At 40.0% G+C, this 144,179-nt stretch overlaps 6 protein-coding genes across 12 annotated transcripts; 2 read left to right on the top strand and 4 right to left on the bottom strand.

Moving 5' to 3' along the window:
• Positions 1 to 64,714: 64,714 nt before the first annotated feature.
• treh (trehalase (brush-border membrane glycoprotein)) lies at positions 64,715 to 72,568 on the bottom strand. The gene is made up of 15 exons (XM_072453021.1): positions 72,440 to 72,568; positions 71,911 to 72,011; positions 71,706 to 71,847; positions 70,791 to 70,878; positions 70,604 to 70,704; positions 70,387 to 70,479; positions 69,463 to 69,579; positions 68,639 to 68,761; positions 68,494 to 68,543; positions 67,856 to 68,056; positions 67,564 to 67,778; positions 66,996 to 67,107; positions 66,036 to 66,148; positions 65,921 to 65,974; positions 64,715 to 64,962 (listed from the first exon to the last, which is right to left on the bottom strand). Exons 1-15 carry the CDS (start codon positions 72,520 to 72,522, stop codon positions 64,831 to 64,833), a joined length of 1,725 nt encoding a protein of 574 aa, XP_072309122.1. The 5' UTR covers positions 72,523 to 72,568; the 3' UTR covers positions 64,715 to 64,830.
• Positions 72,569 to 73,041: 473 nt separating this feature from the next.
• Positions 73,042 to 121,493, bottom strand: ddx6 (DEAD (Asp-Glu-Ala-Asp) box helicase 6). 2 transcript variants are annotated; one of them, XM_072453022.1, is made up of 14 exons: positions 80,442 to 80,586; positions 79,321 to 79,725; positions 79,184 to 79,247; positions 79,003 to 79,107; positions 78,592 to 78,721; positions 78,310 to 78,456; positions 78,136 to 78,230; positions 77,931 to 78,053; positions 77,726 to 77,854; positions 77,488 to 77,604; positions 75,904 to 75,967; positions 75,597 to 75,698; positions 75,345 to 75,523; positions 73,042 to 75,264 (listed from the first exon to the last, which is right to left on the bottom strand). In XM_072453022.1, the coding sequence occupies exons 2-13, from the start codon at positions 79,494 to 79,496 to the stop codon at positions 75,348 to 75,350; spliced, it is 1,428 nt and encodes a 475-aa protein (XP_072309123.1). In that variant the 5' UTR covers positions 79,497 to 79,725; positions 80,442 to 80,586; the 3' UTR covers positions 73,042 to 75,264; positions 75,345 to 75,347. The 2 variants fall into 2 exon arrangements, with proteins under 2 accessions (XP_072309123.1, XP_072309124.1); XM_072453023.1 differs by lacking the exons at positions 73,042 to 75,264; positions 79,321 to 79,725; positions 80,442 to 80,586 and adding an exon at positions 121,488 to 121,493 and having other exon boundaries at positions 75,317 to 75,523.
• Positions 81,954 to 83,620, top strand: cxcr5 (chemokine (C-X-C motif) receptor 5). Its single transcript, XM_072456986.1, has 2 exons — positions 81,954 to 81,999; positions 82,559 to 83,620. Exons 1-2 carry the CDS (start codon positions 81,976 to 81,978, stop codon positions 83,618 to 83,620), a joined length of 1,086 nt encoding a protein of 361 aa, XP_072313087.1. The 5' UTR covers positions 81,954 to 81,975.
• On the bottom strand, positions 83,790 to 96,140 carry bcl9l (bcl9 like). 3 transcript variants are annotated; one of them, XM_072453016.1, is made up of 9 exons: positions 96,107 to 96,140; positions 91,027 to 91,084; positions 90,186 to 90,543; positions 89,340 to 89,459; positions 88,992 to 89,124; positions 88,833 to 88,917; positions 86,218 to 88,489; positions 85,896 to 86,129; positions 83,790 to 85,263 (listed from the first exon to the last, which is right to left on the bottom strand). In XM_072453016.1, the coding sequence occupies exons 3-9, from the start codon at positions 90,478 to 90,480 to the stop codon at positions 84,152 to 84,154; spliced, it is 4,251 nt and encodes a 1,416-aa protein (XP_072309117.1). In that variant the 5' UTR covers positions 90,481 to 90,543; positions 91,027 to 91,084; positions 96,107 to 96,140; the 3' UTR covers positions 83,790 to 84,151. The 3 variants fall into 3 exon arrangements, with proteins under 3 accessions (XP_072309117.1, XP_072309115.1, XP_072309116.1); XM_072453014.1 differs by having other exon boundaries at positions 89,340 to 89,462; positions 96,107 to 96,138; XM_072453015.1 differs by lacking the exon at positions 96,107 to 96,140 and adding an exon at positions 91,731 to 91,746 and having other exon boundaries at positions 89,340 to 89,462.
• Positions 98,229 to 113,147, top strand: LOC140366743 (V-set and immunoglobulin domain-containing protein 10-like 2). Of its 2 annotated transcripts, none has more exons than XM_072453025.1 (3): positions 98,229 to 98,293; positions 112,562 to 112,953; positions 112,998 to 113,147. In XM_072453025.1, exons 1-2 carry the CDS (start codon positions 98,281 to 98,283, stop codon positions 112,927 to 112,929), a joined length of 381 nt encoding a protein of 126 aa, XP_072309126.1. In that variant the 5' UTR covers positions 98,229 to 98,280; the 3' UTR covers positions 112,930 to 112,953; positions 112,998 to 113,147. The 2 variants fall into 2 exon arrangements, with proteins under 2 accessions (XP_072309126.1, XP_072309125.1); XM_072453024.1 differs by lacking the exon at positions 98,229 to 98,293 and adding an exon at positions 111,484 to 111,620 and having other exon boundaries at positions 112,998 to 113,134.
• cdon (cell adhesion associated, oncogene regulated) lies at positions 115,136 to 143,965 on the bottom strand. Of its 3 annotated transcripts, none has more exons than XM_072453017.1 (19): positions 143,859 to 143,965; positions 129,638 to 129,774; positions 129,254 to 129,532; positions 128,616 to 128,762; positions 128,387 to 128,533; positions 128,008 to 128,304; positions 126,968 to 127,237; positions 124,721 to 124,989; positions 123,589 to 123,763; positions 121,879 to 121,995; positions 121,203 to 121,406; positions 120,377 to 120,558; positions 119,207 to 119,312; positions 117,942 to 118,064; positions 117,532 to 117,723; positions 117,079 to 117,374; positions 116,907 to 116,986; positions 116,224 to 116,489; positions 115,136 to 115,766 (listed from the first exon to the last, which is right to left on the bottom strand). In XM_072453017.1, the coding sequence occupies exons 2-19, from the start codon at positions 129,708 to 129,710 to the stop codon at positions 115,612 to 115,614; spliced, it is 3,378 nt and encodes a 1,125-aa protein (XP_072309118.1). In that variant the 5' UTR covers positions 129,711 to 129,774; positions 143,859 to 143,965; the 3' UTR covers positions 115,136 to 115,611. The 3 variants fall into 3 exon arrangements, with proteins under 3 accessions (XP_072309118.1, XP_072309121.1, XP_072309119.1); XM_072453020.1 differs by having other exon boundaries at positions 115,136 to 115,780; positions 116,247 to 116,489; XM_072453018.1 differs by having other exon boundaries at positions 116,224 to 116,486.
• Positions 143,966 to 144,179: the final 214 nt, after the last annotated feature.

Here is a 144,179-nt window from a genome sequence, read left to right as displayed (position 1 = left end):
TCTGGTTAGTGCGTCGCTCTGTGGATTTGTGCTAGTGCGTGCTACAGCTCACATCCAGAAGGTTTATTTACTGTCCGGCCCTCGCACCAAAACGTAATGAGATTCTTTTCGCGGCCATGCTAAAGAATCGGAGCGGTCCCTGGAGGCTACTGATAAACCGCGCGGCCTGGTAGATGGGGCAGTCACGGCCAGACAAGAAATAGTGTCCCGGGCACGGAGATATTAGCTGAGTGGAAAGTGCTGGTCGTATTGCCGCTCTCAGCCGGTGCGCCTGGTTTCCCTTCGCTTCACTATAAGGCGTCCGAGGGGCTCTTTCTCCCCATTTGGCAGGCCCCGAAATTGTTTCTGTCAGCTTAGATAAACACACCCCTGGGTTTGTCCATCTCCCCGTCACAGCAGCTCCTCCAGGCGGACGCACGCCAACTCTCCTCCTCCTCCAATATAGATCACGCCGTAATCAACCACCGGGGAGTTGCTCTCACTCCTCGCTTGTTTTGGAAGCGTGTTTACCGGCTTCACCGACTATTTATAATTTGTGTATCAAAAGGTTCCTCAGAATGCGGCGGGATCTAGTTTAATAATGCGCTGGGATATGCAAAGACCTGCAGAGGTTTAACGTGATTACAGGTCTGCAGTGGCAAGCGCTTGTTTGTGTGAGGTCTGGGGTTTCTAGGGCTGATTCTGGTTTGTTTGGTTGTGATCTTGGCTAATTCTGCATTTCTTGATATTGTGTTTTTTTTTTCGGAAAACCCAAACCCAGGTGTCCACTGGATCTATGCCACGACAACATGACACAAATGCAAAGTTATATAAACCAACCAGATTCATGGACGATCTCGACACCTCCACAACCATTATTGACCCCTTTATCCCCCAGTATCTGTGACAACGTTATTATTCCACTCCAAAAAAAAAAAGATGCTTATTTTGTGAACATTTGAATTGCTGATTTCTCCCTGACACACTCCTTGATAAAGTCCTTTTAGCACTGTCATTTGAGGCCGTGGACGCCGCAAGGTACTGTAGGGCAGCCACTTTGGGCTATGGGCTTGTTGCTTGTTGATAAAAGACTCGACACTTCTGATGATAAACTGCTCCAGACATCAATGGCACACATTTGGGGGAGATGAAGACGAGAAAGCCATGAAGAAAATACTCATGACAGCTGAATCTGGCACTGATACGGATTACAAGAGGGATGGAGAATCTCCCAACAGGAAATCCTTCAGTTCCATCATTTTGAGACCAAATTGATTTTCTCTGAACAACTATATCATCTTTGCGCCATGGTTTGTTACTATGAAGTATTGTGAAGTGTGGAAGCGCTTCCTCTGATGCAGTTCGATGGCGGTGATAAGTTTGTTTTATTTATTTATTTCCACTTTGTTGTTAGGAGACTTTCTTTACAACGTGATGTAATTTATTCTGACAGTTTTGTTCCCTGTTGATTTGATATAATGAGACGAGGTGCCGCTTCTCCTGTTTGTTCAAGCATTTTGCCTTTATCCCACGTGCCTCCTGAAAACGAAGAGCTAACAATAAAGGCACTGACGCACATTAATTCCTCTATATGGGTTGTACCTGAGCACCACGATTTAAAGAGGCTTTGAGTTAAGAATAATGAATATGGCTTTAAATCATGAATATTTCAGATGTGTCGCAGTTGTTTTCACGCGCATAGAAAGGAGCCAGTTTGATTTTGTTGGTGCGTTTCCATCTGAATATTCTGTTTCATGCTACACACTCGGAGCGAGGGAAGAGGAGGACCAGGCGTATGGATAAATAATGGATGCTGAATTGTAGAGTTCGCCATTTTTCAACACATCGTCTATACCCACACAATCGATGCGTTGTGTAAAAGCTGATTTTATTACACATATCACTTGTTTTATTTAATGTTTATTTAATTCTCACTTCAAACAGAACAAAGAGTAAAGCCATATTGCATTAGTTTATTGAAAAATATGATTGATGTCCACTGTAAAACAAAGATCTGCAATGAGCTTGGTTAGGATTTTGTTTTCTAGCTTTCTTGCAAACTGCATTGTACTTTATATAATATGTGGCAGTATGTGCCAAAATTCGCCATCCAGTAGGTGGCGCGAAAGCGTATAAAAACGCCTCGTCTTCTTCTCTCTCTCACTGCAGCTCGTGCATTTCCGGTCCTGTGCACGCCCTGTCCTCGCTCCAGGTAGTATTCACTCCGTTGATAAAACTAACCATTTTAGTCTGTTGCTTAGTGCGTGTATTGTTTTAGTGCCGCTGTGTGGCTTAGCCCCGTCGCACACCGCTTCATTGCGCTCGTTGTGCGTCGCTTTGGTGGCTGGCACATCTGGTCCGATGTGTCGTAGCCGGCTAGGATGCGGTCAGCCATCACCCGTCAAGGGTGCGCGCTCACGAGCCGTTACAGAAAGTAGGTGCTGCCTTGGTACAGAGAATGACAATGTATATGTGTTTGAGCTAATTCTACCTCCTTTACAGAAAGCTTCGGGGTTGAGCCACCGGCCCGTCGCTGCCTTGCCTTTTATGTCTTTACTCCTTTATTGTATTGCCTCTTTTCCTTGTTACTGGGTCCCTTCTGTGTGCTCCCTGCCCTGTGCCGTGGGCCGGTGTCATGTGTGGACAGCGACGCTGAAAATATTCTAATTCAAAGGACTTGTGTGTTTTTACATTCACAACAAAAGTTAATATATATTTATAATAAACCATGTAACTTATCTGAATGGCCTCCTTTTTTAATCGATGTGAATGAACCTGTGCGCCTTTAGAGTTAACATGGTCCTGGGCCCATTAATGTCCAGGTGGTGGTGTTGGTATTTTTAAAATGTGTATCGGAAAGCGTCTTCAGCGGGCGCCTCACCGCTCGTCACGCCACATATATAAGTATAAAAGATGAGTGGTCTTGTGGAAATACAGTTTTGCTAAAAGTGCATTCAAGTCAGAGGTAAGGGGACGGAAATGTAGTACCTGTACTTGAGATCTCAACAACCGTATAGGCAATCTTATCTACGATCAAGACATAGCATGGGTAGTATTTCCCATTCAGTAACTGATAAAGACTTAAAGGATTCATTATCTATATTGTTATTGGCTTTAAACATGCTCCTGAGTCAGTGTTCAATGTATTATCTACAAAGTACAATTCTACAGTAGTCATTTTGGCTTATTAGAGTTGAGAAAGGAACATACATTGGGATTAACTGTTGCAGCAGTACAACAAAAGGTGCCTTTTATAAAACATACATATTGACACATGTTTGTAATGGCTAAACTAAAGGTTCACAGATCCAGGTATTGACAGAGGATGTAGAGCCAAGTGTCCTTTGTTGTTACATGACGCTGCACCCTTGTTTCTGTTCAGTCTTTCCTTTTCATTCCTTCTTTTCCCTGAGAAAGAATCCGTGCTGTGATCTTCTGGAACATGCACGGTACACAGAGTCGCCTCGAGGTGCTGGAGATGAGCCTGCACCCGGGAATGGCTTCTCTTAAGGGGCTGAGCGGGCTGAGGTAATTGCATAGGTGGATGGGAGCGTAATGGGGTTCTTATGAAAGCAAATGACGCCTGTTTTCTGGCGTGCCGGCTGTTTGATGTCGTGGCGTTTGTCTCCAGGGCGGTAAGCTGTACATTTCTAGTGCCGCGGTGATTCAAAGCGGCAGAGACGAGCTGCGTTTGGCCCAGATGAGACTCCATTTGAAAAAGTGAATATTATGTCCCACGGCAGGTTGTCAGCGCATGGAGCATTTCAATACCGTTTGCCGCCCATTGTCCTCCAGTCCTTCAAGTTCTATTGTCTTAGCTTCCAACTTTAACGCCTGTGATCACACAACTCCCTTCAGTCGGAGTTGAGATTGCATGAAACGGTCTCAAGACAAAGAGACGGAATCTTTTAAAAATTGTCCGTGTTTTTAAATGTAGATTTTGTTTTATTTTCTTAATTGTCTTTTAAATGTGTAATGTCATGTTTTAAAAATATGTGCGCTGGTCAACCTTGAAAAACAGGTCTCGATCTCTCATACCTGGTTAATAAAGGTTAATAGATAAAAACAAATGAATTATGATCCAGAATGTTCACCTCATTATATAACTCATTTTAATTATTTTATTATTGTATATCCCAATTAAAACATGTGACAAACAATTTAAAAAGCAATATTTAAAACATAAAGCAAGAATTTTTCATGACAGGTGTTATTTGTGGAGCGTTTTCTGGTGCAAAAGCGAGATTTGACTGTTTTAATCACACGTTTGCATAAAATTAACAGGAACTTGGATAAGTGTTTGCAAATGTCCCGCCCTTAAAAGAGCTGTCAAGATTTATGGAAAAACATTTATACTCATCTTTTTTTTACTTTATTACAAGTCCCTAAATATTTTTGGGTGCGAAATTGGCTTCAGTTATGAACAAAGGGATTGTCAAAAACCAAATGCCCAAACTACCAAAGAAAATCTAGAAATTGAATTTTTCTCTGTGCAGAGCTCGTTCTCACTTGTAATGAAAGTAAATCAGACATTAGCCCAAACTGCAGAGCTCTTAGTCTTAGCTTCACAAAGAATCAAGACAATTGTTTGTACGCCAATAGGTTCAGGAACAGCTTCAGTTTGAATTGGGAGAAAATTGGGGAAAATCAGTCGGAATGATGAGGTTAAGGCGAGTATAATCATACTGTATTGACTTACTTTTTAAGGTAAGTGTATTGCTACTCCGAGTATGATATAATCTTTACAACCAGACAACAAAAAGCCCAATAGTAATCAAGTATTGTTTCATCTTTAGTTATCCTGTTTAATTTATCCATAATATAGGTATAGACTGTTTAGTCCAAACAAAGACCAGGTTAAACTTATCTTTTTGATTTAGTCAAGCTCCAGTCCTTCATTTTACTTTCCTCTTTGCACAAATACTTATTAAAGTGAAATTGTACAGAATTTTCTTATTGCTAACTAGTGATCCATCTGACAAAGTGTCAATAATACATTTTTTTTTCATCACAGGTGGGATCCATCTCCAAGGCAGATGGCAACAAACCCAGCAGCGATAGGTGGAAAAACAGGCTTTGAATGCTGCCTATTTCCAAATGGGCAAACACCGGGGTTTTCACAGGGATCGGAGTGAGCTGGAGATATTGACTGGAGACTGGAGATTGGAGAGACCTGGGGGGCCACTCCTAATCCAGGTTGACCTGCTCTTATCACATACGCCAAGGTCACGAATCTAATGAGGATGGGACGCCATTAAAGCAATTAGTCAGGACCGGCTTGTTTGTGGGGCGCACCGCTGAGAGGGTCCTGGGGGGGGAGAGGCGGGGGGGGGGGGGGGGGGGAGCGAACGAGAGGGGCTGAGGAGGGGATATGATACAGTAGATGTACATGTGATGTCGCTGCCTGTTCTGCTCCCAGCACCAACCTTCTGATCCTCTTTCCCACTCTTTCTCCCTTCAGGGCCCTCAGTGCTACAACAGTGACACTCAGTGGTGGACATGCTGCTTGACAATAAACAAATGCATTTTTTTTTTTATGTTGGAGGTAAAACATTTCTCTCAGGTACATATGTAGTGTCAAAGGTGAACTCCAATACAAAGGTTGTATTCACTTCAGTGCAACGTTTTTAAATGGGTCTGTAGATAGACGCCATTACCGAGACATTATTTCTTACCCTGGATAAGAATAGACCAAATGAACTGCTCAGGGCTACGCAACGGAGGAAACAGCAAAATAAGAAGTAATTTGATAAAAAGTCGAAGTAGAGAAGAATTAGAGCAGCTACATTTGCCATAAGCTCACGATACTGCACAGGAGAAGTTAGCCAGAAGCTTTTAGTTTTGTTTTTTCCTCACAGATTTTTTACTTCTGAAAGCAAAACGCTCAGAATGAAGTCATATTTTAAGGCATGATTTTGTAACTTATCAAAAACCTCAATCATCAATCCAGCCTTCACAGTATTATTACTCTCAAAGATTACAATAACTAACAAATATTCACTGATGAGCAAAAGGCTTTTTGGTTTATCAGTCCATTGAAACAGAACAGAAACTGGTGAGAATAAACGAGTGCGCTGGCTTTGCACACATAATGAATGAAACAGCACTTACTGTAATTCCCTGAAGCCGTGCATGATAATGAAATATTGATTTGGAAAATTTACACATGATTGGACTTTTGAACTGAGATTGTTATTGGGAAGATATCGTAGAGTCAAATAAGAATGTGACGCACATTAGGATAAAACGCATATGAGTTGGCTCCTGGTACAAACTGGAGTTTAGATTTGGTTAAAAAATGGGATGATCTCAATCTCCTGTTTATAGGTGCCATTTTGAAGACTTGGCCATTCTAAGGCATGATGTTATTTCACTTTTATTTGGTATTGTTTATTGCTGTGATTGCTATGGCCGTAGTCAGAATTTGTCATCACTTTTGTCAACACAGACAAGTAAAAGGTTTAATATTTTGTCTGACCATTAAACCACATGGAGTATATAGTGGTTTTGATGCAATGTAAAGTCAACATATTTAGTAGTGATGGACAAATCGATACCAAATATGAATATATCGATACCGGCAGAGGAATCAAAAAGTATCAATACTCGTGCAAAGATGTCAAATATTCAAATGTCTCCAAAATAATGCAGTTTTTTTGTAATCCCCAATTCATAGCTGAGGAGTTCCGATGCATTTTAGTACAAAACTCATTGGTATCGGTATCGGATTGATATTGTGATATTTGCCATAATATTACTTGGTATTGGATCGAATAAAAAAAACTGTTTTCACCCATCACCAGTATTTCGTCATGTTTATCCATGACACTGATAACCAATAATATTTGTATTGTTGCAGAAATGCATGACAAAAAAGCTGTGAATTACGATTCCGAGTACAGATTTACATAATGACTGGGAGAGAATAAGGCCCTGTGTCATTAATTAATCTTATTTATTTGCAATTTTTCAAGCTTCACACTGTCATTCACCTAATCACTCAAATTGATTCTTGTTCCTAAACTTTGCAGAAATGTTAAAGAGAATCGATGAAAGGTTTTCTTCCTAGCTAACCCGGATATTTGTATCATTTTGCCAGCACTTGTTACAAGTAATAATTTGCAGGAAATTGTTGTATCAGCTCCAAATACACATTTTTAAAGATTCTTAGATTCTTAAACTATTCACCGGGTTTCATCTCTTCACTAAATGGGTTGGAAAGGTAATTTATTTATTTTTCCAATTAATCGTTTTATAATATTACAGCAAGACAGAAAGCAAACAGAACACAGACAAACCACACTGCTACCACTCAGTAAGAAATTAACTGACGACTACTTTACACATGGCTATATATACATAAAATCATTATATTATGTATTATGCAGTGTAGAACGTTGCAAATGAGACATTCTGACATGTTGGCACCATAACTGCAACACTTTTTTTCAAATGCATTGATTAAAGAGTTATTCAATTATTTTTTTTAAAGTGATTCATTTTCTATTGATTGATTGCTCAACCCGTGTGTCTAATCCAGTGTATGATAGACTGCAGCCGCTCAAGTGCTTAATCTTTGCTGACAGCTCTGAGGGCACTTGTTGGAGCCGTATCATTCAAGGCCACACATTTGGAAACATGTCGGTGAAAAATGAGAAAAGTGGCGAGTGGAGTGCCAGAGGGAAGAGCCAGACAGACCCAGGGCAGCAGAGGAGAAAAACATGTTTGCAATCGGCTATTACGGACAATGCAACAGAGCACTTGGAGTCAGGACTTGTACACTGCCTGTCCAAAAGTACTTCTACAAAAACACTTTTCCTTTATCTACCTGCCACCAGAATGTCATTTATTTATTTGTCTAGAGTTCATTGTGTATCTAAAGCAGTCACACTCAGCAGTGGTGGGACTGTGTGATAAGTGCTGTACTTAAACATTTTAGGTATCTGTACAAGTGTTTTTGTTTTAGTCTTAGTGTAGTAGTGATTTCTACTAGTACAATCACTGTAGTGTTATTCATGTCCTCTCACTTATGGAAGAGAGCAGCATTCAAAGTTGATATTGATTAAAGAATTGGATCAGATTTCAAACTTGACGCACTGCATAAGTGTGGGTATTTTTATTGGCCGTGGCTGCAGAGCCGCGGTGCGGTCAAATGGCCCAGCAGTTTCAGGAACCGCGGCACCACCCTAACCTTAACCTTAACCTTAACCTTAACCTTAACCTTAACCTTAACCTTAACCTTAACCTTAACCTTAACCTTAACCTTAACCTTAACCTTAACCTTAGCCCTAACCCGGCGCGGTCAAATAGCCCAGCAGTTTCAGGAGCCGCGGCACGAAATAGCCTACCAGTTTCGGCCGCGGGCCGCGGCTCTGTAGACACTCCCTTTACTTTTACAAGAGTTTGAGTGCTACTTCCCGTGCGCAAAAGATCTGCGAACTGCGTGTCAATGGAGCCACGATCCAATAAACCGGGCAAATCGAGCATGTGCAACAAGAGCATCAGCTGTTGGAGATTGAATGCAACAACTCTGCTGACCTTCTGGATGAAAATTAAGCCAGAATATCCTGACATCGCCACAAGAGCACTAAAAACCGTACTACCATTCCCAACGTCCTCTGTGTGAAGCGGGCTTTTCTGCAGTTACAGCAACAAGATAAAACTAGAAACACACTGCGGGGGTCATTGTCTCCCATCACTCCTTGATGGGACCATCTCATTGCACAGAAACATGCGCGGGGCCCCCACTGATTCAGCGTGTGGTGAGTTGTAATTTCTATGCACTTATTTTTGCTATATTTCTCTGATGAGCTTCCACCAGTCAGAAGAACAGTGAGGACACGTGTAACTGTACGTTATGTTACTCCAATTCGGATCTTTTGGTATTGTTACACTTAATAATGTACAAACGCGTCTTTTGAGAACATTTCGTCTTCCGAGCTGAATCGAATGGAAGCCTGAGCCCCGCCCACTTCCGCGCAAGTTAACCTTGACCGCGACCTTGACCTGGCACACCGGTCCGTGAAAATAAAACCTACATTATTCCGGTCCGTGGTGCAAAGACGGTTGGGGACCCCTGACTCTAAACTGGACTGAAAAGTAAAACACTTTTCTAGTTTGAGTCCAACTGAAATGGCCATGGGGACATCCTACCTAAATATTTGAGTTGAAGACTGGCTTTTGACAAATGTATATAAATAAAAAATGAAATGAAGTTATAAATTCAGTTGCTTCTGTTGACCAAAAATTAGCACAATTCTCTCTACATTTGACGCTTTAATAGTTCCCCAAATCTGTGTGAAATACTTTTACTAACTGAAATATATCAACTTCAATACATTCAGGTAGATTTCTTTATATCATACTTTTACCTTTACCTGAGTATTTGTTTTGCTCCTGTATTTGTACTTTTACTTTAGTTGCAAACTTGAGTACTTCTTCCACCACTGACACAAAGACATCCACAAAAACTCAATTTGTTGCATTGTATAGTTTTTAGAGTATTTGTTGATGCATAAAGTAATTCTCTCCGATAATCAGTCATTTATGCGCTCATTTACTTACACATAATTAGTCAATGTGGCCTCCAGTGTCTATTACACGGCATATGGCTTAATGAGAGAGATACAGTGCGCTGCGTCCTTGTTGGTTACTGCAGTCTGTCATGCGCATTTTCCTCTGAATGTATTTAGGTTGACTGAAGTTGATCCCTCGAAAAGTTTGTTCAAATTGGGCTGTTATACCTTCACACAGTTCCCAGTAGAGGGGAAATTGTGTGACTACTATTTCTATGCATAAGGGATGTCTAAAAAATGCTGTGAACGAGATTGAAATTTCACTCAATCTGGTTGTAACTCTTATGGGTAAGTTACTGTTAATCACGTGACAAGAAGGCTATTTGATGAAGAAATTATACTTAGCAAACTGTGTAAAAATGACTGGTAAATAGCTGCATAGGGACATACTAACAGAACAGTGTCTCTAAACCTTACAGCTTCACAAAGGCAACAAGTGTTTAGCTTGAGCACAACAGCAGGAATTGGAATAAATAAGCAAAGCACTTCTTTTATAAGGAAATATCTTTAATTAATTCTCCTTACTACATACCATTGTGTTTTATTTTTGAGTTTTTTGTGCGTCACAGTTTTATGTGCAGGTTTACACTGCTCAAACTTACGGTACTGAATTAAATGTAAAGCCAGTTAGAGCCACTTTCCATCATTTTTGCTTTGTGAACGCATGCGAGGGGGACGTATAGGCAACAATACAGTGAAACAGTACATGTTGTTTCAAAAAGTCCCTCTGGTAAACATAATTCAAACATGTACGCGCCTCTGCATCATTTTAATCGAGCATGTTTCATACATATCTGTATTTTGTGTATGTATAAATGCATATTTATGCTGTGTGTATGTTTGCAGTGTGTCTAGAATCCTTGTGCATCTTAAATGAGATGCCAGACTTGATAAGGCAGAAGCTCGCAGCGCAAATGCCAGCTGACAGAGAGCCTCAGCCCCTCAAAGATCAGCAGCTTTATCCAAGCGGAGAGTACAGAAGTGCGCCGCTGATCCACATTAGCATGTTTAGTGATTATATTTACCATACTAATAATCATCATTTCCGGTGAAATGTAAAAGAAGTGACACTGCCGCTGTGTAGCGAGGGTTTAACTGAAATTCAATACCCTAAACATTATGAGGTTCAATTATGTTGAATTATGCCATTACTTTAATGTGACTCCACTGTCATTTTACAGACATTTTACAAAAAAGTCCACAGTGCAGTATTCTTAGAATTAAGCATTGTAAACATGCAAATGCCACTTGAGTCCACTTTCTTGACCTTTATTTAACCAGGAAAGACCCACTGAGATTTAGAATCTCTTTTTCAGGCTTGGCTGTGCCACTTTAAAGGTGCACTATGCGATTGTTCTGGTGGAGGGTCTGCCGTCTGCTTGTCTGTGTTTTTTTTTTTTGGCTGTAATGTTCCACACAATGGCATTAAATGTATCTATCTTCAATTGCAGGTATTTTTATTGCTCCAAAAATCTAGAAAAAAGCATGGAAGTAGCTCAGTGGTAGAGTGTTGGTGATCCAGTCTGAGGGTCGGCAGTTGGAATCCCGCTCTCGACATAAACATCCCTGGTAGAGCGGTCAGAGTCGTGATTCCAGCAGAAAGTTGAGCCCCTGTAAGAAGTGTTGCTAACCAACACAAAGTCAGGAATTTTCCATAACTTTTAGATTAAATAAGAGAACCAGACCACTTTTCTTAAAACACAGTTAGCTTAAAGGCGCAATGGACGATTTTTCGGCGATTTGAGAATGCAGGCGGAAGTGCGCCTACAACACACACGTGTGTTTGTTTATTAGCACGACGGATCACATCACATCTCTCGTCTCCCGTAGATTTCCGTCTCTTATGAGTCAGCTCGAACAGTCTTTCTCCGTCTTCATTTTGTCCCGTACACTGAGGGAACTATATTATGATAGATCAATGCACTTAGACACGCGGAAATGTGGGACGAGCCGCACGCAGCTGCAGGTGAGCGAACGGTGCGTTTTATGATTGATGCGTGGCAGGACTAATCGGCAGTCCACGCCACGAGGAAATAAGACTCAGATTTGGGTAAAAAAAATCGTCCATTCAACCTTTAACAACAGGCCTGAGCAGGCAATATTTTAAGCCTAGGAACTATTGGTGTATTATATTCTTTGTATTGTACATTTTATATTCAGATTTCTTATTTTTTAGAAAATATTTTTGCAATGTGTGGTCAGTACAGGTAGACATGAGTACCTGGGTGGGCCTCTCACCCATTCACACACCAGTGTATGCAGAGGCAGGCTCAGTCATTTATTCATTTTATTTAATTTACATGGAAAACCCAATGAGGTTCTCTTTTTCATGGATACCCTGTTAAAACACAACACAAAATAAACAACAAACAAACACAGGATACTAAAACATATAAAAAAAAATCTATCAAATTAACCAATATGTAAAAACATGTTCATACAGACAACATGATATTAAATTATTTAAAACAAGTGCATTGGCACTGTGGGTATCCTTGAACAGTTCTTTAAAATCATTAAAAGGCATAACATTATTTAATTAGTTCATTATAAAATAAGTCTCTGTGTTTTGTTCCACAGGGAGGGAACAAAGTTGATGAAAGCCATTTTCCTGTCTGTTTGTTGACACGATGGGACTGTAAAAATGTCCTGAGACCTCAAACGTTGAATAACTGAACTGATGTGCAATAAAATTGATAAATAATCAGGCAAAATGCCAATTAGAGCCTTATACACAAACAAAAGGCAGCGCTGTTCTCTTCTTGCTTCCAACGATTGCCATTCTACTTTAGAACATAATTCACAGTGATGAGTTCTGTCTCCTCCTGTAATGAACCTCAGAGCTGAACCTTAGAATGATCCGAGTTCAGAGGTTTTAACACTGTTGCTATAGAATGCATATATATAATATCACTATAATCTAGAACTGAAAGAAATGTAGCCAGGCTTAACAGTTTTTTTTTAAGAGGAAAACATCTTTTATTCTAAAGAAAAATGACAATACTGCTTGAAGTTTATTGTCATGTGGCAGTATGGTCTGCAAACTATGCCACTTGGGGCTTTTCCTATTGGCTAATCGCTTTGGCCGTTGACCAATAAAGAGCGCATTCGTTTTGTCATTTATTCTCTGACCTACGCACTTCCTGGGTCCTTGGGTGTCGTACCTCCGCTCTCCAGTGCCGTGGCCTGTCACCTGGCGCCGCTTGGGTTAACGCTCCGATGTGATCTCTGCTGACTCGGGATTGTTGTGGTCTCGCTGTCATAGCCCCACAACGCGTGGTCCCGTGCAGCTAACGTGGTCCGTCCTGAGCTTGAGATGTCGGTGCCTAGTGTTCAGGTTAGCTAAAACCAGATCTCTTTCTCGATGTAACTGAGTGTGAGCTTCTTATGTAAAACTATTTATTCAATTAGTAGACTGTTAAATTAATGACTTATTTTTGTCATGGAACTGGAATCTGCCTCTGTGTAATCAAGTACGAACCTGTGTGTCCTTTTAGTTAGTTTTCCGGGTTTAAGCCCGATGGCGTTGTTGGTTATTTTATTTTCTTTATTTACTTTAATGTAAAGTATTTAAAACATTTATAGTACTACCCCAATCATGCCACAGTCAGCTCTTGTATGTGTTTGTTGAATGAGAGTTTATCATCGATCCAAATCCCCAATATTTGTAATAGAGTACTTGTTCAATCATATTTCCATCAAGAGTAAGAATAGATTATTTTTAGGATCACTGGAGTGTCTTTTGGAGAACAGCATACATTTTGTTTTATTTGATTCATTAATCATTTTAAATGAACACAGTTAACACAGGTGTCCAACAATAGTATTCAACAGAAGGAGCTGTGATTGAACCGCAGACCTGTCAAAAGAAGAGCACTCTGAGCAACTGTTGCCCCAGTCGTACAGAGGGTGCAGCAAAAAGCCCTTGAATGTGTTTGTTTGTTTGTTTGTTTGTTTGTTTGTTTGTTTGTTTGCTAAAAAACACGCCCAAAACTGAGGATACTGAAGAGAGGCTATCTTATATTGAATAAGATGAAATTCAAGACAGGGATCTATTTTGTTGACTCTGAATGATCCTTCTATGTCATTGTAGTTGTTACATGGGTCTATAATTACCACTCTTAGTTCTGTTGTCTGATGTCTGATGTTTGTATATTATTCCGGTACAGTCCTTCTTAGGTCCTTTGTTGCTGGGGTAAACTGTAGTCACTGATGCCATAATCCAACAAGATGAATAACTTTAAATTCCATCTCATGATTACAAGTTTATAATTGTAAAAAAGTATGAGAATCATCCTTTTTTTTTAAATCCATTACGGAATGAGCTTTATAGTCCATTTGTGTCCTGGGCTTGTTGAACTCCACTCCACGGAACATTGCCATCGCTGTTTTCTCATTTATGTCAGCATTTTAACTATTGGCAACAAGTTATCTCTCGTCCCACAATGCTGCATGGCGCAAATTAACATTTTATATGATGGCACCAAAGTGTGGGTGTGTGCGGTGCCGCTTGCCAGTTTACAAATGAAACAAGCTGGCACCGGATGCGTCGCCCGCTCTTGTCTGTCTCCCTGCTGTCCCACTGCTGCAACCTTGAACCAGTTTGTTAGCATCCCAAATGAGCAGACAGCTAAGGCATGGAGATTTGAATAACATAAATAAATGAATGTGCAAACAAACAGCCACAACGCCAACGTCTCTCTAGTAGAGGCAATCTGGGGCTTGCACTCACCGTGTAATGATCTGCAAATAACTGGCTACGGAGATAAAATTCAATTGCGGGTACAAGCGGACCTCTGCCGACCACATGGCAAATAGGCCGTTGTGAATTTAACCCAGAGATTTGCGCCATGCACCTGGTAGAATCCAAACACTCAGAGTCAATGGGGCTTCTGGGGAACATCGGTGTAGTGGAATCAGGAAGCCCATTCGCACAAAACAGAGAAACGGTTTCCACGGTTACAGCCATGAAAGAGAGGACAAAGATTGGGGAAGAAAGATTTTTGCTTTAGGAAATGTCATGGCTAAATTGCCTCTACGCAGACGGTTACTTTTATTTAAACATATGCAAAGTAGCTCTCACAACTCCTGCACAGCCAGAACGTATTTTCTTTTCTGTTCTTCACTTCCAGCGCAACTTCAAAAAGATTATATATGATAAAATAAAAGACAAATGTTGTATGGAAAAAAGATCGATTGGTGTTAATAAAAAAAGTTAACGTGTGCTTTGTTCAGATTCTCGTTTATTTTTGAGCACATGTGTTACAACACCTTGATTCTCAACCAGTGTTGAGGTGTTCCTTCGGTGATTATCAAGTAAGGAAACAATATCTAATTTGAATTAGCTAATTATCACATTTTTTGTAATTATGTGCAATTTTGTTTTGTGCCCTGAGCAAGATTCTGATAGTAGAAAAGGCACAAAAATGACTCTGATGCTAAAATGCAGGGAGCCTGACACATATATTATTTACATATATGTGATACTATACGTCGAAACTCGAAAAACAAGTTGAAAAACATTGAAAAGACTTGACAGACTGGTTGTTATTTTTCATGCTCAAAAAAGAACTGCACATATCTCCTAGTAAAAGCAACAATTTAAACAACAATATGTAACTTTCTAGAGATGGCACATCACCTGTATGATTCTATGGAATCAGAGAATTAAAAATACACTTCTGGACATTTTCTATGGAAATGAATAGGTTTTATGCCATACTGTGGATACTTATAGCCAAAAGAACCATATTTCCATGGAAACATGCAAGAAGAGGCTCCTCCATGTTTTTTTTTCTGTTTGGACTAAAAAGTTACGTAGTGAGGCTTTACCAAAAAAAAGTTCAAAGTAAGTACTATCCTTCTTGTGTGTTTTTACTGAAGAATAAAGTAATACAATATAGCTTGTGTGTGTTTGATTTAAATTTGAATCTGAAAAGTTTTATTGCCATTGTCAGTGAGCGGAATCCACGAACTAGGAATGATCATCTATGACTTAAGTAAATCAACATGATCAGACTGGATACATATATAGACTGTACACACTGACAGACCATACATCCAGAACTGAATGAAAATGAGATTTGGCAGTGGGAATCGTACCATTAGGTACAAATGTCCCTGTCTCTCTGCTGTGACAGATTTGGAAATTAACTACCCAAATGGGTTCAGCCATTAACTGCTGCCTGTGACTCATCATTTTTCACATGGCAATTTTGAGGAAAATACATTGACTCAAGATTATTGCATTTTCCTCACAGAATAAGAGAGAAATCATGTCAGACATTTGTTGGTGATAGAAAGAAATTAACATTAAAAAATTTGTGACACAAGAGTAAAGGAGCCAACCTTTTGCACAATAGATCACAGTTAATCAAATGCAAAATACAAATTTAAAACGCCTGTTAAATGCAGTTGAAGAAAACACAATTCAAAGTCACCTTGCAGAAAATCCAAACATCTTCCAATCACATTTTAATTAGTGATTTGTATGGGTAATGTGTATTAAACTATGTGCAGCCAAGTGTTTGATTAAACGTTAATACGATTGGATAAAATTAAAATATCCCTGATCTCCAGTGTTACACCAGGAATATTGCAAGAAGATTAGTTATGCCAAGACACCAACCCGTATCCATGTAATTACTGGATAAAACATGAAACAGAAAGTGATGTACTTTTTTAACCAAAGTGGGCATTTTAAAACCTGATTAGATGTACCGTATTTTCTGGAGTATAAGTCGCACCAGCCAAAAAATGCATAATAGAGAGGAAAAAAACATGCATAAGTCGCATTGGAGTATAAGTCACATTTTTGGGGGATTTTTTGGGGATAAAATACAGACTTTTAATCTTGAAATGCAATTTAAAATATGAACAGATGAGAGAACATGGTGAATAGGTGTACGTATGCTAACGTAACACCTTCAGCTACTTGACACACAGACAACGAACTGTTAAAAGTGTCTGGTATGTTAACGTAACATATTAACAGTTATTCAAATAACTATAGCATAAAGAACATGCTAACAAGTTTACCAAAGCATCAGTATTACTCCAAATCACAAAATCCATTGAATTATTCTTCCTCTGTGTCACTTCGAAACAACTCCTCAAACTCCAGAGGAAGAGGAAGTGATGATTCTTCTTCTGCGTCGCCTAAAGCCTAGAGCGCCCTCTTGCGGTTGCCAGTGTGAAACCAACGAATAATATCACGTATAAGTCGCTCTGGAGTATAAGTCGCCCAAAACTATGAAAAAGGTGTGACTTATAGTCCAGAAAATAATGGTATGTGCTGTGCAATCTATTAGTTGTCCAGGTTTGATCCACAGCAAGAGAAAGTTGAATAGAATGAACTGGTCAAAATGTGTCACAGATAATTCATTAGGTTCATGAACAACTTAGTACACATAGTAGAAAAAGCTTCAGTTGTAGTCATCTGGACTCAGTTTGAAAAAGTAGACGTTTCGACTCTCATCCAAGAGTCATTGTCAATAACAGAATTTAGGTCGAGAACTCCGATATTAATACTGTTCTGTGGTAAGACCCGCCCATTGGGAGGAGCCTTCCTGAAGTAGAAAGAGTTGTTGGTTTCAACAGAAACTCCCCCCTTGTATCTACCGAGCTAGCCTATTCAGAATCTTAATGGGCTGTCTTCCTGCAGTCTGGTCCTCACTGCTGCTACTGCATCAGAGGTCGGGTCAGCAGTGAGGACCAGACTGCAGGAAGACACCACCCTACAGGAAAGGACCAAACTGACACCTGAACACATATGTAAACTGTTGGACATCTGTCTGAACACCACTTACTTTCAATTCCGGGGACAATTTTACAGACAGATTCATGGCTGTGCCATGGGCTCGCCCGTCTCTCCCATAGTGGCCAACCTGTACATGGAGCACTTTGAGAAGAAGGCACTGTCCTCATTCTCAGGCATAGCCCCAAAACTGTGGCTCCGCTATGTCGATGATACTTTTGTAACAATCAAGAAACAAGAGCTGGAAACCTTCTCTGATCACATCAATGCTGTGGACCCACAAATCAGGTTTACAAGAGAAGACGCTAAGGAGAATCGCTTGGCCTTTCTTGATTGTGCCACGATCAGAGGAGAGGACGGGAAACTCCAAATAGAAGTATATAGGAAACCTACACACACGGACCAGTATCTGCTCTTTGGTTCCAACCACCCACTACAGCACAAGCTGGGGGTGATCAGAACCTTACAACACAGAGCTCAAGGTGTGCCCACCAGCTCAGAGGGCAAGAAGAAAGAGGAAAAACATGTCCCAAATGCCCTCTCAGCCTGTGGTTACCCCGCTTGGGCTCTCAACAGAGTGAAGAGAACCAAGAAGCAGGACAAAAGGGAAACTGAACAGGGAAGGAAGGGTGTTTCTATCCCTTATGTCTCTGGCCGGTCGGAAAAACTGCAGAGAATTTTTAGACAACACAAAGTCCCTGTTTATTTTAAACCAGGAAACACTTTAAGACAAAAACTGGTTCACCCAAAGGACAAATTGCCGACTCAAAAACAGAGCAATGTAGTTTATTCGATCCAATGCAGTGAAGAAAGCTGTAAAGAACGTTACATAGGTGAGACGAAACAGCCTCTACACAAGAGGCTTTATCAGCACAGAAGAAATACTAGTTCAGGTCCACAGAGTGCCGTGCATCTCCATCTTGAAGCCTCTAATCACTCGTTTGAAGACGGTGAGGTGAAGGTTTTAAGCAGGGAGAAAAGATGGTTTGAAAGAGGAGTCAAGGAAGCTATTTTTGTTAAAAAAGAAAGACCTTCTTTAAACAGAAATGGAGGGCTTAGGTTTAATCTTCCTGTTATCTATAATGGGTTACTGAACCCCTGGAAAGGTAAAGGACATTCAGATGCTAATCAGGTACTCAGGGTGGTTGAGCCAGGGTCTCACAAAGACAAAGAGGATTCTAATAGCCCATTAAGATTCTGAATAGGCTAGCTCGGTAGATACAAGGGGGGAGTTTCTGTTGAAACCAACAACTTTTTCTACTTCAGGAAGGCTCCTCCCAATGGGCGGGTCTTACCACAGAACAGTATTAATATCGGAGTTCTCGACCTAAATTCTGTTATTGACAATGACTCTTGGATGAGAGTCGAAACGTCTACTTTTTCAAACTGAGTCCAGATGACTACAACTGAAGCTTTTTCTACTATGGAACACGCCTGGACGAATGAGGGATTACACCGACAACTTAGTACACACTAAAATCTTGAGTCCACTGAATGAATTAAAGCATTTTTGCTATGCCAGAGTAGGTGCGAAAAATACATGGAAAACAGTTAATTGCCTACTTTGATTAAATTAAATGTTTCAGATCTAAAATAGCAAGTGTTAATTTGTCCCGCTGCATTTAAACAAAGATGATCCAAGATGAATCAGTTTGTGCAACTACTCTTCTGCTCTGAGAAAGCGCAGAGACTCTATAATCATTCATTTAATTGTACAAATTGATATGATTGCTTTACTTGTCTTATTTTAATTATGAACCACCTTTGTGTCTGAAATGAAGTAAATAAAAACATAAAACTCTTGCCGGTATTAGCTGTCACTCTGCTATATTATATTATATACAATAATTTGCCCCTCATGTTTCTGGTGGTAAAGAAAAACCAAAGTAAGCGGAAACACAAACACCAGGAGAACAAACGTCATACAGAAAGTTTAAATCATCTTTTGGCCGTGTCCAGAGCTACACGTTCAACTCATTCCATAGGCAACAGCTGCATAAAAGTTTCAAAGATTGAATTCCAATGTTGGTTGAAGGTTACTTTTCTAAACTTTTTTATTTCTATTGTTTCAGATAACAAAAGTGATCTTGATCATAGCTAAGGGGAGATGCAGAGATGCAATTCTTTCCATTTGGCTGTAGGCACAGAGAAGTAGAATGGTTGTATAGGGCAGGCCATAAATCATGAACTGTGTACAACTCACTTCTAAGTACAGCGGTAGTCTACGCTCCAATCATTACAGACAAGCCAATGCCAAACTGAATGTTAAGTGGATATATTTCTTGTAAAGTCACGCAAACTCCTCTCAGTAAAATCAGTAGTAGTCACGTTCACACATGTCAGAAATCTCTAAGTTTATCTTCACAAAGCTGCCTGTCATTAATCCTCTTTCTTTGCCCCTTTTGCTTGGATCAATGTTTCCTTTTGGTGTGCAAAGATAGTAATTAATCCCCAGTTCAGCAGAGCCTTCAGGCATGACTCTCCTTCAAAGATCCAAATCAATGCCTCAGCTTTTTCTCCTGTGTTCTGAAAATGAGCAGCCATTTTTCAGAAAGTGTTTTGCATAGAGGCAAATCAATGGGTCTGAGAGGAAACAAACAAGATGATTTTCATGTTTGATACAAGAATGAGAGCACAGTTTCTTTCACTTCAGTGATATTTTCCATTAACTCATCATTGCCAAATATTTGGGACAATGTCTAATGTGTAATGCTTACAAGTTTACACACACACACACACACACACACACAGACAAAGCATTGACCAATCAGAGACCAATCAAAACAAACTTGGCAGCTATTTACAGAGAATGCTTCTGCTGAAGAATAGGAAATCAAACCACACTTTAAAGTACATACTTTAATCATGCTTTGTTACAATTAATCATGTCCGCTCGACACATTAGCCCATTGTTCCAGTGTCCAAGCGACACACACTGGTCAGATGGTCAGTCGGCACTAAGGCCACAGCAAAGTCCAGGAAGAGCCTGGCGCACCGACCGACTGATCAAGAGCAGTTTTAACACTAAAAGCTTTGGTAGAGTTTTGACTGAGACAATTAGTTTAGCGAAAGCTAAATCTAGGGAGGAGATCTCCATCGTTATGATGCAAAAGCACCACACTAGGTGGAGGCGTCGACGAGTCGTCGAAAAAGATACATACGCTGAGCACAGATGTGTGCAGAGGCAGATAGAGCGTTGACGTCTAGGTACGGTCAAACATGGGAAAGAATCAATCTAAAAGCGATGTGCCCACCCCGGAGACACCTGTCACGCTGGCAATGTCAAATAAATATGGGAACGAGTGTCTGGAGTGTCTGCCAGTGTGGGCCAATAGATTTGGTTTTCTTTCTGGCGATCACTGAGCGCGGACAAAATGTATGATTCATGTCCGCAAAACTGTTAAAGTGAATGAATATAAATTAAGGTTTTGTGATTTCTGTCATGTCTTTGTGATTTTAATTTAAAAAAAAATCCTGTTATGTGAAGCACTTTGAATTGCCTTGTGTACGAATTTTGCTCTACAAATAAACTTGCCTTGCCGTGCCTTACTGTGGTAACTATTTATCCTAGTTTTACATCAATTAATTGGCAATTTGAAGAAAAGAAAAGAAAAAAACAGGAAGTAGAGCATCTTTGCATAAGTAAAGCGCATAGCTAATGCAAATCTAGCCCTGTTTCCATCAAAGCGTTGGAGCACATATCAGGATGCTGGTTAGCTGGTTATGGGAGCTGCCTGTGTCGTGACAGCGCTAATCATGCCGAGGCAAGGCCTGTTTTTAAAATGTGGTCTTAAGTCAAATCACCTGTTGTTGTTTCAAAGGCTGTTGTAGGTTATAGAGAGCAAAAAATATATCAAAATGCACCGGAAGGCAGAAAAATAAATAAATTCAAAGAACATATCATATGAAATGTTCATGAAACCAAAATGTTGCACCAATACTGAGCAGGAACTCCTCTTTTAGACCAGGGATCTCCTCAAGTCTGGTGAGCTCTTCAAGTCTGCTTGACGACACTTAATGAATACTTCATAATTTTAGATTTGGAAATAAATGTTGTAAATGTTGCCCAGGGTGTAAAGGTAATGAGCATAAAGTGTGTTTATGGGCATTAGCGGATTAAAACATTGTATGTTTATAGTAATGGGAAAAAGTATATTACAATTATATATTTTAATATTCCATTTCTTTCCTTTGTGTTTCAAACAGAGCTAGAGCAATTGCAGTCTTCTCCTGTCCACTTTAATACCTTGCAGGAACTGTTTCTATCTTTCTACATTTCACAAAGATATCTATTCCCTTTCTCTATTTGTCGGACTGGAGATTCTTCCCTTTTTTTTCTTCAATTTTTTAATGTCATTTTAACCATGGTGAACATTGTTGTGTTTTCCTAGAACAAAGACTGGAGTTCCATGTGCTATGTCATTGTCTCCTGTGGGCCATTGTATCTTCAAATGAGGCTCCTGTGGTGTTACATCAGGTGAAAGGCAAAGTTACTTTATAACAGGAAGGCATTTTAATGCATTTATCAACCTTAGTCTTGGGCTGTAGTCCTTAAGTAAATTAGTTGATTAATTGGTCGAAGCTGTCTTAGTCTACTAAAATATTTAATAGCCTGCTAATTGTCTAATTTTATTCTAGATTTGAATAATTTATAAGGGACAGTAGCTAAATATTTTCTAAAACGTTACTAAATTATCTGTCTACACAGATGTGTTATTTGTGTGCACAAGCAGTTTTGGTGTTGGCCGAGACCTGCTGTACCTCATAACTGTAAGCTGATTTAAAGTTAAGGTTTTAGTTCAATTTCTGACTTAAAATGAGAGGTTAACCTACTTTGGAACAATGAGAGTGACTGCTCAGAACTCTGCCTTGAGTAGACATGCTTATTACAGGTTATGTCTCCATTGGTGGTGCTGTGGGTCTGCTGTCAGGATTTAAGGAAAGCCAGTGGTAAATGTATTTTACCATCGGAGAGGCCTTTGTCGAACCTCCTCTTCCTCCTCAGTTTGTGTTAAGGACTCCCGCTGTAGGAGGTCATAGAGGAGAGTGCCCAGCGCCCCGTACCCATTATGTGGTGGGCTCGGCTCTGTAAATGGTCCCACAGTGTCTGGACCAGCGGCTGGCCCTGTTATCTTTAACAATATAGCCTATTTTGATATTGAGGCCAGATTGGCCAAGTTAAAGCAACACTGCGCAACTTTCTGAAGGTGACGTGTTATTAAAGTAGATTTTCCTTGGTTTTGGATCATTCTCCGTGGATGGATAACTTTTATGCCATACAGTGAAATACTGTATCCTCCAGGCCAAGTAAGACTCGGGTTTATGGAGCTGGAGATTAAAGCCAGCTCACAGTAAAGAGATATTAAAGTTTTTCAGTGCAATAAAAACATGTTTACATCTAAGCCTTTTTTTAATATACCTTATACTTCATGTTTAGGTAGAATAGCAAGGTTAAGAAAGAATAGACAAGCATCACAAATAAGTTATTATAGTCTGAACCTCTGAACTTGATTTACCATTCAGCTGCCACATTAGCTGTATCAAGTTTTACCACAAAACCTGTCTTAGGTTAAAATGGGACACTAGCCAATTTTATATAAACACCAATGACATTTCTACGGTCTGTTCCGCAAACACTAAATGGCTTTCTTCTGACTCTTTCTTTATGTGTAGACTTTCTTTGGTCTTGTTCATATAGAGAATTTTTTTTCAGGTTTCAGAAACTGGTAAAGGCCTTTTATGATGAGTTGAACAAGCAGACTATGGGGGAAAATACCAGAAAATCTTCACTATGAAGACGAAATAGAACAAATTACAATTATTACATTACTAAACTATAGGAGCTGGACAGAAATTGCAGCAGAAACGCGTATTATACAAGTTGTAAAAATAGTATCATCATTTTAAATCTATCTGAGCTTACCGTAAATCCCTCCCTCGCCTCTTTGGCCCACTGACGCCCATCACCTGACACACTCATTTAAATAAATATGAAGCACACAGACATTCTTACATTGTCCTTCATCAGAAAAAACTGCTGAGAGTGTACTGTAAGACGATGATAATTATGTGAGACTATTTCATTTGATTTAGCCAAACAGTGGGCTTCATTTTCATTACATTTAGCCTGTTTTAGGGCACTGCACACTTTCATTCAATTCAGTCGCAAATGTATGTCTTCTGTGGGTGTATTTCTGCCCAAAAAGGTGGAAAGGAAACAAGACAAATGGCTGTTTTTATGGGGAGACTAACCTGGAAAAGTTAAATTGGGAAAAATGGAGGGGGCTCAGAGGTCTACAGTGCCTGGTCACCGCTGATAGCAGGAGGTGTGAAGGGCCGCTGTGTATTTATCAAGAGTACGGTGCATGAAATTGGCTCTTAACCTCACAGTTAGAAAGGTTTAATTAGAAATCATGCTTTTGCTGCCGGGCCACGGGACACCTGTTTGAGGTGTCCAAACAGGGTGATAAATGACTATTGGGACGGCAGGTGAAGGAAGGATGGGGCCGCGAGAGTGAAAAGTAGGTGACAGATCTGTTCAAAGAGGGACAGGGAGGAAGAGGGGGGCATAAGCACCCCCCCAGAGACGCAGGGTCAGGACAGCGCAGGATGAGACAGCTGACACGACAAGGCACAGACCCAAGATGGGAGATCTTCTCAGGATTAAACAAACACATTCATCAGGATCTTTGTGTTTGTTATTGTTGTTTTTTTAATATAGGTGGAAACTTGGAGCATCTGAATCCGCTGTCAATCCAAAAATGATTAAATGTGCACTGTTACTTTGTCGGTGGAGATATTAGAGCTAATTGCATTGTTTCATAGTTTGCTATTACACTTATCCATCCTCATTGAGACTATCAGATGACCACTGGGCCTCGTTACAGGTCAGATCGAGAGAGCAGAGACAACAAGAGATGCTGGGATTGGCCTGTGCATATATAGGCCTTCTGGGTAATTAGAGGCGTGGTTAAAGAGTGGAAGTGTGGTTGCTGGCTAAGTAAGAGGTTGAGGCGTGGTCCTGCTCCAGAACCCAAGTTAGCGATTAACATCTCCAACTACACTTATTCAACTGATAAATCACGCAACTGTGAGTTTGTGCAGCTAGTGCCACCACATTCTGGCAGTACAAGGGAGTCCATGTTTTTTGCATGAACTTTTTTTTGTGCTGCAGTCTTTTTCGCAACAACAGCGGACTACATCAAGTAATTCTGGTGCTGCCGCAGGCTGATCGGTCATTATTGGCATCAGTCTCCCATCCAAAACATGCCACCCCCAGTCTTTTGGGTCCATATCTTCTCTTCCCCCTTTCCATAAAAGACCTGAAGACTATGGAACTTTGCAGCAGTTGATGTCGGAGGGAGAGTTTGAGGTTCCACTGGACATGAGATGGAGTTCTGAGTGACTTTGTCAGCCTGTATCTCAGCATATCCAGGGACTCATCTTTTTCATCTCCATACAGTGATACTATGACTGTCTCACCTGCTGCAATGAGGGGGTCTTTTCCCACATTTTCCTGGCTGAACACCTTAGCTTGCTCAAAAAAGCTTGTGTCATTCTTGTGTCATTTCCTGTGCCAAATAGATTTGGCGTAGAATCACAGCTTAAAATGGCATGGATAAAGAGGAGATTGTCACACACCTCTGGACCAAGTAAGTCCTTCGTCTGCTTTATGCACCATATCCGTCTAATTTTTGTTGCTTTCTTTGGTTCTGGTGCCAGAAACAGCTCATGTGCATTCTGATCATGATGCAACAAGAGTACTAACAACTCTGTGTCATCACCTACTAAGACTGTGTATTTTGTTCTGACAGAGGCAATGGCAGTTTGGACAATGAGCACATCTGCATCGTGCTTTGCATGGTCTGTGATACACCCAGCCCGCTCAAGTTTATCACTGAGATAAAACAAGAACCGTTGTTTGTTTTCCTTATTGTTAAGGAACTGGTCTTTTTGGATTGGATGATCATGGCACCGGAGAAGTGTAGAGTAACACCAGATTAGAGGCCAGTCCAAAAGCAGCATTACCATCACCCATTGGCAGTAGATGATTGGATGAAGATTGGGCCGATGTATTTGTCATAGTATGCATGGTGTTTCTGCCTATGCAAATTAAGACATATTCAATAAATGTGGAGCTCATGTGCACATTCAAATTAATTAATTTCTAATACAAAGTGTTTTACTTTTCATGTATACTTTCATCGTGTTAAGTTTTATTGTGGGAGGAGTAAAGGAAAAATCTGCCTATTTGGGTGTATTTTGAGCATATTCGATTTGTGTATAGCTCATTTGCATACCAAAATGTATTTTTAAAGAGACTTGTAATACAAAATATTTTACTTTTCATGGGTACTTTCATTGTGTAAAGTTTCATTTTGATAGGAGTAAAGGAAAGAAATAGCCTCATTGGGGCGTATTGTTGCCTCGCCTATTGGCACACATCTCGGATTGATGAGAATTTAAAGGTGGTATGGATGATTTTTTTCAGCAAATTTTTTATCATATTTCCTCGTGGCGTGGATAAATCATTTGTCCTGCCACGTATCAATCATAAAACGCACCTATCACTCACCTGCAGCAGCGTCAGGTTCGTCCCCACGTTTCCGCGTGCCTAAGCGCAATATAGTTCCCTCAGTGTATGGGGCAAAATGAAGACGGAGAAAGACAGTTCGAGCTGACGCAGAAGTGACAGAAATCTATGAGAGACGAGAGATGCGATGCGCTCCGTTGCGCTAATAAACAAACGCACGTGTGTGTTGTATCAGACCGCACGCCTGCGTTCTCAAATCGCCGAAAAATCGTCCATACCGTCTTTAACATATTTCCTCAACTAGGATTTCTTAGGACTTTTAGTATGTTGTTCTGGACACCTCATAGAAATTATTTATGCAAAAAAAAAAAATCTTTTACAATTAGTTCTATTTTTGGCTAAAAAATTAGTTACTTTGCCTGGACTACAGTCTGTAAAGAAGCTTATACGGTTTCACGTAAGTGTGTTTTTTTTTGCTGGAATAAAAACAGCTGCCTTTTTCAATGCAGTTTCAGTGCAGTACTGCTGTCTGCTAGGTAGAAAACACACATTTCATTTATCCCAAGTCCCACTGGGATTTCTATATATATATATATATATATATATATATATATATATATATATATATATATATATATATATATATATATATAAGATAAGATAAGCTAATCCTTTATTGTCCCACATGGGGAAATTTCATTGGTGCAACGCAGGTAGATACAGAGGCAGATACAGAAGAAAAGAACAGATCACTTATAGGAAGTCTGAAACACTTTCAGTAGAAGATCTCCTATAAACAAAAACTCCCATAGACAAATAAATAAATACATAAATACCATTGCATGTGATCACGACAGTAATTGCACATGAATATGTGTCACGACAGCACATAGATTGTACATGAATTTCACAGTAATTGCACATGTCGGAAATAATATATATTATAATATATATATATACATACATACATACATACATACATACATATATACATGCATACATACATACACACATACAGTATATATATATATATATATATATATATATATATATATATATATATATATAATATAATATATATATAGCACCAAGAAAAAATCTACTCAGACAAGGGAAAATCAGTCAGTAGTTTGTAGTACTTATTTATTATTTATTTTATTTTTTATTATATTTCTCTGTGAGGCTCTAATGTCAGTTATCCATGTCAGCCAAATGAATACAAAAATATGTTCAAGAACAAGAAAAATATATCATCAGCTTCTCATCTGGGCTTCTAATCCTTCAGCCATGACTCTGGCTTGTTGTTGCTGTAGGATTTGAAGCCCTCAGCAAGAATTAACCTCACAAGGGATTCAGGGGAGGCTAACTGCACGATTTCACACTGGTGCTAGTAAAGGTGCTGACCTACTTTTAAAGAAAAAGTCCAAGCCGTGAAATCACACAGGGTTTTAAATGGCAAGTGCTGAATGTTTCCAAGTGAAAGGAACCTGCTGGGGAGCGGGGAATACGTTTATCCAAACGCTGCTCTGTCTTTAAACATTGTATATTGGATGCATTTTAGCTCAATAATTAGGATAAAAATGAAAGTGAAATTAGGCTGTTTTGATGGATGGTGGTCCATGTTTAGTTGTGCCAGTGGGTTTGAAAGTAATTTTACTAATGGCACAGTTATGGACCAGAGCCCTGCATTGCCTCTGCCATAAAGAATCTCTGGACTCATAAAATAAACTTGTGTGCAATCGCAAAGGCAGTGTGAGTATCATTAATACGATTGATTTAAATGCAGCGAGTAAATGATCTTGTGGGGTTGCTCCAAACCAAAATAAGAAGCACAAATCATGCGGTCATGATTAGCAGGCCTTTGGGGCTCATTTAGAGGATCTATGGTAATACTCATGGATGAAGTTTTAATTGCATTGGGCACAGTATCTGAAAATGTTAAAGTTAGTTGATTGTTTTTAAAGGGCTATAATACGCAGAATCAATTGCTGGGGTTTCTGCTGTGTAATAATATCGTTGACTTATCAAAAATGTAGTTTGTGTCTGTTTGAGTAATGCTGTATTTACTGGCCAGTGCCTTTCTGTGAGTGTCAAAAAACATCTGCCTCTTTAATTCTCCCATCCTTAACCGCCCCCATCCTCCTACTTCCAACCAACCAACAAAGGACTAATTTAGTAAAAACTCTTTCTTTGATTCTCATGTGCACGTACAGAGCCCCATCCCGGAGAGGTCATAGAGGTGCCTTTTTTTTTTTAAACCCAACTTTATCTGTGTGGAGCAGCGTGACAACAGGAGACAAGAGGCTTCAACGGTTCTGTCTCTGTCCATGGTCCTTATTCTCTGGTCTTCTGATCCATTGTGTTGTTTGTAGTGGCATTTACTCACTCACATCAGCTTGTAAACATACGTCCTGTGTGCGTACATGTGCAACCGTGCCCTGCTTTGGCCCACCTCCTGTAACTGTGCCAAAGTCCGATCCGTGCCTTGTGCCATCGTTTGCACTCACACTGGACATAGGCCCTGTGCTTCATAGAGTTTCTGTGCTGGGCATGGTTCGATTGCCCCACTACAAGTGCACCTTTAATTTGGTAGTCTCTTCTCTGCCCATGTGCTTCTACAGTGAATTTGAAATATATTCGTATACCCAGATAATGTAGTTGTAAACTTTAATACCCTGACTTCTACATTAAAACCCTGTGCACAATATCAATGTTGTGGGTTGACGGGGCAAAGGCCAGTTTATAAAATCCACAAAGACACAGTGAGAACGTGTAAAGTTTACCCAGAAAGGCACCATTGGGCCTGGGAATCCTGGATGTGAGGCTGGGTGCTATCCACTCTACAGAGGACTGTCAAATGTCCAATACCGTTTATTTTAATTAAGTTACATAATTTTTTGTGCATTTCTACGTGACATAAACTAGAAAATGCATAAGGTACTTAGGCAAAAGCGGCTCTTGAAGAACTCTGTTAAATGCGTTCGCTTTGAGAGGAGAAATTGTTTTGAGGGCGGCACTGAGTCTTTCCATCATATTTACAACTCATTAAATTCCTTCTAAAATGTTATCTGTAAATTAACTGCTGAAAACACGCCGACTCAGCATCGCCATAATTCTTCCCCATAACTTTGTGCTTTTCCTAATCTACAGTGCAGCCTCCCCCACGCCCCCAAATCAGAGCTCATCCTGTCTCATCACTTACTACAAGCGACAGATCCTTGAATCAGGGCCAGCCAGTAAGCCACACATCAGACATTTGCCTTCAGCAGATAACTCCAGGAGACGAATTGGGAGAAAGCACTAATATGGATATAAATATGAGACTCACTGACCCTCTCTGATTTTCCTATTACCCTGGAATTAATTGGCTGGGGTGCGAGGGACCGTGGTTTGGTGAATATGCCGCACACCTTGCCTGCCTGAGCCCTCGGTTTGTAAAAGACATTTAATTAGGCCTGTGGTGAGCCGTGATAAAGAATGGACTGGGCTGAAACCACAGAAGGTGCAGTGAGGTCAGCTGCTTACTGGACCTCCAGCCGACACCAGCTGTATCCAGCAAGGCCACTACCTGCTCTGAGTCTGCAAAGGGATCAGAACATAACGGTGTCAACACCCAGGACATTTAATCTAAAGTGGAAAGAGAAGCTATAACTCGTGTTTTACGCCTTGGCATACTATACGACAACATACAAAAGCCAAAAAATACCTGATGTGGTATGAGTGGTAGATTGTAGAAATGAAGGCAAAAACTTAAAGATACACAGGTTCATTATTAGTCACTTCACTTGGTTTCATTTATAGTTGGACTGCAACCAATGATCATTTTGCAAATTGATTAATCAAGCAATTATTCTTTCAAAAAAGGCTGTTTAATGAGATTTTATTTGAATTTTTATCCAAATGTGACCCAGAAGAACCTGAAATGAAGCCACTTGAGGACATCCTGATAGAGAATGGGTTCAATGTAATAAGCATTCACAGTTAATAATATGTCTCAGTGATTTAATTCAGCAAAATAATGTTTTAGTCCAGACATACGCGAAGGAGCCGCGCAGGCAGGTATAAAGGAAACTCAAGGGGGCTTTGCAGTTCCTAATTAGAAAGTGTGCTCTGACAGTCATAGATGAGTCTATATATTTCAGATGAGCAACAACAAGTCCATGTTTCTTTCTTGTGATATAATACTTAAGTACATTAAAAGCATCCAACATTGTACAAACTAATTAGAAAGTGTGCTCTGATGTGAATGTCATGGTTATTTATGTGTCTCTTCTATTTCAGTGTATATGTTGCACCCTCGAATGATACGACGATACATTCCGTTTTGCAACTTTTATTAAGTCCACGGTTCAGAATAAACACATATGAGGCACGCAGGGGTGCAACACCCACAACACACCTGGGCCACACTCAACACAAATGAATAGGCGTGGCTGACCTACTTTTAACGCCACACGCCGTCCAGGTACAGCCCCTTTCATGAACGTTCACTCTAACACTCTAATTAAAGTGCTCCGTGCTAACATGTACAATCTAACACACAAAACTAACAATAATTTAGCAGTGTATTGTACCATCACAATTAAATATAAGCATAATAAACTAGATGAGCAACATATACAGCAAAAAAGGATGAAATTATAAACTCTATCAAACGCCTTCATCAAACCACAAGTGCAACATCCATAATCAATTGGTTTTGATTAATCAATTAACTTCTTCCAGTCCTAATTTATAGTAATAATCTATTATAAGTAAGGTTGATGTAGTTCATTTTAAGAATTTGTTCAGTAGAATTATCTTTTTCGTATTTTTATTCATACTTTAGTGCTCCACACCAGCTGCAGGGCAATGACAGCAGAACTGACCTCACAGTGGACAACGAGGTGACTGACAGAGGAGCTTAGTGATCAACCAGATACACAGGAGTTACAACAAGATTATTATCAGCCCATGGCACAGGTGTCATGACCCGGCCCTGAGCCAGGTCAGAGGTGACACCAGCCGCCATTAAAGCATCAGGCAGGACACATAATGACGAACCATAACTGGGCCAAACATGCTGTATATTCTCTAACGCAGTTATTACCGGTACAGCAATTTGTCAAATACTGAGCAATTTACCAGTATGTAGAGGGCAAATAGGAGAAAGTTATTACTGATAATGTAAGTTACTGCGAAAATACAACTAGTACAACTAAATTGTACTATAATTTGTGTATTTGTAAGCCAGTACTTGTTGTAGAGTTGTTCTAAGGATTAAAAGGAGGAAGTTCCTTTATCGCATTGATTTGATGGATGCATTCTAACCTTGTTCACACTGTAAAGTAAATCAGCAATACGTTTGTTTTTTAATGAGACTTCCATGCTCATTTTACAATCTGTCTCTTCTTCTCTCTCTCTGTTCACTGTTCTTGTCCAAGAGGCAGCAGGCTCAGAGCACCTTTAGGACCACAGTGCCCGCAGGTTACCTTTGCACTTCCTGTTGGACACCTCGGGTAGAAATAGAATGGATTTGAAAGCAGGCTCAAGGGACTCTAACTTTATTGGACTTCAGAAAATAGCTATTCTCCATCTGAGCTCAGAAATCTAATCACATCTAATCACAATCTTTACAGAGTGCGCTCGTAGGTGAAGAAAAAGTGTGGAAAGGCGTCATCTGTGGTCAAAAAGGCTCATTTTAGGGACAAAGGTACAAAGAGGCTGTTGAGTTACAAGGGTTTGCATTGCATTCAGTAGCAGAAACCACACCAAGAAAAAAACATTCATAAGTTTACCTCTGGCGGTGGAATAAACTGGAATAAACCTACAGAATGAACAATGAATACATTAAAGTGGCATTCCTTCATTTCCTGGTTGTAGATAATGTGTTGTGAGGATTTCAGTGAAAATGTAAGACAAATATGTGTTGTGAAACCAAACTACGGTACATGAGGCATATTTCTGCAGGGTTAGACAAAGCCGGGAGAATGACAGCCAATGACAACTGCTCTGAGGATTCCTCGTGAATTTTCTCCAATTGTTCAACTCCCTGTGGCATGAAAAATTGATTTGGCATCAGTTTTTCAGTGGAGACCGAGCTGCAGGTAATCAACCCCCTGCTTGTTGCCGAGCGACGTGTAGTCGGCTGATTGCTGCTCTTGATCCCAGTCATTTTCAGTGTGGGTCGTCTGAGGGGCCCCTGTGGGCAGGCCGGGGCCGGGGTTGCCAGTACTGTATCCCTTCAATGCGCCTGATGGACTGGTCACTGGGTCAGTTATTTGGCCTCCTAAACTGTGGCCACTAACGGCTTTGTGAACTTTTCATCTTCTTGTGGTTGTTTAACTTTGCTGTCGTGTGGTGGCGTACAGCAGCCGCACAGCACAGGCTAAATGGGGTTATTTCTCAACGTGATCTTTTTTCGTGAGTTCACCCCAGGCTCTTGTCCCGCACATGTCCCCCTGATGTTGCTGAGCCACCGGCCACAGCACCAGAGCACCACTTCTTGCTCAGCCCAGATAATTCTCTGACCACGTAAGGACACAAGCGACAACCACTGCAGGGCGGAACGGTTTTTACTGGGTATTGAATCCAAATCAAGCAATACAAGTTTCTGTGCTGGTCAAATCTTTGTACAATATAATAAACTAGATAATATGAGTGTCTGCGTTCTTGCGTAAAAGTACAACATGTGTGTAAGAGTACAACATGTATGTAAGTAGTACTGGTGGTACTACTTAAGATAAAAAGTCAGATTTAATTGACAACAAATTACATTAAAGCTAAAGAATTATGTCTAAAGAATAAAGCCTAAAGAATAAAGTCAATAATTCTAATGCCCCATTCATTTCAATGGGGAAAAAGTACTAATACTTTTGAAAATACTGCAAAAAGTTGTTCAAATGTCAAAATTAATAGCAATAATGAGACAGTGAAAGCGATCCTAATCAGGTATTACTTGTTGAAATTGGTTAAAGCTTTAAGGAGTTGAAACGCGCCGTATAATACACAATACAAGAACATATAGTGTCTGCGTCATTACACTTAATTACACCTTTGCACTGCGGCATAGACCAAATAAGCCTCAATCACAGTAGCATATTTTTATATTTCTATACTTTATATACTTTCTCTGACTCTGATAATTACTGCACTATTATAGCTATTCTGTCCATTCTGTATTTTGCACATACTGCATTAATTGTATTTTATATTTTACTATCATTACTCATTGTATTAGGTTGCACCATGTTACCTGGTTTGCACACTTTGTTCACTGACATTGACAATAAAACATTTTCTTATTCTCATTCTGAGTAAAAGGTAGTATTTTAATGCCATGTACAACACGCTGAGCAGAGAGACCACTCCTGCAAACTCAGAGCATTTCAAAAGTTCTTCATTTAACATCTCGGTGCTTGTCTGGTTCTGTGAAGTGAACTCTGCTCCGGTCAAGGTGCTGACTGGTACAAGTGAGAGCTGCTTGTGTCAACACATAATGCTTAATGTGTACAAGAGGAAATACTGCTCCCAGATAAGTCTCCGTGTTCTGCTTTTATTCTGCCCTTGTACTTGTACTTGTACTAAACAATACACAAGAACTCCTATTGCCTCCCATTAGGATCAAATGGAAGCAGGTTTTTCAACGCTCATGGTCAGATCTGACTCAACAGAGTAAAACATGATGTGACAGCTGGATATAATGAACATTTAGTGAGGCACACCAACACAATTTACGTTTTTTTTAATTCAGCAAAATATCTGTATTTATAAGTCACATTGATTTTTTTTAAAAGCAAAAAAGCTTCACTGCATATTGTCTTTAATAATCCTCATATTTAGCCAAACGCAGCTGTCTGTATCTCTGAGATCAGGGATATCGAGGCTTAAGTTGTGTCAACACTCCAGTCAAACAATCAAGAAAAATACAAGTGTGATTTACGTGCTCCACTGTTGCTCCATAGATACTGGTCTGTGAGTCCCTCTGAACAGACAAACCTCAAAGAAACAAGGCACGGATCTTTAAAAATGCCAAGGAGCTCTCTCCATTTTGCAAATAGTGTGAGTATAATCTGCAGTGCCTAAAGAAATTAGCTAATTGTCCATGACATTTTTACTACTACTACTACTACTACTACTACTACTACTACTACTACTACTACTACAATGAGTTAAATTTCTTTTTCTAAGTTGTATAATCAGTAATCAGAAAATAGGTTCCCCTAGGGGCTTAAAGTGCTATGACAGATAAGACTGCACATTTCACTTAAACATTAACATTCTATTTTGCTCCAGTTTGGGAAAATGCTGGTGCAGTTTGTAATTGTACTTCCTGGTGTGACATGAGCAGCAGATGTGACATAGTTAAAGGAAATTTCACAACTGTTACCTAGCAACCATACTGAAATCAAGGGTCAAAATCCTTGTAATTTACACAATAGTTATGATTGACGAATATTAATCCATGAGAACGGATTTAGTTGTGTTAAATGAATGTTTAAACTGTCAGAAAATGGTCTCGGTTGCGTTTGAATTGCATTTTTGATGAAATGTCGCTTATCGAGGGATTCATTTTCAGAACTCAGCACTGCTTTCTGTCATTTTCAGCTTTTGTTTTTCAATCTTTCTTCAATGCAACTTGATGTAAAACTATGATAAATATTTACCATGGGCACTATCGCTCCAAACTAATGAATTGTAAGAAAACTGTCTAATATGCACTTTAATTCTGCTATATTATAACTGTGATGACTCATTTAAGAAGGCTACAAGTATGAACTTTTAAACACTAAGCATTTTTTACTTTACAAAAGTCATACTGTAATTTAACAACATGATAACTGGCAAATAGCACATCGTCTTCTGGGGTATAATATCAAAACCACATACCAATTGTGCCTCTTGAGATCAAATGTTAACAAAACGCAATCATACTACAGTAATTACAATAGTCACCTCATGACACTTTTTTTAAGCTTATACAGAGTTTTTTTCAATATCAGAACATGACTTTAAGCAAACTAATTGGAAAATAATGAATTGACGATAAAGACAGAAAGTTTTTTTATTTGCTTAAGATTCTCAACAGTGTACCTGCTGCCGTAGCGAGAGAAACTATTTTTAGAAGTGCGTACAAGCGATCAACAACAATGCAAAGCAGGCTTTTTATAACCTGTTGTGTATCCAAGTGCAATACCGTGCTCCAGTGAATATTCAATGTGTAATTAGGTCTACCCACTGCACTGGAAGAAGCTACTCTTTGCTCCACAAACTCTTGCCTTCTCTTCCCCAACTAAACAAAACCCATGTGGATGAGTGGTTCTTTTCCGTGCGAAGCCTTTTCTAAATAACACTGTGGCCTGGGGAAAACCTGGAGGTGTCGGCTGCACTTTTGCTCCCGATGCTTGTGTCCTGACTGTGTTTTTGCCTTCACTTCTCCTCCTGACAGCAGATAATGCACTGACAGCCCATTACAGCTTATCACAGGCCCTGCACCCTAATCACTGATGTCACAACCACACCAAATCCGAATATCTCACCATCAAATAGCTGACTTCTTCTGATAATAGTTTTGTCACATCATTACAACACAGTCAGTTAAAAGTTAAAATTTCAACTGTCACGACCAATTCTGCCCCAACTTTCCAGAAGACAAGTATTTATTTTTGGACAAGTTGAAATGTCACAAATTATCCAAGGCATATTCCATCAATATATAAGTGCCAAGTTGATTTCCTACCTTCTCGTTACAGTTGCATAGTAGTTTATTAGGTTAGAGTAATAACCATCGAATCAAAAGAGACACAAAAGAGACACATTTGTCAAACACAACCAGGAAGTATACTGTCAACAATAACCAAAGAGCAGCCAATCAGCTCTAAAAATGTGGAATAATCTTGAGGCGACAAAGTATAATGTGAGATAAAATAAATAAGAAAAAGCAGGTGAATAGAAACATGCAATAAAAACATCCAGATACATAAAAAATGAGATTCTAAAAGGCTACAAACTATTATGACTTTCAACTTTTAAATGTGTGACTGTGTTTGTTGACAGTGCAGCAAATGGACAGAACAAATAGCAGGTAAAGTAACGAATATATATATATATAATACTATGTACAATGTATGGACAAAAATACCAATCCACTTCTAATATGTACTCTCCCACTTTTCCCAGTTGAAATAAACAACATTTTATGGCTCACTGACCGCTATTTACGGTTTGTAATGTTCTGTAAATCGGTATATATCATTAATACGTTACTGTTTTATGAAAGGTGGTCTCCGGTTGTGCAATGGAAACAGAGGATGAGTGAAAGTGGTTTGGTTTGGCCTTTGACAGCTCACCCACAGGAAGGTAAAGCTGTTAAACCCAGATCTTAGCTGGATCTTGTTCTGTCTGTGTCTACTGTCTGACATACTGTGTTTGACTGGGGAAACGTGCACAGCCTGGGAATGGGTGAATAAAGTTCAGACTTACCACTCTTTTACGGCTTCATTTAATCTCAACGTTAGCTTCATCTGAGGCTTTTGCTCCTATTCTTTGTGCGATCCCAAAATGATGCATAACACTGCCTACAGACCATTGTGACTTCTGTAATATAATGACATCTGACTAATATCATTTACATAATTATTTTACAAAAGTCACTGCTGAAAAGTTACACAATATTGAAAATGGCTCATTTGCCCTTCAGTGCTGTGGTTTAGTGAAGTTTAGCTTCTTTTGACAATTGAAACAAAGGCCATTGAGCAGTCATTATAACAAAGAGGTTGACAGTTCAAATCCCACTGCCATGTTTATTAACCTTGCCTGTTTTAATGTGTCCTTTTGGATTTGTTTGAGCGGCCATAAAAGCAAGGGCTGTCACTATGGATATTACAGTGACAATAACGACTGTATTTTGTAAGTAGAAAATAGAAAATGTTTGCTTCATCGTGATTGGTGTGTGCGCAGGCCAATTTGAGTTGTTCTCACTGAATGACCAGATGCCGCTGCAGATGCGCAGACGCTTTAACGCTGCTGTGAGTGAAAGAGTGCAGCTTAAGCATGATTGCGTTTGTTCAGCGTTTCTGCTCTCTCAGCTCATTGTCACATCGCTCTGAAACACGGCCACAACAGCAGCAGACGTATTTACTCCCCGTTTACCTCTGTAAGAAAACCTGCCCAGGATGGATATGCGTTTTAATAAATCGTGTTATATGTAAAGTTTTGCCTGATGTTGCATTATTGTCAGCCTGTGCCGCACTGCTTGCTTTGTTTTGATGCTCGCTTGTTATAGTCATCAAAAATAAATGCTTTACAAAAAGAATTACAACGTGTACTGATTGAATTAATTATAGTGCTTAACGTAGATGAATGCAATACAGCTAATGTCTGGAACAACTCTCAGGGGCCAAAAAGTGAGTTCCCTTTACGCATTCTGCTTTAGTGTTGTTCAGCAGATTCATAATAGAAAAAGTTCCTGAAGGAAACAAGAGCTTTGCACGTTAATAAAAGCTGCACCACTGCATGTGTGATTAATGACAGGAGAGAAGCAGCAGGATCATTGTTACCTCCCACATATCTTATTCAACTTAAGCCTGTAATGATAAGAGCATGCAACAATTATTAGTGCTACACTTTCTTTACTTTTTGTATTAAAAATCTATTACACCAAATAATAAATTGTATCTTTGTATTATGTTACGTTGATGTGTAAGGCAAAGCAAGTAGAGCACATTTCATACACAAGGCAATTCAAAGTGCTTCACACAGCAGGAAAAATGCATTAAAATCATGAAGAAATTACAGTATGTGCTCTGGTAAATAAACACCAGAGCACGCTAAAAGTCACTTGAGCAAAATGGAAGAAAAAGAACAACCACGAAGCGCCCGCTGCAATTTTTAGATCACATTTGTTGGAAAAGAGCCAAGAAAACATGGAGAGAAATGAATGTTTATGTTTTACAGCTTGTCCTAGTCACTGTTTTAAACAATGAACTTCCAATGTTGCGCTGTGTTCACCACTGCCCCCACTGGTCAGCACATGTACTGCTCTGTTACTATGAAGTCATGAGCTGTGAGCATGTGAACCGCATACGAGCCAAATGATGGACAAAACAACAGAGGACGGATAGAAACCTCTATTGCACCTCAAAAACATAAATAAATGAGCTTTCAGAAGTATTGTGAGGTAGATTTAACCATTCCCCTGTCACCGTTTGAATAGTTTAATGAGGCTTTAACATTTACAATACAAATACAGTGTTTGGTTAAGATGTCCTTGGATTTAGCTTTATATGAGTGCAGCTCCATCTTTGTAACATGTTTGCGGGAGCACTGGGGTCATTGCATGCTCTGATTCCTGACTGCTACATTTCCAGTACATTCAGTCAACCCTTGAATCAACCATTTGGCAGAGCATATTTTGAGCCACTGCACTTAAAGGCGCAATGGACGATTTTTCGGCGATTTGAGAACGCAAGCGGAAGTGCGCGTGCGCACTCCCCAGTGCGGACCGATACAACACACACGTGCGTTTGTTTATTAGCGCGACGGAGCGCATCGCATCTCTCGTCTCCCGTAGATTTCTGTCCACTTCTGCGTCAGCTCGAACTGTCTTTCTCCGTCTTCATTTTGCCCTGTACACTGAGGGAACTATATTATGATAGATCCATGTGCTTAGGCACGCGGAAATATGGGGACGAACCGCACGCGGCTGCAGGTGAGCGGTAGGTGCGTTTTATGATTGATACGTGGCAGGACAAATGATTCATCCACGCCACAAGGAAATATGATAAAAAATTTGCTGAAAAAAATCGTCCATTCCACCTTTAAGTGAAGAACGTGTTGTTCCACTTTATTCAGCCTCTTCTCTTCCATTTGGTTGAACTACAGTAAAAGTCCACAGTAGGCCTCTCTCACAAGTGTAAGATGTTCAGTGTGACCAGTTAAAAAAAGACTTTAATAAAGTGCCTGTTGGTTCTTTCTATGTAATTAGATTAAAACAATGTCTGAAAAAACTGCTCTACAAACGTTATGCTTTAGGTTATGGCTTTTTTGTTTTATTTAGTTTTTTATTTAAAATCAAGATGTATTTTTTCTTTAGTTCCTCAGTAACAGAAAATATACCAAATGTTATGCATCTTTGCAAATAGGGAACATTAGAGGCCTGCAGTATTACAATAAGCATATCTATTTTGTCTTTATTTAATTACTTGCGGTTATATTACTCAAAGATACCTTGCAAAACATGCTTTATAGTCGCATCTCCACAGATCTGAACCGTCACTTAATGCCATCAGACAAGCAAGGGGTGGGCCGGACCCCTTTAACCATTTGAGCCGGCGCATGGGGCTTGCTCCCCTCTGAGTGTCTGTTCAGATATGTGTAATCCTATTAATCCAGTGCTTAATCCCTGTGCTGGATCAGACAGTTATAGGTTTTATTTTAGTCTGTCGTATGTCTTCTTCATGTGGGGGCTAATTTCTTAACATATTATGCAAATATGAAGTCTCAGGAACAACCAGTTATTGATGCATTTGCCAGACCATGAGTACAATACAAAAGTGTAGTAAAACTTCAGACTCAGCCCACCTTGGACTCATAAATTCTTCTACTTCTTAAAACAGGGCTAAGGAATATGTACGCTGTACCTTTTTTGTATTGTGTCAAAACAGAACTAGTTCATTTTAAACAGTTTCCAGAGTTTTCCTTATTTCCTTAAGCATTCCTAAAACATCTTATTTATTCACTACAATGAGTTTATAAGACAAAAACTAGCATGCAAGAGCACATTTCCTGATTCACAGTCAATAAAAATGTTCATATTAAGATATGAACATATCTTAATATGTTAATATAGCACACAGCAGTCTCATTTGGACCCCAAAATTTGTTGTTACAATATATCTGTACTAGGGAAAACTATATAACTTTACTTTATAAGTATATAAATTGTCTTCCCTCAAACCCCTATATTGTCCGATCATTTCCTAGTTACCTTTCAGTTTATTCTTAAAGATTATCCAGCCCCACAGAATAAAGTTATAATAGAAAAGACAATAGTGGGACAGGCTCATTGATGACCTGTGGACCCAGATGCTCCTTGACTCCCTGGGAAAGCGGTCTCTACTCCATATAAACGGTTCTTAATTTGCCTGGAGGAACTGGTTCTCCTCCTGAGTGTCTCCAGCTCCACTGTCTATCTGCTCCTCCCTCCTTCACTGTGGTTTCTACTTTTTCACAAGGAGGTTTTTTGTAGTTTTTCCTGGCCGAGAAGGCGGGTCTAAGGACAGAGGACCCTGGAACATCGCCCCTCGTCCCTATGAACACAGTTTAATCTGTTTTTCACTGTCGCCCTCTGAGGCAACTGCTGTTGTGATATTGGGTGTTAGAAAAATAAATTGAATTGAAACTTTATGTACTATGTACGGCTTCTTTAACTTATTAGCAAATGGGCTTTGTTTTCATCATAGACAGTGGCCACCTGGCTAAATGGTTGACACAAACCGTTGCATCCTCTGAACTCTTGAGCTCCATTTTTGTCAGCACAACTTCTTGTTGACCCAAGTTTGTGAAAGCAGTGGCACCCTCAATCCAAGGGAGGATTCCTCTCACTTAAACAAATAACTTCCGGATGTGTTGAGAGCAAATTCATTTTCATTTGAACAGTTTTGAGCAAGAGGCCCAGAAACATGTATATTATGTCTTGAGATTTGACTAAGCACCGCACCTCCTCATTCCCCCGCGATCGTCCAGCTGTAGTTCTGCTGCACGCCGTACAACCTCCATCCGGCTCAGAACTCTCCCTGAACCCTCATACATTATTCAGCATCTTTATATTGTTGGCAAATTATTTTATATAGTGAGGAAAGATTCATCTTAGGAGCAAGAATTGGGAAGGGAGAGGCTAATGTCTTTATTATACCGAAATAATGACATGAAATAGAGGCCAGGGGTGGGGAATTTGGAGGAGTGTTTATACTTTATATTCATTGGGGGCAGAATCTGAATGCCTGATGGTCACATGACGGCGTATGACTTTTCAGAGCCAGACGTGAATGTGTGATGTGAATGTGTGTGTTTGTAAGTGCTGAGAGACATGTGAAGTGCTGTAGTCAGCATGGCACTGTTTGGAGTAAGGGTTTCTACTGCGCTGAGGAAATGTATAAACACCACATGACATCATATGCTGTCGGCCTACACTATATTTTTTTCACTATTTTAGCTTTCTGTGTGTCAGTCACAAAACTCAAAATCAAAAAAATGCTCAACAAACTAGATTTCTTTAAACTTCTTTGCAGTTAATTGACTAATTCTCAGTTGCTGACTACAAGATACTTGGTGTGGTTCTCATAAATGGAATCACGTTTTTAAAAGAAGTAAAACCATCTTTTGGGAGGCAGGGGGAAAGGAAATGAAATCGTCTCTCCCCTAGAACCAATCAGGCCGACGAGACATACCTTGTAATACCCCGCCCTCCTTCTCTCTGTCATCATATGTAAAATTCTCAAGCAAAGTACCGTCACTTACATTAGTGTATTTTAGTTTAGTAATGGTCTCTACTCCATATGAACGGCTCTTCATCTGCCTGAAAGAACTGGTTCTCCTCCTGAGTGGGTCCAGCTCCACTGTCTGTCTCGCGTCCTTCTGAGGGAGTCAGATTTTTCCTTCACTGTGGAACTCCTCCAGGTTTCTACTTTTTCCCAAGGAGGTTTTGTAGTTTTTTCCTGGCTGAGAAGGAGGGTCTAAGGACAGGGGAGCTTGGGACATTTGTCGAAGGACACAGGATGATGGGACATTCCTAAGTGCCTATGAACATTCTTTAATCTGTTTTTCACTGTCGCCCCTCCAGGGAACTGCTGTTGTGGTTTGGGGTGTTACAAAAATACATTGAATTAAAGAGTTTTCTTTATCCAACTAATTTGCAGGCCTAGTTAATGCTGCAAAGCCATAAACCAAAATGTACAATGTATGCCTGATACCTAATTATGCTATTTTCCATTGCATTTTCAAGAACCTGCCTGTGGCTTTTCACTGCATGGAAATCCTTACTTGTCTTTATTTTAGATTTCTACTCAATTGTGTAGCCTTTTCAGTTATATTTCACATTTAAAAAAGTTTTTTTTTTAATGAAATATAAAAGTACCACATGTTTAAAGATCACAAGATGTATAGTCAATCATCAGTCAATTCAACTGCTCACAAGTACTCAACATGCATTAATAAAAACGCGGTCAAGGTAAATGCCACTGGGGAAACCTAACAGGAACAAGAGATCTCTGATACAGCCATATGTTTTATTTGATTTGATTTCAAAAACAGTGTCCAGAGGACTAATCCTTTAAACCCTTTCCTAACACATCACAACATTGGTTCTGAATAGAATGGGAAGAAGGGATGGGAGGATCCTTATTGAAGTATTTATACAACGATACCAACTGAGTACAAATATTGATAATCAACAAATGCAAATCTTAAGGGTTGGCATCACTTTTAGACATGTTAGGACAATTCTTCATTGTTCTGTGTCTGTGTTCATCTTCACATCAGCTCAATCGACTGATCTGTCAGTGTTCATTAGACTTCATTGAAATGCCTTCACCCACAAGGTTAGACCTGTATTAAGTATCAATATCGGTATAAAAAACATCCCCAAAAATATTGTATCAATACTCAAAATAGCGGGATCGTTCATCCCTGACATGAGCTAAGATAAGATAAGATGAGCCTTTATTGTCCCCCAATGGACAAATGTGTCTTGGACATTCAAGGGCACAATGAAAATAGAGAAAATAGACAACCTTGAAAAACTTGCTGCATAAAGGGTTGAAATGGAAAATTATAGAAGATCAAAGCTTGTTTTGAGAATATATTATATATATATATTAGTAAAAAGTGAACATTTCAGGTAGACTTGAACGTACATTTCAGTGTGTTGATTTAAATGTATATTTACTTTACATTCAATTCTCATACATTCTGAGCCTCTTTAGTAGAAACTTTTCCCATTTCTAGTAGATTAAAATCAGCATCAAGTACAAATTAAAACAAGTTCATAGTGTGAAAATGATTTGCAATTCAACCAAGTAGCTTCTTCAGTTCTGATGCAGTTCTGACACAGATTTATCACTAGGCAACAAACAACAATTGAAAGACGACAAGTAAAGAAATCTTAAACGTGCTGTACTTGAAAAAGTATTTGCAGCAGTGGCTCACTTATCTAATACATTCTGAGCATCCTAAATATTCACTGCTAAGAGTAAAAAAAGTGCTATTTATAACTCCAGAGAGTGTTTAGCTGTCACAGTAACGCTAACAAGAACTATCAAGCTAACATATCAACACCCTGCTTCGCGGAGAACAAAACACTCTCAAATTAGATGCAAAGACTACGAAATTGACTCATTTTCAAATAGATGCTTTTACAACATTCCTGCACTGGGGAAAAACAATGTTTACTTTAATAGGCCGAATACAGGTAATAGTCAAAACTACTCAAATTAACTTTATGGATTAGATTTGTAGGTGTCATGTCCACATTATCATATTATTGCTCATTAAGTCTTTATCAGATCTCTTGAAATTGCTGTACTTCATATTGCAATTGTCCAAACTGTCAGACAACCAATAAGTTATAATTACATCTGGGTGGGATCACGACATAGAAACAGTGTCAGCATTTTCAGCAGCCAGGCCTGTGGTGAGCTTTGTGCCTTTGTTTGGCCTAAATTAGCACTTCTTAGACTTAGTTCTGCATGAAATCCCTTCTGGTGACATGAGCCGGCATTGAAAACAGTAGGGAAGGGGAAATAATGATGAAGAGTTTGGACAGCCAGAGGAGCGTGGGGTATTAACATTGGTTATTGCAGCTAATTTCACAGTGATCAGCTCGGAGAGAATTGTGTGTGATTTAAATTGCATGGTGGCCGATGCGTAGCTCATTAAACTGTGTGGAGGAGACGGAGTTTGTTTGGGACTGGAAAATTCAAGCTTGCAATGTATTACTGGGAGATTAACAGCGTTACCACAATGGGGGATTTAATAACACAAGACACACTGGGCAACCAAAGGGGCTTCATTCTAAGTGTTTGTTTTTGGTTAATATTTGGCGACGTTCTGAGGTGGAGTGGAACATCTGTGCAGTTTCTTTTGTCTGGAGGACACAGGTGGCTGGAGTAACTAATAACACAGGATAGCTCTTGTTTAGTGGACAGCTACGTGAAGCCAATGAAACAGAATCACAATTGTCCCTGTTTCTGCATCACCATGGTCTGTTTCAACGTTTAAAGCAGGACTTTCTAACTGTGAAACACGAAAATAGATTAGTCAAACTTGTCCGTAGAACATCGCTAGTATTCACATTTTTGTTTTGTTTTAGTTTTTTGGGCAAGGGGTGCACGGTGGGTCGGTCTGGGTGGAGTCTGCATGTTCTCCCCGTGTAACCGTGGGTTCTCACTGGGTTCTCCGGCTTCCTCCCACCGTCCAAAGACATCCATGTGTTAGGCAAAATTGGTGACTCTAAATTGGCCCTAGTGAATGAATGTGAGAGTGAATGGTTGTCTGTTATGTCTCTGTGTTGGCCCTGCGACGAGTTGGCCACTGTCCAGGGTGTACCCCGCCTAAGGCCCGAAGTCACTGGGATAGGCTCCAGTCACCCGCGACCCCAAAGGGAACAAGCAGTAGAAAATGGATGGATGGATGGGCAATGCAGCTTTAATAGTAAAATCACCAAATATTGTAGAGTATGTGATATGGGTTTTGAACAGTAAAAGCTGAATTGTTTTAATACACCGAAGACACCGCTCTACTTTATTGGGAAATGTGGAAAAAGAACATCCTTTTACCTCTTTTATCAAATATACAGCACCACCTCCTCTTCACTTCAAAGGGACAAAGAGAGCAGAAGACGCTGAAAGTCCTCTAGCACATATAATGGCTCTTCCCAGACTGTGAGCGCTGGCTAAAAGCTGATCCCGCGGGTTTTCGGCTGCCTGATCCCAGATTGTGTCAAAGATAGGCGTGGGAGTCGAGGGGGAAAGGGAAAAAACAGAGGAATCTTTGCTTGGTATCTCCTGCCGAAGATCAAGAAACACCAACAAGCTGCAAAAGTGCCGGCTTCTTGTCAGTCATAATTGATCTTGAGACGCGCAAGAAGGCAAGACGTGGGAGAGTGCACATCACAAGCACCTTTTGAACAGCCAGAGCCCTCCAGGATTTCACCAGTGTTTTTTTTTTGCTGTGGATTAACAACCAAAACTCGATCTCTCCCTGAGCTGTACTGCATTCCAATACTACTCAGAATGATGCAGAGAAGCTAGGTAGGAAATTATAATTAATCAGTGGAAAAATTATATACTCTATCAATCTGTCAATTTGCATTTTTTGTAATTGATACGTTTTTTTTTTTTTTACATGATTATCTTCACCACAGCAGCCAACAGCCACCTCCAGCCATTACTGTGTGTGCCATGGATCAATTTAAATGTATGTGTCTTATATTCACTTGTTGCAAACTGACATTCACATATAACACTTAAATTAGGACAAAGACAAAGATCTAGGAAACGTTTATCTGACTCAGAGAGAATTACTCGTTATTCTTAAGTTTCTAATGCATTAGCAGCTACTTTTATTAGTCTGATACAACAGAGCCTTTATTATCAAAGATCTTAGTCACTGAAAATTATCTGTAAGGAAATCTTCACAAATAGTGTCTTTTTAGGCTTGAGAAGTCAAGTGATTTTACAGATGGGAGTCTTCTTGACTAAAAGTGATGCTTTGTGCTCAGCCAAACAGAATGGAGGAAAACATTTGCCTCCAACAACAGAACCGGCAAAAAATACATTAATGCAAAATGGAAATGATGTTGTTCATGCAAATCATATTCTTTTGTAAGGACTCTGTAATATATTCTTTTATAAATAAGCAATGACTGATGGGCTCTATTTATAGGAATATAGACTCTTATTACCCACTATTTTGTGCAAATAGTATTGTTATTTACTGGTGCCATTTGGTTGAATGAACCTTTTGCATTTACAATCATAAAGACCTGCTAATGGACACGTCTTTTATGCGAAAAACTATAGAACAGAAGCAACTCAAATGATGCGTCCTAAAAACATGTTGACAGTAACTTAGCATTTACATTTTTCAGCACTGCAGTTAAACGCCTGTATTCTTTATTATGGTCTGATCTAAACCAGGGGTCTGTAACATCAAGGCCAATTCAGTGTTCTCTGACGGGAGATGAAAGCAAAGATCTAAATCATTATCAAAATACGCTTCAGCTTATAAAAGACACAACATTATACAACTTTAGTGCTGATCTAGAGGTGCACTATGCAATGTAATCATCTGCTTAACTGCATGGAGATATTACTTTTCCTGGAAGAATATGATTTTAAGGTTTTTTTGGTCAGTTTCTTCTCTCAACATCTAAACATAACACACCAAACTTTACAATATTGGACAGATGAGTTTGACAGATCATACAAAAGGATGATATCTATTTCAAAGTTTGATTTATTTCATTTTTACACCAATTTTCATTAAGATCTAGTTCAAAGTGAAGCAAGAAATATGCACCTGGCTCGTGGCTATATTATTGTAATTTGAAGTTTCAAATTGATATCTAACAATTTAAGATCTGTTCTTATTCACCTGTAGTGTCTCGTCTCACGTAAACATATTATCCAACATTTATTCAATTACAAATGTTTTTTACAAATCAAAGTAGGGAACAAGTATTCTTCCTGCTCTCCTCAGATCTGACCTGCTTATTGGCATCACCAGCTTGTCTCCATGGAGAACGATAAGCATATGACGTGCCCCTCCATCAGAAAAGTCACTTTGCTATTACAATTTCACACCAAAAAAAAATCGAAATAAATTTCCCAAGGTTTTGGAACTGAAAAGCTTTTAAATCTGAGCTCTTGACAACCATGTTATCGCCGGTGAAAAATTAAAAAGCCACTTTCCGAGATGATTCATCATTGGTTCACATTGAGTTAATGTGAGAAAAGTGCACGGAACAGCTTTGAGAATGAACAATAAATCAAGGTGTTTCTAAAATGCCCAGAAGCCACTGTTCTTGAGCGTCCATTTGGTTATGTCACTCATCAAATCCATCTCCTGTTGCTTTGGATCAAATGACCAATGCCAGGCGTTTTATTTTTGAAGTAATGGTGCTGCAGCTTAAGAATAAAGTGTCTTCGGTGTGTCTTCCGGTGTGCGCCCCCCGCTCTCACCCCTGGTTCATTTCCTGGGCTCGTGGGGGGGCACGGGGGGGGGGGGGGGGGGGGGGGGGGGGGGGGGGGGACAGTCCCGAGGAGATCTGACACTCAGCGCTGTGGTTCACTGTCGCCTGTGGCCAGATTGAAGCCGCTCAACGTGTGGAGCATTGATGAGATCCCCCTGGGGACATCGCCACGGGAGGACTGGACCCAAACCTGCATAAGAGACAGTCAACGGAGGAGGGAACACTGCCACACAGAGGACAGCCAAGGTATAGCACACAATGGAAACCACAGTATAATGCATAAGATTCAAGACAATCTGTTTGGTGTAAAATGCATACATATACACATTATTATCATGAGTCCCGCTATGTACTCTGCTCACGATGGCTGTCATTGTGAGTCACTCGTTTACATGCACGGACGGAATCTGCTCATAAATCAATGATCTCATCAGGGGGTCTCAGTTTCACCTTCAGTTTACAAATGTACCGTGTTCTTTAAAGGCGTGCGCTGCTAAATATTTATACTCATGAGAATAATATCACAAAACAACTGGGCGTCTGACATTCATAAGCAAATTAGATTATCTTGTTGCAGGATATCAGCCAATAATTTAATCCATTTATATATTTTTTTAAATGAATGTACTTGCTGTTTTAAAGAATTGTTTACTTGTATTATAAAGCTCTACAATATAAGTAGATGATCCTACATGTTCAGTCTGTGCATGTAAAAAGAAGGTTTTTAAATATGGGTGTAATACTGTTTATGCCATGTAATCTTGTATCTTTAACACTATATCTGTTGTATTGTTTGGCAAAAGACTTTCCCAGCTGCTTTAGTTGACAGAATTTAGCTAGTCTCATGGAGGACTTGCTTTTGTTATTGGAAGATATATATTTAATTTAGCCCTGCGATAAGTTGGCCACTGTCCAGGGTGTACCCCGCCTAAGGCCCGAAGTCACTGGGATAAGCTCCAGTCACCCGCGACCCCAAAAGGGAACAAGCGGTAGAAAATGGATGGATGGATATTTAATTTAGCATCCAGTGAAATGAGTCAGATAATCAACTGCACAAAGACTTCAAACACCATTGAAAAGGTGTCAAGAGTTACGTCACATGTAACAAAAGAACGAAGGCCGTCATGATGGCTGTGAGAAGGCTATAGCATTAGCGCCTCAAAAGTGCATATCCGCTCCATATTATCAAGAGTGATCCGCGTGTGAGAGGCAATTCAAAAACGCAGCACCAGCCTCGAGCTCCCAGTCACAACTCCCTGACCTTCTCTGGCAGCCGGATTTCACGTTTGTATAATAAGCCACTCTATACTTTTATCAGGGAGTTTCTAAAGTTATTTTTCTTCTCTGCATGTTCACGTTTTGATCAAAAAGTACCACAGACAAGAATGATAAGTATTCTATTTTCTGTTTACCAATTCAAGGCAACTTCTGAGTCCTATACAGATAAGACAAACTGAATCGCTGACATGTGGTTGATTGATTTGACATTTACGCTAGACACAACCCGTAATACATGCTGTGGTTCTCTACAAGTCAAATTTCTTTCTTAATTGCTGCTCACGTACATGTTTTTTCTTACCACAGAAGACGCCTTTGCTTTCAACACGAGCGAAATGTCTTGCATGGTGGCAGAATCCTATTGTTTTAACTGCTTCAAAAGTTCAAATCGGGAGAAAGAAAAACAACAAACAGCGCTGTGTTTACACAAAGTAAACTATTAGAAGTTAGTGATGTTGTTAAGGGCCAATGTATTTTCAGAGAGCTGCCTCGGCGCATAACAGATCGCAATCTACATGCAAAAGAAAAGACTTCATTCAACGTTGTGAAGAGGGAATGCGTTGAATACAATTTCTGAACTGACTTTGGATGGATTTTCATGTTGCTCTCACTCTTTGGAGAAGCCCATCAAACTGGATAATGGAGGTCCTTGATCTCTGCAGCAATCACTGCCAAAGCAGTTACAATCATTCCACAAGTGCAAGTTTATATTCAACAGGGAAGCGTTCTCTAAGCTCCTACTACAAGTTTTACACTTACAACAGAAAGTTCCCCGCACAAGATAGTCTGAATCATGAATGTACCGTCCTGTTTCCTGGAAAGTCAATTACCAGCCTAGACAAGAAATACAACAGTGCCACTTTATAATAACCACACCTTAATTAGCCCAAACAAAGCATGAACAAAGACTTTCTGATGCTGTAGCCGAGTGGACAGAGGTGGCAGCAGGGCTGGACGATCTGGGGAGTCTTTTTTTCTCACATTGATTGATCTCGATTTTCAAATTTTATTTGGCCTTTTCCAAAACAAAGTAAAATAAAATTGGCTTTTAGTAATAATTTCATGAACATAAACTATGCAGCCTTTTAATCTGTAGGATTTAACACAAATAATAATAAAATGTCTTCCTCCAAAGTCTGTCTTCTGCTCAAATGCCCACATGTTTTACCTGTTTTTTACTGACAGAGAATTGTCTGTGGACTCTCGATTCAATTTAAGAGTTTACAATATAAGTGTGTGAGTGTGTGTGTTTGTTTTCAATGTTAATGGAATAATAGAGGGTTTTTAGAGCGAATCTGAGTCTCATATCCTTGTGGCGTGGACAGCCGAGTAGTTCATTCACATGTCAAACATTCCTTGCGTCCTACTGCACACCTGCAGTTCTGGCTCGTTCCCAGGAAAGCAGCACGTTTCCCTGGCTGCGCATGCGTGGTTGATATGCCGGTGTGTTTAGCGAGTACCTTCAGTGTCCAGTACAAAAATGACAGAGAAAGACTGTGTTCGAGCTGCTCAGAAGAGACGGAAATTTGTGGAGAAAAAGATGCGATGTGATCCGGCGCGCTAATAAACAAACGCACGTGTAGCAGCGGGGCTGTTGCGTGCTTCCGCACAAGGTTTGATGGTAGGCAGCGAGCGTCTTTGAAACAACAGGAGGGTGAGGGGGTGAGTGTGCGAATGCGCTTTTTTTTCCGCTTGAAGTCGCTTGAGTTTTCAAATCGGCGAGCAATCCTCTATCATTCCTTTAAGAGTATCTAATTGTGGCAGGCCTCACATGAGGCTATAAAGGTCAGAGGTTAAGTGTGTCACTTCCTCTTCCTGAGCAACCCTGAGCACATGGTGGTGTCTGGTGAGCACAACAATTGATCTTTGTTTTAACCTTATGTAAAAAGACTATTTTGTAATGTTGTATGGTGCATTTTAAAGGGTCTCAACAGTCCAGTGTTTTAAAAGGTACGTTTTTATTTTAGATTTTATTATTAATGTTATGAAACTGATTAATGCAATGCTAACTGCACTGTGCTTTCAGGCTCAGTGCTGGTTGCCGTTTTTAGCCACCAATCTACACATTCCTTCGTTATCAGTTCCACTTAATTATTCCTATTCTCACATTGATTAAAAACAGTAGATGTTCCAGTTGAAATATCAGAGTTGTTAACCACATGAGCTCTTTGGTATTCTTTCACCTGATGTTGCTGCTGCCGAGACGAAGGCTGTACTGAGAGCTCTATAATGATGTGTGGGAGCAGAAAGGAGCAGAGCGGGCATGGGCATGTTCCTGTTCGGCCTAATGGTGTCTATGTCCACTGTCTGATTAATTAAACATCCCCTTGAGGTCAAAAAGTCATGCAGGAGATGCGTTTATCATGAGGCTGGTGTGTAATGTAGTGTGGGTCCACTGCAGAGTCGCTCATTAAGAGTGATAAACTTTGTAGATTTGTCCTAGGCTCAGGACAACGCGACAAGATATGGACTCTCCAAATATGTGGAGCGTAAGCTAGAGGAATCCTAATGGTCTCCTAGAAATGAGCCATGTTATAATAATAGTAACGCGTAAACAATGAACCCCCAATCACCAATCACCCACAAACCACATTTATTCATCTACATTCACCTTATTCTGGACATTTCCTCGGGCGCCGCCATGAATTGTGTCCCTGCTTCTGCTTGTATTACAGTGGTTTATATAGAGCTGCCAATCTCCACTGAAAATACATTCTACACAGGTTATAAGTCGTTTTCAAGCCGCCCAGAGAAACATTGAAGTGTTGACTTGCGCATGAATATTGAAACTTTTACACAAATCAATCTACTTTATATTCTATGTTAGCAGCAAGATTTTGTGAACAAACACAATAACACAATTTGGTCCATTATGTAACTAATCTGTTTGTTTGTTTTTACCTCTATATGGCATTAAACATATCGATGCATTTATGAATGATTGTATTGTAAACTTTTTATTTTTATTGTCTTAGCTATGAAATATATACCTGTTCTTAATAAAGATAAAATATTCCATTTCTGAGGATTTTATTGCTAAAAATATGAACCTGTTGTGTAACCTGCTCGTCTCAACAGAGAAAGGTTCCGGTATATTTAATACCATACGGGAGAACATTCCAGGAAAACAAGCAGGTTGTGCACCCTCCAGTAGAAAATATACATAGAGCACCTTTAACATGAGCTCTTGGAAATGTATAGAATATAATTTTGACTGTTCAAAGTGTTCCCCAAACAGGGTGCAAAACACAATCATAAGGCAAATAATGAACCTAATACAAGTCAGTGTTCCTGCAAACAATTGTTGCAGTTCACAATGGTTAAGTCAATTTTGACCAAAATCACAGGAGTGCTCATTAGTCCGCTGGCCACTGAAGGGTAATGTGTGGTTCACTTCACAGGACAATGGTCACAAAAATAATGGTCCACTACATGTTCTAGTGGATTTTAGACATTTTGGATCTGTTGTTTAAACAGGTAAGTGCAGTCTTACCCTGGGACTACAGAATCCTTTGTTTTGTTTCTTTTTAAAAAACACATTTTGGGTTTGCATTTGCACATAGACCACATGAAAATTCGTTTTGAACTGGGACTAAATCTGAAACTAAACCTTGACTAGACCTGGATTAAACAGAACTAAAACAAGACCAAACCATGTCTACATCTGAACTAAACTGGACTCAAACCAGTCGACCCATCCATCCATCTTCTTCCACTCATCCGGGGCCGGGTCGCGAGGGCAGCAGTCTAAGCAGGAACCCCCAGACTTCCCTCACCCCAGACACTTTTGAACAAGGTCCCAAGATACTTCAAGTCCTCTACTTGGGGCAAGGACTCTCCACCCACCTGGAGCACCCCTAAAGGACACCACGAGGGACACGGTCAAAAGCCTTCTCCAGACCAAACCAGGACCCAGCAAAACAAAATGTGAACACAACCTCTTGTTTTTTTACTTTAGGATTGTGATGTCAATTCATCTGTGTTGTTGTTGTTGTTGTTGTTGATCTCTGCATTACGTTATATTACATCACATAATATCATTTGGTATTTACACTTTTATTCCCTGCCTTGTACTGTATGTTTTGATCTATTGTTGGTAGGTTTGATTGTTGTTTTGTGATTCACAGAAGCTCACTTTTAAGACATGATTTTGGCACTGACAGAGAGATGGGTGTGAGTGTTTGAATGACGCTCTCCAACAAAGACAGGGCAAAATTGTTTTTTCCCATCATGGCCTGTGCTTTTGTCTTCGAATGCAGTCGTGACCTCATGGTTCATGTTGCCGCTCGATGCCTGCCATTTCTTACGGTCTCCCGCTGCGGCGAGTGGGTGTGACTGCTGCACAATGCCCCCCACTGGGTCTGCACAGCTCCGCGGCCCCACAGCTCCACACCCAGCTGGAATATCAGAGCATCCCCCCCCCCCCCGCGGCTCGCCTTTCAAATCACACAAGGCCATCTCCCTCCAGCACAGACATTTTTCAAAGACTCTGGGTACACGCAGTGGGAATACATTATCAATGCATCCACGGCAACACCTGGGAGGCAGTTTCATCCTTTCTCAAGCGTCACACTAACACACCACCCATTAAAATCTGGTCATTGTACTTTTTGAAATGGAAGGTGTAAGATATTATTTTATATTATATATTTTTTTACTGGTCTTAACCACGTTTTAGAGAAATGTGAAACAAAAGAAAAAAGGAACAAGCTGTACAAAGTAAAACAATTGACTTTTATATATTCAGGGCTGAAAAGTAATTACCGTACATTCTGGACTTTAAGCCGCTACATTTTTCCCATGCATTGAACCCTGCGGTCATTGTAACAATGCGTCTAATTTATAGATTTTTACTGGCTAACGGCCACTGGGGGGCACTCTAGCAGGAAGCGCAAGCATTTAACACAATATGTTTTCTTTATTTTAAGCTTCAAAACTACGTGTGTTTTATTACTATCAGACTCATATTCACAGAGATATTAGTCTAATGAGGAATTGAGGCTTTCTTGGCCAGACCTGACTCGTGCGTCACTACCAGGATAATTCTGCGTAAATATCTCATGTTACAATGTAGCACTCTCAAAGCACAAGCGCAGGAAAGATGATCCAGATGTGAAGACACAGACACAGGTAAAGCAGCTCACACAGAGTAACAAAGGACAGAGCGGACCCAGGTGCACCGTGAGAACCCCAGTTCAAAAGAACTCTAGTATATGTGTAATTATCTCATGTTACACCGTGGGCACCTGCGTTTTATTGACAGGTGCGGCCCGAGTATGTACAATTTCTATTTTCTTTGTACATTTTTATTCAAGAGCTCTGTATGGCCGGTCCATGTATTAAAAAAGACTGTAATTGATAAGATTTTTCAGGTAATTGTACTATTTTGGTAGATTTTTAAACCTGTCCTTGAACTTGTAATTGAGTATAATTCTAGCCATGCAATCTGTACTTCATTTAAAAATTACAGAACAGAATACAAGTCCATATGTTTTGAATAAAATACTAATCTAAAATTAAATAAAAATTGTGTTCAAATGTAACAATGTTAGTATTTTTGTGTAGTCGTGTAATTTGCAAACTTTATACATTTACTCTAGGGCAATTTGCCAGCTGTACTTGTAGTTGTAAGTGAGTATATATTTTGACCTGTAAATGTGCAACATGTTTTCAGAACTCTTTCCAACACTACGTACTAATTTTAGACAAATTATACCGGCAGCATCTGTAAAATTGCAACACACGGTTTAACTCCTGGTGCAACTTGCACTAGACATAGAACATGTAAATAACAATATAGAAAAGTAGTATTTTTTACTTGCAACTTGGGGGTTATTTGTGAATATTTCCTTCAATTTAAATATTGGCCCATCTGCACATTTCTGTTTATAATAGAACAAATGAAAGGCGTCAATCCCTGTGAAGCTCTTCAAATTAAATTCCCTCCGTTATCCCGACAGTGCTTTGGCTGAATCTGCTGATTACATGGTTCACATTGCTTTGACAAGAGAGGAAATTGGTTTCTTCATTATCTGGTTCCACCGAGACACAACAGGTCTGTGATAGTCCGACCCAAGCCGGCCTAGTGAGCATTTATATGTAGTGTGAGAAATGAATATAGAAATAGGAATGTCAGGTTACAATAGGATGTTGCTAGCCCATTACAGGGGTGTTAGAAACAAAGAAGTGAAGTCTCAAGTGAAACTGAAAAGTTCCTTTATCAGGAGGTCCCGCCCGGTGGGCAGGGCTCACTCAGAGTAGGACATAAAACCTGAGTTCCCAGACTGGATTCGCAGATTGAGAATGACTCTTGGATGAGAGTCTGTTTCTTGAGTAAGGCCTGATTGGGGGAAGTGAGCCTTCTGTTATGCTGCCCCTGCAGCTTGGAACTCTTCAATCTAACTGAGGTTGTGTGCTTGTTAATACCTGGCATATTTTCTTTCCTGACCTGGAGCTGACATTCGTATTTCTGGTCAATTAGTGAAATGACACTAACTCACAGAGAGACATCGCTAAGACAGTTTCAAAAGTTTCACTTGGAGGATTTGATTTAACTTATGACAGAGTTTTCTAACAAATAACTCCAGGTGAACCAAGCTCTGAATTTTTCAAAAGCACAACGGCGCTAACCACTGACAATAAATCTGGGATGGCAGCTTCCGAGGGGTTTTATTTTGTTGAGAAATGCCACCTCCACTTATTACGACCACATTTATCACCTGCAGACTGAATGAATATTGACTTTGCCTGAAATAATAGCTTACCAAGCATAAAGTCTGGCCCATTCACAAGGCTTCTCTCTCGCAAATGCAGAATCACAAGCTGCACAGAATCCTTCATGCGATAATTTAATTTCCTGCTTCTTTCCAGGCAGTTTAGCCAGACCTGCTCTGTGTGTGACAAAACAAACCCAACTCAAACTGAATTATATTATAGGAATGTAACTACAATAGGGTTCTAAAAGAGTATTTAATTGTGACAAAACGACTGACGTTGTTTGTAGATGTGGTATTGTTAGTAGCAAAAGCAGTATTCAAATGAGTAAACGTGGGAGTAGCTTTACAGTGAGAGGATGTAGGAATGCTTTAGATGTGGATGATAACACTATGGTTGTAATAAGATCTGATCATGCAGTTTTTCTAATAGTTTCCGTGGTTCAGTGCTGTGGCCTGTCACCTGGCGCCGCTTTGGTTAACGCTCCTGAGCTTGATGTCGGTGCCTGTGTTCAGGTTAGCGTTAACCAGATCCCTTTCCAGATGTAACATGAACATGAACTCTCTGGAGCGGCGGTGTGAGCTGGAACTGTTGCCTTGCCCTGCCCTCTGTTGTTATGGACCGTCTGTCCCCTGTGTTGTCCAGGTCCACTGAACTCCTAAAAGACTATGCATCCACGCATAACGAACTGTGATATGAACTGTGATTACCTCTACTGAATGAGCTTGTGTTGTAAAAGTATTTATTAAATTAGTAGCATGTTAAATCAATTACATGTCATGAAACTGGAATCTGCCTCTGTGTAATCAAGAACGAACCTGTGTCATTTTAGTTACTTTTCAGGGTGTAAGCCCGGTGGCGTTGTTGGTTTTATTTTCTTTATTTAATTTAATGTAAAGTAGTTTAAAACATTTATAATACCACCCGATTGCCACAGTCGCAAGCAGATTTTTAACCTGGGTCATTGTATAAGGCCCTAAACGTCTGCGAGACTCTTCATCTGAGCAGATAAGTCACACTGGACAATGTCACATTTTTGGGCAGAGCATTCCCTCTGTATTAGTCATATTATTTCCAAATAGTTTACCTGAGCCAGATTTGGTGAACTCCCCTCACTTCTGACTACAACCCTCCTGCTGCCTGGATTAATATTTCACACTTGTCTTAGTAAAAATAGGAAGCACTTTCCAATGCAGCCACAGCGCAATAAATATTCAAGCGTTTCACTTGGAAGTCCTCCAATCCAGCCGAGCTTCTGTTCACTGTCAGAGGCGTGCTCACGTGCTATTGCTCTCGCTCCTGTCATGAGGAGCTCCTTATCTCTCATCTCGTCTGCTGCACCATCTGTGGAGCGGAGTGTGCACGTCGCCTGGTGTGCACTTTTTTATTCCCCCAATGTGGTTCGAATGTTAAGAGCGCAGGTGGGAAAAGTGTGTCAACCAAAAGGACCTCAATAATTACAGACTTTTTCCTGATATTTAGCAATGATTCATGATCATTATTTAGACCACTGATTAACGGCAGAAGTAATGTTTAGTACATTTAATTTCACCACCTAAAATATTTTAAATAAGTTCTTGAATTAATTACGTTGCACATGGTTATGGAATGGCATCGATTTTATATAGATTCATTTAGTTTTGTACGGGAAGTTTGTAAGTAATACATTTTATTGGCTTTATTTATATAGCACATTTTATAAACAGAAACGGTGTCCAAAGTACTCATGGCCACAAACACAAATCAATAAAAAACTATAATAAGTGCTTGATTTGATCTCACTAATCCCAAAACAATAAAACAATTCAATCAAAGCGAACCATAAAATAGCAATAAACAAGTGAAATCAATTCAAACTGATGAAAACAGAAATAACTGAACCATCAAATATCTCAAACAAAAGGTTTACCATCGTCATGTCTGTTCCGAGGTAAGAGAAATTGATGAGGCATTTACCCGTGATCCACAATAAGTCTGGGTTGGTCCGTTTGTCCTGATTTCTTTGGAATCACGGCCCTTTTTCCTGCTGTCCACATTACTCTCAGTCTCACTGTGCACGGACATGTCTGGAGACGCTCTCCTGCACATCTCACAGGAGGAGACTTATCCAACAGCCCATTCATCCTTTAATGTGCCGGTGCAGTGAGCATGAATCTGATAACCTTTCACGTACAAGGTGAGGCATATTCACCGAGCATGATCAGCCTCCATTACAGAGACAAAACCCAAACGCTCCCTCTGCAGCTGGTACAGGTCTGGCTCTGACACGTCCAGCCCTAACCAACACCAACACTATTGATCTGAGCCAGTCATCGCGCTGACATCCCACTCAGCTGGATAATGGGAAAATCAGTGTGAAAAATTGTGTGCGATTGTCTGGTTTTCGGTTCAAACACAACTAAATTGTCTCTGAAGACGACTGGGGGGGCATGTGATTTGTTTCTTGTTTTTTTCTTTCTTGAAAGGATTTCAAGTGTGGGCTAAAAGTCGTCCATTCGCACGACGTGGAACAATCTGTTATGTTGATAGGCATGTGTGAGTGCCCGTAACATCGAATGAGACAAAGCAAGCACTACAGAGCACTGCAGCCTCACAGCAGAGTGCTATTGTGGAAATGACCTTTTGTGTCCACTTATTCCGCACTTATTCTTTAGACTGAATAAGTGCCTTTAGACGGGCAGTATCTTATATGGGAGTGATGTGGAGAGGGACTACAATCGATCCCTGACCCAGCCTAGGATTAGGGGAAGTAGCAGAAGGAAGACAATCGTTCTTCAAATGTCATGTAATCGAGACAAGCATAGAAGGAGACAATATGGTCGACCAGGTCAGAAATCATACTTTCTGAACTAAACAGATTTTGCAATGAGAAGTATACCAAACAAATATTTTACAGCAGACAAGAGGTCACAGTTCCAATTAGAAAGAGGTAAGGAAGAACCTACTGGGACAGAGAATCAAGTACAGGATGAGACCTCTGATTAAGGCAGAAAGCCGGTATGTCCACTGTCTATAGCACTGTAAATATAAATAATCCTTTAAACACTGATCATTTGTTTTAAGAATTTTAAGAATTCAGATACTATTTCTAAGAGGTGGAATAATGATTTATCTCTTAGAGTGAAGCAAATATTATCCTGGACCCTTTTGCACCAAATGTAGATGGGAAAATTCCTACAAAATTGATATTTTCCATTTGTTTGATTATATTTACAGTATATACATGGCTCTCTGATACGAGGTGAACAAAGTTGTCCTTTACAGTAAGTATACAATATGCAATATACTTTTGGTTTGAATTTCAGTTTTTTGAGTTTTTAAAGTTAAAGTAGCTCTAAGTGCAAATTGTCAAGGCTAGGGGGACAACATTGACAAGGAAGACTCAGACCCTTAGAGACCAGAGTCCTGAATCCAAAGCCCTGAGACTGAGGTCCAAATACCAGAAACAAATGTCCTAATGCAAGAGAGAGTGCATAAATCAGGGTTGGTGTTTGGCAAAACATTCCAGTGGTCATAATGTCACAAAGAGAGATGAGACTTTTGATATTGCCTTTAACCAATTATAGTTTCCTGTTCTATTTAAACACTGTAGTGTTATTTTTCTTGTTATCCCAGTCAGATGGACTCCCAGTCAGGAATGGACTAACAATATTACATTTCAGCAAAAGGTCTATGGGAACGATACCCCAAGATTCATCCATTACGAAAAGCCTGATCTCTAGCCATTAAAAATCAATATTACTAAGCTATCTTATATTTATCTGTACAATGCCTGCAGTTAGCTGATTCTCCAAAGGTTCAGGTTTAATCCTCAAACAATTTAGCTGCAAAGCCAGAGACAGAGTGATGTGGATGCAATGGTCATTATTAGGAAATGCATTGCACAGGGACAAAGGCAGGTTATGATTAGAGCAGTGGATCCTTAAGTGGGGGTCGGGGGCCCCCCGGGGAGGTCGCGAAGCACGAGCAAGGCCACGCGAGACGATTTCTAGATGTATACATTTTGAATTATGACACTGTATTAAATCTCTTTGTTTAATTGAAAACTGTGTGTTTTAGTTAAACTGGATCAGACTACACAATAAACTACTAAAATAAATACAAATGCAACTGATTTGAAAAGGTTTACAACTTTTATTTTATTACAGATGTCTGTTTCACTTTACTGGAGTGGCACGCCACCACAAACACTCAAGTAAAGACTCAGGTATTCAAATCTAGTCAAGAAAAAATTTATCATCATTAAGCTCAAGAAAGTCAATTTTGCATAATGTTTGTTCTTTCACTCAAATGAAAACAACTCCTCTTAACTGCACAAAACGTACATATTTGTCATTAGGGTCAGATTAAACAAAAGTGCACTTTAATGATTGTCATTTAGCAGTATGGCCTTTGAGGACAGTGCATCTTTTCAAGGTTTAAAACTTAGTAATTTTCATGAACTTATGGCAGTAACCATAAAACTACAGAATAAATCTACTTTACAATAAGCAGAAACAACTCGTGGCCTGGACCAGAGAAGAGACATAGCAGCAGTCAACAGCTAAAAGAAAGAATAAAAAGTACTCGACTTGGTGTGAGCTGGTCCCCCTGTGGGGTTTGGGATCGGGCCGGTTCGGTCCCCTCCTCCTCACGTGCTCGCCTAGTGGCCAGGTGGAGTAAAGCAGACGGGAGCGATGATCCGCTGCTCGGTTTGGCAGATCTTGTTGGGAAACGCTGCTCAGGCCGAACCACCTCACACCACTCCTCGCTCCTTCATCTGAGCCCGGCCTGAACCAGAGCTGAGACAAATAAATCTAACGAAAGGAGAAAATATAAAAATCGAAAGCAGTGTGTTACGTATTCTAGCAAGTCAGGGGTATCACCTCTGGATAGAGAGGCTAGAATATTATATATTTGTTTTTGCTTGGCAGATTTTTTTTTTTTTTTTTTTTTTGGGGGGGGGGGGGGGGAGGGGAGGGGGGAGGAGTAGCCTAGGGCACCAGATGTGCTGGGGCCGGCGCTGATCACACCATCACATTGTCCTTTTGAAGTTGATCAATTGATCATTAAGCCCTAAAAACACAAATTAATTATTTCAAAGCAAATGTGTGATAAATGTTCAGGTTAATTATTTTCTTTTGATTTTATTAAAGCTTTATTTTCTCTTTTCCAATGAACCAAAACAACAGAATTCTTGGTGATTTCCTGTTCAGATAAAGCTCTCTCATGCATAAATCCCGTGGGTGAGGCCACTTAAAACATTAATATTTTGGGCCGTTTTATTTAAATGACCCTGATTTTCATCTGCAGCATTTATCACCAGAGCTCGAACGCACAGGTTCATAAATACCACGATTCCTCTAGTTTATCAAAAGATATACAATCAAATTTACACCATTTACGTGCAATGTTGATAAATGACAGCCATGATAAACACCATGAAGCATGAAGTATGCAACTACCCGTGTTGGAAAGAATACTTTGAAAATGTATTTAGTTACAGAATACTGAATACCTGCATTAAAATGTATTTTGTTACTTGATCCAATCAGAGCACTGTATTCTTAATACCTAGAATCCTTTCAAATTGTTGCAACAGTACAGGTCGAGTTATATTTATGAACCAGTGCGCACGAGCTCTGGTGATAGATGCTGCAAATGAAAATCTGAGATTTTGGAATAAACCGCCCCAAAATGTTCATGTTTCATGTGGCATCACCCTCAGGATTTACAGCATGTGTGGATCCGAACAGGAAATCACAACCACACATACTGATCTCACCGTACGGAAGTTTGATGTATGAGAGTCAGTCAGTGCAGTTCAAAGCCTAAATTTCTGTTTTTGATACAGTTACACGTTACAGAAAAGTACGTGTATTGTTAATGCCACCAAAAGAAAGAGTAACTGCACCAGAATACAGTTAGTGTATACTAGTTAGTTTTAATTAGTATTCTGAATACGTAGTTTCAGTACATGTATTCAGTTACTTCTCAACACATGGCTACAATTGCTAAATTTGCCAATGATATGTAGAAACAGTTTGAACAAAGTTTAAGGCTTTTTGACAGTACAGAACAGTAAGACACACATTTTAAGGTACACTTTATTATCTTCGTAGGAAAGCACACTTCAATGCCTCTGGGGGAACCTGTCAGGAGCACTGGTCACTGCAGTTCAGCGCTGTGAGATGGGCCTGGTCAGGACAACCGCAGCTGGAGGATTTTTACCTCCGGTGCATGTTTTGGGTTGATGGATGAAACCCACTCAGACACGGGGAGAAACATGCAAAACTAGAAAGGCGCAGGCACTTGCACCCTTCTTGCTGTGAGGCGAGAGTGATACCCGCTCGGCCACTGTTCACAGCCTAATTAAGAAACAAACAAAAACATCTCGCAGCCTGGGACAGTGGGACGTGCAGAGGGGTAATGCTGGCGGTGCGGAGCAAGGCGGCCCATCCAGGACTCAGCGGATAATGAGCAGTGTGTGTGATGTGTGCTGCAGGGGCCAGAGCCAGCTTTGTAATGAAAGCCACTCTCAAGTACAGCAGGAATCCACTTCTATCGTTCCCCTGCTTTCCCCACCATCGCTGCTGTTTGATAGCATTTTAGAGATTTCAGAACATCAGGCAATAAAAAGGAGATGGATCAGAGGATATGGAGCGTCATAAGAATGAGGCTGTTGGAAGAAAAATGGTGATTATTTTCAAATGTGCACAAGCAATTACATGTTTTGTTCTGAAAAATGTGTTTAAAATGAGTTGTCGGTTTATGAATATCATCACTTTATGCTCAGAGAAGTCCAAGGTCAGCAGACTTTTTGTGAGGAATCCAATTTAAATATTGCAGTATTTTTCCGTCAACTATGTCCAAATTAATATCTGAAAATCCAGCACGCTAAGTCTGACCTTGTTTGTGAGAGTTTATGGGTGGAATTCTGTGAACTGAAGCATTGACATTTCAATATTCTGTATATTTTGATATGAATACATTTGCTTCTCTTGAACACATCATAAAGAATTGCGATATAAAGAATATGCTCACACACACAAATCTATCGTCAATGTGATGGAATGATGGGACAAAAGAATACATTTTTAACTGGTTAAAACTGAGAAGCCTTTTGTGTGGGCGGCTAGTTTGTATGCACGAGAAGTAAGTGTAAGTCGGCTGTGGACATGGCGCCTTGACCTTTTACTTCAACAATAATATGTACTGCACTTGTCACTGCTGGTTTACAAGTGCCTAAGTATTGGTGCAATTCATCCAAATTTCTCTAACCCAGGAATGGATCCTACCGCTCTTGTAGAATACCACATTTATATCAGGAAATGTATTCAAAACGTGCGGCAATATTTCAGACATTAGTCACGAGGGATGTAACAATAACCCAATTATAGTGATGTTTTATTGTCAAATAATATCATAGGCTGTCAGAATATATCCAATTACAAGCTTCTTGTCTATGTTTTGACGCAACAGCTAAAAAACAAAGGGAATCTCATAGACCACGATCCTTTGCTTCATTTCAGTGCAACATGAATACAACATGGTTTTTTAGCACTTTTCTAAATTAATTCTTTGAAATATGATATGAATGATTTGTACTTAAGTCTTGTCAAGGCTTTTTAAAAATAAAAAGTTACGTTTTTACAGTTCTGTTATGCCTCTCCAGAATATCAGAATAAAAATCGTACCATTAGTTTAAACTAGTAATTATAATTAATATATTGTATACAAAGTTCAGAATATTTTACCTCGTTTACTGAATTTTTACAGCAATAACACAACGATCACAACAGAGTAAGTGAACTGCATCTCTGGATATAAAATGTCTAGCCTGATCCACAAGATAACCCACTACATAATGCTCACAAGTGCAGCGTTTAATGTTCCCTTCTTGCACTTTTCTGATGGAAGACTGCGTACATAAGACTCTCACACAGCAGGGAGCGTCTTCAGAGACAGTATCGGTGGGATATTTAGTTCCATCAGTGAGGGTCAAAACATAAAGCCCCGTCGCCTGCTGTTAAATCTTTCTAAACACATGTAGCGCTCACAGCTGCAGGGACGGGCCAGTGCGGCTGATATGACATGTAGATGGAGGCTTACAATAGCACATTACTGGGGTGATCTCTGGGACAGCACGGACCACTGCTCCTATTGGCCTTTTACCCATTTAAGCAGCACACTCATGCTAAAGAGGCAGATGCGGTGAAATCCCTGCTTAGAAATGCACATCTACCACAACCACAAGGGATGCAAATGCTTCTTTAACAGGCAAATTTCTCATTACTTTTTCCCCGACAAGCATTTGAACGTCTGTGGACTTAATTTCATGCTTGATCTGGATTTATGACATAGATGCACAAGCTGAAATTGTCCAAAAGAAATTACATTTGGTCTTTGGGTTATATTTAAATGTTAGTCCATACTTACAACAATGGACAAGGATCATAGGGTATTCTTTTAAAAATGAATAGTATGTCTTTTCTACATAATATCAGTCATTAGGAATTGTCCAGATGATTTGGTTGATCGATAATTGTGATATTGGTCAGGTCACAATATAACACACACACACACACAAAATAAAGATAATCACATTTTAATAAACAAAATTCATTTCAATTCAATACCAACAAAGTTAAGCTCAATGCCACATTACATTTTGTCTGTTCGTGTCACATAAAAGTGGATAATTGTTAAATAATTACATTTCTCGGAGCAAATAGTGATATGTGATGTTCTGAATAGCTGAAAACCTCAATCTTTGGGGGAATGAAAAGATAATTTCAATGGAGAAATTGGTTCTCTCCCCATGCTTATACATCCTGGTGTAGTTCTACAGTTAATCAGATCATACGCGCAAGAAGAGGCAAATAGATAACTAGTGCTCATATTTATTAATTTGATAACAAGCCGAAGACGATTATACACAGTAAGCGATATCCATTCTTGGGCCATTTCAAATCCACATCACATATGCAGCACAGCTCAAGCATGAAAACCTATTATCGACTGAATAATGCAATTTTATTTCTTCATTTTCTTTTATGAAAGGTTGTTTTTTTGGATATAGCACAAACCACATTGTGCCTAGAGAAGTAGCAAGACTATTTTATTTTTTTATTATCTTGTTCATTATAAAACGCAATACTGAACTATAATGGTGTTATAATAGAAATGGTCCATGGACTTCCTGTTCAAAGCCTCACGGTGGAATTTCCCTGTAGCAAGCAGAGCATTTTATAGTTTTTATGTATGAAAAAGGGCTAATATTTTTGAAGAAAATATATGTAGGACCAGGATGGTTTCAAATCATGTAATAATGTCAGTACAGAGAAGTAGGCGGAGACAGGGGGTACCTTAAAACAGACATTTTCAGAGCATTTCAAACGCAGGACAACACAGAATCAATCAAGATTTATTTGTTTAACACCATTTATACGAAACACAACTCTGAGTGCTTCACAACCATAAAACAAATTAAAATCACAGTACAAAATAGTAAAATACTGATAGAATTCCCACAGTCATATGCATAGCTAACCCTTAATTACTATTATTACAGGATGGGAACACAGCGCGGTTATAACGTGATTAAAAGCCCAGTTTATTTGACATAATATGCCTCTATAATATCAGCGCTGTTAAATCGTAGGTTTAAATGGTCATAAGCCGTTATGTTGGTTTGTGTTCTGTGGAGGCGCTGTAGTGACTGATGTGGTGCAATGAAAGCTGGACTAAAACGGCGCCTCCAGGTGTGCTCCTCGTCACCGCGGCGTCAGGGGAGCGCGAAGAGGACCGAGAGGAGCAGGAGGACCCCCGGGCTCATGTGTCTGCTGTCCGAGGTGAGGGCGGCTCCGTACTGGTCCAACAGCTGAAGGGCCACGCCGTTAGTCCAGCCAAAGCCCAGCTAGAAACAGACACCACAGACAGACACAGAGACACAGAGACACAGACAGACACAGAGACACAGACAGACAGACACAGAGACACACACACACAGACAGACACAGAGACAGAGACACACACACAGACACAGAGACACACACAGACACACAGAGACAGACAACAGAGCAGGTGAACACAAAAGCACTGAGGAATAGACACAGGATCTCCCTTTTGGTGGTTATAGTCAAATGTGCAATAGTTTGTTGTATGCACAGAAAATAGAAACATTAAGTTCATTGTTTTAATCAAGTTCTACACATTGATATAGAGTGAAATGTCCTGTTTACAATTGCAGAAGTGCTTTTTCCCTAATGAACTATAACATAAATTGATCTAAAACAGTAAAAAGGGACACAACACTCTAAATTGTTGCCTCTTCGTATGACGTTTCGCAGTAGCAAGCCGCAAACCCTTTGTGTGTGACTCGGTGTCCTAACTGCTACTAAACACGGGAAAGTGGGCAGAGCGTAGGGGAAAACATACATTTTCTGAGCATTTAAGCTTCAGTTATAAGACAAAACAGGATTTCGTAGTCAATCAAAATGCAACTTTGAGTAAGCTATTGAAGGGGGATCGCCATTATAACTCCTGCAAGTCCATTCTGTATGATTTGTCTCCTTAAATGATTTGACTCCTGCATTATTGGGCAATGTAAAGGAAAACTGACATTCAGTTCTGTGTTTGAACAGATTTTGCTATTAAATCAATTCAAAGAAAATATAGATTAGAGGAATATTAACATGTCATTACTAAAATATTTTGGATATGAACCAGAGAGAATGTCAAATCCGAATTCAGCCGGGCAGAAAAATTAACAAACGGACTAATTTGAAATGAGACGACATGAAATGGAAGATTCTACATTTGCAGACTGAAAGTGCACTGGGCAAAGTGAGAACGGGAAGATGCAAATACTTTACCTGGACTTCATACTCCCCTCCACCTCCAGGTTTACCATCTCCATTCACGTCATACTGTGGGAGGAACAAGGTATTAGTGATGTCACACTTACATTATGTACAAGTTTAACCTTACCTTTTCAAACATGGCTTCATACTTCATGTACGCCATCCAGTTGGTGCGAATCCACTTCTGTGCCAAGTTCTCTGCAAGTTGTTTGGCATCTTCTGAAGGCGCCATAGATAAACCTGAGGAAACAAGACTTAAGATTAATACTGTATTTTCCGGACTATAAACCAAAAAATGCATAATCAAGAAGAAAAAAACATATCTAAGTCGCACTGGAGTATGAAATAAGGTTGCAAGTGTGAAAATAACAAATAATATCACATATAAGTCACTCCGAAGTGTAAGTATATAAGTATAAATATAAGTATAAGTCGCACCCCGCCCAAAACTATGACAAAAGGTGTATTTAAATCAATACAAGACAGCTTTAACATTATGGAGGAAGCATTGTCATTTCCATTCAAATACAGATTGACAGCAGATTGAGTGAGTTTATGACACAGAATGAAAGAATAGTAGTTCCTCTGATTGCAGTTATACAATTATACTTGTACGACATGAGTTGATTTTGCGACAGCAGCGTAGCAATGTGCTTTCTTTGGGATGGAGCACAAAATGTTGCCTTCAAATGGTCAAATGCGTCACTAACAAAGACGCAAACTGTGCTGCCAAATTAATTTCCCGCAAAATGTGGTTGACCTGATTCCAAATTGTTGTGTGTTCATTTGCTATAGATCAGGCTGGAGGCGACACAGCAGTGAGAGCCTGAGAGGGGAGGAGAGCTGGCTGCAGCAGCTGTGAGCCTGGCACACATCTCGGGGATGGGGACCAAGCATTTGATGACGACTGGGGGGTGTTGGAACTAAAGCCAAATGCTAAATAGGAATAGTTTGCAATTGTGGTTTGAAATCATTTAATTCACATTGGATTTACATATTCAGGGAGATTACAGGAGGCCAACACGGGACCCAATCTTTTGAGCTTTTGTCCCGTCTGTGGGGAAGGGGTGTGTCAGTCTTCCCTCACCCTCGATAAGCATGTGTTGTAATGGAGGCCACGCATTCGGATAGTCCCACTGCTGCCCGGACTCCCTCAGTGATGTAGGAACTCCGTTTGGGAACTGGAGAGCGCCACTCCCCTGTAACGCATAGAACAGAGCCGAGGAGCTGCGTGGCGCGTCGGTGCCCTCTAGTGGAGATAAAAGGTACGACATCAGGACTAATGTCTGACTGCGCACGACAGAAGGTTGGGCTTTTTTTTTCTGAAGAAGAATTAAAATCCTATAGTATGCTGATGACGATATTCAGACGATACCGTGTAGATCCAAGAGAAAGTTGTTAGAACATGTCTTTAAAAGTATTCGTCTTGGTTGCAACAGTAGTACTATCCATAGTCAAATTTCAGAATGATGAAGAATTAGGACTGTTGCCAGGTATTTTCAGTTTAAAACTAAACGTATCTTTAAATGGGAAAAAGTCCTCAAAAAATGTCAAATAACTGGAAGCTAAAACCCATGAAATGGGACTTTACCTGTACAATTGGTAGTATTAGTGAATCCATCAGTCCATCTATAGAGATTAATATTCATACTAACCTGGAGATAGTGCACTGCCCTCTGGGCCTTCTCAGGAGAGTAGCACTGTGCCCAGAGAGGAGCCAGGTTGGAGGGATAGAATTCCAAATGTTTGGAACCTGTCAGCAAGTTGTAGTCAAACCATGCCCCCTGTTGGTCATCCCACAGCACTGCATCTATGGCACTGAGTCTGTGTTCTGCTGCCTGCTCATAGAGCACTGCTTTCTCATTAAAGCCTGTCACAGAAGCACACATCCTCCTTGTGTAAGATTATGCAAGAGGGTTTGGGGTCTCAGAGCAGGATTAGACTCACCCATTATCCGGTGAAAAGAAGCTAGAGTCTTCTCGGTTCGGCACAGCAGGGCGTTGAGGTCAGTGGGCACAATTTGGCTGGTGCTGGTGTTTCTGAGGGTTCCAGAGTTTTCCCCAGTGCTGTCCACGTACCAGCGAGAAGAGAAGTCCCAGCCAGACTCTGCTCCAGCTTTAAGGTCCATCCACAACTGCTGCTGGGATTCTGAGCAGAAATGATTACACTTTTTTTCCTTATTCAAAGATCTAATACATTTCTTAAAATAAAAACCCTTTCATAGACACTACTTGTCGATATAGTAGCAGCAGATATAATAACAGTAGCCTTGTAACTTCTGTGGTAATTATATTTCACTGAATTAGAGCACAGCTGATTAGGATCAAATCTGCAATGTTTAATTACAATCTAGCTTGTCCTCTACAGGTAACAATCATTTAAGATCTCATGTTCACATTATTCAGCTTGTTGTGGTCTTCAGTTTAATAAATCAGTTCAATCTATGACTAAGTATTATAACACCAAGAGAAAGGTTGCTCAAAAACAGACTGAAATGGAAACAACGCAGCTTATACCGTATAAAGCTTTATGAAATGTGTGTGCATATTTATATAGGATTAAATCAGCCACTCATAAATCCTTACCCGCCGCGAGTCCTTCAGCCAGCTCCAGGTCATCGGTGTAGGATTCAGGCCTGGATTAAATGTCATGGAAAAACAGGTTTCAATTTTTCTCGCTCATTTTCTGATTGCGTTTTGGATCATTTGCTTTCGTTTGTTTTAGACAAACCTTGGCAGTCCCACTTGGACATCAAACCTGTTCAGTCTGTGCTCGCTGCCATTCACGTTCACCAAGACTGACCGATTCTCCATCCAAAATGAGTACTCCTGATCCAGCCTGGGCAAAGCAGTCCTGGGATGGGATACGGGATGGTTTAAAAAGCACATTTAACATTTGTTATAGAAGAATATGCACCGTCCCCATCAAACAAACAGATACTTCCTTTTCGAGAGGGTAAAACAAACATATAAAATTGAACCTATGTATATTCTTGTAATTTGTGGCATGAAAAATAAGTCAGCTGCCCAGTCACAAACATATTCAGTCTGTGAAAGGGGCAGTTGAATGTGACACAAACATGCAACAGTGTTTCAGAAAGAATCTCTTTATGGTCATTTCAGAAGTCAAATGAACCTAAGGACTTGAACCTCTTCACTCATGTTTAAGTAGCCGTAGTTAAAGAATTCAACATTTCGCATAACCCAAAACATCTGAACCTTTCTGAAAAGATTCTGTTTTGAATAATGGTCTGAGGTGTTATTGTGGAGCGCACTCGGCGCTGTAATGTGAATGACCTTTCAGATAAATGCCAGCTCTTCATCAGTTTAACTCATTTGTGCATGAGGTTTCATAACTGCGGCCAAATTTTTCAAGGTTGCCGCACTTGAAAATAAACTAATGCGAAACATTGGCTGAAAATAACTGCAGTCCCTGCAGCCACAAATGTCCCCGCTGCACTGGACAGAGGATAAGATGCTGCTCAACTCATTTTTGTGTTTTGGGGAAAGAGGTGTGACTTCAGAAGAATGAGAATGAATGAGCCTCAATATCACCTGAGGAACTCTTTATCCTTTGTGGCCTGATAGTAGCTCTCCACCATAAGAGTGAGGAATGGAGGCTGACTGCGCCGTTCATAGTAAATCCTCCCACCGTTTGGAATGCAGCCATATCTGCAGGAGAGAGAAGATCTGTGACTCTTTAAATCCTGACGTCGCCCCTGAGAACGCCATTTCAGAAGTGAACGACGTGGGCTGCAAATGACTTAACATTTAAAACGCCCACAGCCAGACACAGCCCTTTGTGATGCATTGTGGGGCGGACGGGGCTTTAAGGCGGTGTCTATCTGAGGTGCCCTAGCCAGTGGTGGAACTCCGGAGGAAGAAAGATGAATGGCAACTGAATTACAATGTGCACCGTTGTGATCAAATCAGAAAGGCTGCAGTAACACAAGAAAATGTGTATGGCAAACATTAAAACAAAGTTTAACGTCTGAAAGAAGACTGAAACATGAACTGCTGATGGGCGGGTTTAAAATGAGCACTCTGAACAGAATCCTAATTACTAAAACATTAATTGCTACTCAAAATCACCTCCAATTTAAATTCTTGTCAATTTCACATTGCCCATTTACCGTATTTTCAGGACTATAAGTCGCACCTTTTTTCATAGTTTTGGCCGGGGTGCGACTTATGTTTATATTTATACTCCGGAGCGACTTGTGTGATATTGTTATTTTCACACTTGCAACCGCATTTCATACTCCAATGCAACTTTTATATGTTTTTTTTCTTCTATATTATGCATTTTTTGGCTGGTGCGACTTATACTCCAGTGCGACTTATAGTCCGGAAAATACGGTATCCAAAACAAAATGGATTCAACCCTAAACACAAGCGTCTTTTTAGTCCTTTCCAGCTGTGACAAAGTAGCCCTGACTTTAGTACAGACGACTATTTAAGATCCACTTTTAGACTAACCTATCAATGAGGTAGAGGAAGTTCTGGATCATCCCTTTGGCGGTGTCCCTCATCTCAGAAAGCAGCAGGCCATTGATGACCCAGTAGGAGTCCCTGTGGGGGAGAGCAGAGAGGAGTCATGTCACTGCCCTGTGCGCCTGTGGGGAGAGAAACTGCCCCACTGACACATCTGCAGCGAGGGCAGACAGAATAAGGCCGGGCGCTGTTGCTCTCTCACCAGTAGTAAAGCTCCCTGAAGCGTCCTCCCGGCACCACCACAGGATGCGGCGTATAAATCTGTGAATAGAGCTCAGCGTGATCTCGTACGCCGTCCCGAATCTGTATGAAAAGACATTAAAGGATTTCAAAGCCATCGAGTTTAAAAGTTTAACTTCAATAAGTCAGGGAAGTTTTGAAGACGGCACCTTTTTGCCAAGTATTTTCCAGAGTTGGTGGATATTGGCAGCCCATTCACGCAGTCGTTTGTCATTTATTTTGTTTAGAAATGCAGGGCTGTACAAAAATAGCTTTATTTAAAAATGTGTAATACCATGTTAAGTAAACAAGAAGTCAAATAAAAAAAATATCAATAGTTTATTTGTCTGGGATTAAATTCAAACCACATTGTATTTTTCACTTAGTTCGGGACAGACAAACAGCGCATCTCTCTGGGTGGAGTCTGCATGTAATTCCCATGTTTCTCTGATTTCTCCCAGCGTCCAAAGACATGCATGTGTTAAGTCAATGAATAGTGAATTAATGTGAGAGTGAATGGTTGTCTGTGTGTTAACCCTGCGGTACCCCCCCTGTGTAGCCCAAAGTCACTGGGATAGTCATTCGACCTCTAATAGGAACAAGCAGCAGAAAATGAATGAATATTTGGAGTGACACATTGTAGAATCATTCATACGAGATATGGAATGGGGCAGATTTAGGGCCGTGGGCTTTATTAGACAGGAGTGAACGTGAAATGGGGGTGAGCAGATTGGGATGCTGAGGCCAGCTGCAGATCTTGGCACAAGTTGGTTTAACAACTCTACTGCAGTGCTCTGTGCCAAGAGACAGTGTTTTAACCTGTGCATAGTGAACACATGCAAGTTTTTCTCCTTCTTCACTTTATGGACAGGCCATGGCTTAGTTCAGCTCAGAACTTCCAGGCTCATCATGTGGTGCTCATTCTGCTTTCTGACTTAATTATAACAGCAACATAGTATCAAGAATAAATCAGCGATAAAAGCAATATTTGATTTGAACATGTGATCTTTGCATCTGGGACACATGTTCATTACGTTTGAAATGCCCTCCCTTTAAAGCATGAACGTAGCAGACTTTGTTCTTACTTGTTGTGCCAGTCTGGGGGAGTCCACGTTTCAAATTCTGAGCCTGGCTTCTCGAAATACATATTGATGAACTCCTGTAGTTTTTCTCGCGAGACAGTCGAGAATTCACTTGAGAGGTTTTTAAAGGCAGATAAAATTGTATCTGCAGGAAAAAAACACCATCAAGTCTCAGGGAATGCAAAAGTGACCAGTTATTTTGACCTACCAGGGGATACTTTCAGCTTCATGTCAACAAAGTACTTATCGTCGTCATATAGTTTGGCTTTCTGTACCTGATCCAGGATGGGCCCAGAGCAATAAATTTCACTGCAATGAAGGTTAAATATTAAACAGCATTAGCACACAGACCCACCATTCTTATAAGTGCAAGGTCCATCAAAAAACAAATGTAAAGCATATTAACCAGCTTTATACATTAACAAGCGTTTTATAAGCTTTGTTCAAACAAAACTAGAATACAAAAACCAGACCTTTTTTTTAGATAATGAAAATAAACTTGTAAATCGAGTCATTGTCAGTGTAATCCCTCACATCCAGCAGTATTCCTTTATAGAAAAAAATTAAGTTGTTTTCATCTCAACACCATCCAAAATTCATTCTCAATCGGAGAGAATGACACATGGATGAAAGTCAAAACATCTTAAGAGTTTAAAAGTAAGTGTGCAGATGACAACTGAATCGAGTCATGAATGAAACCATTCAAACTGTAAATGACACCAAACAAATGGTCTTACCTGTCACATGGTGGAGGCAGAACTACATTCTCACAGTAAGCAAGCAATTGTGAGAAACAGAGAAAGATAAACCAAGAGCTCATCTTGAACTAGACACTGTGCTGAAGAGAGGTTAAATACTATTATGTAGACTAGGCCAGTTTATAGAGCCAAGTGTATAAACTCAACAGCACCGTCTAGCTACAAGACACATACATTGACTTCTACACAAAGAATGAAACAAGATAAATTTCAGTGAGCTTTATTTTCAACAGAACCTTTCAGATATTTTTCCCACTTTAACTCAAATCCTAGTAAAATTCAGCTTCACTGAATAACTGCCAATTAGACCGAATTGTAATAAAATAAAACTTAATTTTAACTTCCTTGAAATTTACTGATTTTAGACAAAAATCATTCATTTGAACATTTCATTTGAAACAAAACAAAAATCCAAGTGGGGCATTTTAACTGACAATATTAATCCCATCCCGAAACGTTGGCTGTTACTTGTGCCCAAAGGCTCCCACCCTCGATCTAGAACTGATGCAGCCGTTTGAAACCGACTTAAAGGAGCCATCACTTTCGAAGGAGCCAGGTTGACACTAATGTTGTGTTTGAGCTTTTTAGACCAAATTAGTGGCTGCATCAGGGCAGCAAGAGCACCGAATTAACCACCCCAAATGTTTTTAAAGGTCCTTAATGATTGAGACAATTAGTACAATATGTAATTATTTACCTAATTCAAGGCAAGATGCTCTTGTCTCAGTCTTTAAGGATTTCTCTGGCAGCCCATGACAGCAGCCACAATCAGCGCAGTACAACATGCCTCCTGTCAGGGTTGTACTGTCAGAGGCCGTCAGCAGACAGACAGCTGCCGTGTGTCTGAAAAGGAACAAATCCCTGCTCTCACAAACACTGCACAAATTTGGACTGTTCTGGACACTCCCCACACCCCAATTCCCCAAATTCCTCCAAGTGCAACAAGATTTAATGGGCTTCAGCTGTAAGAGCAGGGATTTTGTTCTAACCAATGAGAATTAAAAGGAATAGACAATATTTGAATTTAAATAAATAGGCATGTATAAGTCTCACTGATTAGAACCTAAAGCATCTCACCATGACAAGGAAATTGCACTAGATCAAAGCAAAATACCTCCAAAATAAAACTTCAGGGGAGGGGGAATCATCAATACGTTTAGTTACCCTCTGTGTAAAATAAGCAGCCTGACCAAATACTTTACTTCCTTTAACATTCCCCCTTTAGTCAATTTTAAAATAAAAATCTATCTGGATCAGAAGTGCACAAAAGCACAAGCAGTGCATTCCATTATTGCCTAAACCCATTATTTCCATTTAAACAGCAGCCAATTCGACTGAAGCATCTTGTGGAGCAAGAGCTGCTGCTACTTTAAGTGATGTTGATTTCACATGTTCCGAGTTGACTTTTTTTTAAAAAGGGGACAGAACACAACAGCTGCTTTCTGATTCTTAATCAGGAGCTGTGCCAAAAGCCAAGATGAACGTAACAGTACCTTCCCCTAAATACAGATTATCTAACAATTTAGCTGCACTGCAGCACTTGCACTACTACCAAGACAAAAATCATTGGCCATTCAAAATTCACAGAGACCTGGATGTTAGCAGTGGTCTCAGGTTTTACAAGTTAAGGCTGGTGACAATAGAACATATTATGCACAAGCTTTAAAAAGCCATCCGTCTAAACAATACTTGTTAACACTGGTATCCCAAGTCAAATAGTCAATAATTTAAGTGCAGCTAAAATAATTACACCTCCTTCGAATATAAAAGAGTTTCAAAATTGACCAAAATATTTCATGCAGTCCTAACGTTATGATCTTTAGGGATGTTTCAAAACTTAGAATTTTAGAAGCCACAATTGCAAAAGGAAAACTGGCACAAGATCTCCAGTGATAACAAGAGTGTCGTTTTTTTTTTAGTTTATCAGCCAGCCTTATAAACTTGTTTAAAACAATCTAAAATGAAAGTATATACACAAGATTAACATGCACCAAACACTGGCTGCATGTCTCAAAACGGTGTGGCCATCCACTGGGAAAGTGAAAGTGGGCTTAAAAGCTCCTCTAATCGTCTCCATCAGGAATCCTCATGTCGTGTTGTTGAGGCGCTGCAGCGTGTCCATCTTTAGAGTTCAATTGTGAAGACAAGAGGAAAGGACCAGGGGCCTCTGAAAGCATTTGGACAGTCTGTCTCTCGGAAAAACCCAGTGTTTGTCCAAATGAATCCAAGTTCATCCTCAATTATAAGCCAGACTTGTGCATTGAAGCCAGCAGAAAAACAAAGAACTCCAGCAGACCCCCCTTCTTTTCTGGAAAATGGCAACATAAAACTATATGAATTCACCTGTGTGGTCAGACAACAGGAGCGTGACCATTTCTTTCATAAGGTGAACAGTGTGGTGAGAAAGAGGACGTCACAAGGATTATTACTAGAGGAAATTGAACAGCTTGTTAAGGCACTTGATACAAACTGGTTTGAATTTTCAAAAAAAACCAACTAAAAAACCAAACATAAAGTGACAGGGCATGGTCAGGGGGTCTGTGGGTGCTGGCTTAATGTAACTGATGGAAAGGATTCACCAAAAAGTGCACATTTCTACAATGGCCAATGCTTTCCTCTTCGTGCACTTGTCTTCAGTGTGATGGTGCAGCACAAAGCCTTACAAGGCAAATGAGTTCTTCCAAAATGTATCTGCCCATATCACATTCCTTATGGTGGCACACACACACAAAAAAAAAAGAACCACAACCTGTACATAAAAAAAGGGGGACAGGACAGGGGGAAGGGGGATGGAGAGGACTGGTCTGTGGACAAGAGAACAGAACATGTGTGTGAGAGCTGTAGTTTGAGTATCTTTCTGTTTGACTGCTGCTGAAGTACTCACTGCTCATGGCTTGGCCTCTTCGTGACTCTCACTGTGGTATTCTGCCACATAAAGGCTCTTGTCGATGATCCCAGGGATGGGTTTGATTTCAGTTCCGAGCTGCTCTTCAATGCCCTTCAGGTTGAAGCGATCGTCGTAGGTAATCAGATTGATTGCAAGACCAAGGTGTCCAAACCGTCCTTAAAAAATTCAGTTTACAATCGTTATTATAGTTCAAATTAAACTTATTTTTTAGGAAAAGTGGCGTCTTACCAGATCTTCCAATACGATGCAGGTATGTTTCTCCCAGCTTGGGAAAGTCAAAGTTAATGACAACATTCACAGCCTGAATGTCGATTCCCCTGGTGAAGAGATCTAGCAGAGACAGCATCATTTACATTACATGTTTGATGGGGGAAAATATTTTTTTTTAAATTTATGATGCATTGTACTTTTGGAAATGAACACATTTCACAAAAGAAAAAGCAAGACTGATTTGAATTCTTAGGAGAAAAAGAAAATGTACAATGCATTATACATGTTATTGCTGTAGAAAAATAAATGCTGTTCTGCCACTCACCAGTGCACACAAGATTACGGCACAGGCCATTTCTGAAGTCATGGAAAACACGATTGCGGTGCTCCTGAAAGGTGGAGGAGAAAAAAAAACATAGGTTGACTACTACAACTACTACTATTGCAGTACTAATGTGCTATTAGTTGAGGACTAATACTATGCATTATTGGTGTTGTTAACATTGTTCCCTCATCAAAAACACCTGGAGTAGCATTCAGCTTCTTTCACACTAGTTTGATGAATCCTGGTTAAAAAAAACTTCAAAAACACTTTAAAAAAAAAAGGTACCATATCATGCAAAATCGACTTTTCAGAGCTTTTAGCCTTCTTACAGTGCTATTTGTGCCTCATATATGTGCCCAAAGTGTTTTTTGATTGATTCCCGCAGTTTTTAGCTAGAGAACTGACTATTTCCTTTCCTCGGATCTGCAAATTGACGGTGCTACCCACAAGTGCGCATCATAATCATGACATGGGCGGGGGACACACGCTCTATAACTATTATGTTATGGGTGTTGCGCAAGACTTATTATCATCAAATATACCCTTAGGATAGACTACGAAATGGGAAAAAAAAGCATGATATGGCACCTTTAAATAATTTTCTTGATTTATGAAGTGGCTCTGAGAATCTTCTCTTCTGCTGTTTTAAGTCCATCAATCATTGCCAGACTCATTCTGTGAATTTCTCTTGTCTAATCACGATCAATACAACTGTGTGCTGAGACCAGGAAGTGAAAGGTCAGCTTGAAATATGCTGAAATCGTAGATCAACGTTTATCTTAAACTATGTGCAAGTCCCTCTGCAACCAGTAGATTGTGCCAGAAACTAAGGTAGTCCCAGGGTAAAACAACAGAGATCCAAATGCAATTGAGTTCTTCTATTGAGAGTGTTTTTTAAACTTCCTATATTCTGTGATCTGTCCTTTTCCTCTGTATCTGCTGCGTTGTATCAATGAAATTTCCCCATGTGTGGACAATAAAGGATTATCTTATCTTATAAAGCTTTTTTTTGTTCTAAAACATGAGATGCCAAACTAAAGCGTATTAGGTACTCAAGATCATGTTTAGGACCGATAAACACAAATAAAGCATCATATTTGTTCTTTAAAACATGCTTTTGAGTACCTTTAGTTTCTGTTTTAAAACTTAAAAAAACTTAAAAATATTATAAAAAACAATAAACAACATTTGTAACTGCTGTTTCCCACGGCCCTAAATGACATCTACTGGCTGAAGGGGAATTAAACTGGTTAATAATAAAACTGGAAAGTTTACTGGATTGTGATTAGACAAGAGAAATGCACAAACCATTACAGCAATGATTTATGGACTTGAAAACAGCAGAGAAGATCCTCAGAGCAAGTTCACGGATCAAAAGAACGTCACAGATCAGAGAAGTTCATGTTTTTTGACAATTGCAGGGGGAGAGGACTTTAACAGGATTCATCGAACTAGCGTAAATGAAGCTAAATGCAGCTCCAAGCATGTTTTAGAACATGGTTAAAAGTAAAACATGTCAACTTAATGTGTCCTTTAACTACATTAACACTTTCAAAAGTACATTACAATTAAAAATGTACCAACCTGTCTCATTTTAGCATGAATGTAGAAACATGAATAGCCCAGCTGTGAGATCTTCTTGGCAAGCAGCTCAACTCTTTGAGAGGAATTGCAGAAAATTATAGACTGGTTGATCTGAAGCTGAATAAAAGAAGCCAAAATATTAAATCAGACCATGAAAAAACAGATCAAGACATTCCATTGTTAAAAATATAATAAAAAGGAACCTAAAATGCCATTTTCAAAAAAATCTAAAAGTTACCCTGGAAAACAAGGTGTTCAGGCAGTGGACCTTTTGTCGTTCAGTTACATAAGCGTAATACTGGGTCACTCCCTTCAGGGTGAGCTCCTCCATGAGGTTGATCTCATAGGGCTTCTGTAAATGTGCATTCTGCAACAAAGGACTACAGTTACCAACACTGCTACTGCAGCTGCTCAGCAAGTGTCCAGGAGTTGAGTGAACGTACCATGAACTTCTGCACACTGAGGGGAAAGGTGGCAGAATATAGTAAGATCTGTCTTTGTTTAGGAAGAAAGCTAAGGAGCTCCTCCATCATTACCACAAAATCCTGTGAAAGCAGTTTGTCGGCCTGTGAGGTACACATACAAGATTAGGGGCACATAGTTTCAAGGTTCATGAGACTTTGACAAACAAAATAAAATGCAACGCACTTCATCCAGCACTATCATCTGCACTTGATTGACTTTGGCCACTCCTTTCTTGATGAGGTCTAAGATTCGTCCTGGAGTGGCAATCACCACATGCACTGTAAACACAAACATAGCATGGAAATTAACAAACTGAACAGCCCAAAGTTCAGAGTTGGCGTTGTAACCAAAAGCCACCTGTTTCATCGAGCCTCATGATGTCATCACGTAGGTTTGTTCCACCTGTAGTTGCCATCACCTTTACTCCACCCATGTGTTTGCTGACCTGGATACATATTTGGCTTACTTGCAGAGCCAGTTCTCTAGTGGGCACAATGACAAACGCTGGAAGAGAAAACAGAATAAAAAAGTGTTATTTACCAAACCCTGTCCCTCACAAACACTGACAACTTAAAATTATTAAAATATTTAACACAATTTAGAAGTATTTGTAGGATGCTTTATGAATATGCTTCTCACCTTGTATGTGGTCCCTCTTCAGGTCAATGCGTTCAAGTAAGGGAATGAGGTAGGCTCCACTCTTCCCTGTGCCATTTTTGGCTCTGGCTAAAATATCACGTCCTGACAGTGCAATGGGGATGCTTTCCTCCTGTAACAACAAAAAAAACACCACAGATTGAACAGATTTCCTTTATTATACAGTGCATGAAATAAGCTTTGCCCTTAAATGTGGCAGAAACAATAGTTACACCAAAGGCTGAAAACATTTCAACATTACAGACAAAGCAAACAATAATTTTAGATTTCTGAAGCAGGCAAAGGATGAGCCGAAGTTCAAGCAACACTCTTATTTTAGAGGGGTTTTTGCTTTGGATGCGTCACACAAACTATCACACATTTGCAGCTTCCTTTCATTGTAGATGCATGTACCTGAATAGGAGATGGTTTCTCCCAGCCCATTTCAAATATACCCATTAATAGCTCCCGTTTTAGGCAGTAGTCTTCAAATTCATTGCCTTTAGTTGCTGTGACATCCTAGGGGGAAAAATACATTAATAATTTTAGTCGAACATTGGCGCATGGCATCTGTGCTGTAACATCAAATACACACCGATGTTTTCATTCTCGTGTCCTTTGGGGGTAGTTTCAAATTCTTCTTCCAGTCATCTCCAGGTCTGTAGGATGTACTGTTTTAGCATACATGGATTTGTGATCAAATTTAAAGTGGTCATAGCTGGTTTTGCTTACTTGATAACGGCATTTGTTGTAGTGGCAGGCAGAGAGTCTCCATTGTTAAGTGTGCCTTTCATAGGGTTTAATTGCGGGCCACCGCCTCCTCCACCTGGCTTCCCAGAGCCTCTGATCTGTCCATTCTGGCTGGACAAGCCCAAAATCACTGGGCTCTCAGTTCTTGCAGTACTCATGACAACTAAATTTTAGAGTACCAGTCACAATGAAACAACTTATTAATAGCGTTCCTAAGTTGTACCTATTAACTTGGTGGTACCACACAAGTTCTTATCTCAAAAGCAGGTTCAAATGGAATCTGTAAAATTTGTCAGAGGCATCAACAGGCGAGCTCTGAAGTTACGGCTCACTGTTTTAGCTAGCCATCATGCATAGCTTGGCCTTTTAGTCCACACAAATCCAATCCTGCAAAAGAAAAACAAGTAAACACAAATGTTATCAAGCGTGACAGTCATTATGTCATATCTCAAGGCAATGGCCCGTAGCCATTTCTTTTGTTTTCGTTTGGCTCAACAAAATAGTCAGTTTACAGATCAATTTCACTGAAATAATTTCACATTCACAATACTCAAATGATCCCAAAAATAGCCTTGTTTGACGGATAGCAATCTAGGTTAAGGGATTATTCGTGCTGCCAAGCCAATATCATGACAAATATGAAGTCGTATTCCAAACCACACAAATTACGCTGTGTGTGCTGTGCCCGTGGAGAGCACACCACAGCAGTCCATAATTGTACGATTCAAATATGTATAAGAAAATTGACCAACCTTGTTCCAACATTATAGCTAACGTTAGGTAGTTAGCTTCCGTCACAAGGCTAGCTAGCCAATTTTAGGGCTAAATGTTGGTTCTATTTTAGATTCGGCCCAGATGACTACAATTATAACACTTTTAGTGAGTTCTGATCATACCAGTTTCAGGATTTACAAGGTCGTAATAAATAGTCTAGATGAGTTTGACTTCTCCAGGCCTACACGGGTCTTTGCTAACTAGCATAAATAGCTAACAGTGGCGAATATTCACTTGGGTCTGTGAAAAAACCCGTGTACAAATCCACAGACACTTTCAGTGTAAATACGCGCAACGTGTGCAGTGTTAGTTAAAGTCGAGTGTCTTACCTTTATTTTTAATTTACCAGTCTTTGAAGCGGTGATTGTAACGTAGCTATCAATTTTAGCTGACTACGAAAAAGCCCTGACAACCAGCCAGTGTCCAAGATGGCCCCCGCTGTATTTTAACCCGCCCCCTGTCGACACAATCATATTTAATTATTTTCTGCCTGAGAAACTTAACGTTGGTTTACAGCGATATTAATAGTTGTAGTGAGCAAGAAGAGCTAAAAGAAGAAATGAATTGCCGGAATATTTGCGCAATCCGTTTTGCGTCATTTTTGTTTCGCTTTAGCTGTAGTAACAAAACTAAATCCAGGGTTTCAGAAGAATGATTTTACTACCGTTGCCTTAGCCATTAACAATTTAAAACTATATGTTATATCTTGTATTGAAATGGGAAAAAACATAGACATTCCATGTACAGGTCTATGGGAAAATATCACCAAAATGGTGCATAGAACTGGAAACTGAAACAGATGAATTCAATAAAGGACATAAATCGATTAAATGGACTATAATACTTGACCATCCGCCTAGATCACTGCGGAATTGGAGAGTACTTGAACAACTAAAGTTTGGAAAATAGAATAGGATCTTTTCTTTTAGCCGATATGTTTATTTAGGAAGGCCATGTCACAGTGTTCATCCAGTAGCAAGGATCATGTAAACCGTGTCTCGTGCAGTGAACAGTGATCAGTGCGAACCTGCACACCATTAAACCAGACCTGGGCATTTGCGGCCCCAGGGGCCAGATGTGAATAGCCTATATTTTGCTTATAATGATATCCCATTATAATCGTAATATTGGGTATTTTATTATATCACTCATTTTATCTAGGACTTTAAATAATAATCCAGCCATTTGTGTTTATACTTTATTTAATCCGAATACCTTTAAATGTTTTTCTTTTGCCAACTGTATTTGTTACATGAATTGCAAATCATAATTATAATAAGTGTAAGAAAATTCACCAAATTATTTCATTACAATATCAACCAATCAATCAAGCACGCATGCGCACACACATGTGCACGCACACACACACACACACACACACACACACACACACACATCTTGTTGACTTTTGTCAACAAGATGGCCCAGTGGCCTGAAAAAGTTCTTAAAAATGTAACATTTTCTTTTTCAAAAAAAAAAAATCAAAAAAAAAATATTGTCCTACTGTATAGAAATGTGTACATCAGGAGCCATTTGTGACAATGCTGGTGCAAAGTATATTTTTAAGTAAGTTAAGTTTTTTTATTATAACTTTTATCTGTTATATTTTTAAGGAAGTTATCTGTTTTTATTATAAGAGTTATATTTATTAGAACATTTAATACATTAGCCCAAGTTTTTGGTCAATATAAGTTTGTCTATAAGAGGTTGAAACTTTAGCTGATAATTGTGTATTTAGGTTTGATTTTGTGCAAAGGTTTGTCTACCCCAAATGCAAATGGGGCAAGACCAGGGAGTGTGCAAAATATAAGAAATCTGGGGAAGTAGTCAGTTTAGCCTAACCCACTCACCAAGAAGACACATATGACAATCTACACTGTGTTTGAGGTAAGATATCATTTTTTTTTTACTGTAATATTATTTCTATAGAAATGTATTGTACAATGTCTTCCCCTGCCAATGGTTAATAGTATTCTTTTTTGCACATACAGTGGTAAAAGGTGATGTCATTAAATCAGTGATGGGTAGTGCGTCTCAGGGTGACATTCTTTAACAGTTGCTTCAACATGTTGTCTCTGATAAAATAAACTTAAATCGACATAGACCAAAATATGAGGTTAATAGAGAAGTACCTGAGGATTTGTTCTACATGCACCTTGTCCCAAAGTACAGAATACAAATGAGAGAAAAAGGGAAGTGAAAATGATCTCGGCCAATGTATACATATTACATATTAAATGTAGTCAAAATTATTATTTGGTATAACAACTTGTGATCTTTGCATTGGGGGGGTTAGAGAATGGATGCTGTATAGAATCTAAGATTTTTTTCAGTGTGATTTTTAGTCATCTTTTTTAATAATAATAATGCAACATGTAGACATTTTAAACTCACAATAACTCATGTCCTAAACCATAATGGTAACTTGCCTTTCCTGTATTTTCAGTCAGAGGACATGGCAGAGCCAGAGAATGTCACAGACTATGACAACTTGAATGACTATGACTGCCCAGAGGAGGAGAAGGCAATGCAGCACTTCCATGCCGTGTTTCTACCCGTGTTCTACAGCCTGATTTTTGTGCTGGGCGTAGCAGGGAACGGTCTTATGATGACAGTTCTCCTGAGACGTTTGCACTTCCTCCGCATCACTGAGATTTACCTTCTGCATCTGGCTCTGGCGGACCTTATGTTGCTCTTTACATTTCCATTTGATGGGGCTGATGCTGTAACTGGGTGGTTGTTTGGCAATTTTCTGTGCAAGTTGACAGGGTTGTTGAAAAACATGAACCATCTTTGTGGAAGCTTCCTTCTGGCCTGCATTGCATTTGATAGATATTTAGCCATTGTTCATGCCATTTCTAGTATGCAATTTCGACAGCCCAAAGCAGTACATCTAATTTGCATTTTGCTATGGGTCGTTTGTTTGGGGTTTTCAGTTCCAAATGTAGTGTTTTTGACTGTGAAAATTGGCGACACAAATTCAACTGGGCTTTTTTGCTTCTATAATGATTATGGTATGCATGCAAACAACTGGGTTCTGACCAACAGAGTTCTGAATCATCTGTGCTTCTTCTTATCACTGGCCGTTATGGCTTTGTGTTACACAGCCATAGTGGGGACTTTGTGGAAAAGTCAGAAGAATAAGGCTAAACAAGGCGCAATTCGACTTGCTTTACTCATCACTCTTGCGTTTTGCCTTTGTTGGCTTCCATACAACATTACATTATTGATGAATACTTTGGTGGATGTACAGTTTATTATAGATATTAGCTGTAATTATTACACATCACTCAACTCTGCTTTAGAGGTAACAAAATGCCTTGGCATCCTCCACTGCTGTCTGAACCCTTTCCTCTATGCTTTTGTTGGGGTTCGTTTTCGTGATGAACTGATACAGTTACTTTGTCAGCTGGGCTGTGGTCGTGTGTGTCTGCCATTAATCAGAATGCGTAATAATCAATTGTCCACTTCAGATGGAGCAATCACCACAAATAGCAACTGTGTCTGAGACGCTTGTACATGTGCTAAAGATCCTAGATTTAAAATGCATTTTATTACCACATTGTGTTATAACCCGTTTCAATATCTCCAACTTGATCTAGTAACTCAATAAAATATAATTGTGTAATAAGTGTGCTTATGAGATTTTTAAGACTTGAAACTCAAGACAAAGCCAGTTCAGAGATTGTTGCACTATATTTGACTTCTAGTAAAACACAGTTGTACAGAACAGTTGCAAAAAACAATCACAAATTGCATCATATATACAGCAGGGTATATATTACTCTTTTGCACATTAGCTTTGAGAAAATAAATCATTAGCCTTAAAACAAATAGAAATTTGAGGCACTCTTCTTACTGCCACTCTGCAACAGTTATATAGCAAATTTACATATATTACATTTAAAAATGGCTTCAGATTAATAGTTTGAAATCTGATCATTTTTGTTACATTGTCTTGACAATTTATATTTTTTGTCTTAGATTATTAGTCACATAAATAGACAATATTAACCCAGTGGTAATGCAAATGTAAGTATTAGAATGGTATATTGGCCATACCCCCTGGTCCATAGCTAATAGGACTGTCCAGAGGAGTTCCCCGTTGCCTGATTGATTGCGGACCTATCACGCCTGGTTGGGGTAGGTTCATCATTGGACCCTGAGGGGACATTAGAGGTCCTTGGGGACCGAAGGGATCACCTGGAATCCCCAGACCTTGCTGCTTGGCCTGCATCATCATCATCATGTTATGCTGCGCCATAGCGTTGTGAGAGTGTTGTTGAGAAGGCATCATGCCTTGGTATGGGTTGGCTGAATGGTGCAGAGGGTTGTTGGGTATCATACCATGCTGTTGCTGCTGCAATGACAAGGCTGGTCTCCCCATCATATGTCCAGGGGGGCACATAGCACCAATTCCTGCACTAGACACCATACCCCTGGAACCTCCCATGCCTTGACGTCCCACACTATGTGACAGAGGCTGCAGCTGCTGTTCGGTCATCATATTTTGTAGGTTAGCAATGTGTGGGTTGGATGAAGGGCCATGAACAATAGACGAAGACAGTTGTTTGAGGAGCTGCTGTGAAGAACCGTGTTGAGATGATGGTCCTTGAGATGGATTCTGATGAGCTGAATTGCTCTTGGGAAAATACTGAAGTATACTACTGGGTTTATCACAAGGAATTATTCTGGAAAGGTCAAACTCAGGAATACCTGTGTGAGACGGACGTATTACTTCACTTAAATCAGGGCCATCTCCCATAGACAAAGAATTGAATGAATCTGGGGGTGGGTTTCGTTGGTGTGGGTGGCCTTTACTGATCATGTGTAGCTGCTGAGGAGGCTGGATATTGTCATTGGACTGCGAGAAGTTCTGGACCATTGCCCCCATAGGTGAGTGCAAGGGCCCATGAGACTGGAAGCGAGGAAAGCCTCCCAACTGGTTCTGAGATAAAGATGCAACCATTCCATCAGGGGGGACACCAGCTCCAATCATCACAGAGTTCATGGAAGACAGGGCCATGTGGGTTGGTGAGGATAGCATTGGCCCTGATGAGTCATGAGAGAGCTGCTGTTGACCTTGGCTGATAACACCAATGGGGCTTTGCGGTTCTGGACCAAGTAACTGAGATGTGTTTCCAATGTGTCCTAAAGAAAATGTAAGCACACAATCAGATCTTTAAAAAAAAAAGTACATATAAACACGAGTACAGTGATCCTTCGCTATAACACGGTTCACTTTTCGCGGTCTCGCTGCTTCGCGGATTTTCATCATGCATTGTGTTCTGCATTCTGATTGGCTAAACAGTCTCTCCGCGTCTTCTCTACCCGTGTGTCAATAAAGTTATAAGATAAGATATTCCTTTATTGTCCCACATGGGGAAATTTCATTATGGATTAATATGTACACGTACGTAAAACCGCTTGCCAAATTGAAGTTTGCGAGGCCGGTGAGAGCGCGCATGTGAGCTGCGGGACACACCGGTGAGAGCGCCGCCGCGCGTGAGAGGCCGGTGAGAGCGGCGCCGCGCGTGAGAGGCCGGTGAGAGCGGCGCCGCGCGTGAGAGGCCGGTGAGAGCGGCGCGCGTGAACTTCAATTTTTATGGAGTATTTCATTGTATAATAACTGTAAAAAAATAAAGGTTTCTACTTCGCGGATTTCGACTCCCGCGGGTTCTTCTTGGAACGTAACCCCCGCTATAAACAAGGGTTCACTGTACATACAAAAGTGAACTTTTTTTTGTAATATGGTTGTTTAATTATTTGAGTAATCTTCTTACCTCCAATGCACACACCAGATAGAAGAGGGCGGTCTGGTAGCATCTCGTCATCAGAACTGGCAAGTGTTTTAATTGCTTCATGATAAAGCGGGGTGGAGCTGGGCATAGCATATTTGGACATCTGAGACATTATTAATGAAAGAGGATTTTGTGAAGGAGGCGCCTCGGTAGAAGAAGTAAATGGTACACTAGTCTTTGTGGAGCCTGGAGAACTTCTGGGAGGCAGTGATTGACCTGCAAGAAAATATAAAAAAAATTGTGACCTACAAAGTACAAAAAGGAATATAAATACACACTGTACAACCAAAATACAGCTCTTTACCTGTCTCAACAGAAGGTCCACCTTTGCCCACCATTTTGCCACTGGAAGGACCAGGACTTGGAAGAGCTGGTTTTGGAGATGTCCATCCTGGAGAGCCAGCAGGGCCACTAACAACGGGAGACTTGAGCTGTCTTGGTGAGGCTGAGGGAGAGTGCAGCCCAAGGTTGGAAGAATCTACTATTTGAGGAGACTTAATGGAAGAAGGAGTTCCAGGACCTGATGCTGAAGGAAGAGGAGGCTGATGTGCCACACCAGACATCTGGGAAGGTGATGTTATTCCTGCCCCAGATGATGAAGGCAGAAGAGGTGATGGGACTTGGTCAATTGATGGAGAGTTGAGTTGATGAGGTGCAGGAAGTGATGGAGAGGCTAAAGGGTTCTTAAGGTTCATTGTTGGATCTGAGGGGTGTCTTGATCTGGCATCTGGACCCTTAAAGCCCTGAGTCATTGGCATATGACTGAGCCGCATTGTACCACCAATTTGGTTTGGGCCCTGCTCTTCAAACATGTCAGATTCCGTTTGAAGATAGGGTCCTTCAACATGTCCCCCGGTGAAAGGACCTTGGTTTGGAAAGTGAAAAGGACCATCAGGTCCAGGGTTAAATCCCCTATTTTCTTCTCGTCTATTTTGTGAGTTTCTTGCTTGAGACATTGAAGCAGGGCGAAATATTTCACTTAAAGATCCGACTTCCAAGGAACCTCGAAGCTTTTGAGTTAAATTCAACTGCTGATGTTGCTGTACATTAATAGATGGTTTCATGTTCAAGGGGATATTACTCCCAGGAGAATCCACTAAGTCCTTTATCTGAGGGCCAGCTCCAGGTGAACCCAAAATAACATGTGAACCAGGAAAGTCCATAGGATCATTTTGAGAAGATGGTGTTACTCGGCGGATCACCCGATTAGGTCTTTGCATGTTATATTGCAGCTGTTTAGCCAGTCGAATAAGTTCACTTCTTGGAACTCCTTGCATCTGACGTTTTTCCAAAATATGAAATATTTCCTCACGTCCAATTAGGTCATTTGACAATCCTGCATTACCTTGCAAGTGCTGAGGAGGTCCACCAGTATAAAGACCTTGAAATGAACCTCCAGGCCCTTTATTATTGGGCATTTCATCTACCCAGACCATTCCTGGTCTAATTCCCCTTTGATGTCCTACACCTTCCAAAGCAAATGGCCCTGAACTACCAGGAAAACCTCCCCCATGTGGGCCTCTTGAGATTTGTCCTAAAAATCTGGGGCCCTGAGGACCTTCTGGCATGTCTAGAATTTGTGGATTCCCTCTCACTCCCCCTCCCATCATATTGCTTGGCCATTGCTGCTCCCCAGGTTTGCTGTGGTAGGGAGGAGGTGGTCCTCTCACCATTACGGGACCTCCAGGCATTCCCATTTCAGAAATTCTATAATTTTCAGAATGAACCGGTGGCTGCATTTCCTGTTGTCTTCGCTTCTCTTGATAGTATTCTTCTTGGAGTTTTCTCCAGGCAATTTGTTCAGGAGTTAGCCCTTCTGGACCAAGTAAATGACCAACGTCCATTCCAGATGGGGACATCTGGTGATGAGGGTGGTCTATATTATGGTGATCTATTTGTGGCCCACGTAGTGACTCTGTCTGAGAAATGATTGATTGGAGCGGTTCCTCATACTTCCTTATATTCCCTATCGGAGATGAGGAAAGCATATTATTATTAGTGCCACTTCCAGAAATAGCCCTTCCGTTGCCACCGCCATCCAGAATGCCACTCCTTTCTGTAACGCTAGGAGGGTTGTTAGGATTGTTGCTGAAGCTCTCTGGATCTCCAGGCCCAGCATTAGTTGCAGTCCGCAGAAACAGTCTCTCAATGTCTCTCAATGTCTGCAAAGAGCGCTCCCTGTGTTCTAGCTGCTCTTTAGAAAGGCTTTCAGGACACAGTCTGGGAGCTGGAGCACTTTGTGGGACTTTAGGACTTTGAGAAGTTGTTGAAATAGGAAGAACCATACCTCTGACTACCTCCCCATCTCTAGTGGTTGGTATTAGGTCTGCTGGCAAACAACCGCCCTCTAACCTGGCAAAATGTGTATTATGGGTTGCCTCGCTGGTTCTAGTCTGAGCCATTTCACTGTTAGATAGTTCTAATGAAGGTGGAGTTCCGACTCGAAGACCCATGCCCATTACACCTGCTGATGATGGTCGTGGAGTCCCACTCTGGGATTTTGGAGTTAAGCTGGGCGGGGAGCTGCTAGATCTTACTTTCTCTGTGTTAGAGTTCTTCTTCCTCGTTGGATGGCTCTGTCAGGGGAAAAATGTATAGTTTGTAAAGCACCAAAAATAAGTGTGGGAACTACACGATCATGTTGCTAACATTGTGATAAGTATTCCTAATGTGCAAATGTACACGCATATGTTTTGCTGTTTGAAATACTTAATCAAACCAAAATATTTTGTATGTTTTTGTTTAATATTGGGCCTAATAGCCAATTGATAAAGAGGTGACATCCTCAAATCAAAAACAAATCCAGTGACCCGATGTTATTAATTTTACCTGGATGACTGAGCATTAAACATTAAGTGAACAAACAACCAAAAAAACAACAACAACTAAACAGTGTTGCGCTTATGATTTATATCTGACCTGTTCCAACTTAGAGCGAGGGACATTTTGCTGGTGAAAAAGAAGGATGGAATCACTCTGGCCTTTTAATACAGCATCTGCAGCACTGAAGAAAAAAAAAAGTCATAAAGTGGTTCTTCAACAACAATTGGACTGTAACCTCAAAAAGCTGGGTTGTACCTGTTAGCTAGGTTGGTTGTGAAAACATACACCAGTTGCTTTAAAGTTTGTTTGGGTTCCACCTTCAGCCCTGGTCCAGGTTCTGATTTGAGGTCACATAGACCTTGAATAGGACCCGCTAAGGGCTTTTCTCCTGTGAGAACAAAGTTTCACAATCTAAATGGTCTGCAATTAATAATATTGATTGCATTTTGATTGTCTACAATACACTAGATGGAGCTATATACATGTAATGATTTAAACAAGCATGCACCTCAAGCATTCTCCCAGGGTAATGCTGTGAAACGTGTCTCGGCAGAACATTTTATTATAATAGATTTTGTCCTGTATGCAAATGACTAAACTTACTGTTGATTAGAGGGTGTGGTTTCTCCTCATCTTCTTCCGTGTCAGGCCCAGAGCACCATTCATCTCCACTATAAGGCTGCTTTCTCTCCAAAACACAGCGTCGCTTACTGCGCATGATGCCTTCTAGGAAAAAACAGTTTCAAAAGTCAACAAACACATTTTAACTTCATGTTGCATAGACGAGTCAAAATAAGAACAAAAACTGTCCTGTAAGGAGATTTACGGTAGGTCAAATTATGACATATGTAGAAAACTATACTATTTTATGCACATACACAATTTCATAAAAGCTAAATTAGTTTTTGCAATTTACATCACTTATTGTTAGTGTATATAAGAATATACTTTAAATTTACAAACTCTCTAAAGTGCAGCTCAAAGCTCTTCTGTTGCTTACAGTATGCAAATCTTAAACAGGAAACCCAATGAGTTTCATTTTTCTACTTCTTCATATATTTACTAAAAATATGTTCAGGCCTGGATTTTGAGTTCTTAAAAAATAAACGAAAAACCTCTAAATATACTTGATTTTTCACTATCCTAAGATCAGCTGCACCCCAAATCAACCACAAAAAGCACTGGTGCAAGTAAAGCTTGGGGAAATTCTGACGCAGACTGAAATGTCAGGGCATTTAAATGAGAAAGGAAACTAGTTTATAGGTGTCCTCCGTCCCAACATTCACATCCTGCTGTGGAGGAGGCAAATGCACATCATTTGGCGTTTCAATATTTTGTTGATAGTAAAAGCCAAAGGCTGTGTCCTTTGGCTTTTACCATCAACAAAATATTGAAACATACATTTATTACATGTATCATAAATTCTGCTACAGGGAATAATGAAAATACCTCCTTTGGCATCACTCTCCACAGACGTGCGCACATTTCTCTCATCGGAGTCCATGGAGACGCTGCGTTCCCGCTTGGTTTTGGTTTTCAGCATCCCTCCAGAGGCGCTTACTGATTGGCTCTCAGACTTCAGAGCATGACTGCCAGGGGAGATTTGGCCACTCTTGACTCCATTTGGGCCCAGATGACCAGCAGTGCCCTGCTGCTGAGCCTGTTGGTTTACACTGGGGATGTGGGATCGACTCTCACTACTGACCTGTTTGCCATGATTGGCTAGTTTATTATCCGGGTGCATTTGACTGGCTGATGGTGTGGTATGGAGTATTCTTTGTTGCCCTCACATTGTTCAGTCGCTGTGCTAAAGGTAGAGACAATTTCTCATTGTAGTTCAAGAAACGCCAAAACAGATGTTTAAAAAAAAAACCAATGACTGGAAACACTGCATTTTTAACAAGTAACCAAAATAGATGCAACATTTTTAAAAGATCAATGATAAGACAGATTGTTCTGGTCTCAACTTAGGCCTGGATTTCTGGATTAGTCAACTTGTCAAATAAATAATTGTTTTAGTTAAACTAAATAAGGATAGGCCATCTTAGGTTTTCATATCAAATGTCAATAAAAAGAAGACAGACATTTATGCTGGCTTTATCCATTTTTCAGATGTGGTCATTTTCACACATTCATTTTTGTATTTATATATGAAAACATTAAATGAAAATGTTCTAATACATTTGTGTGCACTACAGAAGAAGTTGATCTCTACAAATGTACGATTTTTTTTCTATTCACCTGCAGTGTATCACACAAATTCTTCAACAAACAAAATTATTTCACTTACCTCACACTTCATCTGTATCACTCCCATTGCTCTCTTGGGACATTCACGCACATATTTCCTGTGAATAACAAAAGTATACAATCAATGGAGGCAAGCAGAAAAAGACCAATCGGTTCAATTTTGCATTTGACAACATTGTGGAACAGCCATTTCAACAGCAAAACATGCGGCCTCATGAAACCACTATCTCTTTAAGGGAAATGGGCAAAGTGATGTGCAGCGCAGACGTTTTAGACTCCGCCTCCTGCAACACTCTGCAAACCGCAAAACTCTACCGCACATTCCACAACGCTCTGTAGCAATACCTGTCTCCCCGACCTGAGCCAGTCCATTCTTTAGTTAGTTACCCACATGACAAAAAACATACAAACCTGTTAACATTATGCAACACCACATGTAATCCGGTTTCAGTTTACAAAGACTTTTTTTTTTCTCAAGTTGCCATCAAACAAAAGGGGTCAACAAAAAAGAAACTTTGGCAGGTGCAAGCAGGACCTTTTCCACACCTGCTTGTGAACAATAGCTGGTCATAACAGCAGAGAGTCAGTTTACAAACATGCAACAGCACAGATTGTTGGCTGACAATATGCAGATATCTTACTCAACATTTCCAGTGGAATCTATTTCCAGAACATCACCCCATGCTTCTTACTCCTCCTGATCAGTGGGCCAACCCTTATCAAACCATCCGACGGCCAACTTACCTCGTCAGGTAAGGGCAGTGTTGTAATTCGTCATTGATTAACACTGCACAGAGCAAGATCTCAGTCAGTCATTAACCAAGTGGGACGTCACTGCTGTTGACAAAGTGTGAGTCAGTTGCTTTGTGTAACTCAAAGTAAAGCAGGCCATCCAATCATGGTCACTCTGAGCCTCAAGTAGGTTGGCCTCACCTCACATGCCTGTCTGGTGCATTTGTTAGATAGCAGAGCGTGTGGAGTCTCATTAAAGACTAAATGGTTTTTAAACGAACAAAGATTTACATTTGCAAACATCAAACTACCGTATACATTAGTTATTTTGTTAATTTTAACCAAAAACAAACAGAAACTAACTAAATAACTCACAGTTTACTGTGTAATGATGTTGTTATGATGCTGGAGTATTTTGTTGACACATTAATCTTTAACCAGTGTTTCATCATCTTGTTCCTTTTTTAAAGGATGTTTTGCCCTTAGACTTTATTAGACGGGACAACCAAGCGTGCAATGGGGATGAGAGCGAAAAGAGGACATGAAGCAAATTGTCAGAGCCGGAATTCTTACTGACGACGCTGAGCATGAGCATGGCAAATGTGCTGCCGCCTTAACCACTTGACCAGCACCAAACAAAGTCAAATGAATAGGGTTGAGACTAAATGCCATTTAGGGGTAAAAAAGACTAAGCTCAGATCCAACATAGAAAGGTTTAGACTGGACAAACATGACTTGAGCTTGCCCCGTCCATGTAAAGGTCCAGATACCAAAAGTGATCTCAGATACACAACTTATACATACTGCATACTACCTGTGTTGTTCATTATGCTTCCTTATACGTCCTATAAACAACTACAATAAAAATGTGCCTTTATGACATGTGTGTTCATCGTGATCATTTTCCACCAAAGTGCAGAAATGTCACTATATACCCTTACTTGAACTGTATTTTGTATTTCATTTATAATCAGCTCTTTTTTTCAGCACACATACATTTGATTAAATTTGTGTTCTGTAAAGTAACAGCATTTCCCCCATAATGAGGAAATGGATTAGAGTTGCTGATATGTCAACAGGGTTAGGAATGTATGCCATATTAGCAAGTTAGACGAGAATGGAATGGGAAATGCAGTTTACCGTAATGACACATTTCAGCAGGATATTAGTTGCACTGTCAAGAATATGTTCAGTCCTGGTGGATTGCAGTATTTTTAGAGTGAGGGGATTGAAGACCCAGAGAGCTTAGCTAAATCATGGCCAAAAATGAAGACAAAATCGGGGCCAATCCTAGAACACAGATGCCACAGAAGCACTCTGAGAAGCAAGCGTTAAACACAAGCCACAGTGTTTACCCGCACACATGAATAGTGTGTGCGTGCGTGCGTGTGTGGCTGAGAGCACACCCTCAACAGAGGTGTACAGTTTTTACTAATGTGCAACTGAACAAACTTCATTTGCTCATGGCGCCACTAAATATGTAGCTTTGGCGAAGGGGCCTTGGAGATCACAAGACTGACTGACAATGGACTGAAGTTGGAGCTGGGCTGTCAGTGGTACTTGCATTAACAAAGCAGATTACTGTGCTTCATAGAAGCGACAGCTGCTAAGGCCTCTGTCCTATCCAAATATTCATTTTACATTAGAGATGACACAAAATATGATATTGAATCATTACTATAATTTATTAATATAGAATTAATATTTTATGTTCAAATAACAGCTGTTAAAACAAGTGTTATTATTAATAATATAAGGGTTATTTCTTAGTTATGTTTTTATTATTATACTTAAGTGCCTAATCTGTGTTGCAACACAGGAATTTCCCCATTGTGGGACAAATAAAGGTAATCTTATAGCGCCTGCAGCAATGCAAAAAACAAATGTTATATTATGAATTAAATGGATGTGGATATTTTGGCAGCATTTTGGATAGATACCTTAATTTCTCCAAGCTGGGGACAGCATAAACATTAAATAAGAGTTCTTGTATCTTGAGCATGCAGCATGTGATCAATAGGATAGCTGACTTTAGACTCTAAAGGCTCTTGATAGGATGCAGTCTAGACAACACATTAGACATTCACTGACAGACACGCATTCACTTACACCTCCGGTCACTTCAAACAAACACCTCTTTTAAACGTTTACAGTCCAGGACAATCCAGACCATAAGGAATATTCTATCTGAGATGGCTTAATGCATCTTTTTTCCTGTTGTGTGAAGCACTTTGAATTGCCTTGAGTAAAAATTGTGCTCCACAAATAAACTTGCCTTGCCTTGCCATGGCAACAATAAATTTCACAATATGTTGCCAAAATTCAGCTAAAAGGGTCTAAGACCTTGGAATGGCATCTTCAGAACATATTTTACTGACTCAAACTAACAGAAGCAAAAAGGGCAAATATTCTGGTGTGGAACACAAATATCTTAATAAATCTGAAATGTCTCTACAGTACAAGAGTTGGTGCTACACAGTCTTTGGTTACTTATGTGCTGCTCCAATGTACCACGTTCACAACACAAACATTTGTAACAAGTGTTTGTCGCCTTTAGTGCTACAGAGGGGATTAACTGCCTCCAGGACACACAAAAGTTTCAAACAAGGCCAAAAATGTGGTTGACACATTTAGTTAGACAGGTGGCCTCACCATAAGCTCTGATCACTCCAGGGCCTACTGTAATAAGGACTTACTTTTGAAGCCCCTGGGACCAAGTTGAGGACTGGTTTCAGTTCTTTTCTCTTTTATGTTTTGTTGTCATAGGTTGGTGGACAATAATTAATTATGTCCAACTGTAGTTATGTGAAAAGGCCTGTCAATATAAGATAAGTTAAGATAATCCTTTATTGTCCACAAATGGGGAAATTCCATTGTTGCAACGCAGGTAGATACAGAGGTAGATACAGACGAAAAAAAGAACAGATAACTTATAGGAAGTTTGAAAAACACTCTCAATAGATCTTATTGAGAAATATAACACAATTTGAAGTGTGCTATATTATCCAAAATGCCCTTTGATGGTAAATATTCCATATCTAGGACTTAAACCTTCAATCAGCAAATTCTTACTTGTATCTGGTTTTGATTTATTATTCTATTTTTTTTGTAAATCTCAATGTACAATAGAAGTCGACTACTGCAGGTGCCATGAAACAATGTATTGGCATAATTATCATTATAATCTGCTCCTCAGATGTTAGTATGAACAATAAAACATACCCAAACATACAGTATTAATATTTTAATATTTTAACATATAGTAATATGACGGGTTGAAATGTGCTTAACATGCTGTAAATTTGTGATTACGGTACATGAAACAAAACAAATGCCTCTGTGATGTTTGGCTAAGTTGTTATAGAGTTTGGGATTGTGCAGTTGCATCTCGGAGATTTGTGCCAAAGGTCAAAGCTTTCGAGACACCAGACCACCTCTTTTTGGTGGTACAGATCATGATGCACAGGAGCATTCACAACTGGATTTGGGACCAGACCAAACAGAAAAGTATTCAAGTTGATTTAGAGCAATATTGTAGTTCAAATCAAAATCTATGCACACCGTTTACCACTAAATACCAAAAGAAAAGCATAACATTTTCATTTCAAGCTCAATTCTCATTTCTAAAAAAAATAAATGAAAATAAACAGTTTGTAAAGATAAATTAGGTAGGATGTGTGTTTTACCTTAAAATTAAGACATTAAGAACTTCATAAATGGATTAAGGTTAAGGTACACTTTATCGCCCCCGTAGGGAAATTGACTCATGTTTCAATGCTGCCGGAGCATCTCCCCAGGTCTTTGTGCTAGGCTGGGTCAGGACTACCTTCACTGGAGGATTTTACCAATGAGGCAAGAGTGCTAGCTACTCTGCCACTGTAAATTGATTGTTAATTAAGTTGTTTTTTTTAAACATGTTTACATGTGGGGCAGTTATAATGGATTTTTCCAAGGGCCGAGCTGGTTCACCCAACCTTTGCAGCCGTGCTGTTGGTCGGATGTTTGTGACTCAGTATTTTAAACAAAAACTGTCATGCTAATCAAAATTTGTGAAAATGTCACGCAATCTATCTTGTGGTGAAGTCTCTTTTTGACTCGCACTAATAATGTCCCAACTCGTATTGTTCGTTCCAGAATTCCCATTTCTCAGATTTAACAACAACTTTTGCAGTGCAACTTCCACTTGGAAAGTTTTACTTAGGATTTCCCACCACATGAAAGTGCCATTATTTGGACCAAGTATCTATAGACTCATAAGCAGAAGATGAAATGCTTTTTATTCAACAACTATTATAAGGTCTTTTCATTAGGCCCACGGAGTCCGGAGCTGTCTCTGTGTTCCGTCATGTGGAAGGTTCTCAATATCCCATTATTCTTTCATAGCTCACCTTAGCAGTGCTCCCTGTAACTCAGCCCAAACATCTCAGATCACCTATGCAGATAAGAAACATGTCAGCTGCACTAACCAGATCTGTGTGTGTGGGGACAAGGCTGGACTCATTACTCACGGTTAAGTCAGATGTGGACACAAGTAAACTTCAGATCAGAAGTAGGTCAACTCTACTTCTGTCACTTCATCCACAACAACAGGTTTAGTAAAACACTTGTAAATCATGGAAGAATCTGGTCCAAACAGAAGTATAACAACTTCCTTGTACTGTTCCAACAACATTTACATAAGCCCTAAGCAAATGTAAAATATGAGATCACACACACAAGTGGAAATACAAAAGAAGAAAAATGCCAAAGAGACATGCACTAATTTGCCTTCAGTGGAAAGCAATGCACAGTGGACTGTGGCCTTGAAAGACAATTCAGATCAAGTTGCAAACTCTGTTAGGGGCTATATATAGAGCCCCAGGACATTGTAGATACACAGCACGAAGTGAGCGCAGTGCACAGTGCAGTTGCACACAGCTGAGCTGTGGGGAGAGACACCAGCTGAAGAAAAATTGTCAAGTCGAGCCATATTACCAAGTGTTTGGGCCTATTGCAATGTTTAGGCCTACTACTTAAACATTTGAAGAAGAATATAAATGTGGAAAAAAGTATTACTCACATCCTGACGTTCAGACTAAAACACACGCCCACATACAAAGGGACTGACATTTTAGTGCGTCTTCAATAGTTTGTAAACTTTGGAGAGAACTCAAATGAGATCAAATGACAAGATTTATGAAACGTTTTCACTCACAACTACGCCACAATCAGCAGTCTGAGATTATGCGTCTTCATCTTCTACTTTGTTTGACACATAGGATGCTGATCATGTCTGGATAACTATCAGGAAATGTCACCACCCCATTCTCACAAAACACGATCAGACCTGGATCAGAGAGAGCTTCAGTAAAAAAGCAACACGTGGACCAGCCCGTGTAATAAAAGTGCCCATCATATCACCCCCATCTTCTGCTGCATATCTAATGAACAGGTTAGCTGCGATTTAGCATCAAGCCAATCAAACGTTGCCTTGACACACACTTTCAGATTAGCAAAGAAAGAACGCGACTGTCATAACAACCCAAACCCGGGCGTTATCTAGTTATATCTGAAGTTGCTTGACATGAGTTCTTGCAGAGTATTACGACGCGTGGTTTGGAGGGTGCGTGTCCCTGATGTGAACCCAGCAGCAGCGGCGGCAGCGGCAGCAGCAGCAGTGAAGCGCTGTGGAGGAGACGGGAAGCTAACTGTAGCATGCTAGCTCCTCGCGCCGAGCCGTGTAGCACACATCTGCAGCTAGCTAACGGGATCTGAACTTTCACACGGGTTTGTCACGGAGCACAAGACTTTCCGCAAGCGCGCAAACTTACGACGGGCGGTTTACTCGCGGGTGTGGAGCTCGACGCACGCCGTACGCCGCGTGCTCAGAGAGTGTCAGCGTGTGTAAAGAGCGGACGGGTCCACCACATACCTCCATTTGGCAGTGCGACGTGAAGAGGCCGACGCGCGCGCGTGTGTGTGTGTGTGAAGAGAGAGGACTGATGGCCAGTTCACGTTCCCCGGAGCCGCCGCTGACACCGCCACCTCTTGCTCCGTCACGGACTCCGCAGGATGCACGGTAGTCTATCGTTAAATCCGTGTGTGTTTGGTGGATGAAAAAGAGCACAGCCGCAGTTGGGTGTCTGTGTACGGTGACAAATAAGGCTGCGCGTCTTCTATGCCGAAGTTTGGCATGAAATGAGAGGACGCGTCACCTTGCAGCGGTTCATGACTCCCACTGTTCAAGATGTGAAGGGCAGGACGCGCACGCACAATCCGCCCGTGTGGACATGTCCCGATGCTACAAGAGCTGCGTTTCTTTTTGCATTTGAAATAAAAAAAAAAATCAAAAAAAAAATCATTAGGCTATAATAATGTAACATGGGAAACTGTCTTTGTACGCACTCGTCAGGCAAAGAATGCTGTCAGTCACCGATATTTGTTCGCATACGTTATTACTATGTACGGATCATACTGGTGCGTAATAGACAATATTCAGATGTTTAAGGCTGTGCTGTTTTGCAGATGAACGCTCCCTCTGGTGGTCCGGGTATTATGCCCTCATGTGAACTCTGCTCTCGACATGCTCCAACATGGTGAGCTGACTGAGACTTCCTTCTTCTTCTTTTTAAATGTCATGCTATTGTGTGTTTCTGTGTATAATCTTTCTACTAGTCATTTGAATTGGAGTTCTTAAACTGTTGGCCACTTTTTCAACACCTGTTGAACCCATAGACTTAACCTTGTTTGGGGAGATTGTGCCTATGGTGAATATATTATAGTTTGTGATGAAAATTTGACACCTAAGACAACAGAGTACCTCCACCTCTGTCATCAAAAAAGTGCCATTCCATAAAAAATGCATGGTTTTAGATTGATTTTGGCCCTTTTTTGCAATCTGGTTCCTAGGTAACCGTTATGGAACTACCTCCACCTATGTCATATTTGCTGGCCATGTCCAACCAAGAAACCTCACAAAAATTGCCAGTTTGGAGAAAAATGGGCAAAGCGTTTGGTCAAACAAAATCTTTACTATGATCATAATCCCTTTGTTTTACTTAAAAGTGTAATCGAATGTGTCATATGGACTTCAAGATATGGTTTATTCAGTCCACTATTTTTTGCCATTAAAAGGCAAAGTTAATAGGTTTAATAGGATGAGGTAATGAGAGAAAATAAATGGTTTGAGTAAGGTCAAGAGGAAAAACGAGGGACTTGGAGTAGAGAAACTGAGCAATTGAATGAGGCTGAGGACAAAAAAGTGAAACTATGTTGTCATGGAAACTGGCAGGGATTTGAAGAGAAAAATAAGAATGTGAATTGGTTTTGCCCTTAGGTACAGTGCTGTTGCTGCTGCAGGGAAGAAATCCTCTTCAATATATATTTTAGTAAGGACCTCCCATTATAGCACATGTAGCCTGAATGAAGCAATTTGCAAATCTAATGCATCCATCATAACAATTCTCATGCTGAAGGGTGGAGGCAGCAGTCAAACAATGCTATTTTAAATGGCTTTTAAACTAATTGGGTAATAAAACATAAGGGAATTGAGGTTGGAACTCGTAATGTTCAAGTGGGGAATAAGTGACCTCCCAGTTGCCTGGAACACAGCATTAGAATGCAAGTTTTCAATTAAAAAAACAAAACATGAAACATAAAACACAGAACACAGAACAAAAAACAACCAGTGAGCAAAGAATTCAAATAAACATCAACTAAACCTCAAAGAAGACACAGCACATTTAAATTAAAATAAAGTCTCGTTTGGTCCAAAGTCAGATCAAATATATACATTTCTAAAATAAGTCATTGTCATTCTTTTCCATCTGTCTAACGACTGTTACTATGTGAGTCCAGTCCTTGATTATCAGTGAGAATTGTGTCATCCATTTCTTTCTTCTTCTGTTCGTGGCAGAAGTTGTGAGCCCCAAGTACATGGTTCTAAAATTGAGTGGGAGGGCAATGGCAAAACCGGTCTGCAGTGCATTTTTAATTTCAGTCAAATTTTTGGAGCGTCAGGACAGTCCCAAAACCCGTGATAGTGGTTTGCCTCGGTTTCTCCAACAATAGTTGTGAATAATGGTCACTTTGGTATGGTTATATGGAAAAACATGACATATTTTACCAGCAAAATTTCCTCCAGACATGTAATTTTGTGGCCCTCACACACACATTTCCCCACCTTCTCTTTCCCATTTGTTTTAATATATTTAGTAGAGTAGCTGTCCAGATTGCATTGCATTGATATGATTTAGATAGTATTCCTCTTGAAAGTTCGGATTTATAAGCCTTCATAAAAATTTGGTCAAAGGGTTATAATGGTCATTACTTAGGATTTTTCATTTCTTGGTTATAATAACTCCGTATTTCTAAATACCTATAAAAGTCCTGTTAATCCAAGCCAAAGGATTGTATGTCAAAGCTTGTCATTTGATTATCTTTTACAATCTGGTAAAAAACCTTTATACATTTTGTAATCCAGACCTTGAATTTCAGGTCACAGATTTCATCCAGGGGTTCTTAACTTCTTCCAAATGGCTCAACCGTTTGTCATCTCGCAGTAATGACTGTACAGGAACATTACTCTCAATAATTTTCCATTGCAACACTCTCATTTGAGCTGAAATAAATACATTTTTCATACATGGCAAACCCCAACCTCCTTTTTCTTTTGATTGTTGTAGAGGTTTGAATCATATATGAGTTGTTGTTTTTTTTGCCTTGCCATTCACATTTTGAAATTGTTTTATTCCATTCATCACGCAGCCAGTTGAGGATGGCAATTGGGGAGAGTCTTGGATAGATAGAGAAATCTGTGCAAAACATTCATTTTTATAATAGAGAAGAGATGGGTATAGTTTTATTTAAGATTGATGACAGTTCTTTATAGAGGACTACACCTAAATATTTACAGGACTCTGTTAGGTGTAGCAGGGGAAGCCCGGTTCGGTGGTGCTGTTTTTGTTTAGTTTCTTAGACATGTTCCTGAAGTAAGCATCCAAGATAAATCCAACGGACTCGACCGCAACCCAACACACGCCCAACACACGCCAAGGTAAGCAGCCAACATCCGGGAACCAAGAATGCAAGTTTTTCTAGACATTTTTTATCAGTAAACACATCTGTCATTGAAGATTAATGCCATACTACCAAACATTCCAGGCCAAGAAAGATATCCATGGATACAAGCAGGTAATGAACTCCCCATAAAAGTTAGTGCAGCTTTAAGGCCAGTCTTGCAATGGATGGTTAGATGTCTTAAAATGACAATAATTTTAATGACAGGGCATGTTACAACGTACTCTCTCACTGGTTTAAATCCTTACTACTTTAACCCACAGCCAACCATGAGTCAGTGCTAGTAAAGCCTCTGCAGCTCAGTGAGGGAATTCAAGAGGTTGTGAGCTTGCACATGAGGCGTGGTCTGTTGGTATGTTGTATAAGAAAACCTTTATACAGGTTTAGGCGCTGGAAACTTGGGGACTTGTGATTTATAGTTACTTTTTAAACCAGTAAGAGCGCATACCTACCTTTTAAATGTTATCCTGTGGCAGTGCTGCCAGGGAAATCTTGCAAGTCTGATTTTGGAGTTAGTACAATATAAAATGGTTAAAACCATTAAGTTAATGTTTTTGTGGTGACTAATTTTATCCTTTTTTTTGTATCCTCCGTGACTGGGAATAGAGACAGCTTATTTCACTGAGCATTTTCTCCTGATGAAGGACACTGTGTTATCCGGACATATTAAATTGATATCTGGGCCAATAAGTAATTTTGATACAGTTTTATAGCAGAAAAAACAGCGGCCTGGTTTTATGCTTTGTAAGAAACAAGGGCATTGAAAAAATAATAATAAAGCGAAAATAAATGCTACTATGCTCCTGGTCAAATGTGATTGTAATCCAAATTATCAGGCAAGATTGGATTAAATTCTATTATTTATATTTTGATGGAGAATGGGATCACATAGTAGAATCTAGTGGATTATTTTCTGTTGTAGAATTGTTGGCACATTGTCTAAACAAGGATTGTTGACAAGTAGTTATCTCCAGAAGAATTTGTCCTTCATTATCAGTTTGTTTGGTCAACTTGTCTCAGCGGGCCCTTTTAGCATCTATCTAAACCTCTGTGTGTGGAGCCATAGTCAGGCTTGAATAGCCAATACTAGCACAATGTTTTGAGTATTTATGTCACCGGGTCCGGACTGATGGTAAATAAACTTCTACTGTCTCAGAAATCCAGAGTCTCCTGCCTCTCCACAACTCAAGCTCCAAAAACACCTAACACCCCTAATATTTACCATGTCAGATACAGCGTTCAATGGCATAGAGGCACAAAACAATTTTGGAATAGCTGCAGTCTTGGTAGAAGTGTATTTCCATAATGCTCATGCGTTTTGTATTATATTTCATCTCAGACTGGTTAAGTAATATTGGGGCATTGTGGTAATAAGGTAATTATATTAGGATTATTTCTCATCTTATTTATTGTCAGTTACCTGCTTCATCACAACTACTTCATATAATTATATGAATCTTAAAATCTTTTTACTTTTCGTTCCCAAAATTATTGCAAAGACAGTAATACTTATATGATTTATTTATTCATTCATTTATATTTTATTTATTCATTTATCAACAACAAAACACAATGGAGCGAAACTGACAGCAGATGGCAGTACAGTTACTTCTATGATTTCATTTTTAGGGGTTCTCTAGTTCTCTCATTGCTGGTCAGGTTAAGTAGAAATTAACCTTTGCTTTGATAAAAACAATACTGTTGTGTCCGGTGGTTCTGATAACTTCTGTACCGTCAGTTGTTTTACATAAGAATTGAAATAAGATTACCATTTCACTGTAAACACAATTTATGCTGATCTGTTATGTCCTTGAACTAATGAGTTGTGGCAGTTCAGCTTTAACTGTGTCAGATTCTGTTTGAAATATGTCATTGTTGTTGTGATATGTCTTGTTGTCAGGACTTGTTCTGTTTAATCTGAAAACACCTTATTTTATCCTAACAAAAAAGCCCACCTTTCGCTCCTATTCTGCAATTTTCTGTATATTTTTGCTTAGCCGGTCTGAGCTGCTGTCGGCACTGGTCCAGAGGTGTCTTTACAGTGGCCTGTTACACAACCCTTAACACTGTGTGTATTGGTATTTGTAATGAGAGACACAGAGCCAGTGGAGCCCATGAAGTTTAACGGGGGGCACATGAGGTGAGGTCCTTCACTATTTGAGAATCAGCGCTGACCCTAAACGAGGTTATGGGCACTGGAGGTGTTGCAGTGACCTTTTGTGAGCTGTGAAAGTCTGGCCGGAGCTCCCAAACAAACAGTGTGTGCGTGGTCCGTGTGGCAGCAGCCCCTCTGAAACCCGCCACAACTCCAACCGTCTGGATCCTATTAGACCCCTTTGTCTTTCTCCAGCCTCCCCTCCTGGTTCTACTGTTTTTACTTTGTGTTATTCATATTCATTCCATCTCATCCCTCTTCCCGCTCGCAAGCATCCCACAATGCATTTCGTCAGGACTGTGAGGCAGATGTTGTGTTGTTGGGCCATATGAAATCTCAGAGCCAAACTCGGACACTGAACTTCAAACGGCACGTAATCTAAAACAACAATAATGACTTAAGGTTGCGCTAAGAGAGACAACAAGCTTATTTTATTAGTCCTTGTAAAAGCACAACTGGCAACAAGGGGCCTCATCTGGAAGTGCTGTAGTGGAAGCTGTGTGCCGTGTGCCCTGTTATAAGAACACTGGGAACTGCACACGATCTCACACTCCAGTTTACTTGATATGTGTAAGTGTGTCTGTGGGTTACACTGGACCACAGCATGGAGCAGGGAAACATTTGCCTCGCTCCCCTTGCTCGTCTCTCCCAATCCTGTCTGTGTAATTTATCCCAGCCTGGACATTGGAGATGCCAGGAGCGATTCATACCGTTTTTATCTTTTAGACAAGCCCTCTACTGCTTCCAGATGGAAAAATCACTCTGGGCCCCAAGTTTGTTTATGAAAAAAATTTAATGTTTTTACCAAGATGCAAAGGAGGAGAATGCTCTTGCCATAACCTGTAGGATGAAATATGTATCTGAAGTAATATTGCTGCAGAGTTTTTCTTTTTAAAGATCGGTAATTAAGAAGAATTTGAAGCCCCTGATTCTAACGCACAGATTTATTGAGTATTTTTATAGTCACCTTTCTTAGAAACGGCACTCCTGTGACCTCTCCTGTACAGGCAAAGACCATTTCAAACCAGTAACTATCTACTTTACTGCCTTGTAAAAAGTGCACGTGAGCAGGAGGACATGATTCCCACTCCCACTGTAAGTTTTACTGTAGAATACCTGTTTTATCCATCTCAGAGGCGAGTAGAGTGTAAAGTTCAAAATTGCATTATTCAAGTGAAAATAACAAGTACTGGAAGTGGTCGAGAAATTACTCAAGAAAGAGTGGAAAAAGTGTTTGTAAAAGTGTTTAGGATAGTCACACAAATTAGAAAAATGACTGATCTATATGGGTTTGACATTGGATCTAAGGACTCGAATGTTCCAAAATATAGCATTAAACATTTCCATCTCCATGGAGACAAGCAGGTGACTCTACCAGGCCCAATTACAAGTCAGATCTGTCGAGAGTCGAGCCCACTTACAGTAAGAATGCATGTTTCTGTAGTATTTTTTTAGCAATAAAGCACACTTAATTAAATAAATTCAAGATTGATGTGCCTGTTTTACACAAAACCGTGGAACATTCCAGGCAAGCAATAACACCTCCAAGGAAACAGTCAGGTCGTGGGCCCTCCACCAGAATAGTTACATAGTACACCATTAACAGTCTCAAGACTTTATAAGGGAAAGCTGGATGTGAGTGTGAAATATGGTCATGGTTTATGGAACTTTCCCAAAGTTCCCAAAATGTTTAAGACAACTTTATTTTTGGCTATAATAATTTTGACCTGTATCACAATGCCTTTCATGCTGTGATTAATGCCATTATAATCTTGAAACAACAATCATGCCAGCCAGCATAATACACAGTCACACCACTTCAATTAGCGGTGTAGTTGTAAATCAGACAACGCATGTTTTTCCCATAGCAAGGAGTTAAATTATATGTGGAAAATTCAATCAGTGGAAATTTCATTACCAATTTGATCATCTTCAGAGCCTTTCTCGGTTTTCTCTGAGAAACTTCTCAAGCTGCCGTCATGCCACAGAGCTTCTGTTCAGAGCGAGTGATTATTGACTGCCGTACATCTGGGGATAAATTGGATAATAATTCCCTAAATGCAGCAATGTTTTTGACATGCAACATGGCCTCAGTGACAGTGGCTTTGAATGAGCTGCCTGAAACTAATGGGGGGGAGTCAACATCTGACTAAATCAATTTGTAAACTGCTCGAATGTATCGCTGCTATGCAGGTGCTTGGTCTGGTTCATTAACTAATCAAAAGAATGTTTAAGGATTATGTAAATTACATGCAAATATTTATCTATTTTTGTGCTATATTTATTTATCCAAGCTTAGAAAAAGGCTCTCATAGTGAAATGGGAAATGTTATGTTCAAACAATGTTTGTATTTATTCGTGTGACGAGAGGCGTAATTGAGTTTGACACCACATCCAGTAACTTCTTGAATGTGCAACTGTGAAGTCCAAGGTGTTCGGTGTCCGGGGTTTGCAGGAATGTCTACGTTTGTACACACAGTTACAAGTTATTACTAAGCCACATTTTAAAAGCTATAGTCAACTAAAATAACACAATCCCTCTTTCAATGAAGTTTATTATTACTCTTTCATGTATTTGCCCCGACACAATGTGCTTAACATGGGTTTAAATGTTGTCTGCAAATGTTACATTATACAGTATATCAGGGCTGTCACCCTGTAGTTGTTCAGCCAAAATTACTTTTCTGCATTCTATAGTTTTATTTGACAATTTGTTTGATTTAGATTATTCAGATATTTCTGCAGAAAGGGTTTTGTAGAACATTTCTGTAAAAACATTGTTTTTGTATGACCTCGTGTGTAGTTGTGGTCTTGTGAGTGCAGTTTGGGTTTTGAGTGCGTTTGCCAGTTTCACACCACTTTAGTTGGCTCCCCTTTAGTTGTCTAATCAATTGTCATGGCCTGTCTTTACTTTTACATTTAGCTTCACATTTGATTACAGCTTCAAATCAGATTGCTTCTTGTGCCAGGTCCAAGCCTGGAAAAACTAGTCTGAGAACAAAACATACAATTTATGCCAAGATAATGTAAACTCAAAAAAGAAAAGGGTGCTCTACATTTGAGATTTTATCTCCTGAATTCAAAACTTGCCATTATTTAAATTTAAAAGTTCATGATAAAAGTCTGAAGAGGATGTATGCCCACTGATCAGTGGAGGCAGAGTTGTGTCTGGGTCCCCTTTTGTGGGTTCTGGGGTGTGAAATGTTCAGGTCTGGCTGCTTGGTCCTGTAGTGGCTGGTCAGGGCATAACCGCTCCCCAGATCCTGATGGACAGTGGTCAAGTCCGTGTTCAGTGCATAAATACTGCATGCTACATTAGCTGCCAAAGCCTTTCCACATGTTGTTTGCTGAAGGCCTCTGTGGTGCTTAAAGGGCGTCTGGCTACTTCAGCTCAGATCATTCAGGACTTCATAAGACTGCATAGAATCCTCTGGATCACTGCGATTTAACCACCTACAGACACTATATTATTACGTTATGTCAGATATGATATTGACTAATTTATCCAGGGGTTCCTAATGTCTCTCCCTCAAAAAGAAGAAAAAAACAGGACCCTGCACTGTAAAATGTACTTTACACACCAATGTATATGAATACATGCCTCCTTTCAGCCGGATTTGTAATTTTAAGATATAACAATTGTATCATGATGCCAGCTCAGGGCCCCTCAACTAGACCCACAAATGCCCCTGCCCACTGTCCAGATTACCACTGGGGGCACATTGATGTGCTTATAAACCACTGCCATGGAACTTTTAGCATAAAAAGTAACTACCAACAAACATTGTTTTTTATGCATATAACTAGCTGGAAATTCTGCAAGAATACATCAGGGAAAAGCAGAATTGTATATAGCTGGAGTAGTTGCTCAGAGATTTATGTAAAACAATGTTTAGAGACTTTTCTCTTGGGAGAGGCCCTACAGGCGGCCCCATATCCCAAGGCCAGTCATTTGGATGGGCTGTGTTCAGGTATGAGCCTTGAAGGGAGACAAGGACTTGGGGGTCATGGACCGCCTGGACCTCTATTTTATGAGCCGCGCTCTGCCTGTCGGCCACATAAATGATGATAGAACAGCTTTATTCAGAGGCTGGGTGATATATGGTAGCCTGTCCACTTGAGCGGTACTACAAGACCACTTCTCCGCCGATATGTGTGGGCAAAAACACTCTGGGGTAATGGAAAAAATGTGACCAACATACGCACAATGGAAAAAGTAACCCCTGGACTCAACTTGAAAATAGACAAATTTAACAAACGATGGAAAAAACTGTTATTTTGGACGTGATATGCTTTAATCCTTCTTTTTTGTCTCATTTCATTTCCTTTACTTATCTTGTGTTCTTTCTGGTCTTTCTGGTCCTGCTTGTTTGTTTTTCTTTGAATTTGAAAAAAAAGGGAAGGCATTATTTTGAAGCGAAGCATGTCTACTGTTGCCTTTGTTGCTCAAAATAAATTTGAATGTGTTAGTTTTTTGTTATGTGCAGTACAAATATAAAGCATGTCAGAACACAGTAGACTTTACTCCTCTCGACCAATATTCTCGACCAATTATTTTTTTGCCAATCACACAGTAAGAGCATACACAAGAAGGTTTTTTAAAGTATATTTTTCTAGGTACAGTAATGTTATTATTACCGGTAATCTTTTTTTTCCATAGGCACATTCACTTGAGTTTCACATCTACCTCTACCACTGATAACAAATAAAACAAAGAAATAAACAAACAAACTTGGTAGCACTGGGGTTTACAGTGCCATATTCTCCAGCGGTGTTACTTCTGAATGATGCCATCCATTTAAAACTGAAGATACCACAGACGCTCCTCCTCTTATCGGGATTGACCGCAGCCAAAAAAATGCTGGCTTTATGATGGATACCTCCTCATATGCTGACCATTGGATTACAACATTTATGGACATTGTTAATCTCAATATTTACAGAAATCTGTGTATACGCCTTCTGGAAGGTCAAGATGATTGTTCTTAAGCTACTATTAGGCAGAGACCCCTGGTATTGGGGGGAAGGAGTGGGGTTTAGCCACAGTGGATAATGTTATAAGTGTTTGATTACCCTAAATATTCTTTATTTTATTATTGTTATCTATATTAATATTATTATTATTTTTTTTAAATAAATTTTTTGTGTATGTGTGTGCATGGGTGTAAGTGTCGGTGTAATCCCTCATTCGTCCAGGCGTGTTCCATAGTAGAAAAAGCTTCAGTTGTTTCATCTGGACTCAGTTAGAAAAAATGTCAATAAAATAATTTAGGTCGAGAACTCCGATATTTATACTATTCTGTGGTAAGTCCAGCCCATTGGGAGGAGCCTTCCTGAAGAGGAAAGAGTTGTTTGTTACTACAGAAACTTACCCTCTTGGTATCTACCGAGCCTATTCAACCCTTTAATGGGCTATTAGTCTCCCCTTTGTCTTTGTGAGACCCTGGCTCACCCACCCTGAGAACCTGATTAACATCTAAATGTCCTGGTACTGGTCCTCTACCTCTCTAGGGGTTCAGGATCCCATTGTAGACTACAGGAAGATTGAACCTTAGACCTCCGTTTCTGTTTAAAGAAGGTTTTTCTTTTTTAACAAAAATAGCTTCCTTCACTCCTCTTTCAAACCATCTTTTCTCCCTGCTTAAAACCTTCACCTCACCGTCTTCAAACGAGTGATTAGAGGCTTCAAGATGGAGATGCACGGCACTCTGTGGTCCTGAACTTGTATTTCTTCTGTGCTGATAGAGCCTCTTGTGTAGAGGCTGTTTAGTCTCACCTATGTAACGTTCTTTACAGCTTTCTTCACTGCATTGGATAGAATAAACTACATTGCTCTGTTTTTGAGTCGGCAACTTGTCCTTACCAGTTTTTGTCTTAAAGTGTTTGCTGGTTTAAAATAAACAGGGACTTCGTGTTGTCTAAAAATTCTCTGCAGTTTTTCCGACCGGCCAGAGACATAAGGGATAGAAACACCCTTCCTTCTCTGTTCAGTTTCCCTTTTGTCCTGCTTCTTGGTTCTCTTCACTCTGTTGAGAGCCCACGCGGGGTAACCACAGCCTGAGAGGGCATTTCGGACATGTTTTTCCTCTTTCTTCTTGCCCTCTGAGCTGGTGGGCACACCTTGAGCTCTGTGTTGTAAGGTTCTGATCACACCCAGCTTGTGCTGTAGTGGGTGGTTGGAACCAAAGAGCAGATACTGGTCCGTGTGTGTAGGTTTCATGGAACAATCAAGAAAGGCTAATAGCCCATTAAAGGGTTGAATAGGCTCGGTAGATACCAAGAGGGTAAGTTTCTGTTGTAACAAACAACTCTTTCCTCTTCAGGAAGGCTCCTCCCAATGGGTTGGACTTACCACAGAATAGTATAAATATCAGAATTCTCGACCTAAATTTTTTTATTGACAATGACTCTTGGATGAGAGTCGAAACGTCTATTTTTTCTAACTGAGTCCAGATGACTACAACTGAAGCTTTTTCTACTATATATATATATATATATATATATATATATAATTTATATATAAAATATATATATAACGAATGGATCATTTGTCTTTGTTTTCTGAGGGAGGTAGTGTGAGGGGAAGAGAGACCATTGGTATTATTGACACAATGATGTTTTTTACACGATAATGGTAAAATGAAAAATCTAATAAAAATTAGATCACAAAAAAAAACTTGGTGGGGCAAATGCTTTTCCCCCATCACTTTGAGAGTTCGGAGATAAGTGGAAACACACATCCTCGAAGTGTGCGCCAACAAATACTGTTTTCTCATCCAGCGGCTGAATCATCTGTTGTTTAGCTTAAGCCACACATCCCTATACAGGTGGTCCCACGGCAAATGAGAGGTTAGCTTCACCCTCAACCATGCCAGCACTAATGACGTTTTTAATCTTATGCCTTGCTCGGAGAACCCACCTGTTTTGTCAAGTGTTGCGATCACATAAAGTTGGTTGGTGGATGGGGCGCTGTGGGAGTGGGTGACACATGTGGAGGCTGCAGTGTAATGTGTTGCCCAGATCTCTTTTCTCTTATGTGCTGCCAAAAAGACTAAACCAAGGTTAAGTTTACCCCATCGAAGCTGCTCAATGAAGGCATGGCACCTGTGAGCTTTTACAGGGATAAGATAGTCCGTAAGAGATGTGTGCACTGGAAAGCATACAGTAATGCAGCGATCACTATTATCTGTATTACTACTACTTTGTGTCTAAAACAGGAATTTGCTTTGCCATTACTGAATACGAAACACGTGCCTCTAACTATTCAACAACCGTATATGTTTTCATACTATAGCATTGGCTGGTCTTACATTGTTGATGATTGCTGATAGGACAATCCCCAGCTCCCTGACTTCTCCTAAAAAAATTCAGCCATTTGATTTTGCCTTGTTATTTGATATTGTTCCATTCTACATTGGCAGACAGGAAAGTGGGCACGGAGCCAACATATGCTGCACTAAAAGAAAATTCAAGTTAACTCGTGCGTTTGAAACTAGATTAATATCGAACCTTGTAGGTGCAGGCTCTTTCTCTGAAAGCCATCACACAACTTTGCAAGTTTATACACACATGGAAAATAATACTTGATATCAAATATGCTTCAGTTTATATTGAGATTAATGATCGATGTTAGTCATCTGGGAATTATACATTTCTTGAATCGCAGAATTCTTCCTGACTAAGCATCCCAGCTGTTGCACCAAAGGCATTTTTGACTTTTGCCTCTTGCACAAATGTCTTCTGAAGCCACTCCAAGTCTTGTTTGTGCCAAATCTCTCTATGTTGCTAAACTTGTGCAGGTGAATCAAACTGGCCGGACTTGACTGTGTGCCAAGGGCTAATGCCTCTAAAGTGTAGCTTTACGCACCTCTTTTATTATCTTTGTCTGTTGTTCTCTGACTTTGAACTCAAAGCCCCATCTTTAAAGTCCTTGGGACCCATGTTGTTTTATGTTGAATGTTTATCACATATGTCTGTTCTCCAACAACTGCTAAATATAGTGAGGATCTGGCCACAAAAAATGATGCCTATACTAATTACAGCCTTCCCACTACTCTAGAGTCGCCTCAAGTCACAGCAGGTTTATGGGCCGCATCCATATTGCCCCGATGTTAGTAACTTTTTCGCTCTATGCTTCCTTTGCTACTTTGTTCCTTCCTTCTTTCCTAACTTGGGGCAGCACCAACGCTAGCAGAATTGGCTTGGATCTTCTTTGTCTACATTCTTCGGGTGGGCAATATTGACCAAAATTAATATCTCAATATTCAGATTACTATATGACAGTCCAACAATGTGTCTTAATACTATATTTTCCCTGGTCACCCAGTCTATAGAGTTTGATTCAATTATTCTTATTTCACATGAGAAGAGGTCAATTTACATGTCTATTCTGCCAGTGTATTGAATAATACATGTTGCAATGGCATCATGGTGACACCCTACACCTCGAGCCACTCAGGCCAAATGCAGACACTGGTGAGCTGGAAACATTCATGAATTATTAAATGTGAGTTCTGTGTAGTTTGGATGAGTTTATCTAGTCAGTCTCACATTGTGACACAGCTGCTGTAGATGGTAGAGGACTTGGGGTTTCTGTCTGGACAACGTCTGTTTGATGCGACTATAAACAGGACCAACCATGATTCCATACTTTCTCTTCATCTTCTCACTTGTGGCTCTTCCTCTCCAAGGTAAACTTGTCGTTACTCTTTTGATGCTCGCAACAATAGCAGCTAACGGGGAGCAGACAAGCTGAGACCAGCACACTTCCTCTTGATTATTAACGGCTGTCATTATTTTGTCAAGATGCTGAGCGTAGCCAAAGACAAAGTCATAAAATAGAGTTCGTAAAAACACCAGAGGCAAATAAACAGTTGGGTGTTCAGAATGATGTGCTCATCTTCAGGAGCTGATTCCCAACCTTCTGGGAGGTCCTCAAGTTACTTTAGAACATTTTAACTTTTAAGATATAAAGTCGGGGCAGCACAGAATAGTGTTAGTGCTATTAGTATTAGTGCTCACAACAACAAGGTCCTATCGGAGCTTCTCCATTTTTGCATGTTGCTCTTTTTTCTTACGTTTCCCCCACCGTTCTTGAGATAATGAGAAACAAACCAAAAACTTTACTTTTGCCGTATCTAAATATTGTCTTCTGTCGAGAATAAGACCTTTTCTTAATCCAATGTCAGTTTTTGGAATACATACATACATGAATGGGATGTAGTACTTTGCTTTTTAACTATTTAAAGTTTAATGACATTATCCATCCATCCATCCATTTTCTACCGCTTGTTCCCTTTCGGGGTCGCGGGTGACTGGAGCCTATCCCAGTGACTTTGGGCCTTATATTGATGCTAAATCCATACCTTCCACTAAAACCAAAAGTAACCAGAAGATAAGCAGCCTGTATTTTTACATTAATGTCCAATATTTTTTTATAATTAAAACATTGAAGTTGATATCAGTAAATCAGTATAAGATTCGAACATGTTTGCCTCGTATCTGGGGACACAGATAAGACACAGATCTTGTCTATGAAAAATAAAAAAAAAATCTTCTTGCTCTCCTTTTAAAGAAAAGTGAATAAAGCTTTCAGTAATAACTTACAATATCTTTTTGTGTTGTATTGCAGGTCTTGAGATGTTCGAGCCTGAGGAGGTGGAGTACATTCGCTCTAACTTCACTGTGGCAGTTGGAGGCTCTGTCACTTTACACTGTGGCTCTCCTCCTCCGCATATCTTCATCTGGGGATTCACCAAACCAGGCACCAACAACAATGCGGCAGTGGCCTACAACTACGGCCACGGGCCCAAAGTGCTGTCGACGTCCAGCGACCTGGGACAGCTCAGTGTCCCTGAAGACACGTCCTCTCTGCGGATTGAAGGTGTACAGGCCGACGCACAAGGCATGTTCACCTGTCAGGCACTGTATGATGAAGAGCAGGGAGTTAGAGCCACCTTCTATTTCACCAATCTCAGTGTAGGGGATGAGTCTACATAAAACACCCACATATTTAATTGTATGGTTTGCTAAAATGTCTTTGTTCCTTGTTCCTTAATTTCACATAGGATTATGAAACAAAACTGCATTACTCTAACTATTAAGTATCAGAATGCATGTTTTAGTTTAAATTATTGTGTAAATTATGAATAAATAATGAATATAGAAAACAAAATAATGTTTGTTTTGTGATTCACATCAAATTCTAGTTGGTCTTGATTGTATACACATTTTTTATAGTCATGTAAATTATCTACTATTAAAGACAAAAGCAAAAATGAAAATATAATGCCCCTGTAAACATTAAAAGACTGGTGGAATTATTGTATCAGTGTTTCTTCAGGGGTTTAAAAAAAAAAAGAAAAGAAAAAACATTATTATTGTATTTAAAATGTAATGAAAAAAAGTAATATACAACCCAACACTGGAAAAAGGCACATACATTTTTTTTTTATTTGTCTAAAACCATCAATCTGTAATGTTTGTATATTTAGCAATGACACCACCATGACCTCATCGTACCCCTGTGCTCTATCATTTGAGCCGATTCAAACCCAACATGCTCCATTTGCAGTTTTGTGGCATCTCCAAAATAGAAGAAAAGGCCCAGAGCTGAACAAGGCCAGCCAACAACACACAGGCGGATTCATGAAGACTTGCATCCTCATTGAGTCTAAACTGAAGAGGAAGAATGGTGGGAGGGGAGAGAGCCTGGCGTTAACAGGTCGGCTCTGAGGCAAGGGGCACAAATTCCTGTGGAGACAATGAGTTTTTTTGTCCCCAGTGGTTCTCCTTAATTAGGGGGTGTAGCTGCGTGGGCAGAGGGTCCCGGCCGACTGAAGAAGGGTGTGGACTGACAGACGTGGGACATGGAGGAGAGGCTCATTTGGAGACAACCCTGGCCTTATCTGGTCCTCATCAGGCGGGCCGGAATCTGTCAGCATTCCCCTTCTTACCCCCACTCCAACCTCTTTCATTTCCACATCCATTTCCTCCCCATTGTCTCCCATCTTTTCATCCAAACAGCAAAAGAAAATCATGATAGATGTAGGGAGTTACAGCCCAAACATTTGATGCCTTTTATGCAGATGGTGGTCTGTTATTTTGCAATTGAAATAGAAGTACAGTACTGACAATTTTATATATATTTTGCACGCATTTCATGAACCCAATGATGGTTAAAAAGTAGTCAATAAGTAACTGAGAACAACTACTGGTAGCATAAAACCAAACCAAAAAAAAAAAAAAAGCTGATAAACAGATGTGTAAAGAAAATTATTTTGTCAGTGAGAGTCGCATGGCTTTATTTACCACATATATCAGGTCCGCATAAATTGGTTAAAGGGAAAAAAGATGGTTAATTCAAGTGGACAAATGTTGACGGGCCTGGCTGCACAGCACAGACTAAAAATACGGAAGGAGCAAGGGCCACGCCTGAGCAAGAGCAGAGTGGCTGTGGGCGCCAGGAATATCCACTGGAGACGAGACTGGGCACAACATGAGTAAATGAGCAACAAGAAGAAAAAGAATACAGTTGTCAGCAGGAAGTGCGGCCCATTTGAATTTATAAAAGACACGCTGGTGAAAATAGAAAATGATGCTGCCACAACAAATGTATTTCAGAAAAGGAACTAAATTAAATTAGATTAAAATGGAAACCAGAAGTTTTCAGAAAACATTTCAGGAGATAGTAAAACATATTTTTCATATCTATCAGGTCAACACCATACAAGAATGAGGGTTGGATAAGTATTAGTGAGTATTTTTCCCAGTTAATAGGACAACTTTTCAATTAAGACAATGGATGGGCCGAATAACGTTAGCACAATTGAAAAATGATAGCCCAATTGACATGCGAAATCCTTTTGTAAGATTGCATCTTGGGGAAATCCTACGTGTTGTTCTTGGCTGCACTCACTGCTTACACTATTCAACATCTTATACAGATTGGGGCCAGTGGGTCAAAACAGTGCACTCAAATCACTAGAGCATTTTACATAAAGTAATGAGCTATCAAGTCTTCAGTGAAGCAGAGAGCAAGGACTTAAGTGAACAGTGAAGGGAGTGTTTCGGCCGTTTCAGGGGTCACTGCAGTGGAACAGCCCACCAGAGCCACTTCAAAGCCCCACCGCAAATATGGACAGGCCTGGAAACCTACTCTAGTAAATCACTCATCAAGAAGGCAAAGAAGACAAAGAGATGTGCATTTACTCTTCCATATCTTCTCTTTATATTATTACAAAACTTTACACAGACACTTGCGGATCGCCATGTTTAAGCACAACACAAAGACGAACAAAAATAAAAAGTATTTCTCATCCGACAAAAGCATAAATAATATAAAAGACAACCTTTTTTTTTTAAACAGATACATTCATATGAAATAATATTTTACTACTACAAAAAAATAAATAAGGCATCTAAAAAGTGTTTTTTCATCAGTCCTTCCTCCAGTGGAGTTTTCAGCAACACACTCTTTTCACTTGTGTCCATTGAGTCCTGCTTAAGTCTTTAAAGCCATGTCTTCTCCGATAAGTTTAATCCAACATAACATTACACAGATCCTTGTGGTTCAAACGTGCAGTGCATCTGACTGTTCGTATATCCTCTTTTCAAGTCAGGGTCCATAGTGTGTCCCAGTGCTCTGTTATGGCCCACACTGTGCATGTAGAGAGCCAGAGTTTAGACCTCCTGTGGCCCAGCCTGGATTAGCTCTCCTCCCAGGCTGCTGCTCGAGATCCAGCTTGGCTTCTCGTCACAGTCCAAGTCTGTCAGAGAGAGGGCCTCCCAGCACACCACTGTCCCTTCCACGTCCATGCACTCTGGCTCCTCGTCCCCTGTAAATAACGAGGTATGGTTAAGAATCTGGCACATTTAATATCAGAAATCATATCGCAAGTCCATGTTCCTGTTCCTGCTGCCGATGCATGAATATGGACTCGGTCTTTCACCTGCTACAGATTTTTGCAACAGGGTCCAGATATAGCTATTACTAGGCTATATAATTTTTTTTTATACTTTATTGCTTTATTTTTTATGTTATGTTCTGCCCGCGACAAAGCCTGAGCGTCGAAATTCTGCCCGCAGCCCATAATGAGTTTGACACCCCTGATTTAGATAAATGACTGAGCAAGATTCATAATCTATGGCCCTCCCCATAACATTGTTTTTATGCAAATTGGTATTTTTGTTTTTATTAAATATTGCAGCTAAGAAAAAAATATATATAACCTCATAATCATTACTATGCTTTTGTATTTGTTCCATGTAACACTAGTAGAAAGTATTTCTCACCGGTTCTGTCCGAGTTGTCTGAGTTGTCAGTGTTGTCGCCCAAACAGCAGGAGTGCTGTGATGGTGACCCCCGCGGCTCCTGTGGCTGGTACGGGCCATTGCCTTCAGGGTGCCCAGTGTGAGAGTGGTGCTCAGGGCCGTGGCAGTGTTGGGACACTTGCCCCAGAGGCACCATTTCCAGGCCGTCCTGCTGGCAGCCGGCCACGCGGTGCATTAGAGGTAGAGTGCCACTGGAGAAAGTGCCATTGGTTTTGTTGTGACATCTGCTTCAAAACACAGAGAAGACAATTATCCTTGAGGCGCCTCATGAAGACTAGATCTATTTTTGTACATAGTTTGTTATTCATTTTTTTGTTGGCATGGGATATGCTGTCCTCCGTGTGCCCATGTGGTTATGCTGTTACCCTGAACTTTCTCTATATTGGTTTATGATTGGATTGTGGCCACGCCCCTCTTTCCCAGCAGCAGAGGTAAATAAACAGAGGGCTCATTAGGTCTCTGGCTGGGTGCACACAGGGTAAACTGTGATGCTGAGAACCCTTAAGTAAATAAACAGATCTAGTAGTATGGGAAAAGGGCAAGTGTGTATGTGTGTAATCAGACAACAGTGATTAATGTGTTGTCATTCATAATATCGCTACAGTTTGATTGAATTACTGTAGAACTGAAATCTCTTTTCTTACCTGTTGTTGTTGCAAAGATTTTGACAGCTCATACAATCAGATGACTCAGTCTGAGGAAGTGCTGTGTACATCCCTCCACCCTGATAACAAACAGAAAGTGTGACTTTAGCTAGGTTCAAATTCACACACTTTCAGACATGACCAGAGCATTAGAATGAGTTTAGTGACTCACATTATGGTGATGGTAGGGGAGTGAGTGCTCACAGTCTCTGGTGCTGTGGGGCAGTGTCCCGTCGTGACTGTGTGTGTGCCCCGGTGAGAACAGGCCTCCAGTTCCGTTCATCAGCGACAGGCCGTTGGGGAGTTTGTGATGGAGGTGATGGCACCCCTGGGACAACATCTGGCCACTGTGTCCATAGCTCCCATGCACCCCTCCATTGATGTGGTTGTTGCTAGCCACTGAGGTGTACTCAAGAACATAGCCATTCATCTCTGCTGGCTGGTAGCCAACATGGCCCGGGGGGTACTCTGATGGGAGAGAAGGGATGCCACCATGTAAAAATGCATAAAACATAGGTGGTAAACTACTGTCTGTCAAATAGTGACTAAGCACAAGCACATACTTTATTAAGAGCAACCAGCTCATAGTTGTGTATTTAACCTTATGTAAATGAGCATTACTCACTGTGCATGTTGTTCTGCTGTCGATTCCTCCACAAACACATGGCGATGAATGCTAAAAGGATGAGCACCATGACCCCCAGAATACAGCCCACGATCAGGTAGAGCAGCCCCCCTGGAGAACTGGGAGGCTCCTGAGGGTGGGGTCCGGGGGGAGTGATAGGGTGCTGGCTGGGTGAGCCTGGTGCCTGTCGTGCTGATGAAAAAAAAGGACACAAACAGTGCTTAGCCACTCACAACACCAACAAAGAAAGGCCCAAAGCATACAAAGGAAGCATTTGATGGTGTCACAAAATACACTACTATTGTATTTATGTAATTATAGTGGTCGGAGCTGTTATTTAAGTTATAGCGTTACCAGAAACAAGCCTGGACTCCTGATCAAGAGGAAGTGAGGTAACTTTATGGTCCTACCTTTGGTCTCACAAATCATTACGTTGCTGTATTCGCTCTCGCCCCCGTCATTAAAGCACTGCATCTTGATATCATAGGAGGTCTCAGGCTGCAGGTGTCCAATCATGTGCCAGTGCTTTACACCTGAGGGAACAGGGACAAAGGTGAGTAAGGACTTCCTGCTGCAGCTGCTGTGTGTTTACTCACAATCAGTGCCCCCCCCTCTCTCTGAGGTCATGTTCGTTCATGCTCTCTCTATCACTCACCCCCCTCGCTCCGTCAACTCTAGCCTTCAGACAGTTGCTTTGCTTTAGACAAGCCCCATATATGGCAGCCTCATGTTTGTCCTGGCTTGTCTCCAGTGTTCCCACTGAACACATACTACACACAACGGAACTCAGGACTCATGGACCAGACTACAAGATGGAAATGCAACGTTTTCAGCTAATGGGGTTGAAATAAGATGCTATGCTTTTTGTGTGCTGATGACTGTGGCCTCAATAAATCACCTGTTACATAGGTAACTACTCTTGCCAAAAAGCCATTCCAAAATAAAAGATCCACAGTTCACTTACGCATGTAGCCCTGTTTATTTATCCAGGTTTAACACAAAAATAATCCTGTAAAATAACTTAAAATTAAAATAACTTCCTTAACATTGCCTCAAACTATGTACAGAAAAACTACAAATGTTGTGTGCTTTAGTTTTAATGTAGTCCTAGCTTGTACCAGGCCTAACTGTTAGCATTCTTCACAGCAACCGGAGCCGTGCTCCTGTGGCTCCTCTCAGATTTCAGTCCTGACCCATTAGCTGGCGACCATTTATTAAAAACAGATTTAGGCGTGCGTGCTTTCGGGGAGCAGCAAGTATAAATCAAATGGCAAAAACGCACAACATTACAGTATCCATTACTGACTCTTTTATCTGCACAGCAAATGAGGGCAACGACACTACAAATACTACTACTACTAGAGAGTGTTTTGTAGAAGAATTAAAAGGGTTACTTTATGAACACATATTATGTACTTAGATTGAATTCTGCATTTTGAATAACATTATTTTAGTTATTTAAAAGATTTTTGATTAGGAAAAAAATCTTAAGATATTATTAATTAAATAGTAACAACAGAAGTAAGACTATCTTTATAATTACATTAAGAGGAAGTAGATTTATTTCCCCCCCCGTTACTTTACATCTAAGGTATTAGCGTTACAACTAATTCATACTAACCTATACTTTTACTCTACTTTGACTTAGCCTTAATCCTTGGGCGACAGGACTTACCCTCCACCACGTCTCTTTTGTAGTCGCTGTCGTTGTCGCTGTCTGTGGGCCTGTAGTAAATGTAGAAGCCCTGTATCGGAGTGTTGTTGTTGCTTGAAGGGCTATACTGCAATGGGAAAGGAAAAAGATTACGTTAGATTACTCCAATCCTCTGGGCAATTATTATTAAGGGAGCAGCTTTTCCTGTTACTAATGGTGGCCTTGTTATCAGCAGATGTACTGGACGGCAAGTATAATTGTGATTGCGCTGTCTGTCTGGACCTCAGAAATAAATGGGTCGATCTGAGCTGAAGTAAATGTGGAGAACAATCTGCACAAATGGCTCTGAGGAGAAAAAGGAGCTTTGATGAGTGCAGAATAAAATGTAGATGACAAGGGCCCTTAATCTCAGCCTGGGCAGATCTGTAATCACTGCAGCCGCTTGTTAGAGGTCTGATTGGGGCCAGCGACCAGGCGGCAGTGAAAAATAACTCTGAGTACAGGCCTTTTTGTAGAAATATAGGGACTAAAATGTTTCTAAAGCCATACAAAAAAAAATCTCCTACATAATGTATGATGCAAGAGATTTTATGATTCATTCACCTTCCCCAGAAAGTCATCACTTTACTCTAACCTTAAATAAATTAACATTATACACTATGTTAACCTGATTTGTGACTAATCTGCTTTTTAGTTGAATGTGAATGTTGATAATCAATAAACTACTTTTAAATTAATGTATCTACAAAGTGATAAAATATGTAGCCTAAATATAGTGGTGGAAAGCATGGAAGTAAAAAAAAGTCAATTTTACAATGGATACATTTTACTTTTATTTCACTACATCTCATAGTAGGTTTTGAGTTCAAGTAGTGGCTTTGAATAAATACAAATATTTATTAACAAAAACATCAGGACAATTCTGACCATCATCACCACATTTCACTCTTTTAAAGTTTTTTTTTTTTTTTTTTAATCCGAGCAAAACACTTTTACTCTTACAGAATACATTTTAACTTACCTCAAAGCACCTCAATACAAGTAGATTTTTGAAGTAATACTTTAAATTGTACTTTTGCTCCTGGATCTGTACTTTTGCTCCTGTATCTATACTTTTGCTCCTGTATCTATACTTTTGCTCCTGTATTTGTGCATGTGCAGTACATAGTGTGCAGTTTTGTCTGTACTTACTGTCCAGCGCAGCATAATCTGAGTGTCGCTGATGGCGTCAGTGGAGGAGATGTGTGGTCCTACGACAGGCCGGCCGGACATCCTGGGACTGGCCTGAGGGACTTGGTAGGGCTTTGAGGGGACACTGTGAGGACTCTCGCCGTACATGTTCATGGCCACCACACGAAATCTGTTTGTTGAGCCTGAGAAGAAGAAGGACAACAACATGAGGATGCAATATATGCCTGGACACATTAACAAACACAGTCATGAATTAAGCTGTAGACTTTTTGTCAGGATTTCATTAACCACAAGTCACGTAGGAGTAGAGACAACACACTTCAAGTTTTTTCAACGGTACTGAAAAAACAGATACTAATCAGTACTAAAACTAGTATCAAGTTGAGCAGAATCAGAATAATTAGAACCAGTATAAGAGAGGATACTAAAATAAATAAAGTATTATTATTCTATGTTGCTTAATTACAGACAATTATGAAAAAAAAGTGTGTTTTTAATGTATTATATTTTGGGATCGATATCGGTATTGATTATATTAATTTGAAATGTCAGTATCACAGAAACAATTCACAATTTAAGTAAATGTAAATTCCAATGAATACTTATGAAGCAAGCAATTAGTCATTATCAATATAGTGTGTAATCATTTTTGACTACAATACTTATTATATTATTACTTACATAAAAAGTATTTGAATTAGATCTTAAACAGTCAGACTTTCTTTCAGGCCTTTGTTTTTATTTTACATTTATTCTAAGTGAAGGATAGTTTTTTTTGTTTTTGTGCCGTCACACTACTTTTACTGCAGTATAAGTGAAAACTCACCGGGCTCCAGGTTACGGACTTCCACAGACAGTTTTAGAGGTGAGATGTTATCCGCCGCTGTGACCCACTCTGCACTGCGCCCACGCTTGTACTCCACACGAAACGCTGTGATGGGAGAACCTCCGTTTGCTCTGGGGATCCACGTGACGTAAACTGAACTTTCTGTAGCCATGGAGATGGTCGGTCTATCTGGAGCTTCAGGTACTGAAAAAAGAGAGTAAATAGAAGTTAGGACAGTGGTGAATGTAGTTTTATTTCATGTAATCATGTAATCAAGAGTAAACCTTGATAACAGCAATCATCACATTCAATCTTGGCATTAAAAGGGGAGCTGCATGCCTTGGGGAAATGTATACTTACTGATTTTGCCCTTTGTCACAGAGTTAGAGATGGCAAAAGAAAGTTAGAGAGAAAATGGGTTAGTAAATAGAGTGTAAAAAGGAGAGTATGTTTGCTTGTAGTGGTAGCAAACACGTAAGATGGGGTCGTACCATATTTTTAACAATTAAACATATTGAAAGAATGTTCTATTATCTTTTCTTTAAAATACAAATGTACTTATGTTACCTTTCATTTACATTATCATCATCCATCTATACGTCACCGATCGTCGATATTTACACCACTAAGTATTAAATATACTGCTTTTTCAAAGTAAAACAAGAGGATAGCCTACCTCTGTCATGTATGACCACCCCAAAATGTGTGTTGGGTAATTTGTCTTCTGGAGCTTTGGGGGGCAGCGACACAACGGGAGGCTTGGAGGGATTCTTGTTGGTGGAGTTGCTTTTTTCTAACATAACAAAAAGAACACAAACATGAAACGGTGAGAAACAAGAACCAACATGTTTTCAGTTCCAACAAAAAGAGGACGAGATTGTTTTGGAAATGTATTATACCCTTTTGTTTTGACAAGGTGGGTCTTGTGGGTCAATGTATGTTTAACAAGGCTGTTCAGTTGTTGTACTGAGTTGTAATATCAGTAGAAGTAGCAGTATTTGTTGTACAGCTGCATTACTATTGAAGTAGGAATAACAGGGACAATCGTAGTAATAATATTTTTTTTAACAATATTTATCTGAAAAAAAACATTTACTGCAATAGTGTAAAGGTATATAAGTAAACAAATACTAAAATAATAGGTGCATTAGTAACACATGGATCAAGTACGTAACTAATAATAACAAAATTGAAGTGTTTTCTAATAAAATAATAATAAATTAAACTATACTTTTACTTCACTGTCAAAACTATTATTTCACTACTTTATAAGTCATAGTTTTTCATATATTTATTGTTGTAGTTCACTCCGTGTTGTATTTCACCCTGTGTTCAGAAGTCACAGATCTGTTTGCAGACTTTTGAGAACAACCCTTAAGCTACAATCACATTCGTGGTTTGTGGCATTTTATATTTGTGACCAGTGACTTTTTCAGCTCTTGTGTGGTGGAGAATTATTGTGTGCTTTAGGGACACTTGTGGTTGCAACATTTTATTTACGAAATCCGAGAGTGCTACTTTGTTGAGCAAGTTTATGTTTGTACCACAAACTGACCATTTACATAAATATGCCGAGGGACACTAACTCTCATTTGTATCTGGTTTACTGCATACAATTTAGCCAACAGATTTTGTTGTACTGGATCACTGTTTAGATTGTGCAACGAATAAATGATTAGTTTTAGTAGATGGTTTGTTGAGAACTCTTTCGTGCCTCAAATACTGCCTGGATATGTTGGAGAGATAAAGTCAAATATGTATCAAAAACAAGATTTACATGTTTAGTGGTTTGAAATGTGGATTTTCCTGGTTGTTTCCATGGTTAATTTGAGGATCGTGGCCTGAAACGTTCCTTAATTCCTGCTCAGTGTGCTTTTGCAGGAAATATAGTCATGGTAACAGGTCGCATACAGGTGAGCAATTAAAAATGACAAAAATTCTCAGATTTCAATAACAATATTCAAACAATGTTATTGCAATCCATCAGAAAATTGCTAAAACGTGTAAAACTCATACATTTTGTGTAATGTTTATGTTAAAATGAACCCAAAAACAGTGCAGAAATACAGTCTTGCATTTGTCTGTTTATTTAAAAAAATACATGGAAAGTTTGTTGTATTTTAATTCTTAAATTGCTTCTATCGTAACCTTTTTAATAATTCATCCAAAAGACATATACTCAATAAAAGAATCTTCAAAACAACAATTGCAATATATATATATACACATTTTTTGATATATAAGATAAGATATTCCTTTATTGTCCCACATCTCCTCCACCTTTATTCCATCTGCTCTGTTTTTATATTTGTATTTAAAATGTTTCTTTGCCAAATTTTGTACAGCTATTTAGTGCTATATTTTATACCACGTTGAAGACACTGACCTTTGCCGGTGCGGAAGGTGAGCATTGCAGGTTGGCCCTCTCCGGCTGAACTTCGTGCCACCATCAAGACTTCGTAGAGACTGGATGGCTCCAGCTCCGACAGCCTCAGGGTTTTCTCAGAGCCCGGGACGCGGATCGTAAGCCAGTTCCCCACCACTGTCCCCATTTCATCAACCTACAGACAAACACGCCGCCGCGCACAAACCAATGTCAACACGAGACACGAGATGACATTGAGAATAACACAATAAAACAAGTTAGTAGTTCTCAGTGAGGAGAGGCAAGGGCGTATGAAACAATGCCTGGGAGATTTCTGTCACAATTTCCAATGTACGCCTAAAGCTGCCAGCTGAGTCTTAGCCGGCATTGGAGGAGTTTTATAGCAATTGCAAGCTTATGAAAGAAACAGACGGACCGGAAAATGGCTAAATGTGAAGTCACGCCAATATTTTTATAACTCGCTTTTGAACAACAAGGTGACCATTTTATTTTCACCGGAAAACTACGGTAACACCTCAAATGAAGTCATCATAATTATTTAATGACTAGGAGAACACAACTCCGTAGAGACAGTATACAAAACAAGGCGAGACACTGCAAGCATTGTTTTCCATTTTTGTTTTTTGTTCAGTTTGCTCTCTCAATATATAGGCTTCCATGTGGAAACTACAAAACTGTGCAGAAAGATTTGAGCCTGATTTATTAAAGTTTTACGTCCAAACAATCAGGCTAAATTTGAAATTTTAGGAACATTTCCAGTCATAGCAGGTTTACTCAAAAACTGAACAATATATCCAAAATTTATATACATAACATTTTTTGTATCTAATATGTCAACAAACCAACCAAGAAATTTAAACCTGGCTCTGTCTATTTTTAGATTTGAATGTCCAAAATAAGAATAATTTTGGTAGTTTTTACACATAAATTGCAATATTTCTACATGATGAAAAATGTACAATACATGTTTTTCTTACATTTATGTGAGTAAACTACAAGACAAGTATCAAATTGATATTAAATTCAAGATGTTCCTATTCACCTTTAGTGTCTCGCCTTAACAATTACAAGCAAGTAAAGTTGTCTTTTTAGCTATTGCGACAGCTTTCTCTAAACTTATTTTGAATTTTACCTTTCTATATTTCACAAAGTATGCATTGATGAGGGAGCCTCCGTCGCGGCCCGCCCTCCACTCCAGGTTGTACACATCAGGATTGTGGGTTTGAGGGGGGCTGATGATGATTGGGGCCTCTGGAGTGGGGTGGTCATTGGTCCGGTCGGCAGGCAGGTGCAGTGTGTCTTCCTCAGTGAAAAAGTGATCCAGACCCTCATCACTCTGCATGGGGTGTCCCGTAGGCGAAGCTTCGAGGACGGCAGCGACTGTGGAGGACAGCAAGGCGTCTGCACAAAATAGGAAAATATGAACTATTATTAACATGGTGAGACAGTCATCTGGACACTGTTTTTTTTTGGAGAAACACGATGTTTTGACTCTCTTCTTTTCTACTGTAATAACACATACCATATATAGATATATAGATAGCAAAAGAAAACCCACAATATTACAATAATGCTTTCCCCTGAGGAGTGTCCATAGGGGGAGCCTAATCACCCTAAGGCACCCACATTCATGTCAGCTGATGACGAACGAACCGTACAATTATGTAAAAAGGTAAAACCAAATAGATTATTCTCCAGAACTTTCCATACAGCTCTACGCTTTACATTAAGTGAATTGATTTCATTGTGGATGCAGGGTCTTTGGTAATAGTCAAAGTAAAACTGGAAAGCTTTGAATCTACATAAAATAACATGGCTCTGGATCTCCACAGCTCCACATAATCAGCCTTTGTTTGTGTTTTTTTTCATTAAATGTTAGGCAGAGCCAGAGCAGTCCACCTGGGCAAATCCAGCTCGCTGGAACGTTATTACGGCTGACACTACTTGGCAGACTGTGGGTGGAACATTTCACAGACATTTGGACCCGGAGCATGGCCCACGGGGGCAGTTCCCGTTCACTATTTGCCCCACCTCTCCAGTCGGGACACCAGTACGAGTGAACAGGGATGTTAAGGCAGACACATCACAGAAGCGCTGTCCTCCTCAGCCCTGCCTCTGGTCTTGGACTGTTTTTGGTGTATGCAGCACTGGTTCACTTTGTAAAACAAACAGGCCTCGAGCTGGTAACACTAGACCTGATCCAGAACTATGGCCAGCTGCCACACATTCCCCACTCCAACCATTAAAATACCAAAGAGAAGCAGACCCCAATACTACATCAGCCCTGGGTCCTGCCAGTCTGTCCCACTGTCCCAGACCTGACACGGCGGAGGAGACACGGCTCCTCCGCTGTAACACTACAATGTTAACACACAATTAGGGCAACAGAAATATCAGAGATGAAACAAACGATGAAATCATGTTCCCTAGAATGGATTTTGCTATTGCCTTTCAGAGAACAAAATAATACACAATATTTATTGTAAATCTAGATATAATAAACAAATTACAAATGCAATAGCATGTCTTTTGTAAAAAAGTCAACTTGGAAGATGAAGAAAAAAAACAAAAACGGTGAAAACCACCAACATAACAAATTTTGGATGGAAGAAATTTGGAAAGCCTTGGCCTTCCCCCGGAGACTGGTACCAAACTTCTGAACATAAACTGACCTCAGAGTTTACCTTTGTTTAGTATTTCCTGCTTATCAGCCTCACTTTCTGTTTTTGTACTTAAAACATAGGTGCAGCTCAGAGATATTGAATCTCATTCTTCTTCTGGTCTGTGAAGAGGAGCAGAGCCGCCCCAAACCTGCCTGATTTGTACTCCCTATGTACTGCCTGTAGCTGCATTAATCATTGCAGAGATACAGGGGCCAGCCGGGGAATGGGGCCCTGGCGCAAACGCTTAGGGAGACTGTGCAGGAGGCTTTGGGGGAGAGGCGGAGGGGGCTGTGATGTGTTAATAAATAAAAGCCATTTGTGTATGATGTTGACAGCTGGGTGGTCTGCTCCTCGTCATAACCCTTCATAGCTACTCCTTACATTCCAGCGTCCGGGGCTTATCCCCGACGGCGTGCACAAAGCTCGCTCTCACGCTCAAGTTCAGTTCAAGGCTCAGGAGGAGGACAGCCTTGCCAAACCTTCTTCTACCGGCACACACAAAAACATTTAGATTCACACTTTCTGAACAAGGGTCTCCTACAGATATTGCAAACACAGCAAGCTGCACAGAAAGGTATGAGTATTTTAAGAATTGTAAAAAAAGTGGATTCAGTCCCATACAAAGATTTTGTTGCATGTTTGTAACCATTTCAAAGCATTGATAGAATACAGTATATATATATTGCATGTGTTTTGCATTAGAACAAATGCATCACCTGATATGATAGAAAGCATCCCATGCGACTGCACCGCGGCGATACCGTTATCCAACACACACTGGTACATTCCTCCATCGTCTGGTCTCACGTTGAGGATTGTGAGTGAATCCTTTGTAATTTGATAGTGCTGCGATGGTTTAAGAGTGTCTGCGTTGAGCATCCAGGTGATGTTGGGACGAGGGTGGCCACTCCCTTTACATTTGAAGTGCACAGTGGAGCCCGGAGTTTTCAGCTGATTCGTCAAGCCTTCCACTATAGACGCAGGTTCTGACAAGACACAAATGACATAATGTAACACATAACATATAGCATATCACTTATGGCAAACAGTAATGACAGTAATACATGAAACATTTGTTAGGACTAATTCATTACAATATCAACTGTCACTACAAAAAGATTAGAGATATATGTAATATGTATTGTATATCAGTAAGATGTTGATGGCACAGCATCTCCCACTTTAATCAGCTTCAATGAAAATGTGGTTTAAACAACTTAATTCTACTGTAAATACTTTAACTAAGCAAGTTTTGTGCAAAGTCAGATCTAAAATCCTGTTACATTTTTGTTCAAATGTAACTAGCACTTTGAGTAATATTTTGTATACATACTTTTCCATGTTTACTTGACAGCAACACTTATACTTGTAATTGAGTACATGTTTCCCACCACTGTGTTAGAAATATAAGAAGAGTTAATTAAAATTGCCATTTGAAAAAAAATGCTAAAGACATTTACAATTTATTCTTTGTCTCGCTTTTTCAAAAGCCAAATCTATTGGCAATGCAATACAAATATTATTCCATCTGTCAGCTTTACTATGTGGAGAAGATGGTATCAAAGAAATGTTCAAAATGAAGATACGCTTTATCAGATCAACGCTTTTGTCTATAATTTAGTTTAGTAAAATAAATACTGGCCTAAGCATAATATAATTTCTATGACTGTGCACATTTCTAGCCAAAAAACAACATATCTAAACTTTTTTTTATCCCCATATGTTCTGTCAAGAGAAGTTATTTATTAATACATACCTAAAACTTTGACAGTGTACGGGACACTCGTAACAAGCCCACGTCTAGATTCAGCCGCGCATGTGTAGCTCCCGGCATCATCTTGTGTTGTTGAAATAAAGACAAGATTGTGGTGCTGAAGTTGAATTGTCGATCCTAGGGCCACTTCTTTGCCGTTTTTAAACCATTTAGCCACTGGTGCACTGATCCCAGAGATGACACACTCCAGGGTTAGTGAAAAAGAGCGTCGCACTGAGACGGTCAATGGGACAGAGGGGTGAAGTATTTGGACAGAAATGGGGTTGTCAGTCGGGTTTTCTGTCAATCAAATAAAAGTACAAAAAATGAGTTCCGGTATATTGCAATGAGAGTTCATTAAAAGACAAAAAAAAACACTTACGTTTGATAACTGACAGTTTGGTGCCATTTGTCTGCGTAACAGTTTCTCTGGTCACTGGGTTATATGCGCCGCATTTGTACATGCCCTGGTGTTTCGCAGAGGCTGAAACAATTTGAAGATTTCCGGATGGAAAAACTAAATAGTCGCCTGAAAAAGTAATTATCAGTCAAATGTCAAATCTGTACAAGGTTTTGAGACTGCACATGACAGCTGCTTATAAAAAACACACCTGTTGATTCTTCTATCCATTTCCCTCGCACTCGTAACCTGGGTAACGCTGAAGGGACACTGTGTGGTAAAGGGCACTCTATAAGAACAGTACTGCCTTCCTGTACCGATAAGGACCGCCGGCTGCTTTCTTCATATTCTGAGATTTCTGTGAAAGACAAAATTGTGCACATGTTAAACACGGTCTAACAACAATTGGTTGAAAGTACAGCTTAATAGTCTGACTCTGCTGTAAATCTGTTCTGTCAGTGCAAAGGCTACTTGAGGGAATGTTTGTTTTAAATCTTTGCGCTTGTTTATTGATGCAATGAGTAAATCTATGTTATGGTGGATACAGCTCTATGGGCTCATAGTTCCTTTGGGCTATGTATCTAAGTGCTATCCCAGAAGGAACATAGCGCACTAGACAGGAAAGCCCGGGGCTCATTAAGGATACTAGTCAAGAGACACTGGACGAGTGCCCAACAAAAACTCGTACAGTTTCCTTCCCCTGTGCCACTCAGCAGCAGCCCAGGACGCATTCTTGTTCAACACTAACAAAATGTCTTTCCTTGCTGTAAAGTCGCTTCCTCTCTTACTCTAACTATGTCTTTGAAGTGAGTTAAATGCACACAGAAGACCAACTCTCCATATCCGTACCTGCGATAGACACGTGTGCAGGGCTGCTGGCAATAGCCAGTCCCTGGTCCAAGTGTGCCACACAATAATAGTGGCCAACATGGCTGGGTTTTAAGGATGAGATGGTGAGAGAGTCTCCCCTGATCTCCACACCAGGCAGGACGTCTTGGTTCAGCGGCCGTCCTTTAAAATGCCACGAAACCACCGCTGAAGGAGGGGATACTGAGCAACGCAGAAGAACTACTGATCCTGCACCATGGACCACCGAGGAGGGCTCAGACAGAAACGAGGGGTACTGAGCTGTGAATTCACAAAAAGGACAAAATAAGACATTGGAAAATGTAAAACAACATATAAAGAAATGCAAAATAACTTTGGCGTTATCATTTAAGGAATGTGACTTACCTGAGCAACTAGCGAGCAGCGACTGGCTCAGACACAGCACAGTGGACAGGAGGACCCTGAGGCCACTGTCCATGATGCACCTTGACCCCTGCCAGTCGCCCTGTTATCCAGCACCCTCCTCTTTGGATTGGAAAACTCTGCAAAACAAAATATGCAAAACATATAAGCCCTCAATTTTCATAGAAAATATCACAAAACAAATCCACCGAGGCATAAAAACTGTAGGTTTCTAGACCATCGATCTAATGCATGACACATCCTCTTTACACACTCCTTGATCCCCGCACTGTCCCCGCCCCTGAGCCCTCTTCTCACCCGCTTGAGTGTCTCTACAGAGGGAGGAATGTCCCGGGACCCCGGCCTCTGTGTCCCACCTGCCCCTGGAGTGTAATGGAGTGGCTCTGAGAGACTGTGGCTTTGCTCTAATATCACTCTCTTGTCACACTGTGTTGCTTCCTCATAGGTTCAGCGTAGCCTGAAGTGCAGTCCTAACACACACAGTGAACAAGAGGAACGCCAAAAGAAGTCCCAGAAAAGGAGTGGAGGGCACGTAATTAGGAGCATTCCTCTATCCTTTTCAAGCCGACCCCCTCCAACTGCGGTACCACCTCCCACTTTTTCCAAGAGTAATCCTGGCCGGCTTTGATCCCAGGTTCCTGGTTGGTTACCAAGGTTTGAGCCTGAAGCCAGGCAGACAATGGCGGTCCAGCTGTGATATTCAGACTGGAACTTGGGGAGAGGGCAGACAGCAGCAGCAGGCCTGACCAGGGCAAAGGGCTGGGTCAAAATTAAAAAGATCATGTGTGGTTGGGATAACTGGAGCTAAAAAGCTTTCTGACAGCCCCTCCTCTGAAACCTTCATCAGCCTCACATTTTGTAATAATACACAGCATCTCTATAGTTATAGATAGATAATAAAGACAAATTAAAAAAATGTAAATCACAATTGTTTTTTGGGAGATATTGAGATTAAAATAATTTAGATGATTTAGATGGAGATGAGAGAATTGTGAATGAATTCTGCTTTTTTACATTATACTTTTCATGTCATGATCTTTGAGACTATAATGCTATGTCACCTTTTAGTTCAATTGATTCACAGATTATTATTATTATTATTATTATTATTTATCAAGTCTTTATTCAGCAAAGAATTTTGCAGCCGTACAATTTACTGAAAGTCTTTTAGTAACAACCTGTTGTTCTTTGATATTTTTTCTCATCTGGGGTCAAACCTGTTACACAGATGCTTTCTTCTAACGTTCCCTCCCTTCATCTCACTCCTTACATCCTCAGTGAAGACCGAGGAGGGCCAGGAAATAATAAACTCTCCAAGCTGCTGGCTCACGCCCACTTCTCACCCTGAGGTCAAAGTTCACACAAGAGCATAGAGTGGGCGAACCCTGGACTGCCCCCAATAGGTCAACCCAGACTTTTTTTTTTGCCTTACACGTTTCTATTTAATAATTCTACATATTAAGTTTTATTTGTATTTATTTATTCGTGTATATGAGCTGGGACTGCTTTGTTTCAAAAGCACTTTCTCATAAAGCAGAAAATGTCACCGTTTATTACCTTTAAATTAATTTATTTTCTTCTTCTTCAATACCATAGAGCCTTAGCAAATAAGACACAATAATACAAACATACAAACACTTGAACTTTTATGCCACTATCGCTGCCCTTTAACTTCTCTAATCAATGTTGAGTATGATTTGCACTACAAAGCAAAGTTGAGTTCATTGATGCACTTTTAAGAGCATCAGACCCACATGAAACAGCCAAGCATTTCTCCAGCTCACGAGTTACAACAAGCCCCGGCTCACTGCCCCTATGTCATCACTGCAAACTATCTTTCTGTCTGTGTCAGAATAATTACATATAATTACAATAACAACAGAGTCATATGATGCACAAAGGTAAGGGCAGAACGGTATCAAAAAAAGGTGCTGAGACAGTATATTTTTCAGTAGTAACTTTGAAGGCGATGCTCAGTCTCTATGTGTAAACACACAGCATCCTATCTGTTGTATTAATCTGCCGAGACGAGGAAACCCAGGGGCATCGTTTGAGGCGCTTATCTTTGGCTCTGCTCTGACATCCGCCAGTATGAAGCCGGCCCACTGGAGACACACAGGGTAGATCTAGTATCCCTGATGCTGGCAACACTATAACTGCATGGAGAGAGGTACATCCTGCTCAGTCCTGGAGAGGAGGTCCAGACCAGACACAAAAACCCAACTTTGCTGACAATGGGGAAAGTCCCTATTCAATTATTCCTATAGTGAGAAGGGAAAGAGAAGGAGAGCAGGCTACTATCTCATGTTCAGCTCCAAAAAAGGATGGAAAATGTTATGGTCGTATCACACCTTCATCTTCAGCTTATGCATTGTAAATGCATCTCACAACTAGCATGGTTTCTCTTCATCAAAACGGACATCCATATAGAGATTTTCTGCCTTTTAAAGATAAATGGTAACACACACGCACACACACAAAAACAAACAACAGAAAATAATAGTAGTTTCTTTAATATTACCACACAGTCTTATGCTAGTTCTGATTTTACAACAAATCATATTCATGTGATTGTTTTTATTTTCTTAGTATTTAGTATCTAACTTTTGATACTCGTTTTTGTTACGGATTAGGGCTAGGAATGGCCAAGAACTATATGATCCATATCCCAATATAAGATCCACAATATGATACATATCATGATACAATGATATTTCTAAAAATAGGTCTTAAAAGTTTATGTTTTTTTCTGCTGTCCACAATGCTCTTTATACCACAATACAATTGATTAATGAATAACTCACACACATTTAGGTGTGATTGCATTTAAGTATCCAAGGAAAAATGTACATTCCATTTGACATAATAATAATAATAATAATAATAATAATAATAATAATAATAATAATAATAATAATAATAATAATAATAATAATAATCATCATCATCATCATCATCATCATCAGCATCATCATCAGCATCATCATCATTTCTCATTTTAAACTTTGATTTATTTTGTTGGTCTCTGTGTCTTTTCATTTGTCAGTCGACTGCAACATAGAGTTGGGTTTTAGCAGTACCCATCCATCATGGGAGGGGTGCAAATGTCTCCTAGACTAACAAGGCTTCTACCTGTCTCCTTGTACGACATGAGGATCCCCGGTGATGACACAAGGGAAAATAAACACACTGACACGTCGCCCCGGGGGAAAGGAAAGGGTTCAGCTTTGAGAAAGGGGGTAAGCACCTGCAATTCTGAACAGGACTACTGCAAACCCCATCTGTCCCAATCTGGCCCATAACATCGTCACATTGGATAAACAAGCGAAACGTAAAAGACCCCTGGGCTAAGAACAGGTAACAACTAGTGCAACTGACTGAAAAGCTGTGTATGTGTCACTTGTGTCACACTTTCAAAAGATGTATGTTGATTTAACTTGACGAGCATTAAATGTCCAAAACTATCAAGTATTGTGCTTTAACATTAACATTTTTCCTTTTAATTAGGCTTGAATACTCATAAATAGTGGCAGGCACAGTTGACATTTCTTTTGCCAAGTAATAATTGAGGTTTAACAAACATTTAAATAGTATTTCATTCGCTGTTTACTTTAAAGAACCTTTTCTCATCTCAAGGCATTAAAATTAAAAGCCAAAAAGCTATTTTCATAAGAATCGTCAGAGCCTCAAAATACAGAGTTCTATCTTAATCTCCACTGTCCAGGAGACTACGTGTGAACAGCCTCTAACATTACATACAAAGTCAAGTACGGCATGTGAGAAATGTTTCAAGCTTAAGGCCCACAGAAACAGTACAGTACATTAGGCATAAGCAATAAGTGGTGCGTAAAAGATAGATCGGGTTATTTCTGGTATGATGGTCTAATCTGACCTGTGGACTGGAGATGATTCACATGCTATATCCCCAACCTGTCTGCACTCGCCCCTCATCTCACTGACAGAGGATCTACAGCGTGCATTCCTCAGCTCCACTCTGAGAAACACGGCACCAAGATACTAGATAAATTCATAAAAAACTAAAAAATAAACTGCAATAGGGGGTCTTAAAAGTAGTCAAAAGCTTTACAAGATTCTAAAAAAGGGTTAGGGGTGAAATGTTGCCAGGCCTGCCCAGTTTTGTGAAGACATTGAGATTGTTCCATATGCCAAAACTGACAGATGATTCACTACATTGAGCAATACCGTCCAGAAAGAAGAAGGCACTTGGGGACCATTATAGGCTTCCTGAATTGCTGTGGGTGATCCCATGGAGGCAGCCTCAGGCCACGAAGCACAAATAATGAGTGGAAACGCATGGGGCCTTACTCTGATTAAAGACTGAGACATTATTAAAAGTAGGACAGCCTCAGAGACAGGAGGGAACAAGTGTGGGACATGCTTTGGGTTGAAAATTAGCCAAAAGAGAGAGGGGGTCTATTTTGTTTTATGTCCAAAAGAGAAAAATGCATTCCAGGGGTTTTAGAAAATCCCTATGTCGACTGCCCTTGTCTGAAACTGATATTTTGCAGAAAGTTAATGCAAGTTCTCCTCGATAAATCTTTAAAACAGGAATGAGGGAGCGGGAGATAAATGGGCTACGGCTACAAGGACAGTCTGCGTTTTTAGACACGTCTGTCTCTCAGCGCATTTGTCTGAAGGACAGGAGACGGAGCCGAGGTCAAACGCAGCACTAAAGAATCCAAAAAAGAGGTGATGAAAATGGAGTCTCTGTCTATATGTGTAAAAGATGTGGAAGAGGTTGAACATATAGTACAACGGCAGAAACAACGAGAATGAGTTGTTACAGGTTTTATTGCATCAAATAGTCCCTTTAATTGGCTGTAAAGAAGACATTGTTTTTGCCTTTTAGCCACAACAAAATGTATAATTTTTTCAAGATGAGTAGTAATTGATCAAAGGCTGTCGGTGCCCAGTGTAAGAACTGGGGAAAGATAGTGTTTTCCTGCGCTGCTCGTGCATCTAGGAACTCCCTCTTCAAGCGGACTTGAGGTTGGGAGAACTGGTCTCGCTTAGAGGTTTTGAGCAATAAAAAAAACAGAAACAGATCACCCTTGAAAAGAGATCTCAATGGGTTCTAATCTGGTTAAATTAATTAATTAATTAATTAATTAATTATATATATATATATATATATATATATATATATATATATATATATATATATATATATATAAAAGGCAAAAGGGGAAAATTAACTGTAAATGGTTCTGAATCCAGAATTGTAAGATAGAAAGATAGACATTTATTGTAATAATCAACCTTTTATTTAATTTTTGCACCAAGCTCTGTCATTAACTAGTAAGTATATAGTTTATAAATACTGTAATTTAAAGAAAGAAAGTAAACTAGAAATTATATTTACAGTTTGATAAAAACATTTTCTATATTACTTAGTGACCTGGTGTCGTGACCGATGATGAAGAAAAGTCATTGCATCTACTTCACTAGAGACATCTGCCACCTTCACGTGTCCCCTCCTCGTTTCAGAGCATGAAGCTGGGGTGAGTGCGGGGCCAGGCCTATCCCAGAGCATGACACTGCTCCTCTGTGAGACTAGATGAGAGGCCCCTGGGATCAGACAGTCACATCTCTCAAAACCCTGTTTACCAAGGACACACAAACCCCCCTCTCCTCCAGACCCTACCCGAGTGCCAGTGCCGGGACCTGGGATACCACACTAATTCTAGCCCTGAGGCTGCTTGGCCCAAAATAGGGGGAAAGGCGAGAGAATGAAACAGTGGGAGAAGGCCTGAATGGTACTGTATGTAAGAGCCATTTTAATTGGGAGATTGTTCTACTCGGTCTTGTTTTTCCTGGGAATTTGCGGTCGGGGGGGTGGGACAAGACGGTGGGGAGGTAGGGCCAATTCCCAAGGACCTGAACAGCGGGATTAACTCAATAGCAGCGCTCGGACAGTGGAAACAGAACCCAGGGTATCGCTGCCATACAAGGCCACTGTGAAACCTCTAGCGTTGCACATGCAACTAACAAGCTGTTCCCATTGTCAGAGCGCCTTGGGGTCTTCCGGCTGATTTCACAGGCCTTTGAGCCCACAGGGGAACGTCTCCTCTGAAGCAAAAAGGTAATTCTGATGGAAAGGAAGGAATGCACCAGGAGAAGGCCCTCTGCCCACGGGGTGTTATAAGGCTGATCTCCAGCATGTGCCAAGAGTCTAATTCATCACGCCAGCCGAGAGGGGAGCCGGTATTTAGCAGCCATGGCACCACAGACACAGGAGGCCATGGATCCACATTCCTCCTTATCAGCTTTGATTATAGAAATTATGGGAAATCACATTGATGCAGAGAAGACAAAAAAAAAAAAAAGGTTGAGCTGTACCTGTCTTGCAATCAGTTTTACAGGGATTAAAGGCCATATCTGTGATTCTAAATGATGTTGTGTGGGCTGTGAACTATGGGCAGGCGGTGATGTGAGCCAGCTGCCCCCTCCCCTCTCTCTCCTGGATTCCATCAGTGCGTCTCTACAGCAACAAGCGCAGAAAGACGCAGACAACAGTTTCTGCTCAGTGTCTTCCTGATAGCTCCCTGGCAGCCAACCAGAAATTCTTTCAAAGTAAAGCATACATTAAATATTGTCATTTAAATTGCACAATGTCAACAAAATGACAAGGTGTCCCAAAAGGATCCAACCAAGAAACACATCTTCAAAAGCAGAAGCAGAGGAGAATACTGATTTACTTTGTCTTTGTTTGTTTTGTGAAAGGCACAAGAAAGAAAAGAGTATTTTCATTTCTCAGGATGATAAATTGCTTGTCTAAATAAAGTGGACAGACGGTCGTATATTCACAGAAAACCTCAACTCTACAGCCGTGCAGTGGGACAAAAACAAACACGAGGTAATTTACAATTAGTCTTCCTCAACAAAGTCCAAAACAAACAAACTAGTATCCTTGTACGCACAAGGCGGAGGACGCTCAGATGAATGTGCAGCGCTTGTTAAATTCTTTATTTAGATTGTCTAAATGTTTATCCGTCTTGCCTTGTAACACTTCACGCTTGTTGTGCCCCAATCTAGAGATCACAAAACAAACCCCACCAGTGAGTGTCCACTTTTGGCTGTAGGACAAACAGTAAAAACCTCTGCTTTAGCCTGCTCGCCCCTCAGCGATGCCACACTCAACGTCAGAGGAGTTTTTTGGCACACGAAAAAGGCACAGTGCCAAGAGTATGATAACAGCAACATTAATATTTATAAAACCAAGTTATTATATGTTGCCTGAGGTTTGATCTAACCACCAGTTACATGAACAACTTTCCTGTAATTTTATTTTGGAATATTTGTTCGTCACTCATTTTCCTCCAGGGCTCAAACAGTGGTTATTTCAGTTAGAATAAAAATTAAAAAAATATCTGAAGAATGCTTAAACCAAAACCTAATAAAATCTGTAATCTCTAAGTGTGCAATGTGTTTGTACATTTAAGTATTTTTCTCAACATCTGCATCTTTATTTTGCAGATATTTGTAGTCTCAGCTACTCTTCTACTAATTGATTGTTAATTAAAGGTATACCTCATTGTTGTATAGTCCATGCCCCTTTTTACATATCATCAATTTATCCAGGTTTGGGACTTTTTGACTGACACAAAGATTGGTTGCAATGCTTTGCGGTGCACCCTTCAATGCCATAATCTTCATTTATTTAACTCTAAAATGTTGTCATCCATGGAAACATTAGCCATCATGTTTTACATAAGGACATTCTATTTAATACATGTTTTCGTTTTGCCTAATGAACCATATGTCGAGATTCCTCTACTCAAAATCTATATCTCATAACTAAGGGGTTTCTATACTCCCAGAGGGGCCACAAACTTGAATTTGAGGCGGCTCAAAATGGCACCCCTAACCACAGGCGCAGAAGCAGGCAGCAGCCCAGCCACACTGCCGCACACTGACTGGGAGAACATAGGAGAAAAACAGCTCTCCTAACAAGTAGCCTGTTTGTCAGCTGCAGGGGAGTACCAGCCGCTGGTACTGCCTTAATATAATCTTGCTGGTGCCTGTGCCGGCTTTTCAACAGTGTGCACATTTGGGTTTGCAGAAAAACCCAAGACCGATGTGACTTATTGGTTAAACATTTGAAATAGAACGCTGCGGTTGCGCACACAAGAGACAGCTCTGAGGCGAGACTACCGGAGGATTTCGGAGGAAACGTTTGAGGAAATGTCGCAAACAAGAGGAGAAACTAACGTAAAAAGATAAAATGTTCCTTTTGGGCTGGGCTAAAAACGTTCGCTTCCTACTGTTAGAGTGAGTCCGATTCATAAGTTCATTCGTTGAACTCCTCCCTCGATCCGGCTGAGGGATCACTAAGAAAATTACTTGTGACACAAGCAGCAGAACAATGGCCTCAACAACGTATGTGCACCAGTTTTATGAGGGAAAGTGTTGTTTTTGGCAAAGACGTATATGCAACAAAATGTATATGCCCTTTTTGAGTTTTCTGGAGGGACCAATGCAGCTGTGAGCCGTGTGGTAAACGCAAGAATTAAGGGATATTTATGTTATAGTGTGACATATATCTGGACAATACACAAATCGATACTGAGCCTTCTGTATTTGTCAATAGCAGTAATCCATATCTTTATTTAAACTTCTTATGTGTTAATATCCCCAGAAGCATCCTGTCCCTCCATATCCCGGTGGCTGACTTTGCACATCTGTTTCTCCTGCTCTGAAAACAGTTTGTTTGTCTTAACAGTTACCGCCCGATGTTTCTCATTTCATTTCAAAAATCTCTTGAAAGTGATTATCCAGTTCCGTGTCCTTCAAGGTTCCGAAAGTGAACTCAATCCCACCATCTGTTGAAAGCGGGTGTATACACGGAGCTACAGTGGGCTCACCTTTGACATTTTGCGAGGTGCAGCGCTGGAAGAACGTAGCCTATCTCTAACCTCCAGGAGTTACTCACTCGCGTAGTAGGAGCAGACTGGGGCAGAGGCAGGTTTGTTGGGATCGTCTGTCAAGGTCATGGGACTGGGCCAAAATGGAGGAGGGTCTTTTTGAGCGTTGTGCTGTTAAATTAATGACAATGCGTGCGCAGAGCAGATAAGAAGCACTACTAATGACAACTTTCTATAAACAAAAGCCCGACACCTTTGGCTACTGAAACACTGCTTGTCTTTTGCATTTGGCCATTCTTCATGTAAACAGCATTCATTATTTTAGTTTCATACAGGCCTGTCATGATAATCATATACATTTATCGTTCAATAAATCAAAGCTGGAGCAATCTTTAGGGGCTCAATAGCAGTATTCATCGTATGTTGTTGTTTTTTTTTGCTCTTACATCTGTGTTGTTGTTGTTTTTTTTGGTAACATAATAGCTATTTCAGCTGTAGTGTTGAAGAATTGACATATATAATTCATAACTAAGTTTCTCATTCTGTTTTTTATTTACTAAAGTGCGTGATTTTGTTAGAGGCATCAAGTGGTTTCAATAAAATCGTGACATTTTCTGAAACATGTCGCACAAGAAAATCTATTATTTTGTTATGGCTGATAGGCCTAGTTTTGACTGTTTATTTAAGGTTATCGTTAGCAGTCTATTTGTTGCATATCTGTTATTGACAATTCCATGATGTAAATATGCTTTAAATATTTTCAAAATTCAAACTGTATGAATAATATCCATATGTCCTAAGAAAATCAATTTAGAGCACAGTGAACATTGTTGTGATGGTTGTAGTGCCACGAAGAGAACAGTATCAGTTTAGTTTCCGTACAAAGTTTTCATCAACGGTGTTGGATGCACAGAAAACCCAAGGACACAAGTACACTGTCTTAAGACCTCTGCAACTGGATTAGTGTTCTTTCATACTAAGTCTCTAAAGATTTCAGAGAAATTGCCACACTATTTGTAATGTTATAAATACAGTATGTTGCATTTACCATTACTGCACATACATATAACTCCCTCTCTCTGACCTGCCCATCCTTTCCTTCTGCCCTTGCTCCTAGCTGCTGGGTGTTGTCCGTCAGCACCGCCTGGTTCCTTGGACATAGGGATTATTTGGCACGCTGCCCACAACTCCCCTCTGTCCATCTAATGAGCACTGTGCTGCAGCTCTGTCCTTGACAAATGGGACCCGGCGCTCAGTGAGCGAGGCTGGTATTAGAAAGTAGGAAAGCAGCAGTATGACTTAATGCCTGAGCAATGAGACTATGAGAGTGTAAGGAGCATTGTGTGCCAGGAGTTTAGGTTGAGTTGAGGTTGAGTTTGGAAGAACTGGGTTGGACATCATTATAACCACAAGGCTGGGGGATATGCCATTAAAAAAATGTTTTTAATCAATCACAATTTTCAATTCTTAAATAAAAACAAATAAAATAATCTTTCAATATGAATTCCTTGATCACGTCAGACTTTTAAAATTCTGAGCTCCAAATCACATGCTTTTACTGAGGATTGACTGTGGACTTCTCCATCAAAAGGATCCAAGCTAATCATTGACAAAAATGATTGAATCTCAATCTCAAGTAAAATTGTATTAATTGCACCAAATAAAAATGATCCACTAATGAATACTTTGAGATATGAACAGCAGAAACGATGAATGAAAAATCACAATTCAGTTTTTGCCACTTAAGAGAAAGTAAGAACTAGCCATCAAATATAAAGTCTTATACAACTTGTAAAAAGTGTTGGTTTGAAATGTAATGAAGTTTCAACAGTTACTATTGCTAGTAGCAAAGTGTCTTACCCAATTACATAACGGTAACATCTCCATGGAGACAAGCAGGTAGCGGACCCTGATCCCAAAAAGTTACATACTGCACCTTTGAACAGTTAAAATCTACAAAACGGTGTCTGTCATGGGATGATCTAACATAACTACGCATTACTACTTTGTTGCTGTGGCACTGGTAATGTAGAGTGACTTTTAAAACCTCTAAAAACTCAACTCACGTATTCACACATGCTCGGTAAACGGACTGCGCTGGAACACACTCTGTCCTGTAGTTTCCATGTATGTGCTCGCTCCAAAGGCTTATCTTATGGCTTGATAATATGTCAGATCACGTCTCAAAACCAAATAAACAAGCAGACCACATTGTGATTTTGGTTTTACATTCACTTCAGCTCACGGTGGGGCTGAGGTTTGCTGCTTGGCCTCAAATCTTTAAGGCTTGAAAATGGGAGCAAATGCAAGTGGCCCAAAATATACTTTGTGAACACACCCTCTGAGACCACATCCACCTAACGCCGCCATATTCATCTGTAACATTCTCAAACAACCCACATTTCTTTCAATAACTTTAATGTATGTGCACTATGTACGGAGGGGGGTCCGCCCTGTTCTTACAGTGTGAGATATTCCTAAGATATTCCTTTATTGTCCACACATGGGGAAATTTTGTAATTTCCCCATGTGTGGACAATGTGTGGGCTCATTTCACCACAGAGATTACCAATATTTACATAAATGTATATCTAAAATGCACCTTTAAATGTCAGGGACAAGTCGAGCACAAAATGTAAATTAAATTATCCAGAAAAGGATACATTTATGTTCAATTTATTGTTAATCAGATATTCTTTGTTTTGTTTTTAAACTTTATACTCAATATTCTGCATGTGAAAGTATACATTATACATCTCCATGGAGATAGATAAGGTTAATGCCATATAGTGTAGTATTAAAGGGAAAACACAAGCAAGTATCAAGCCCTAAATAGGAGCCTGTTAAATCCACATACTTATTAGACCAGAACAAATAGCACTGCACAAAAGTTTTACTGGCAAACACCTGAAATCACCAAATAACTGAGCTATTACACTTTAATTTACTGCTATTTCTTCTAGAAATGGTATCAAATAATACTTGACATACAATCGTTAATACTACCACAGCAGCTACAGAGTGTTATAAAGTGACTATTACAATGTAACACAGCTGTCTGTATGTGGCTAATACTACAGTTGGTGCTACAGCCTGTATAATGTTCATGTAAGATGATTCACACTTGAGTAGAAGTACTAGCTGCCACTTGTCCTTGTATGTGGTGGTGTGATTGAGCTACATCAGAAAAATCAAAAAAGCCATTATGAGTGGAGGGACTGGTATCATTAAACATGCTTACATTCAAATTGCCCACTTAACATACTTCTCCTACAACAGCATGTGTTTATCATTAGCCCGTACGCTAATGCCTCGAACATTATTCGAGTTGCTTAAATGGCAGGGCTGTGCTTTGTTCCAGTCCTGATAAGAGCTCATTCATTTCCACACAGGAACATAATGTGAAAACTGAAAAAGGAGCTCTAAGGTGGTCACCAGGAGGGCACTACCGATACATACATTACAAATAAGCAACGTAAAGGTTTGTTCTCGTCAGTTCGGGTTAAATTTTACTTCCACATTATTGTAAAGAAGTATGAATGCCATAATGTATACTACAGCTCTAACAGTGTCCATGGTAAAGCCTCAGGACTTTTGATGTGATAAACTAAAGTCACTCACATCATAACAGGCGCATAACTTCTTTCTACAAATCAATAAAAGGATGTGCAAAAACCGGCTAATTTTAACATTTCAGAAAAGGTTCAGCTGTAAATGCTTTGAAAGTGCCGGGTCAAAATTAAACCTTGGTGCAATGGACTGACTAATAAAACCCCAAAGAGGATTTGTGGCTGAAAGTGAACAGTCAGCTCAGGCTTAGCACTAGCGAGCAGATCTGAGTGGCCCAATATTGAGGATTTGAAAGGCATCGGAAGTGTCCTCTTGTCCCCCACCGAGGAAACAATGCTCGAGCGACTGTTTGAACTTGAAGACATTTTATCTGTGCGCAGCCATGTGTGTCCCCCTGACTGGATGTCATGCATTGGAGTGCGACTAACACTTTGTTCTCAATATCGTTTAAGTGTTCACTTTTCACAGAGGAACCCCTATGTAACAAAAGCTGTGCGCAGCTCTGATGATAGGGGTGAACGCAGACGCAGGAAATGACTAGAGGGCATGACCAGGGATTGTCTTTTTTCACTCTACTCTTTTATTGTGCCATCTGCAGCGGTGTATCAGGTGTAAACTACTGAGGATATGGAGCTATTTAATTGCTAAAGAAATAACAGCTGTATTCTCTTTCCCAAAGACAGAGGGGAATATTGTTACGGTTAAGAAAAAGTGTTTAATCGCTTTCCAATAGTTATATCAAGTCTTGGCATTTTGATTCCCGGCTCAGCAGCTTTGTATGTGATGTGATTTGTTTTAGTCCCCCTCTGACATATATTCAGCAAAGCGTTTATGGCATCATCAGCACTTTTATCAAAAACACTCGGGGCACAGAGAGCCCCAGAAAATACACGCTTCAAATATTATCCTCTCACCACGTGGCCCATTAAGACAGTCCAACTTTAGAACAAAGCAAACTTCACAGACAGATACCCAATATTTACCTTTTAGACTTTGACACGAATGTGGAGCAGTCTATAGTTGCCATTTCTCAAAAGGCTCTTTAGTGTTTTGAGGCATAAATGCAGCCTGAGGTCATCTATTTCAACTGAAACGCTCCAGTGAAGTGTCACACCTCTGCAGCAGTTTAAGAAGTTTAGACTTTTTAATTGAAAATCCTACAACAACCTGCTGACTCAAACTAAATGGCAGAGTCCATTTTTTAATAGCCAAATAATTAACATTAAGTTCTATTTTAGGGAAAAATATATATATTTTTTAAACTATGTAAAAATAGGTTTGGTAAGCATATTTGAATAGAATAAAATAAAAAAAAAATAACTGTTTCTATCAGAAACTAGGACAAGCACATCTGTTTGTATAGATCATATCTTATTTGAATAGACATATAAGACTAGGATTGTTTATATATTTTATTCTAGATAACCTACAAAAGAAAATGAGGAGTGGACATGTGGCTATGTGCACATGAATCATCTTTTATTCTCTTACATAGTGCTCTTCTCTGCGGGCTGGTTCCAAGTATTGACATGATCGGCGGAGTTTGACCTCAAGTTATTTCAACTCAGAGTCACTCCAGCCGCGCTGCGCTCCAAGTCTCACACTAAACTAAAGTCACACACACGATAATGTAGTGTCTAACATGACCGGGACACGTTTGTTTTCTCCTCTACATTGGGCTTGTCCCGCCGCTGGTTCTGGAGCCTCAGACCCCGGACCCCAAAACACACTCTTTAGGCTTAACTTACCTCTCGGAGAAAAGAGCGAAAGCTGCGATTTAGCGGCCAAACACATTCTTCTGATGACAAATCCGATCAGGGCCCTCCATTAAACCCGGGGGAAAAACACAGTCGAAGCACCGAAAAAAGCAGTGGAGAAAGTTTGCGGAGCTCCCGGAGCAGCGCGGGCTTCAGGGGCGAAGGTAAGACACGTCCCACAACTGGATCGGACCCTCCTGACTATTATGTCGTCCCAGGATCCATGTGCCGCTGCTGCCAAACGCGCTGTAATCCCGCTCGCTCTTCTTTCTAACAGTGTGGAATATGGACGCGCGTAATAGTCAGTTGTTT

The sequence above is a fragment of the Eucyclogobius newberryi genome, unplaced genomic scaffold (assembly GCF_026437365.1).
Source record: "Eucyclogobius newberryi isolate DKJ021-1_F unplaced genomic scaffold, fEucNew1.0.hap1 SCAF_10, whole genome shotgun sequence".
Classification (NCBI taxonomy): domain Eukaryota; kingdom Metazoa; phylum Chordata; class Actinopteri; order Gobiiformes; family Gobiidae; genus Eucyclogobius; species Eucyclogobius newberryi.
This window is presented reverse-complemented; position numbering and strand designations above follow the sequence as displayed.

Bases quoted from the DNA above. Each gene is read 5' to 3' on its own strand.
- ddx6 (XM_072453022.1), bottom strand. From the start codon at position 79,496: ATGAGTACTGCAAGAACTGAGAGCCCAGTGATTTTGGGCTTGTCCAGC. The intron at 78,457-78,591 runs GTGAGAAGCATA...TTTCTCTTCCAG, and splicing joins GAAGAGGGACCACATACAAG to CGTTTGTCATTGTGCCCACT. The intron at 77,855-77,930 runs GTACGTTCACTC...CCTTTGTTGCAG, and splicing joins TCAGTGTGCAGAAGTTCATG to AATGCACATTTACAGAAGCC.
- bcl9l (XM_072453014.1), bottom strand. From the start codon at position 90,480: ATGCACCCGGATAATAAACTAGCCAATCATGGCAAACAGGTCAGTAGT. The intron at 86,130-86,217 runs GTAAAGAGCTGT...ATTTTCTTGCAG, and splicing joins TGGACCTTCTGTTGAGACAG to GTCAATCACTGCCTCCCAGA. The intron at 85,264-85,895 runs GTAAGAAGATTA...CATTTTCTTTAG, and splicing joins ATCTGGTGTGTGCATTGGAG to GACACATTGGAAACACATCT.
- treh (XM_072453021.1), bottom strand. From the start codon at position 72,522: ATGAGCTCTTGGTTTATCTTTCTCTGTTTCTCACAATTGCTTGCTTAC. The intron at 70,705-70,790 runs GTGCCGTCTTCA...CTTTTCATACAG, and splicing joins GGAAAATACTTGGCAAAAAG to ATTCGGGACGGCGTACGAGA. The intron at 69,580-70,386 runs GTTAGTCTAAAA...TCTCTCCTGCAG, and splicing joins TTCCTCTACCTCATTGATAG to ATATGGCTGCATTCCAAACG.
- cdon (XM_072453017.1), bottom strand. From the start codon at position 129,710: ATGGACAGTGGCCTCAGGGTCCTCCTGTCCACTGTGCTGTGTCTGAGC. The intron at 128,305-128,386 runs GTAAGTGTTTTT...TTTGATTGACAG, and splicing joins CAAACTGTCAGTTATCAAAC to AAAACCCGACTGACAACCCC. The intron at 119,313-120,376 runs GTAAGTACAGAC...TTCCCATTGCAG, and splicing joins AGATTATGCTGCGCTGGACA to TATAGCCCTTCAAGCAACAA.
- LOC140366743 (XM_072453024.1), top strand. From the start codon at position 111,569: ATGATTCCATACTTTCTCTTCATCTTCTCACTTGTGGCTCTTCCTCTC. The intron at 111,621-112,561 runs GTAAACTTGTCG...GTTGTATTGCAG, and splicing joins TGTGGCTCTTCCTCTCCAAG to GTCTTGAGATGTTCGAGCCT.
- cxcr5 (XM_072456986.1), top strand. From the start codon at position 81,976: ATGACAATCTACACTGTGTTTGAG. The intron at 82,000-82,558 runs GTAAGATATCAT...CTGTATTTTCAG, and splicing joins CAATCTACACTGTGTTTGAG to TCAGAGGACATGGCAGAGCC.